At 43.9% G+C, this 110,355-nt stretch overlaps 1 protein-coding gene across 2 annotated transcripts; it reads right to left on the bottom strand.

Moving 5' to 3' along the window:
• Nucleotides 1-22,986: 22,986 nt before the first annotated feature.
• Nucleotides 22,987-87,581, bottom strand: MED8 (mediator subunit 8). 2 transcript variants are annotated; one of them, XM_087381486.1, is made up of 12 exons: nt 87,386-87,581; nt 78,358-78,482; nt 78,066-78,190; nt 74,991-75,174; nt 68,582-68,689; nt 68,348-68,415; nt 67,972-68,238; nt 54,435-54,482; nt 52,116-52,325; nt 51,930-51,989; nt 51,218-51,287; nt 22,987-23,500 (listed from the first exon to the last, which is right to left on the bottom strand). In XM_087381486.1, the coding sequence occupies exons 1-12, from the start codon at nt 87,556-87,558 to the stop codon at nt 23,349-23,351; spliced, it is 1,590 nt and encodes a 529-aa protein (XP_087237612.1). In that variant the 5' UTR covers nt 87,559-87,581; the 3' UTR covers nt 22,987-23,348. The 2 variants fall into 2 exon arrangements, with proteins under 2 accessions (XP_087237612.1, XP_087237614.1); XM_087381488.1 differs by lacking the exon at nt 51,218-51,287.
• Between the last annotated feature and the right edge of the window lie 22,774 nt (nt 87,582-110,355).

The raw sequence follows: 110,355 nt of genomic DNA, 5'->3' as shown, positions 1-110,355 counted from the left end.
TATATTCCATGCATTATATTCACTTATATACACTTAAATAATTATTTACATAGCTGTGTTCTTGCTACAAATGTTATAAAAAGTAATACAAGCATCTCCAAAAATTATTGCGATAAGAACCACAATTTGTATGAGCGACCATATTGCTCATAGAGAAACCTGCAAAGATACACCAAAGCCAAGAAAAGACATGCAAAGATACAACTATAATACTATTACATCTCTTAAAACTATCTAAATAGTGACTAGTCTATGCCTCCTGGAAAAAAAAGGGGAAAAAAGAAAGACCCTAACCTAACTTAATCCTAGTTAGGCTAACTAGGGTAGGTTTATGCTAGGTTAGGTTAGTCTAACTTACGCTAGGTTAGGTTAGTAGTTAGCCTAACTGGTCTTAGGTTTAATTAATTGTGGTTAGTTTCATTTAACTATAGTGAGATTAGGTTAATCATGATTAGGTTAGTTGAACTAGGTTAACTAACAGGTTAACTAACAAGTAGTTGGGTTAATTGGGTAATTAGGGAATTGAGTAAGTTAGATTAACCAATAGTTAGACAGATCAGTTAGGCTAACTAGACAAATAGGTTCATTAGGTTAACTGAGTAGTTGGTTGACTAACTAAGCTCCTTTAGCTACTTTAAGTTTAAGCACATTCGCACCATTCCTTAAACCCCAAAGACCCCCCAAAAAGACCATTTGTTACCCGTCCTTCAACCGACCGTAACTCGATCACTTGGATCCCAAATTGAACCCGCTTTGAACCCCAATTTCACACACAAAAACACCATGCTACAAGGTATTTTCCCAGGCCATCACACACCATTTTGACATTCAAATTAATCACTAAATTTGCACCCTTATGTGAGCTCAATTTCACATTGACTATCTGTGAAGAAGAAGATAAGGATATTTCAGTAAAGTTCAGTGCTAGGGATGACATCAAAAATGTAATTATCCCATTGGAACATAAAGCCTTTCGCCAATACCCTACAATATTGGACGACCAAGCTAATGTAAACATTTTAGTAAGAGATCTTTATGAAGAATGGGGCCTACCTCTCCAATGCAGAAGGATACATTCAACATCTGCCTAGCCCACCACACTAAAATGAAACCATTGGGTCATCGTTGATAATGTGCCACGAAAATTGTTGGAGTCAGGTTCACTCTCCAATTTACTATCTTGGATCTTCCCAAAGGGATCCACAACATACCAAATATTGTTGGGAAGACCATGGATTCGGGAAGCTTTGATACTTCATGATTGGGGCACTGATCAGATCACAATCCAAAACAGAGAAACTGTTGTCAAGATCAATTTGAGCACAGGGGAAAACCCACTATTCATAGAAACCATTATAGCAACCAGTCATGCATCCCCTTTACTTGCAAATGTATTGAAACCCATAGAATGTACACAAAGTGACATCAAGATTGGATACAGGTATTGGCCACAATAGATAACTATAAAATGACATATCTAATGTTACCAGATGTGGATGCACGAATGATCCAACTAGAAGCACCATGACGAATCAGAAGAGGTGGAAGTCCCATTCTTCATAGTAAGTATCAAGTGGGACAGTGATCCTGAAGAGGCCATAATTGAAGGTTATGGTGTAGGGGACCTAGAAACAGAAGCCGATAACACCACAATGGAAGGTCAAGTATTTGACAATGACTCATGGCTATAGAATACCCCAAGATAGAGCCTCCAGCAGTAGCCAATAGCAATTGGTCAAGGGAAAAGAAGGAGGGTGTGCAATTCCAAAAGGCAAGATAAAGCACTTTAATGAATTCAAAAGAATGCAAACCAGAGTGGTGGAATTGTATTTTACTAAGCCCACAAAAGCACCTGAGTCCCCAAATTTTGAACGGGACCCTAAAGGGCTTGAAGGTGCATGTATGACCAAAGAACCTCTCCTCAGGAGTGAGACTCCTATTGAAAATCCATCAGTAGTCTCACAAAGCAAAAAGCTTTGCAAGTTCAAATATCAAGCATACCGATTTGGGGTCACCAATTGTGATTGTTCCTAAGAAAAACAAGAAGCTTAGAATATGCGTGAATCTCAAAAATGTCAATGCGGTGGAGAGAGAGAGAGAGTCGTGTATTCCTAGACCATCACACACCATTTTGACATTTAAATTAATCGCTAAATTTAAACCCTTATGTGAGCTAAATTTCACATTGACTATCTGTTTGCACCAGCACATTCCCACACTCAAGAGGGACAATCCTAGGCATAGTTATGATCCTTAATACACCAACCCTTCTCTAACCCCTCTAACACACATACATCAACAACAACCGTGGACTTGAGGAGGACATCCTTGCAATTGATCCAATCCATTTGACTCCTCCAATTCACAACATGACAGATCAACATCACAATGATGGTGACCTTGACCTAGAGGTGAATGGGGACAATTTCTTTTTTCGACGTAGCAATTATGACCAACAAAATAACAATCAAGGCAGGAAACACCAGGGCAAAACCAAAACTTCCAAAATCTGATGGCCATGGAGATCCAACAAGATTCCTCTAGGATTTTGCTAGAGGGGATCAATCAAATGAAGCCAAGGTAGCATGGTTCCCCATGTCCTTAACAAACAAAGCCTCCGAATGGTACCTTGATCTCTTAGTGGAAGAACGAGCCACATGGGACCAACTCCAAATCAAATTCAAGAGATGGTTCCAAATGGAAAGACTTCAAGATGATCCCGCTCTCCATTTAAGCAAGCTCGAACAAGATCGCAAGGAAGATATTGTAACGTTCTTGGGCAAAATGAAGTGCAAAATTGCACAGTGTGACCCACGTCCTGATAATAAGTACATGATAGCGTGGTTCATTGCTAGGGACTAAGGAAGAAGATCTAGAAGGACATAAAAAAGATAAGCAACTATGAAACATTCATAAAAAATTGCTCTATAATGTGGAAGAGTTTCAAGGGGTTGATAGAATCTTCACAATACTTCCCCCCACCTGAAGAAGAAGATAAGGATATTTCAGTAAAGTTTAGTGCTAGGGATGACATCAAAAATGTAATTATCCCATTGGAACATAAAGCCTTTCGCCAATACCCTACAATATTGGACGACAGAGCTGATGTAAACATTTTAGTAAGAGATCTTTATGAAGAATGGGGCCTACCTCTCCAATGCAGAAGGATACATTCAACATCTGCCTAGCCCACCACACTAAAATGAAACCATTGGGTCATCGTTGATAATGTGCCACGAAAATTGTTGGAGTCAAGTTCACTCTCCAATTTACTATCTTGGATCTTCCCAAGGGACCCACAACATACCAAATATTGTTGGGAAGACCATGGATTCGGGAAGCTTTGATTGGGGCACTGATCAGATCACAATCCAAAACAGAGAAACTGTTGTCAAGATCAATTTGAGCACAGGGGAAAACCCACTATTCACAGAAACCATTATAGCAACCAGTCATGCATCCCCTTTACTTGCAAATGTATTGAAACCCATAGAATGTACACAAAGTGACATCAGGATTGGATACAGGTATTGGCCACAATAGATAACTATAAAATGACATATCTAATGTTACCAGATGTGGATGCATGAATGATCCAACTAGAAGCACCATGACGAATCAGAAGAGGTGGAAGTCCCATTCTTCATAGCAAGTATCAAGTGGGACAGTGATCGTGAAGAGGCCATAATTGAAGGTTCTCGTGCAGGGGACCTAGAAACAGAAGCCGATAACACCACGTTGGAAGGTAAAGTATTTGACAATGACTCATGGCTATAGAATACCCCAAGATAGAGCCTCCAGCAGTAGCCAATAGCAATTGGTCAAGGGAAAAGAAGGAGGGTGTGCAATTCCAAAAGGCAAGATAAAGCACTTTAATGAATTCAAAAGAATGCAAACCAGAGTGGTGGAATTGTATTTTACTAAGCCCACAAATGCACCTGAGTCCCCAAATTTTGAACGGGACCCTAAAGGGCTTGAAGGTGCATGTATGACCAAAGAACCTCTCCTCAGGAGTGAGACTCCTATTGAAAATCCATCACTAGTCTCACAAAGCAAAACGCTTTGCAAGTTCAAGCATCGAGCATACCAATTTGGGGTCACCAATTGTGATTGTTCCTAAGAAAAACAAGAAGCTTAGAATATGCTTGAATCTCAAAAATGTCAATGCGGTGGAGAGATAGAGAGAGTCGTGTTGCCACGGCAAGGAGTGATAACCTTTTTTTTTTGTGCCTCCGCCACGCTACCATGGCAGCATGACTCTCTCTCTCTCTCTCTCTCTCTCTCTCTCTCTCTCTCTCTCTCTCTCTCTCTCTCTCTCTCTCTCTCTCTCTATCTCTATCTCTATCTCTCTCTCTCCTTCCCTCGCTCTTCCCTTACTTACCTTCATTCCTTCCCCCTCTTCTTTCCTCTCTTTCCCTCTCCATTCTCTTCCCTTCCTCCTCGTCACCCACCTATCTAATTAAATTTATTTTTAAAAAATTATTACTCCCTCCTCTACTCTTCCCTTCCTCTCTCCCTCTCCCTTCCTCTCTCCCTCTTCCTTCTACTCTCGCTCCCATCGTGGTCCCCTCCCTCTCCCTCTCCCTTGCGTTACGCTCTGTTCCCCCTCTCCCTCTCCCTTCCCTTTCTTCTCCCTTCTCTCCCTCTCTCTTCCCATTATCCTCCCTTCTCTCTCTCTCTCTTCCCTTCTCCTCCTATCATCACACTATTATGAAACATAATTGGGCATACATAAGTGCACACATTGCCACCATTGTGAAATACATTTTCACATACAATCACTATTGTGAAACCCATTTGAATGCCCATAAGTGCATGTGTGTTGTACTTTCCATGAGTGTGAAACATATTTGTGTGAAAAACAAAGTCTATATGAATACAGATAAGTGCATGTGAATTTTTTTCCAATTGCAAATGTGCATGCATTTTTCTACCTATGATTATGGAATCTAGAATAAAGTCACTTACAATTGAGAAATATTTGAATTCACATAGATCCATGTTTAGAGCAAAATGCTTTCACTCTTGTGAAACATAGTTGGGTACATGTATGTTTAGAAAGAAAGTCACCTATTACTTTGAAGCATACATGAATTCACATAAGTGCATGTAAATAAGAAAGTGTAAGTGAATACAAGTATATGCATATGTGACTAAAATCTTTTATTTGGAAACTTAGAATTTGGACTCTCTCCATTAATGAAATCAGACATACGATTCAATGCAATATGCACATGCTTGCTTGTGTAATAGGGAGAGTTCCTATTGAATAATGGGAACCATTTTAAGCAGATGCAAAAAATGGCCCAGGTGGAGGATGTTGGACATCGATTTTATAGCATGACATCTGATGAATGAAAGTGGAGACATTTTTGTTAGGTCACAATGGTAATAATTATTTTCAAATTGTAAATAATATATTTCCCTACATAAGAATGCATAAATAAAAGTGGGAGCATCATATTGTCGTTTGTGAGAAGTTCATTATCATGAAACTTATTTAGCCCTTCTTGTTTTTAATATTCCATACATTATATTCACTTATATACACTTAAATAATTATTTACATAGCTGTGTTCTTGCTACAAATGTTATAAAAAGTAATACAAGCATCTCCAAAAATTATTGCGATAAGAACCACAATTTGTATGAGCGACCATATTGCTCATAGAGAAACCTGCAAAGATACACCAAAGCCAGGAAAAGACATGCAAAGATACAACTATAATACTATTACATCTCTTAAAACTATCTAAATAGTGACTAGTCTATGCCCCCTAGAAAAAAAAGGGGGAAAAAAGAAATACCCTAACCTAACTTAATCCTAGTTAGGCTAACTAGGGTAGGTTTATGCTAGGTTAGGTTAGTTTAACCTACGCTAGGTTAGGATAGTAGTTAGCCTAACTGGTCTTAGGTTTAATTAATTGTGGTTAGTTTCATTTAACTACAGTGAGATTAGGTTAATCATGATTAGGTTAGTTGAACTAGGTTAACTAACAAGTAGTTGGGTTAATTGGGTAATTAGGGAAATTGAGTTAGTTAGATTAACCAATAGTTAGACAGATCAGTTAGGCTAACTAGACAAATAGGTTCATTAGGTTAACTGAGTAGTTGGTTGACTAACTAAGCTCCTTTAGCTACTTTAAGTTTAAGCACATTCGCACCATTCCTTAAACCCCAAAGACCCCCCAAAAAGACCATTTGTTACCCGTCCTTCAACCGACCGTAACTCGATCACTTGGATCCCAAATTGAACCTGCTTTGAACCCCAATTTCACAAACAAAAACACCACGCTACAAGGTATTTTCCCAGGCCATCACACACCATTTTGACATTCAAATTAATCACTAAATTTGCACCCTTATGTGAGCTCAATTTCACATTGACTATCTGTTTGCACCAAGACATTCCCACACTCAAGAGGGACAATCCTAGGCATAGTTATGATCCTTAATACACCAACCCTTCTCTAACCCCTCTAACACACATACATCAGCAACAACCGTGGACTTGAGGAGGACATACCTAATCGACCTCTCGATAATTTTGCATGCAACTACACTTCGGCCAACGTCTTCGACCACCATTCGCCCTGAATTTCCCCCTTGCAATTGATCCAATCCATTTGACTCCTCCAATTCACAACATGACAGATCGACATCACAATGATGGTGACCTTGAGTTAGAGGTCAATGGGGACAATTTCTTTTTTCGTCGTAGCATCTATGACCAACAAAATAACAATCAAGGCAGGAAACACCAGGGCAAAACTAGAGCTTCCAAAATTGGGGCACTGATCAGATCACAATCCAAAACAGAGAAATTGTTGTCAAGATCAATTTGAGCACAGGGAAAAACCCACTATTCACAGAAACCATTATAGCAACCAGTCATGCATCCCCTTTACTTGCAAATGTATTGAAACCCATAGAATGTACACAAAGTGACATCAGGATTGGATACAGGTATTGGCCACAATAGATAACTATAAAATGACATATCTAATGTTACCAGATGTGGATGCATGAATGATCCAACTAGAAGTACCATGACGAATCAGAAGAGGTGGAAGTCCCATTCTTCATAGCAAGTATCAAGTGGGACAGTGATCCTGAAGAGGCCATAATTCAAGGTTATTGTGCAAGGGACCTAGAAACAGAAGCCGATAACACCACATTGGAAGGTCAAGTATTTGACAATGACTCATGGCTATAGAATACCCCAAGATAGAGCCTCCACAGCAGTAGCAAATAGCAATTGGTCAAGGGAAAAGAAGGAGGGTGTGCAATTCCAAAAGGCAAGATAAAGCACTTTAATGAATTCAAAAGAATGCAAACCAGAGTGGTGGAATTGTACTTTACTAAGCCCACAAATGCACCTGAGTCCCCAAATTTTGAACGGGACCCTAAAGGGCTTGAAGGTGCATGTATGACCAAAGACCCTCTCCTCAGGAGTGAGACTCCTATTGAAAATCCATCACTAGTCTCACAAAGCAAAACGCTTTGCAAGTTCAAACATCGAGCATACCAATTTGGGGTCACCAATTGTGATTGTTCCTAAGAAAAACAAGAAGCTTAGAATATGCATGAATCTCAAAAATGTCAATGCGGTGGAGAGATAGAGAGAGTTGTGTTGCCATGGCAAGGAGTGATAACCTTTTTTTTTTGTGCCTCCGCCACGCTACCATGGCAGCATGACTCTCTCTCTCTCTCTCTCTCTCTCTCTCTCTCTCTCTCTCTCTCTCTCTCTCTCTCTCTCTCTCTCTCTCTCTCTCTCTCTTTCTCTCTCTATCTCTATCTCTCTCTCTCTCTCTCCTTCCCTCGCTCTTCCCTTACTTACCTTCATTCCTTCCCCCTCTTCTTTCCTCTCTTTCCCTCTCCATTCTCTTCCCTTCCTCCTCGTCACCCACCTATCTAATTAAATTTATTTTTAAAAAATTATTACTCCCTCCTCTACTCTTCCCTTCCTCTCTCCCTCTCCCTTCCTCTCTCCCTCTTCCTTCTACTCTCGCTCCCATCGTGGTCCCCTCCCTCTCCCTCTCCCTTGCGTTATGCTCTGTTCCCCCTCTCCCTCTCCCTTCCCTTTCTTCTCCATTCTCTCCCTCTCTCTTCCCATTATCCTCCCTTCTCTCTCTCTCTCTTCCCTTGTCCTCCTATCACCACACTGGGCATACATAAGTGCACACATTGCCACCATTGTGAAATACATTTTCACATACAATAACTATTGTGAAACCCATTTGAATGCCCATAAGTGCATGTGTGTTGTACTTTCCATGAGTGTGAAACATATTTGTGTGAAAAACAAAGTCTGTATGAATACACATAAGTGCATGTGAATTTTTTTTCAATTGCAAATGTGCATGCATTTTTCTACCTATGATTATGGAATCTAGAATAAAGTCACTTACAATTGAGAAATATTTGAATTCACATAGATCCATGTTTAGAGCAAAATTCTTTCACTCTTTTGAAACATGGTTGGATACATGTATGTTTAGAAAGAAAGTCACCTATTACTTTGAAGCATACATGAATTCACATAAGTGCATGTAAATAAGAAAGTGTAAGTGAATACAAGTATATGCATATGTGACTAAAATCTTTTATTTGGAAACATATAATTTGAACTCTCTCCATTAAGGAAATCAGACACACGATTCAATGCAATATGCACATGCTTGCTTGTGTAACAGGGAGAGTTCCTATTGAATAATGGGAACCATTTTAAGCAGATGCAAAAAATGGCCCAGGTGGAGGATGTTGGACATCGATTTTATAGCATGACATCTGATGAATGAAAGTGGAGACATTTTTGTTAGGTCACAATGGTAATAATTATTTTCAAATTGTAAATAATATATTTCCCTACATAAGAATGCATAAATAAAAGTGGGAGCATCATATTGTCATTTGTGAGAAGTTCATTATCATGAAACTTATTTAGCCCTTCTTGTTTTTAATATTCCATGCATTATATTCACTTATATACACTTAAATAATTATTTACATAGCTATGTTCTTGCTACAAATGTTATAAAAAGTAATACAAGCATCTCCAAAAATTATTGCGCTAAGAACCACAATTTGTATGAGCGTCCATATTGCTCATAGAGAAACCTGCAAAGATACACCAAAGCCAGGAAAAGACATGCAAAGATACAACTATAATACTATTACATCTCTTAAAACTATCTAAATAGTGACTAGTCTATGCCCCCTGGAAAAAAAAAGGGGGAAAAAAGAAAGACCCTAACCTAACTTAATCCTAGTTAGGCTAACTAGGGTAGGTTTATGCTAGCTTAGGTTAGTCTAACCTACGCTAGGTTAGGATAGTAGTTAGCCTAACTGGTCTTAGGTTTAATTAATTGTGGTTAGTTTCATTTAACTACAGTGAGATTAGGTTAATCATGATTAGGTTAGTTGAACTAGGTTAACTAACAAGTAGTTGGGTTAATTGGGTAATTAGGGAAATTGAGTTAGTTAGATTAACCAATAGTTAGACAGATCAGTTAGGCTAACTAGACAGATAGGTTCATTAGGTTAACTGAGTAGTTGGTTGACTAACTAAGCTCCTTTAGCTACTTTAAGTTTAAGCACATTCGCACCATTCCTTAAACCCCAAAGACCCCCCAAAAAGACCATTTGTTACCCATCCTTCAACCAACCGTAACTCGATCACTTGGATCCCCAATTGAACCCGCTTTGAACCCAAATTTCACACACAGAAACACCACGCTACAAGGTATTTTCCCAGACCATCACACACCATTTTGACATTCAAATTAATCGCTAAATTTGCATGCACCCTTGTGTGAGCTAAATTTCACATTGACTATCTATTTGCACCTGCACATTGCCACACTCAAGAGGGACAATCCTAGGCATAGTTATGATCCTTAATACACCAACCCTTCTCTAACCCCTCTAACACACATACATCAGCAACAACCGTGGACTTGAGGAGGACATACCCAATCGACCTCTCGATAATTTTGCATGCAACTACACTTCGGCCAACGTCTTCGACCACCATTCGCCCTGAATTTTCCCCTTGCAATTGATCCAATCCATTTGACTCCTCCAATTCACAACATGACAGATCGACATCACAATGATGGTGACCTTGACCTAGAGGCGAATGGGGACAATTTCTTTTTTCGTCGTAGCAATTATGACCGACAAAATAACAATCAAGGTAGGAAACACCAGAGCAAAACTAGAACTTCCAAAATCTGATGGCCATGGAGATCCAACAAGATTCCTCTAGGATTTTGCTAGAGGGGATCAATCAAATGAAGCCAAGGTAGCATGGTTCCCCATGTCCTTAACAAACAAAGCCTCCGAATGGTACCTTGATCTCTTAGTGGAAGAACGAGCCACATGGGACCAACTCCAAATCAAATTCAAGAGATGGTTCCAAATGGAAAGACTTCAAGATGATCCCGCTCTCCATTTGAGCAAGCTCGAACAAGATCGCAAGGAAGATGTTGTAACGTTCTTGGGCAAAATGAAGTGCAAAATTGCACAGTGTGACCCACGTCCTGATAATAAGTACATGATAGCGTGGTTCATTGCCGGGGACTAAGGAAGAAGATCTAGAAGGACATGAAAAAGATAAGCAACTATGAAACATTCACAGAAAATTGCTCTATAATGTGGAAGAGTTTTAAGGGATGGATAGAATCTTCACAATACTTCCCCCCACCTGAAGAAGAAGATAAGGATATTTCAGTAAAGTTCAGTGCTAGGGATGACATCAAAAATGTAATTATCCCATTGGAACATAAAGCCTTTGGCCAATACCCTACAATATTGGATGACCAAGCTGATGTAAACATTTTAGTAAGAGATCTTTATGAAGAATGGGGCCTACCTCTCCAATGCAGAAGGATACATTCAACATCTGCCTAGCCCACCACACTAAAATGAAACCATTGGGTCATCGTTGATAATGTGCCACGAAAATTGTTGGAGTCAGGTTCACTCTCCAATTTACTATCTTGGATCTTCCCAAGGGATCCACAACATACCAAATATTGTTGGGAAGACCATGGATTCGGGAAGCTTTGATACTTCATGATTGGGGCACTAATCAGATCACAATCCAAAATAGAGAAGCTGTTGTCAAGATCAATTTGAGCACAGGGGAAAACCCACTATTCATAGAAACCATTATAGCAACCAGTCATGCATCCCCTTTACTTGCAAATGTATTGAAACCCATAGAATGTACACAAAGTGACATTACAGGTATTGGCCACAATAGATAACTATAAAATGACATATCTAATGTTACCAGATGTGGATGCACAAATGATCCAACTAGAAGCACCATGACGAATCAGAAGAGGTGGAAGTCCCATTCTTCATAGCAAGTATCAAGTGGGACAGTGATCGTGAAGAGGCCATAATTGAAGGTTCTCGTGCAGGGGACCTAGAAACAGAAGCCGATAACACCACGTTGGAAGGTAAAGTATTTGACAATGACTCATGGCTATAGAATACCCCAAGATAGAGCCTCCAGCAGTAGCCAATAGCAATTGGTCAAGGGAAAAGAAGGAGGGTGTGCAATTCCAAAAGGCAAGATAAAGCACTTTAATGAATTCAAAAGAATGCAAACCAAAGTGGTGGAATTGTATTTTACTAAGCCCACAAAAGCACCTGAGTCCCCAAATTTTGAACGGGACCCTAAAGGGCTTGAAGGTGCATGTATGACCAAAGAACCTCTCCTCAGGAGTGAGACTCCTATTGAAAATCCATCACTAGTCTCACAAAGCAAAAAGCTTTGCAAGTTCAAACATCGAGCATACCGATTTGGGGTCACCAATTGTGATTGTTCCTAAGAAAAACAAGAAGCTTAGAATATGCGTGAATCTCAAAAATGTCAATGCAACAACAATCAAAGATCACTACCCCCTACCATTGACTGAAACAGTTTTAGAAAGGGTAGCTGGGTCTTAAGTGTATAGCTTTGTGGATGGGTTCAATGGTACAACCAAGTCCAGATCGCTCTTGCAGATCAAGCAAAAATAGCATTTTCCACTAAATGGGGAATCTTTGCATACAGAGTCATGCCATTTGGATTATGCAATGCCCTAGCATGTTTTCGAAGGGTCATGTACACCACCTTCAAAGCATTCCTGAACAAATTCCTATAAGTCTTCCTCGATGACTTGTGCATACATTCAGGAAAGAAGGATCACTTGAAATGCCTTACAGAAGTACTAAAACAATGTAGGGAGTATGGAATCTCTTTGAATCCTCCTTGGTCATACATGGAGTAGTCTTGGCACAAATAGTCTCTCAATATGGGATTTCAAGTGACATGGACAATATTAAGATCATCATGAAACTTCTGCCCCCATTAAATACAAAGGGATTCCAAGTGTTCATGGGCCATGCCAGATACAATAGAAGGTTCATACTTAGGTATGCCATGCTTCCAAGACCCCTATTTAAGCTCCGTGTCAACTTCATCTAGACAGACGAATGTGAACAAGCATTTGAAACCCTCAAGTGGAGATTGATCACGGCCCCTTTCTTACAAGAATTCAATTTCAAAATCGTGGTAAGAAAAGGAGCTCAATATTTCATGGTGGCAGATCACATGTCACGCTTAAGGATAGGAGAAGAACCAAAAGGAATAGAAGACAACCTACCAAATGCCACATTACTTCAAATTGATGATGTGCATGACTGGTGTGTAGACATCATTGGGTACTTAATGGTACGAAGACCATCCCTTGAAATGAAAGTAGTGGATGCCAGAAAACTAATTCTAAAAGTTTTACCCTATCAACTCATTGCAGGACAACTATACAAGATGGGCAAGGACCAGGTTTTAAGGAGATGTGTAATGCCACATGAGATCATGCCAATCTTGAGTGAAGTCCATGAAGGCATTGCAAGAGGACACTTCCAAGGGGAGGCAACCGCAAGAAAAGTCCTCCTCGTAGTAGGCTACTGGTGGCCAACACTTTAGGTAGATGCCTATGAATATACCAAAAAGCTGTGATGTATGCCAATGAGCTACTAAACCACAACACAAGGACTTCAATCCCCTAACAATAGTTGTTGCACAAAAACCATTTAAACAATGGGGGATTGATTTTTTGGGTCCCATACATCCCGAAGAAAAGGGAACACAGGCATGCTACATAGTTGTGGCCACACTAATTACTTTACCAAATGGGTTGAAGCTAAAGCAATCAGAAAGGCAGATGCCAGAATTGCAGCAAACTTCTTGTACGAGAATGTGATCACCCGATTTGAAATACAAACCTTAAAGTCAAAGACATCAAGGAAGGTGACCTGGTCTTGCTTTACAATCCAAGATCCATAAGGGAAAGCTCAAATATCTAGGTCAAGGACCTTATAGAGTCAAGAAGATAAGTTCAATTGGAGTTATGTTGCTAGAAACTTTAGACGACGAAGTCCAATTTAATTCAACAATCAATGGGAGCTGATTAAGCATTACTACATCAACATGTGAGCCATCCCCAACAATAATGAGGATTTGGAAACCCCAAATCTCTCCTAGTTAGCACTAGATTGTATCACAAGCACCCACTAGCAAATGTACATTTTTGCACATATAGGTAGATTGAATCGATCTCAACCTAGGGCTCAAAAGTGATGCCTAAGTCCTAGCTATCCTAATGAAGCAAAGTATGTAGTATCCGACTATAAAGGAGAAGAAACTGTATAACCAAGGCTAAAAGCTCTCCGAGCAATTAAGATACTTTGTTCTTATCCATGCTTTCATCCATGATCAACACATATCTCCTAGAGTATAAAGAAAAGGTAGGAGACAATTATCTCATTCTCTTTTTCTTAAACACGTAGTTCCTGTGTGACAAATGCACCATATTCTTTGAGTTCTCCATAGGAAATTCACCATGTGATTCCTTCTCTTGCTTATCCATAGCCTGCTTATTCAAATACATGAAGGTGCATGGATAATGAGATGCTTTGAAGCAACACTACAAGTATATTAACTTGTCCAAAATGATCAATGGTGCTTATAGGGACAGCGGACTGCCATATTGCAGGCTAATACTCATGCTCCATAATAATAAAGCAACAAATTTGAATAACATAATTGAAACTCCTCTGGAACTTAAACAATATAACTTGAAACTAAAATACTTGGTCAATAATGACCACATGGAATCCTGCAATAAAGAATCACATACTTAATCATCTCATCCTCCATAAGAACATAACTAATTATCATGACTAGTTATCATAACTCAATTCCCTAAATGAAGATCATAAAATCAGGTGCATGACTATCAACAACTTGCCAACTTTGAACATACTACCCTCAAATGGGGTCTGATCTTGAATCTGTCATGGATCTAACTCTCACAAACAGGAGTGCCCCACCTTCTCGAGCAAGAATCAGGTCACAATTGCTTTGCCTTAGTCTCCAAGACTCAAACTGATACAAAAACAGGTGCGCCTCACCTTGATTCACAACTGCGTGCTAGCCGTTTCCACCAAGGAAAGTGGAAATCCTATGCTCTAATACCACTGAAACTAGACCAAAAACCCTAAAATAAATCGTATTCAGCTTTGAAACCCTAAAAATGAATCACTACTGGTAGAAACACAGCCCGAATCTTCGATTCACAACAGATAATCACCAAGATAGATTTTGAATTTCATAGATAACAGGAAAAACAACATCTAATAGCTTCATCTGACGAGGAGCAACAACGAATTTCTTTTGGGAATCAAAACAAACTGAGAGAGGGAGAGAAAGAACAAAGATTGCTACTTCCACGCAATATTTTTGCAATATTTCACCGGAACCTCGTAATAGAAACTGGAGAACACAAACTCAAATCTGAAAATTAGAGAGAAAGAACAAAGATTGCTACTTCCATGCAATATTTTTGCAATATTTCACAAGAACCTTGCAATAGAAAACTAGAGAACACAAACTCAAATTTGAATGCTCCAGTCAATCCAGCAATCGATAAGATTGCACACTTTGATGACTCGAGCCTCATCGATCTGGAGGCAATCCAACTAACACAGAAGGCAATTGAGGATGCCGCACCATAGTACGACATGTCCGATGAGCAGTTCATGAATTTGCAGAGGAAATTGTTCGGGGAGAGAGATGAAGAAGCTAGCACCTCAAGCCAATATGAAGTTCAAGACCAACCACAAAAGGGGGTCCAGTTGGACACTGTTAGCTGACGCACTCCGCGATGAGGCAGAAAAGGTATGTAGCTTTGCCAAGTTCATCATGTGATTCAAAATCATCAGTATAAGTCTAGGTTCCATTTTAGCAACAAAAATCATTGCTTTCTCTTCAACTAGTAGGGAATAAAAATTAGGGTTTAGGGTTTAGAGTACAAAACCCAGCCAAATTTTATGATTTTAAACCCACGACATCCTGCCACTGTCACTTACCCCTACCACTCCATTTTTGGAAACAATTAGGGTTATGGTTTTGTAATTTAGGAAAAAAATATTTTTTTAAAAAATTTGGGAGGCCCTGGTCTCTGGTCGCATGATGTTGGATTTAGGGTTTTCTGGGGGTGTTTTTGCTTGACCCACTTTTAATAGCTACTTTTTATAAAAATAAACTTTCTCCTTGAGGCCCTTCTTTTATAGACTTGGGCTAGCAAAAAACTTGACCCACTTTTAATAGCTACTTTTTATAAAAATAGACTTTCTTACTTTTTTGCCCACCTTGGGGCCACTTTTCAAGCCTTTTCCAGAACCTCGTGGGTCTTCTTAATGGTGCTTTTTGCCTTGTGGGACTTGCTTTTTGCCACTTGCTCCAACTTTTTGAGCCTTTTAGCACTCTTCCAAGTCCTACACAAACTTGAACACTTTAACCCTTTAAAGGTTAGCAAAATGCATGCATTCCTAGTTCTTGGACTAATCCTAGTCCCTTCTGGGCATCCCCACAGTTCTCTTTTACCAATGTAAAGCAAAAGTAAAAACAATAAAACTTATTCTAGTGAGTTTTCTTTGACCATAGTCAATCTGATAAAGACTCTTCTTTATTTCTTGGGAGAAATACCAATTGGTGACAGTCTCCATGTTTTGGAGGTCAAGCCCCTCATGCATGGTTTTTTAATACTTAAATTTTGTCATTAAATGTGGAAGATCGTAGGAGTCTAGGGGTAATTTAAAGGATATTGGATGGACATGCAATTTTGGAAGATGCTAGAGGGTGTGCCATGTTTGGATGGGCCAAGAATGGAGGAAGAAAAGCAAGATATGCACTCACAAACAAAGAAGTAATATGCAAGATTGAATCCATCTCCTAAGGTAAAAGGTGTTGGTGTTGGTGTTGGTGTTGGTTTTGGTCATGATGTGCTAGTCGCTCATGAGTTGTGTTCAAAAGAATGTGGTTGAGTATCTTGTTGAGACAAAAGTCCATGCTATTACAGAGGTCTATGATGCCATGTCTAAGAATGAGACAATAGAGAGTAGTGTTGTTAAGTCCTTGCTCAAATGTGTTGAGAAATGAAGTTTGGTGTCCATACTCAATATAAAGAGAAGAAGAAGACATGGATTCCCATACGTCATCAAGCATCATACTCTCTAATGCAATCCATGACATCTAACATAGCATCATTTAGAGAAGCAACATCACCAAGAGGCATGCCCAAGCTATACTTCTCATAGGCATCATGTCCTACATAAGCGTCCTACCCATACACACGTCTAGCACCATAAAGATAGGCATCATCTATACCATGTGCACAAGACTGGTCACCGTGATCATCTTTATGGAGGTAGATGAGGAAAGTTCTTGAAATAATCCAATGCAACAGGAGGATGGTTGCATGTCTTTACATGAGGTGCTTGGCAGTGCCTACTTTGATCAAGTTGAAAATGCATACAGTGATGTGCTTCACCAAGGCTATGAGAAGCTAAGCAAATAATGTAGAACAAGAGGGAACATGGCCATTGTCCCCATGGATTTGTCATCTGCTAAGGGTCTTATTGGAGCAAGCTACTTTGAGGATGCTGAGGATGAATGCCAATCTATGTGAGAAGAAGATGACAAAATGGAGTGTAGTGCTCTTGAGTCTTTGGCCTGATGTGTTGATCAACCTAAGAAAAATGCTTGTGGTGATATTTGTTATGATGCATGTATATACAAGGGTGCAGTTGGTGCCATGGGTGATAATGTATTTAAGGTAGTTGATGTGGATATTGACAATCATATGGATGAGTCCATCACAAATGTGGCCCCATTTGTTGTCTCCAAGCATGAGATTATAGGACTACTGTATGTAATGGTTATTCAAGCTACTTTCATATTAGTAAAGCTCCATAAGACCAACTATCATTCCAACTTGGGGATCTTTTTCTTACAGGGTCAATTTTGGCTTGACCAATGCTCCAACTACTTTCCAAAGATAGATTAACATTGTGTTTCATCCTCTCTTAGGTAAGAGGATCAATGTTTTTATTTTTACAATCAGGTCGCATGCCATCGGATTTGTGATTTTAAAGAAGATGTATGGGTTACATTTTTTATCAAGGAGGAAGCAATTGCCTTGTGATTGCATGTTTGGTAATGGGGGACAATTTATAGGTATGGTGACAAATTTTGTTGGACAGATGGAAGTGTTTTTGATAGCTCAGGAGGAACATATATGAGCATGCAAGTTCTACATACACCAAGTGAATAAATATATGGCATTTGTAGATGATGCATGAATGCATCATCTTAGTGGTGGGGAGGGCGGCGAAATACTATTATGTATGGTACCAAGATTATGTCATAGAATGTGGGAGATTCGGGGTAATTTGATAGATATAATAGGTGATCTTGAAAGGTGGGAGATACCATGTTTGGATGGACTAAGAACGGAGGAAGCAAAGAAGGATATGCACTCACCTCTATTCAATGCGTGGAGGTAGGAAAAAGCAGGCGAACACGGAGAAAAGTAAGTCGCCTAGGAGTTCCTATTTTATCATAACTTTTGATCCAAAACTCTGATTGAGGAGATTTTTGAAAGATGGAATTGCGATCTAAACTTTGTTGTAGATGTCAAGGTCTGAATCCATCATATGTTAGGTCAACAATCCAACATATTTAATTTGAATCTCCTCTACAAGGCAATAACCTCTCTTTTTTGCTGCCTAGGTTTTGGCCCCCTCTGCATTCATAAATTGAGCCCCAGGGCCTGCCCTTGGAGGGGTGGAGTTGCCTAGCCTCCCTAAGCATTGTATCACTCGCTTTGGGCACCGTTTGTTACTCCAACCTTCTATCTTCTTAATTCTACTCGTGATATCAATATTCTCCATTCACTTTTCTTCAATTCTCTTATAGTTTCCATACAAATCTCACCCTATTTCTCTAGGTGAGCTCCAAGAGAGTTGTGTTAGTGTTGCGCAATGTTTGGGAATCGATTGTGCACATGCTTTTCACAAGATTTAGTAGACACACATTCTCTTGTTATTTCAAAGAAAGCAATGGGTTGTTTTCTTTCAAAAGGGTAGGCTTCTGGTCATTTTGCATAAGAGTTCTCTTATTGTGTAAGGCATACATGTTTAGGAGGGTAGAAGGGGAGGCTCTACCTTCATGTGATTAATGTTGGTCAGTGTGTAGCGGGTGTTCCACGGCACTTGACATTGCTTTCCTTTTGCTAGCCCTTTTAGTGTGTATGTGTAGTGCGATTTTCACGGCACTTCACATTGCAGTACCTGCCAAAATGCCGGTGGCTACTCCTCTATGCGACGCCCAATCACCCACATAGAACCCATCCAACCTCTCTTGAACTCCGTAATGTCGTCATTACTAAAAGAAGAAGTAGAGGCTATAAAAAAGAACTGTGTGTCTTGCCAAGGATTCCTACCACAAATTGCAAAGATGAACGACTTTCATGTGCTCCTTTCGATCACAAGAATCTCCGAAAAAGAGCCTCTACCCTCCTTGTCTTCCTTAAATTCTTAGTTGTTGAAGTCACCTCCAACAATCCAAGAATCAACATCACGGAGGCACTCAATCAACCATCTCCAAAATGCAGGCACTGCTGTCTACAAGCAGAAGTGTACACATTCATGATGTGAATCATGGAGTCACCCACAAACCCCTCCACTAGTGCCTATTGCGGGGGACCACACCTTAGTGCCTCTCCCAAGGAGGTGATGGCACTTCTAAATCAAAAGATAAATCCACTGTCCATCCTACCACTGCCCTTTGTGACTCCTAGTAGCGAAGTATCAAATGTTGTGACTACTGCCACACACGATCATGAAGCCGTGCACGTTCCAAATCACTAAGGGTCAACTCATTGGGAGGAGGGAGTGGAAAATAAGGCTTTACTATGAGTGGGAGCTTGCACAACAATCTCAGAGTTATGTGACTTCGAGGGGGTTTGGAGGGAGAGATGGACAGCATCATGAAAGAGACCTCTACCCCAAGCCTGGTAGCGCATTGTTGAAGCGTCCAATACATAGCCTGCTTGAGCTTCTTCTCTGGTCCCAACAAAGCACGCCCATTGCAATGCCTATGCCCTGCCTATTCGGGCTGAAGCCGAGCTAAAAGGAAGCTGTGTCACCATAGGTGAACCCAAATCTCCCTCCCTTGAGAACCAAGCCATTCCTGGATCATGTGAAACAACTGTTGTCTCATCATAATGTCGAACAACGTGGGTGCCCACTACTACTCTCCTGTGGAGTAAGTGAAAGCCCAAAAATGGCGAGTGAGAGAACTAACGACTCCAATGGAACCCCCATTTCGGGGCTCCAAAATCAGCACTACAATATCTTAAGCGAGAGGATACTCAATCGGAATGTCCAGGTAGTTCCATGGTCCAAGCCTTTAGAACTCCCTCGGCAAAGGTTGCCCAAGGCAGGGCTTTGGACCTGAGCTGGGTGAACAAGCCACCTAACCCTGACTGCTCCAAGGAGACAGAACCTTGCACAGGAGAGGGGCTGGGCTACTGCTTAGAGGAGGAAGCTATATCTTTTGTTTTGGGGGGAGGGGGGGGGGCGCAGCCTCACCTTTCTTGGGGACGAGACTCAAGACAAGGCTAACGAGGGGCTAACGCTGCTGCAGTGGGATCAGGAGAGGAGGGGCATGGAGAGCTGGAGGGTGGGGGACGGATAGTGAGAGTGACTGTAGCCAAAAAAAAAAAGTGAAAGGGGGGAAGCAGAAGCAGGTGGGAGGAAGAGGGGGAAAGGAGATTGGGGGTGGGCTAAAGGGACTGCGGAAGCTGAAGGAGCAGGAACTTTGGTGTCCTGCTTCTCTACGGGAGCCTGGGTGCTCTGGACTCCTACTACCTGGGGGTCTACCAGAAGCTCGAAGGTCTCATCCTCCAGAGTTTTGGGCAGGTCTGCTAAGGCGCCATCTGACTGCTTCCCTTGGGAATGGAAAGCCACTCCAATGCTAAGCTTACCTCTAGCCAATCCCGTACCTGGCGCCTCGAAGGTGTGAGTCCAACAATCCTGCCCAACACGACTCTATCTTTAAGAGAATGAACTGCTAAACTCCACTTGTTTGTCCTGAGGAGTAAGAGGAGCTCTTATGGCACAAAAGTAAAACCTTGAGTCAAAGGTGCTGTCATAAGAGCCCCTGTTATTTTCTCTAGCAAGAGGGGCTCTTATGGCAGCACCTCTTAAAAGGGGGGCGAGGAACAGGATCCCCACTAGAAGCCAAGAGCTCAGGCAGAAGAAAGCTCTAAGCCTGAAAAGGCTGGCAGAAAACACCAAAAAAAGGCCAAAAAATCTGCAACAAGGCTGGCAATCCCTGCCAAACAGATGATCTTGGCTCAGCAAAGAGAACCAAAGCCCAAGGAGATCAAGGGCGCACCAAAAGCAGAAATACAGTTGCTCCAAGTATACCCAAATGCAAGAAACCACCTCATAAGTAGTCGCGAGCAGAACAGGACTCCAGGGAGCAGGCTGTCACGAGCATCCACACGCCCATGGCCATGCTAGCTAGTGCCAGCGCAGGCAGCCAAGTCAACAGCCACGTAGACATCCGTACAACCATTCAGGCAGCCCTGCGCAATCAGCAATCAGCACACAGTCAACAGGCAGTCAGCGCCACGTCATCGCAGGTCAAAAAACAGAGTTGACTTTTTGGTCAAAAATCAACGCGTTGACTTTTTATCAACGTTGACTTTTTACCCGACCTGGTCAACGGCCAGGTTGACCTATCAGCCTATAAAAGGGCAGCCTTTGGCCCTCATTCTTCATCCACTCCTCAGGCCTTCAAGCCTTCACAGCAACAGAGTCAGGCCTCCCCACAGCAAACCAGCAGGGTAGCCTCAGCCTCTTCAAGGATCTAGTGATAATTCACCTCCTCTAGGTAGTCTAGTCTTCTAGTTTTGCAGTGAGGGTTTCAGCCCCTCCATACAGTTGTATTCAGCCCTTTGGGCATTCATTATTCAGTTGTATCTATTTCCTCTTCAAAGGTCCACTACATTCTCTCCCTCTGATTCCCTCACTCACATCCACAGCTCACTTTGTGTATTGAGTGCATCATCTTGCAGTTGCAGTTAGTATTGGGCAGGAGAGAGAGTGAGGATAGTCTATGTCCCACTACACAGCCTGAGCCGCAATGTGGCACTTTGAGATTAGAAAACATCCTAAAAACCTATCCCAGGTGGCCCAGGACTAGCGCGAGCAGACCAAGAGATCCAAGGAACATCCACAGCTCACTTTGTGTATTGAGTGCATCATCTTGCAGTTGCAGTTAGTATTGGGCAGGAGAGAGAGTGAGGATAGTCTATGTCCCACTACACAGCCTGAGCCGCAATGCGGCACTTTGAGATTAGAAAACATCCTAAAAACCTATCCCAGGTGGCCCAGGACTAGCGCGAGCAGACCAAGAGATCCAAGGAGCAACCTGAGCTGCAGGGCGGCTTTTCTGAGCTGACTTGAGAGCAGAAGGAGCAAAGCAAGCTCACCCGGGACTAGCATGGCAGCCTGAAGGTCTTGCAAAAAAGGTGAACAGAGTCGAACTTGCTGCAGGGAAGCCCAGGAGAAGGGGCAACCAAGGGAAATCTGAAGGGCTGCTCTTGGGTGGGCACCGCACCACCAAACCTCCATACAGGTCCACATGGCTGGAGCGAGCTGTAGGCGAGGCTGAAGAGGCCAAATGAGACAGGAATGGGAAGGGAAAAACAGAAGAGAGGAGGGGGAAGAAGGGCCAGAAGGCAAGGAGGGTGAAAGAGAAGGGGGAAGAGATGGCAATGCACGGGGGAGCAGGGAACTAGCATCTATCACTGGTTCTTTCCTAGGGAGGCTCTTGAAGTTATTACAAAAGGACCAAAAATTCCTCTAAGAAAGTTCTTACACTAAGACCAACAAGTCCTATTTAGGTAACACCTCCTTCGATTTCAAAGGAACTTTGAAGTTTTAGCCACTCCAAACCACACATCATAGAGACCAAGATAGTCACAGCTCCATGTTTGTACATTGGAGATTCAAAATAATCACCTCATGATTGAGAGCATACTAGCCAAGCACAAGGTCCCCACAATTAAAAAATGCCCACATTACATGCATTCACTCAACTGAGAATAGACCCCATTGCATGGCAAGGAAAATTGTATTCAGTCTAAAGAATGGAAATATCCCTCCTGCACATTTACTTTTCTCTAAAATAAAGCCCATGGGCATAGAAGCAAGGCCTAACAATCTTAAAGGGCACTAACTAATGTATCAACCAATTCGCATATGGGATGACTTTTATCAAGAAGGAACCATACTTTTATCGGTTAAGGGACATGAGTATAGTTAAGGGACATGAGTATAGAAGCAATACCTCCTTTGGGCTCTTGAGAGACGCTAACCAACCTATCAACTATTCCCTATCTCATTTCACAACTTTTTGGGTGGGGGTTGGACTTATTAAGAATGAAACAAATATGATATTGAGCATTTGGCACATAATGCATTCCAAGCATGAAGGATAACCCATGGGCCATGACCACGGAGCCAAGCTCAAAAACATAAATAACCAATCTTTTGCTTTGAATACCTTGTTCCTCGGTTAAGGCCAACATCCTTAGACAGAGAAGTAAATTAAGGACGAAGGTCTTTTCAAAGTCAGCCTCTCTCTTGTAGTCCTTGCTTATTAATGAGTCAAAATTTCTGGCCCTTGATAGTCTTCAAAAGATGCACATACAGCCAGCGATTGCACACCAAACATACGAGCATATGGATTTAAACAATTAATATTTGTATTCTGCAACAACCATAAATAAAATCAATGCTATGGTTTCTCCTTCTTAAGAGCTTTTCAAGCTGACAAAGTTGCAACAACGTGCTCTTAAGTACATATTAGGCTATTCATCCTTTATTATTTAGCCATAGACAAACAATATCAATTAATGATACCAAGCTAATTATTGAGATGGTGGTTGCTGTCTCTGTTGCCCAAAATTCAAGTTTTGGTTTGAGTTAAGAATTGTATTGAAGTTTGGCTGACCAACCAATTGCTGTTGTAATGGCAAACCCAAATTGCTAGAATTCTGAGCACCTCCGAGTCCCATATACACTGCCAAACATCACACGATAATTGTGAGTTATAATCATCAACAAACAGCTATTGGAACATACAGACGTGTGCACACACACACACACACATAGTGAGGGGATTGAAAAGGCACAGCCTTCTTTTGGGTGGAGGGGGGGGAGGGTTTTGACATTTTGCGAGTAAATTTTTTTGCGAGTTTGCGAGGTTTTCAAGTATTTTTATGTGTTAATTTTATAGCTAGTGGCTAGCTATAATTCTTGCATATCACCATGCAAGTATAAATAATAATAAAGCCAGGCAATATATTTATATACCTAGATGAATCCAGGAACATTCCCAAACTCATCCTCTAAAAACTCATTCCCAGGCAATATATTTCATAAACATAAGAAACACTCAATGTAAACCATGGAGCTAGTTCTATTAGAGAACAAGATCTCATCATAAATACCTTGGATCAATAGATCATTGTTAAGCTATAAAGGCAAGCAAGCAGGAGCCAAGCATCATTACATCCATGGTTGAGCCAAGCATAAATAGCTTGAAACAATGGGTCGCTGGCGAGCTATAAAGACAGGGTGCCAAAAAAAATTTTCCCAGATGGCATTTTGGGGTTTCATCTAAAGGTACCCATGTTTGCAGTCGTTTTCAAGGTTTTGGGGTCTTCTGAGCTTATTTCTGGTGTCAAAGAGGTGTGCATTTATCAAAAGTCCCCCCCCCCCCCAAAAAGGAATTTATACCCCTCTGGCAACATAGTCCAAGTTTTGTTTTGTTCCAAGGAATTTGTACCAACAATGGAGCAGAGTACCAACGGTCACCCATAGGTCAAATATTCAAACATCTGTAATTTCTAGTTTTGTGGGAAATGTGTTTGTTTGTCTTGGGTCCTTTGCATGTAAGAATACAAGTTGTGCATATAACAGTATTTTAAATTTCTCCCAATTCTAAATGCATAGTTTTGCTTAAATTTTCCCTTTTAAAAAAATCATTATGGTTAAGTCAAATCAATCCTTGTAGCTAGATATCAAGGTGGTTGTAAGAGTTCTACACCATACGAGCTTTAATGGGCCATGAGCTATAGAAAAAATTCAATAAAAACTCGCAAAACTCGCAAAATGCCGAGCCCCGGGGGGGAGGGGGGGGGGGGAGAATTGATTAAAGTCTTTGAAAGGCTGAATGATCTATGAGATTGAAAAAACCCGATAATGAGATGAATAGGTGGAGCCTCTAAGCGGGCATCTACACCCAAGACGAGTACAACATAAACATAAAAAACTAATACAAAGTATCTGAGCCCATGGAGAGGATGGAAGCCATGCTATTGTTTCACTCTGCTGGTCCACTGTCTCCTGCCGACGGAGGAAGAGAGAGAGAGAGAGAGAGGTCCACAATAAACTGAGACATCCAAACCCTTGAATGCAAGCCTTGAGCAACTTGTTGCTATGAAAGAGAAAAAACATACTATGATGTCACCAACCAAAGAAGTCAATTCAAATAACCAAACTCTGAGTATTCTATATGGGCCACATCACAGAAACAGCATGCCAAAGAATTAGGCAGAAGCCTGGTCAGAGTAGCATATACTCAACAACAACAATTTTACATGTAAAGTATCACTGCCAAGCTCACGCCGGAACAATAAAAGAGGGTAAAATGTTGGTGAACAAAGGAAAATGGCAACATGGAAGTGGACAACACGGACATGAATAAGCTTGAGATGCTTGCTAGACGCAAATGCAACAGGGACCAAATATTTTGACCACCATAATCCGCATATGTATAACTATTAAGTGTGCACTCTAGCATTCGCCTTCATCTTTCGTAAATCATAAATCCACATTTGAAAATGATGATACTACAACACTATATAAAAAACACACAGTTTCCAACTACACTAGTAGTAAAGATTGGCAAAGTACCCAAGAGAGCAGAGGACTTGCACACTATGCCAGATGGAGGAGATCGAGACAGAGGAGCACTTTCTATGTGTTTGCCCAGTCTATTATGAGATCCGAGGACGATATCACTGCCTCTTTCAGGAGGAGCATGGCTTTGGTTCACTTACATAGCTGATCCATTTTCACGATCAGGTTTGTGTTGGGCTCTATCTGATTGAGATGCGACGACAGAGAGACACATTGATGCGACAGACCAGAGAGCAACAGGAACTCGTGCCATAGTTCACCGAGATCGACAGATCACACATATTTGTTACAAACTTCTATCCATTTGAGTCAACTGCCGGTGACGCTGAGGGAGAGGAACTTGATGAGATGAGAGCACCATGGATGGGAATGTCTACCATGATGCTGCCAGACGAGGGACACACTCTACGTGCGACACGCAGAGGGACCAGATCACGCACGATCGAGGTTCGATCTATCTCAGCCCTCCTCAGAGATGACCGCCAGAGACGAGGCATCACCCTTGACGTAGCCCACCGGATCTAGAGATCGAGAAGACCACGCCCTCCCCCACATCGACACACAGCCTGACAGACACATATACGAGAGCTCCTCACATCTCATCAAAGAGCCACTAGGTTACCTTGATATATGGAAATCGAGCATGAACTAGGAGTGCTAGCTCTGAACACCTGATACTTCTCTTTTATTTTGTTTTTGCTACTCTAGCATTTTGGCACTTGATTCACTAGTTTAGCACTTTTGCTTTCATAAAGGGTCTAAGTGAACCCTTTGCTTCAGCCCTCAGTCACTTGTATGAGTTAGTTTTTGGCTTGTACTTTGTCTCATAGGCCCACGAGGCCTCTTGCAGACATTAATACTTCTTTCTTTTTTTCTTTCTCTCTCTGCTTTAGCCCACAGTGGCTTGTATGAGTTGCTCTACGATTGTACTTTGTCTCATAGGCCCGCGTGGTCTCCCATAGATAGTAACACATCTCTCTCTCTCTCTCTCTCTCTCTCTCTCTCTCTCTCTCTCTCTCTCTCTCTCTCTCTCTCTGTGTGTTTGTGTAACATGCAACGGTAATCTAATCGTGTAATTCACAACAAGACCTTTAAACCTTTAGCGAGGAATTAGCGTAATCCACCATAGAGAAAGAAAGGAGATGAGGGTAGAGAAAGAGTAGAGTCGACGACCGATTGGGTCCATGTATGCACTGAGGGCCCCCTCCCCCAATCAGGGGAGAATTTGCTTTATACTTGGAGAACTGAGAAAATACAAAGAACGCTCTTCAAGAGAGCACGGGAATGCGCTTCTGAAGAGCTCACTGTGCACACGTATAGCAGACCCAAAGACTTGAGAGGCCACGTCGACCAATACCGAGACCTTGATGCTGTCCACACTGACGATGTAGGACGCTTCTGCAAGGCAAGGGAGAGGCTTGTGCAGGGTTACTTCGTGAGTGAGGTAGTGAAAGCTAGGAGTGATAGATCCTATAAGAGAGCTGAGAGATGACTGAAATAAAGAGCTGAGAATGAGCTGTGTAAAACTGTAAAAGATAACTGAAAGAGCTGCTGAAACAAACCCCAAACCTTACTCCATTCGCTGTCCTGATTCCCCGTCTAATGCGCTGCCTGAACACCTTCCCAGAGGGCTGAACTGATGCCAAAGGCTGAGGCTGGTCAAAGGGCCACTAGGGGTGAATGTCAGGCTGTTCAGAGGGGGCCGAGGAGGAGCTGTAGGAGGCTGAAGACCTGAGGGAACTGCATGAGAAATGGGGGCTTGGAGGCCCCTATTTATAGGCTGGAAGGGCTGAGACAACCAGCCCAAGATGGCCGACTTTTCAATCAGTTCTCCTGGCTGGTCCCTTAGCCCCGGGGATAAAAGGCAGCCCTAGGCCCCATAAATGGCAGCCAAAGCTTTGCATGTGACTTGAACTTTTTGTCTGCCTGTCTTTACCCCCTTGAGTAAATCTGTAAGAGGGGCTGCGTGTGTCGAGAAACCATCCATGTGCAAGCTGTATGCTTGACACAAACCTACAAAGGATCGGATCTCCTAAGCCGTCGTGGGAACAGCCCGACTTGTGATAGCTTGAATCTTCTCTGGGTCCAATCGAATCCCTCGAGCACTTATGATGTAGCCCACTTTTTTTGGATTGAGGTATAGCTGGTTATCCCGTAATAACTATAGGACACATCGCACATCCTTAATATGCTGCTAGGCTGTAGCGGAAAAGATAAGGATATCATCAACAAAGGTGAACATGCACTTCCCAATATACTCTACAAATACCCATGACATCATCTTGTTGAATGTTGGTGGTGCATTCTTTAGACCAAAGGGCATGACAACGAATTCGTAATAAGCTCGCTCTATTTGGAAAGCTATCTTTGAGATGTCATCTTCAAAAATCTGGACTTGATGGTAGCCACTCTTGAGGTCAATCTTTGAGAAAAAAATTGCACCATTGAGTCGTTCCAAGATGTACTCGATGCAGGGCATAGGAAACTTGTTGCTTACTGTAAGCTTGTTGAGTGCTTTGTGGTCGACACATAGTCGTGCGGACTTATCCTTCTTTGCCACAGATAGAATGGGTGCAACCAAAGGCGAAGAAGAAGGTCTACTAAACCCTACGCGCAGTAATTCAGACAACTGCTGCTCTAACTCCCCCTTCATAGACTTGGAAAGTTGATAACGGAACTTACTTGGAGGTGTCAAGTCCGGAAGTAGATCAATGCTGGAGTGGCAGATCATCCCGGATGATGTCTTGGAACTCTTGGAGTAGATCCACCATTGCTTGCCCCATCAGAGGAGCGGCTTGAACTGCAGTGATTTAGCAATGGATGTAGACAAGTACAAACATGGCACCCTTGTGGGCAGCTCGACTTGCTTGAATATGTGAGATTAACGAAATCCCTAGTATGCTTTGATCACCGCATATCACGGCGAGCTCGAGCAAACCTTCCACAATAGTAAAGGTGTCATGCCGCCAATCAGGCATCGGTACATGCTCACGGAACCACTAATCTCGAGGATCATGTCGTACCCCATCAAAAGAGTCAAAATAAAATCCCGCGTAAACATGGCCTTCTGAACTGAAAAAGTGAAATGGATGGCCTTATGCGTGATGTGTACGCAAGCCGCGCGTGAACCTGTCCACTGCAAGCTCGTAAGGCACCAAGGTACACCCCACTGTCTTGGCAAGCTGAGGGAAGATGGCATCTTCTGAACTCCCCATATCGAACAAGACAATGAATTGATGTCCGTTAGCTGTGCCATAGGCTCGAATAAGCGCTTTCTTTTTATCTGAGAAATCGTCCTCTTCCTTATCTTGAAAGACCACCGTGGGAGCAACGTTCAAAGCAGGGAAGACGACATTCGTAGCTGAGGGTGGAGGCGAGACTGAAAGAGCCAATATATTGGCGACGGACGAAGTAGGCGCTTTCGTAGCCTTCTCGGCAAGCCACTTCGAACAATCCTTCTTGCCATGCACAGCGATGTAGTGGCAATGAAAGCAGTGATGTTCCTGGTGGTAGCGCTTCAACTCATCGAGCTGTAGATAGCCTCCCATAATACCCACTTTAGCCTTCTCATCCGGAGTCATCTTGGGCTTGGACTCCTTCTTTTGACTAGAAGCTTGGTCGTCTTTCTTTTGGAACTGGTTGTCCGTCTTATGATCCTTATCCTCTGTGTTGGTTGACTACTGCGGGGCTTTGGAATCTTTTTGGACCTGCTTGGGCTTTCCCCCCCGTTCAACATCATCTCTTGATTTTGTGCGAGAGTCAGCGCTCGCAAGTAATCCAACGGGTCAAAGTTCCGAATGGTATAATGGATGTTGGTGTCCAATCCTCGAATGAATTGCTTCATCTTGGCACTCTCCGTCACGCTCAACTACTGCCCCAACGTGATGACCTTGTTACTGTATGTCAACACAAGCAAACCATTTTGGAAGAGACAAGAAAACTCATCCTCTAGGTTAAGCATATATTAGGGTGGGAGAAAACGGACTTTGAGGTCGGCCACAAACGTTGCCCAAACGAAATTTATCCTAAACGTTGTTGGGTCAGTATGCTTACTAGCCCAATGTTGCCACCAGGTCACCGCCTCACCCGTAAGATGAGGGGCTGCGAGGTGGACTTTGTCTTACTCATCTTGAATCCGCACTAACCGAAAATAAGCGACAAACTGATGAATAAATTGCAAAATCGCTGAATGGTCACACTTGCCATCATACTTAACAAAATTTGGAGTGTGTGAGTGGTGTTACCTTTGTCGATGATGAAGCTGTGGTGGTGACGACTGCTGCGCCTGCATAGCGGCTAACATCTGCTTGTGTTGGAGAAGCATCGCCTCTTGGTCTAGCTTTTGATGCCTCTATGCTTGGGCGAGCTCTACGCGTCGCAGTGCCTCCTCATTTTTGCGTTCCTCACGCATGAATAAAAGCACCAACGGCTTTTTTTATTGTTTTTCCTCCAGAAGTCGTTTTGTCTGGTCTAGCTGTCTTCTGCTTTCTTCTAGCTTAGATGAATGTTCTTCGAGTTGCTGTAGGTACTAGGAGGACCCGATTCTGCTCTAGAAGGTTCGCCATCAATTCTTGAGCATTTGGCGGAAGCGGATCTTGTTGGTAGTCTTTCTCCTCTTCAAAGTCTTCAAGGGTGAATCCTTTTCCTGACCCTTCCATGGCGCATGATTGTGTGTCCTTTCCGAATCTCAACACAACCATACACTCGTGGTACTCAAGCTGGATACAGACCGAAGCTCTAATACCAATGTAACATGCAACGGTAATTTGATCGTGTAATTCACAGCAACAAGACCTTCTTTAAACCTTTAGCAAGAAATTAGCGTAATCCACCATAGAGAGAGAAAAGAGATGAGGGTAGAGAGAGAGTAGAGTCGCCAACCGATTGAGTCCCTGTACCCGCTGAGGGTCCCCTCCCCCAATCAAGGGAGAATTTGCTTTATACTTGGAGAGCTGAGAAAATACAAAGAATGCTCTTCAAGAGAGCACAAGAACGCCCTTCTGAAGAGCTCACTATGCACATGTATAGCAGACCCAAAGACCTGAGAGGCAACGCCGACCAATACCGAGACCTTGATGCTATCCACACTGATGATGTAGGATGCTTCTGCAAGGCAAGGAAGAGTCTTGTGTTGTCCACCAGAATGCAGGGTTACTGCGTGAGCGAGAGAGTGAAAGCTAGGAGTGATAGATCCTATAAGAGATGACTGAAATAAAGAGCTGAGAATGAGCTGTGTAAAACTGTAAAAGATAACTGAAAGAGATGCTGAAACAGACCCCAAACCTTACTCCGTTCGCTGTCCCGACTCCCCGTTTGATGCGCTGCCTAAACACCTTCCCAGGGGGCTGAACTGATGCCAAAGGCTGAGGCTGGTCAGAGGGCCACTGGGGGTGAGTGTCAGGTTGTTCAGAGGGGGCTGAGGAGGAGCTGTAGGAGGCTGAAGACTTGAGGGAACTGGATGAGAAATGGGGGCCTAGAGGGCCCCTATTTATAGGGCTGGAAGGGCTGAGCCAACCAGCCCAAGAAGGTCGACTTTTCAGTCGGTTCTCCTGGCTGGTTGGCTGGTCCCTTGGCCCCATAAAAGGCATCCCTAGGCCCCATACATGGCAACCTAGGGAGGGGTGCAGGGTAGCCTATAAAGGCAGCCCTTTCCATGCCATTCCTTCACTTGTTCCAGCCCTAAGGGGGCCAAAAGGGCTCCTATTTTAGGCTGGACCTAAACCTAACTCTAAACCTAAGACGGAAACACTACCCTACTATTCTCCAGTGGGTACCAGTGAACAAGGACTGATCTGTCTAACCTGCCCCTAAGGCTGAGAGACTGACTTATGTAGTGACACGTCCCAGCACTCCTGAAACCCCTGATCTGCAAAATAACCACACACAACATCAGGCTGCTCACCACCCAACCATGACATCTACGGGATGTGATCCCGAATCAGAAGATGTCCCCTCCGAGCCACGAGCTGAGCTACTGGCACGAACTCCCAATCAGATCCTAACCAGCCTGGTGTCCCATACCACCAGGTGGCGCTGTGAAGCCCTGGATCTGCCACTGGGCCTTGGGCTACGCTAAGATGCAGGCGCGCGCGTCCGCGACACAATCCAGGATCAGACCTAGCACCTGGGAACGAGACTTGCTCCCAACTGCACACTGAGAACTGAACCCCCTGGGCCTCTTTTATAGACTCGGGCCCCGGCGCCAAAAATAGCGAAGACCTATAAATAGTTCATACCCTTGCCACTCAACCCGAGAATCAAGCCTGCCTAGCTCTAAGCCTCCCCAGGCTAACCTGAGCTAGTTCTGTGTACCTAGTACACGTCAGATACCAATCCGTGCACATGACATACTCCCCCTCCTCTAAGAACTCACTCTTGAGTTCGCTAAGAAATCGGGAAATGTTCTTTGGAGGTTTTGTAATGTCTCCCATGTTGCATCCTCCTCAACACAATCCTTCCACTTAATCTTGTATTCCGTGATAGTACGATTTCGAATCTGTCTTTCACGAAATTCAAGAATTGATTCAGGTTCGTGAGGAATAAAAGTCAAATCTGTAACTTCTATAATCTCATGAGGAGAAACAAGTTGATCGTCTGCACCCAACACTTCTTTCAGTCTACTGACATGAAAGACTGGATGTACTTTAACATCAGGAGGCAATTCTAGTCGATATGCAACTGGTCCAATTCTTTTAATGACCTTGAATGGGCCACAGTATCTGGGGGATAATTTCGGAACCAAACCAGTACTTAGGCTCTTGGATTCCTTAGGAATTCTCAAATATACCATCGTTCCTTCAGAGAACTCTCTAGGTGAACGATGTCTATTAGCATAAAATCTGTCCCGATCTTGGGCACTTCTAATAGACTCCTTGGCAAACTGCAACATTTCCTGCATGTCTTGCAAGAAGTTCTTAGCAGCATCATTTTGAATCCCTTTTAATCCTACCATAACTGGTGACTTAGGTTGAAACGCGTACATAAGCATAAAAGGACTATAACCTGTACTAGAATGCTTTGCACTGTTGTAAGCAAATTCAATCATGGGTAGATAATCTTCCCATGAAGACTGTCTCTTAGATACATATGCCCGAAGCATGTCTTCAACCAACTGGTTGACCTTCTCTGTACTGCCATCGGATTGTGCATGATCCGAGGAACTCATACTTAGAGTAGTTTCTAACTTCTCAAATACAAGTGTCCAAAAGTTACTTGTAAACTTTGAGTCCCTGTCACTGACTATGTCAGATGGCAAACCATACAGCTTGGACAAGTGGTCCACAAACTCGTGAGCCAACTGAACAGCTGAAATAGTTGTTCTTGTAGGTAAGAATCTAGCCATTTTTATCAAACGGTCGACTATGACCCAAATAGAGTCATGACCCTTGCGCGTTCGAGGCAAACCAGTAATAAAATCCATGGAAATACTTTCCCATTTATTACCTGGAATCTGTAATGGCTGTAATAAGCCCGCGCTTCTAAGGCGTTCAGCCTTAGTAACCTGACAAACTCGGCAACCTACCACATAGTTCTCTATAAATGTACGCATCTTAGGCCAATAAAAGGTATGCTTCACAAGAGACAGAGTCCTATGTATACCTGGATGTCCCGCACTAGGAGCATCATGACACTCCCAGAGAATCTTGGATTTAAGGTCCAGAACATCAGGCACACAAATCTTTTCATTCCGGAACAGCAAGCCGTTCCTAATCATCCACTGACCTCCCGCCGCCTGTATCCTAGGTGGCACAATCCCTGAGTCCTGGTCAACCATGGAGCTCCCATCCTGGACTCTCTGCCAATAAGAACTGAAATGACTATCAGTTGCGTATAGCCCTCTCAAGGATTGAAATAGGTCTGAGGATATTTCCGTAAATGACAAAGCATTTACAAACTTAACTCGACTTAAGGCATCCGCCACACTATTCAACGAACCCTTACGATAACGTATTTCGAAATCAAAATCCTGCATTAACTCTGCCCATCTAGCTTTCCTTCCTCTCAATTCTAATCCATCACACACATACTTAATTGACTGGTGATCAGTCAATACAAGGAACTTTGAACCATACAAGTAGTGTCTCCAAACCTTGAGAGCATACACTACTGCATAAAGTTCCTTCTCAAGTGTGGGCCAACGATACTGAGTGTCGTCTAGCTTCTTACTCTCAAAAGCTACAGGTCTGCCTTCTTGGAATAGAGCTGCCCCAATCACATAATCACTCGCATCGGCCTCTAAAACATAAGGCCGGGTAGGATCGGGTAATGCAAGAACGGGTGCTTCCTTGATAGATAACTTCAAGATTTCAAAAGCCTTGTTCATTGCATCATTCCAAGGGATCGGTTGAGTAGACCTGCGTCCACGACCTTTCAATATGTTGGTCAAGGGTACCGTGATATAATCACGCACTGACTTCCGAAGAAATACCGTAAATCCTAGGAAAGAACGAAGTTGCTTCACAATCTGAGGGATAGGCCATTCTAAAACCTTCTGGATACGATCCAGATCAATGCTAATACCTTCAGAAGAAATCTTGTGTCCTAAGTAAATGATCTCCTTCATAAAGAAGTCACATTTACTCATCTTGGCATAAAGCTTATGCTGTCTTAGAACAAGTAAGACAACCCGAAGGTGTCCTATATGATCCTCAAGCGTTTTACTATATACCAAAATGTCATCTAAGAACACTACAACAAATTTGCCCAGATAATCTCTGAACAAATCGTTCATCATCTGCTGAAAAGTAGCAGGAGCATTGGTCAAACCAAAAGGTAATACGAGGAACTCGTAATGACCATACCTAGTCCGGAATGCGGTCCTATCTATGTGTTTAGCATAGATACGGATTTGGTGATAACCCGTACGCAAATCAATCTTAGTGAAATACTTCGCTCCGGCCAAACGGTCTATCAAATCATCAGAACGAGGTAAAGGATAGCGATTCTTAATTGTAACTTTATTTAGTCGTTTATAATCTATACACATTCTCCAAGAAGAATCCTTCTTCTTTCTTAAGAGGACAGGTGCACCCCAAGGTGATTTACTTGGGCGGATATAGCCCATATTCAGGTAATCCTGAAGCTGGATGGCTAACTCATCCTCCTCTACCTGGCTCATCCTATAAGGTGGTACACTGATAGGTTGAGCCCCTGGGACTAAGTCTATGCGATGATCTACTGCCCTTTCTGGAGGTAAACCTTCCGGCAGTTGAGCTGGGAATACGTCCTTAAAATTATCTAACAACATTCTCAATTCCCGGTGTTCAAACACACTTAATTCATTCTTGTTAATTACCGAAACAACAAATGAAGAAAGTGGAATCAAAACACACTGATAGACATCATAATGAGAAGTGTTTAATATATTCCGAAGCTGCATCGCAGATACAATAGGCCCCTGAGAAGGAGGAATCTTATCACACTGAATACAAAATTGGGTGTCCTTGTCTACAAAAGAAAGCGTATGCTCCGTCCATCCGATCTGAATATTGTGGGTTTTAAACCACTCTATCCCGATCAACAAGTCTACATGCTCTAAATGCATAACATAACATGTGAGAGCTCCCGTTGTAGGCTTGAATCCGGATGGGAAGCGCTTCAACCTTGTGATCCCAAAACTGCTTCCCAGCTGGAAGCTGCACCTCGTAGGTGTGGTCGCTAGGTACTGTGGACAGTCCCATCTTCTGCACAAATTTGTAATTAACAAAATTGTGAGAGCTGCCCTGATCAAAAAGAATGTGAACCTGTTGGTCCCTAACTTCTCCATAAACTCGGAAAAGATCATGGGAACCAAACAACGAAGTATTAAAGGTACAATTACAAGAAAGGGGGCAGGTAATGACATTTACTGAAATACCTGTCATCGTAACCTGGTTGGCTCCCTTGGCTGCGGTACGTGGACCTGCCTGGAGCTTCGGTCCTAGCACCAATTTTTGGTTCTTCCGCTTAGGACACTCATTCTTTGTGTGGCCCCGCTCCTCGCAATAAAAACACCGGCCCTCTTTCTTGAGCCTGAGAGTGCGAAGGAAACGGGCCTTACCATTCTTCGCAGGAGTTAAGCTTTTCCTGGAGGCGTTGTCCGTAGACTTCGTCTCCCCAATACCAGTTGCATGCTGAAAGAACTTGCGTTTGTTCTTTCCGCTGGTCTCGGTAACTGTGGTTGCCTTGGTACCGGCCATGGTATCATCATATATGCGCGCATATGTCATGGCCTCTTGCAATGTTGTGCACTTGTTATTCTTAATCTGTAACTTATAGGAGTCTGGCAAACCATCCACGAAAAAACCTAACAAGGTTACAGGATCCATTTTTGTGGCCCCAGGGTTTGCAGATCCCTAAATCTTTGAAGATAAACTTCAAAAGTTAAATTCAATTTTGACATATCGAGGGCCTTGAGCTTGCCGACGATATCGTAGTCATCTTCCTTCTTCAGGAACTCCTTCCTGAAGATACCCTCAAATTCTGTCCAAGTATCAGGCTTAGGCTGGAGTTCTTTCCACCAAAGCAAGGCTTTACCTGACATAAACCCTGCTGCAAGCTGAATCTTTTTCTCGTCTGGATAGGGATGAAATTGGAAGTGTACTTGCCACTTGTGCAACCAAGTGTCAACTACCTCCTTTGTTCTTGATTTTTGGTCACCTGGAAAGGGATCCGGAGTGATATTCGGGCCTAGCACGGAAGCCATGGCATCCACATGCGTGAGTGCCTGAACCGTGCTAGCCAGAAGAGTCAAAGTTGCTTGTATCCCTTGGAGTTGCTGTGTCAACCCTGATTGATTAGCATTAACCTGCTCAAATTTACCATCAAGAGCAGTCGTAAACTCACTGAAGGCTTTCTTAGTTATCAGGTCGTCGTAGAGACCCTGATCATCCTCTCCCACTGGAGTGTAATCTAAATCCTGCTCTCCCATAGTGAACTCGGGATTTGGAGCATCAGACATGGCTGAAATCTGATTTGATTACAAACGGAGAGAAATAACTGACTGAAACGAAGCACGGAGGGAGATGGAGCAGAAGAAAACCGTCCCAGATGAAGCTGACAGAAGGAGATGCTGAAATCTGACAATTCGGAAGACCACGAGTCCTGGTGCCTCCCCGATCCTGCTAACCGGATGCGCAGGCTGCAATAGAAGCTGTGCGGACTGCTGACGTAGCCTGTACGGCTGCTGACGCAGGCCGTACGGTAGCTGCAGATGCTGGCGCAGCTGCTGTTCGGTACAGCAGCAGGTACAGAAGCAGGCAGAACAGTCCGTACAGGCTGTACGACTGTCGCTGGAGCTGTACGGGCTGGTACGGAAACTGTGCAGGGCTGACGCAGGCAAGGGCAGATGCAGGGGAGCTGATCGAACAGGGCGCAGGCTGAAGGGCGAGGCTGGCTGGCACGAAACTCGAGATAACTTCTCGAATCTTGGGGCTGCTTGTGGGTAGCCTAGCACCCAGCCCCCACCTATATAGGGTGCAGGGCTGCCTGATTTGGAAGCTAGGCTTCCAAAAAAGGCTAAGCCCCTCCAGCTTTGGAGGGGTGCTTTTTCGAAAAAAGCACCTGAGCCCCTCCAACTTTGGAGGGGTGCTTTTTTTCGAAAAAAGCACCCTGTTTCAGCGCAGGCTGCATGCAGCCCTAGGCGCAGGCTGTTCGCAGCCTGTTGCGCAGGCTGTGGACAGCCTACTGCGCTGGCTGTGGACAGCCTATTACACAGGCTGTCCCGCCACTACAGCCTCATCTACTGCGCCCCCTCCTAGGCTTCGCATCCCCTCCTCCCTTGCTGTCTAATTCCTGCACTTCTCTCCTTCTTTTCTGCTCTCCTTCTCCTCCCTCTAAACTTCTCTCCATAGCCTTCAGAAATTTCGATTCTATTTCACTCCTCTTCTTCTTCCTTTTCCAGATATTTCTTCACCCCTTCTACCCCAGGTAGACAGCAAAAAACGCAGCAGGAAATCTCGAATTTTAGGGCATACCTGGAAGAAAAATCCGTCAAATTTCTCGCATCAGAAGTTCCTACCTCAGGAGTTGGCTCTGATACCAACTGACACATCCCAGCACTCCTAAAACCCCTGATCTGCAAAATAACCACACACAACATCAGAACTGAGCAAGCTGCTCACCACCCAACCATGACATCTACGGGATGTGATCCCGAATCAGAAGATGTCCCCTCCGAGCCACGAGCTGAGCTACTGGCACGAACTCCCAATCAGATCCTAACCAGCCTGGTGTCCCATACCACCAGGTGGCGCTGTGAAGCCCTGGATCTGCCACTGGGCCTTGGGCTACGCTAAGATGCAGGCGCGCGTCCGCGACACAATCCAGGATCAGACCTAGCACCTGGGAACGAGACTTGCTCCCAACTGCACACTGAGAACTGAACCCCCTGGGCCTCTTTTATAGACTCGGGCCCCGGCGCCAAAAATAGCGAAGACCTATAAATAGTTCATACCCTTGCCACTCAACCCGAGAATCAAGCCTGCCTAGCTCTAAGCCTCCCCAGGCTAACCTGAGCTAGTTCTGTGTACCTAGTACACGTCAGATACCAATCCGTGCACATGACATGTAGCTTGTGCTTGACTGTCCCTGGTTAAGGGCTCACAAAGGGGTCACGGCATACAACAAAATCTCCTATCATGGAACTATAATGCACTTGTCGATGTAGCCAGTGTGTCACTTTGCACCCAAGTGCAAGGGTGCATGTGACTCTCTCTCTCTCTCTCTCTCTCTCTCTCGCTCTCTCTCTCTCTCTCTCTCTCTCCTTCATGCCCACATTACAAAGACTATTCCTTTGCACCAAGGGGACAATGTACTCAGCCTTACCTCTTGAAGCCTATTCCAAGATTTGAAATGCATGCTGTTGCTTCCAAACGGACAGCCTCACATCATTTACAATGTGAACAGGCGAAAGGCCTCACCCCACTCCTCATTCGGAGAGGTTATGCACACTATGACATTAGGGCACAATAGGGTCTGAGCAACACTCCTTTTTAGAATGTGATGCCTGCTTGAGCATCAGAGAGAGTTTCAAGGCTATCATCTCAAAGCATTTGAGCATTGCTACTTCCTTTCCCAACATAGCCATACCTTAGCTATGGGAGCATACATCACCAAGGTTATGGAGACAAGACATCATTTGTTGGATCACAGACATGCAACGTGTTTTCCACCATATGTGATTGGTCATATGACCTACTATAGATGTATTCGCTTTTGTTATGTCCCATAGGTCGTATTCGACCTCATGGACGTTAAAACAATCATCATCATCATCTCTCTCTCTCTCTCTCTCTCTCTCTCTCTCTCTCTCATGCACCCATGCATGCAGATGGGTCCCCATGTCTTCCTTTGCATCATGTGTGTGTGTGTGTGTGTGTGTGTTGGTTCGAGATGGCGCAAGAAGTCTCTATGCCATCGTTTCCTGTTTCACCCTCGTCCCCTGCGTGTTTTGCTTGTCCGCCTGCAGCCCCGTTATCACATTCGTTTCCCCAGTCAGTTGCCACCTCGTTCCCTAATTCAATCTCTCGCTCGGTTGTTCTGTCTGCTGCAGCATCTATTGATACGTCTATTGTTCCGCCTGATATCGCTCCTTTTACCTTTGAGTCTTCCACTGCTCTTCTCTCAACCTCTACAAGGAAAAAACTTACTGTTCTGTTTGATGTTCCGTCTGTTGGCGCTCCTTTTACCTTTAAGTCCACCGCTGCCCTTCTCTCAATCTCTACAAGGAAAAAACGGGCCCTTAATCTCTTCAATTCATCCTCAGCCTGACAAAACGCTTAAATCTGACCTCTCTGTATCCTTCGTCGTCGCTGCAAAGGGATTTTCTAAGCCGTTTATGTGAGGATTCTCTCTTGGAGGCTCAAGATTCGCTTTCGAGACTATGTAGGGCTCTCCCTCTGGACTCTTTTCTTGACAGTATATGTCACGCACAACAACTCGGAGTTTGTCTCTATTTACAACATGACACACAGTTGGATCTCTCTCCTTCCGATATAGTTGGTAATGATACAGTGGAAAAGCCGGTGGATTTGAGAGTGCAAGATACTCACGATGCTTCTCCTCTCCCTAAAAGTACTTTTACAATTGAGGATATGCATCCTATGTTGCAACAGGTTTTTGACCCAGTGATTCAACGGTTCCGTCTTCCTGCTTATGTCAAAAAGAATCACAAAGGTCAAAAAAAATTGCATTTTATTGATGGCACTACTACTTTACTCAATGCTTTTTTGGTACAATGGGGAATCACTTTGGAGGATATTGTCTTTATGACACCACCTAGAGGCGAGTAATTTCATATTTTCCTCCTTTGGTTTTTGGGGAGTTTCTTCGCAAATTCCCTAGTGACCTTGTTCTCACTTAACCTCCTCGCTTTTCCCAAGGGCCTTCTTGTAATCTTTTAAATTTTGTACTTCATGGTGGATTTTCACCTTTTCTGAGGTTTCCCACAGAGAAATATAAGATTTTACTAAAAAAAGTGAGCTTGTGTGTGTGCGTGCTGTGTGTGTGTGTGTGTGTGTGTGTGTGTGTTGTTCATTTATTGCCCTTCTTCTCAACAGTTTTTGGATTCCCGACTCTTCTCTTTGGGAAATTTTTCTAGCTCTTTGGTTTTCATCCACAACGACCAGAGTTTCATCTTTTCTTTGTTTGGGCTCGCTATTAGGCACTTTGGACTTTATGGACAGACCGCAATTATAAAGTCTTTAGTGATCCCAATTTTTCTTTGTTTGCTTTCTTTAAGCGTTCTCTGTAGCAATCTTTCTTTGATTGCTTGCAGACTCGCCAGATAGATCAGGATGTATATTTGGCATATACTAAGATCTTCAGTTGATGTATTTTCTAGCGCCTCTTTTCTGAGGTGACTATTCTTGTAATATAATCAATCAAAGCTTTCACTAAAAAAAAAAGTGTGTGTGTGTGTGTGTTTTTCATCTTTTCTTTGTTTGGACTCGCTATTGGGCACTTTGGACTTTATGGACATACCGCAATTGTAAAGTCTTTAGTGATCCCAACTTTTCTTTGTTTGCTTTCTTTAAGCATTCTCTGCAGCAATCTTTCTTTGATTGCTCGCAGACTCGCCAAATAGATTAGGATGTATATTTGGCTTATACTGAGATCTTTAGTTGATGTATTTTCTAACGCCTCTTTTTTTAGGTGACTATTCGTGTGATATAATCAATCAAAGCTTTCACTTTAAAAAGTGTGTGTGTGTGTGTGTGTGTGTGTGAGAGAGAGATTGCCTTGCCGAAGGCTTTTGCCGATTCATACTAGTTATCTAGAGCATGCTGACTTTAAAGCCTTGGTCTGTGATGCTATTCAGCCTCTCTCTCGTCAGATACACATTGGTTTGGATTATGCCTAGCAGGCTTTTGTTGCTCGGATGCAAGCAGTTATTCGAGATTATGGCAAATCCTATATGCAAGCCACAAGGGAGACTGTAGCACAGGCCAAATTTACTTGTCAGAGTTTGACTGAGCTTGCTCCTCTTCACCCTTTGTCTTCAGAGGAAAGCATGCTCTTATGTCAAGCTCAATTCTCTCTTCAATCCAATGATCACAGAAAGCTTGCTAAATGGGAAACTCGATCCAGACAACGGGCATTTTTAGATAAAGGCTGCTCTTCCAAGTAATTTTTTAAGAGTTTACACTGCAAAAGACAAGCTGCCAATATCTGTTGGATCCGAATGCCTGATAGCTCTTGGTCAACACCTCATTCAGAGCTTGCTGATTTATGTGTGCAGCACTCTCCACTCATTTTGGGCATGTGGATACTTTTTCTCCTCGGGTCGTGTCTGCACGTCAGCTTCTTTTGCAGCATATTCATCCAATTCTATCTGATGCTCAGGCTTTCGAACTTGAACATCCCTTCACTGAAAGGGAATTGTCTGATGCACTGAGATCCTGTGGCAGATGGAAATCTCCACAATGGGATGGTCTCATTGTTGAATTTTTTCTTGCATTCTAGGATCTTCTTAAATTGTTGCAAATGGTAAATACAACATGGCAAAATCAGCAAATGCCTGTGTCATGGAAAAAGGGTCTTCTCAAGCTGATTCCAAAAAAACAGCTATGTGATTCACTTGGTGATTGGAGGCCAATCACGCTCATGCCAGTCGTTTACAAGATCATTTCCAAAATGGTGGTTGATCGGATTAAAGGTTATTTGCATGATAGGTTGCATCCCTCCCAATATGGCTTTGTTCCATGTCGCCATATCACCGATAACATTACTAATGCTTATATTGGGATTGAATATGCCAAATACACGCAGCAAGATGTTCTACTCTTGCAGGTAAATATTACAAAAGCCTTTGACACAGTTCAATGGGATTTTATCTCGCAAACTATGCGAGCTTTGGGAATTGGACCAAAAATGCAGCAGGTTATTTACTGGCTTTACAGAGATAGCAATGCGGCTTACATTCTTTCTGGGGATATCTATGATGAGTGGACTCTTCGTTGTTCGGTCCGCCAGGGATGCCCTCTCAGTGCTTTACTGTATGCCATTGCTACTCATCCTATGCTGCAATATATTGATCATCTTGTGGCTATAGGATCACTTCATGGCTTGGAATTGGATGCTAATCGCAACATGGTTGCTCAAGCATATGCTGATGATTCTTTCTTTACCCCGAAGAATATGCCCCATGATCTTGGTGCCTTGATGCAGGCCCTCTCTGTTTATGATTTGGCAGCTGGTCTTCATGTTAATTTTCAGAAGTCTAAGCTGCTCCCTTTGCATTCCAAAGACTAGCATAGTCTATTATGGCCCGGGGATATCATTCCACCCACTCAGTTTGTTTGTCATCAGCAAGGCTTCCGGCCTAGAGGTTTTCGTGTGCTCCTGTGAGCTTCCCCTCCCTACCGCCGCTCGCTCTACCTCCCCTTAGCTCCTCCCCCCGCCGCGACCACCTCCGCTCCCTTCCCTCCCCCTCCGCCCTCGCCCCCCGCCCCCCCTCCCCCTCACCCGCCGGCCACCTCGCTGCGCCCCTCCCCTCGCCTCGCCTCGCTCTCGCCCCCCCCCCTCGCTGTTCTCTCTCGCCCGCCGCTCCGCTCCAACCCGCCCCCCTCACTGTTCTCCCGCCCCGCCCCGCCGCGCCGCTCCATCTCCCCTCACCCCCGCCGCCCCCTCCCTTCGCCTCTACTCCCCCCTTCTCCCCCGCTCCTTCTCACCTCACCCTCGCCGCCCCCTCCTTACGCCTCCACCCCCCCCCTTCCCCTCGTCTCAGCCGCCCTCTCACCCCCCCTCCGCTCTCATCCACTCCGCCCCCCTCCGCCCCACCTCGCTTCACCCCTCCCCCCCCCTCGCTTCGCCTCACCCCCTCCCTCCCCCGCTCTGCCTCACCCGCCGTCCCCTCTCACCTCACCCGCCCCCCCGCCTCCATTCCGCTCTCCCCGCCCCCCGCTTTACCTCTCCGCCCCCGCCACCCCCCCCGCCCTCCCGCGCCCCCCCGTTTTTCCCCGCACCCCGATCCCTTCACCCCGCCCTCCGCTCCAACCCCCCCCGCCCCCTCACCCCGCCTCGCCCGCCTCACCCCCAGGCTCCACCTCCCGCTTTGTCCCCCCTTTTTGGGGTGGCAGCCTGTTCATACTCCCCATCGGAAGCTTGCAGTTAGTCTTGGCGGTATGGCGGCCCCCTGCCCGGATCCGGAGGCCCAGTCGGACCCTCCCTCTCCAGATGCCTACCGCGTTATCCTGACAGAGCGACAGTCATCTCGTGTTCAGAAGGTTGCCATTGACTTTGCGCGTACCTCTATTTACGGTAGAGTCATTGGTCACCCCCCCTCCAGGTTAGCCATCAGGGACTGGCTCCAGTCCACTCTCCTGCTAGAGGATGGCCATATTGAGGAGGTGGCCCTTATGGGAAGGGGCATCTTCTGGCTCAAACTCTCCACTGAGAAAGCTGCGAGCAACCTGATTGCCAGTTCCCCCACCTCGGTGGATGGGAAGATTATCATGATAGTCCCGTGGTACCGTGGATTCAGCGCAGCGGAGTTCGATGCTCGGTTCCGCATACCTCGACACCCAGTGACACTTGTTTTTCCAGGGCTTGCTGCAGAGTTGCGCCCGATTGTCAGGGACTTGGGCTCCCATTTTGGCTGGGTTATGCACGACACCTTTGCCGACGCGGTGACCACGGCAGGAGCCCCCCGAGTCCGAGTGGCGGTGGCGGATCCTGCGACTCTCCCTGCTGTGATCGAGATTGTGACAGGTGCCGGCAGTATCACCCAGAGCATGATAGTCACCGGACAGCCAGGTCAGTGCCTGCGGTGCCACGGCTTTGGGCACTTGGCGGCTGCTTGTCCACGTTTCGCCAGCTCGTCTCGACCTCCCCCGCCCCCGACCCCTCCGCCCCCACCCCCACCCCCTGGACAGCCACGTCAGGAGGAGCCGAGACAGCAGGAGTCGGGTCCAGAGGTAGTGGGCGGTTGGACCGAGGTTAAAAGGAAAAGGGGAAAGAACAAGAAGACTTCGGATAAAGGCAAGGAGGCAGAGGTTACCCTTCCTGCAGCAGCACCCCAGAGACCTGAGAGGCAGCCGCCCCAGGGGTCTGGGAGAGCTTCTTCTTCGACGGCAGCCCGCCCTCCACAGCCTCAGTTCCCCCTCTCTCCCGTTCCCCCGCCCCTTTCCTCCCCGCCCCAGCCCCCTCCCCAGTCTCTCCCCCCCCCCGGTCGCCCGACCCGCAGTTTCAGCCCCCGCCTCCTCTTCCTCAGTCTTCTCTTCCTCCCTCTCAGCCCCAGCTCCAGCTGCACCCCCATCCCCCCCCCCCCTGGTCCCCCTCGCCTCTCCCTCAGAGTTAGCTGCACCACCGGCTTCCCAGCCGTGTGCAGCCCCCGCTCCACCTCCTCCACCTCCTCCGCCAGTCGCCTCCGTGGAGTCAGAGCTGCCTATCCCTCAGCCTCCTCCCCCTCCCCCCTCGCTGGCAGGACACCCGGAGTCTACACCACCAGTGGAGCAGGCTTCCCTTCCCGCTAGCCCCTCAGTGGTAGACTCAGTTGGGTCTCAGCTCCATGAGAGAGAGCTTCCGCGAGACTTCTACAGATCTGGCCCCTGGGACTACCTGGATGTGGCCGACCTTGGGACCTTCCCGGCTTGTCTCGACATCAGTATTTTCCTGCTCCGCAAAGGGGCGGATGGGAGGATTGGTGCCTTGGCTCCCAGGGATGGCCCTAGCTTCGCTTTCACGTTCCTCAGTGATGGCACCGAGACCTGGACAGACGACTCGGTTTGGGAGGCTCTCAGAGAGCAGACGCACGCCCAGGTGTGTTCCTGGATAGGCCCGTCCGGTGGGCAGCTCCTCGAGACTCAGTGGTCCGAGGGCGACGTGCGCTTGCGGTGGCGTTGCGCCGCCAAACGCTTCCGACTGATAGTGATCCTCCGACCTCCCCTGTCATGGCCTCTCCCCCAGGATGTCAGAGCTTGGTCCCAGCAGAAACTCCGAACCTTCTACGGGATGACCTCTTCAGAGATCTCGAGCTGGCTCGAGAAAGCATGCTCATGGCACCAAAGGCCTCTCGCCTTTGCTGAAGGTGTTGAAGAACGGGCAGGACGACCCCGTCTCCCCCTCCAAACCTTCTCATAAGCGGCAGCGCCTCCATTCCGATACGTCTGGTTCTTCTTCGACTTCGACCGCGAGCAGACAGTTGTTCGCAGCCCCCCTTCCCTCTCCATGAGCTTACACCTCATATCCTGGAATGTGAACGGGTTTCACTCCTCTGGCACCCGTGGTCCCAAGAAGCTCATTTTGCGGCAGGAACTTCAGCCTGCAATGATTGGTCGTTTGGATGTACTTCTGCTCCAGGAGCACAAGCTTTCTGTGGCTCATTCCCGTAGCTGCGGGAAGATTCTCCCTGGACGGTCCTACACTTATTGGGAGCCCTCGATCGGCGCTCAGGGGAGGAGTGGGGGTGTCTGTACTTCCGTGTGCGAGCAGTTAGCCCAGGGAGTTTTTGGTCACGGCACGTTGATTCCTGGCCGAGCCCTTTGGGTAGGCCTGGACTTGGAGGGATCCAAAATAGGCATCCTCAACATTTATGCCCCCACAGACCTCCGTTGCAGAGCCACCTTCTGGAGGACACTTACAGGGATTCTTCCAGACATGGATTCCTGGATTGTTGGAGGAGACTTCAACAACCTGGAGACCCTGGAGGACCAGCAGGGCAGAGGCCCGGAGTTCACAGGTATGGCCCAGGCAGAGCAGTCAGCTTGGGACTCTTTCATCTTCGAGACGGGAGGGAGGGACAGTTGGAGAGACCCGTCCTTCCGGCGTTGGCACGGGAGCCTGGACTTCTCTTGGGGCTTCCGCAGGGAAGGAGGCAGACTCCTGGAGAGGCTTGATAGATTTTATGTCAGTGACTGGGCCATCAGCAGAGGCGGCCAGGCGGGTATAGTTCCAGGGACGACACTCTCCGATCATGCGCCTGTGCTCCTTTCCTTAGATTCGGCAGCCCAGACCCTCCCCTCCCGATCATGCAGGATTCCCGACTCCATCTTCTCGAGGGTGGACGTGCGCAGCAGCATATGCAGTCTTTGGGACAGAGATTGGGGGGAGGGCGTGGATCTGGTAGACTCAGTCGCACAGGCTCTGCAGGAGTCTAGCCAGATCTGCCAGCTCGCAGCTTTACAGGTTCGACAGGATTGGTGGGGCAGAGAGAGAGCTCTTCGGAGGGACCTCGCCTCCATTCAGCGACTCCAGCAGGCTTCCCCGGGTTCGGAGGAGCTGCGGATCCAGGCCCTTCGAGCCAGAGCCCTCCTGGAGGAAACATTCCAGCGTCGTTCCGAGTTTTCCTTTCACGCCTCTCGCTCCTTTTGGGCCCGAAAGGGTGACCGGATGTGCAGGGAGTTCTTTAGGACGCATGGCCAGAGAGCTGCAGGTGATCAGCTTCGGAGTCTCAGGACAGCGGAGGGTCACATCGTTACGGATCCAGGGGAGGTCCTGGGGTTGGCCACGGACTTTTACAAGACCCTCTTCCAGCAGGAGCCGCTTGCCCCTCGTGCCAGTCGTGCCCGTGAGGAGGTGTGGAGGCACATTCCATCCCTGGTCCAGCCTAGCATGCAGGCGACGTTGTTGGCGCCTTTCACCTCGGATGAGATGTTGGAGGCCTTGATGGCTATTGATGGTCAGAAGTGCCCAGGTGAGGATGGGCTATCCCGAGCTTTCTTCACCTCCTTCTGGGACCAGATCCATCAGCCCCTCCTTGCAGCTCTGCAGGGGATTTTCAGCAGCGGTCGGATGCCAGAGAGCCTCTCCTCGGGACTGATTTGCCTCATCCCGAAGGGAGGAGATAGACAGGAGATTCGCCAGTGGCGTCCGATCACTCTCCTTACCTCTGCCTACAAAATCCTCGCCAAGATGATCAGTGCCAGAGTTCGGCCTCTACTTTCAGACCTCGTCCATGACACTCAGACAGGCTTTGTCCAGGATCGCAGTATCCTGGATAACGTCTTCACCTTTTCAGAGGCGGCGGAGTGGGCTCAGCACAGCGGATCACACCTTGCCATTCTACTTCTCGATTTCGAGAAGGCCTACGATCGCGTGGATTGGTCCTTTTTGGAGGGGACTCTGAAGCGGCTAGGTTTCCCGGCAGGTTGGATTCAGGGTATCTCAGCTTTGTACAGGACAGCGTCTAGCAGAGTCATCATTGGAGGCAGGTTGGGCGAGCGCTTTAGCTTGGAGAGATCAGTACGTCAGGGCTGCCCCCTGGCTCCTTACTTGTTTCTCTTCTTCGCCGAGGCCATGACTTACTACCTTCGGGCGAGGTCCACAGGGCTCAGGGGTATTCGCCTTCCACTCCGGGAGGACACGGAGCTCTTGGACTCGGAGTACGCAGATGATACAGCCCTTTATGTCCAGGACGACGAGCGGATGCTAGAGAGGGTGCGGATGGCCCTGGAGGTTTTCTGCTCGGCCGCTGGGGCGAAAATCAATTGGAACAAATCCGTTGGTTTTCTCACAGACCCTGGGGCGTGTTCTCAGTGGGCGATTTTTGGGCTTCAGATGGATTCCACGTGGACAGACAGCTAGATACCTTGGCTTCCAGGTTGGCCTAGACATCACACCAGCTCAGCAGTTTCTCCCGGTGCTAGATTCCATCCGACGGAAGCTGGCTTTCTGGAGCACTGCTAAGCTCTCTCTTGCAGGTCGTGCCTTGGTAGTCAACCAGGTCCTCCTAGCCACGGCTTGGTATGTGGCTTCCTGCTGGTGCTTCTCGAGATCCAGCGTGGCACAGCTCAGGAGGTTGGTTCGGAACTTCCTTTGGTCTGGGGAGGATGGTCATAGAGATATCAGAGCCAGGGTTGCGTGGCAGACAGTCATTCTTCCGCAGGCTGAGGGTGGCCTGGGGGTCATTGATCCAGAGCTTCAGAGTCAGGCCTTGTTAGGCAAGCTTGTCATTCGCGGTTTGACCCCAGGGGGGCAGACGTGGAAGATGCTACTTCAGCAGGGAGTCGGCTCTTGTGTCCCGCGCCGAGGTGGAGATTGGCTACCGTCCTTCAGGTGGATCTTCACCTCCGCCCCGCTCACTCAGCCCCGTTCCCCTCTAGTTCGTAGCCTCCTCATGGTCTGGAGGCGGCTCCGTCTCAGTCTCATTCAGTCCCCTCCCAGCTGTCAGGAGGAGATCGATCGCCAGCCGCTTATCTGGAACAGTCAGGTCAGAGATGCCGAGGGCCTTCAGTTGGGGGAGAGATCACATATCAGGTGGGACGGTTGGATGAGGGGCCCAGCCCGATCCCTGCGTGTTTGGAGGGATACGTACAGACATCTAGAGATGACAGATCTTGCAGACGCAGCTGGAGGTGCACGTGGAGCCCAGGCGAGACGCATGGAGATCGACGGAGCGATCCCAGCGGCTTGGTTGGCCCCACCTGAGCCCCAGATCATCATGCCTGGTGACACCCGATGGCTGGGACAGTTCACCCCCCGTGGCATTCCACTGGTGGTCGCAGGACGTTTGGATGACTCTTCTATTTCCTTCTTCGCGGTTTCTGGGGAGGGACGTCTCAGGACAGAGGGTGCGCTCATCGACCCCCTACTCCCGTGGCAGAGGGTTCGGGTCGTAGGCCTCTTGGGGAAGGTCTGGCATACCGACCCTAGCATCGAGCAGGACCAGGTGCAGCTCTGGCGTCTTTGGCTTTGGGAGGGGCGGGCCTTGGCAGAGCTTGATTGGGATCCAGGAGAGTGGTGGTGGCCAGAGATTGTGACAGGTCAGGGGCCGACCTCTTTCTTCGCCTACAGTACGACTTTGGGCAGGCGAGTTCTCGGGAGGATGCAGAGCCGCCCCCCCACCCAGCGACCCAGCTGGTACGCACAGGGTCTTTCCAGGTTCTTTTTACAGGCATTCTGGAAGGCCTTGTGGGAGAGTTGGCGGCCACGGAAGATCTCATATTTCCTGTGGCTTCTTGCCCACAAAGGTCTTCCAGTGGGGAGCTGGCTGAGGCAGATAGGCCAGGACGGATGTTGCCAGATTTGCCATGCGGATGAGGAGACACCAAAGCACTGCCTGTGGAGCTGCACTCGCGCCCAGGAAGTGTGGAGGTGGACTTTTGGGATTCTTACTCGCGCAGCACCAGAGCTAGGATTGATCACTTGGGGCGCGTTCTGTTGGTGCAGCACCGCACCTGGTCTTCATCACTTTTTTGAGGCATGTCAGCAGGACCCCACTTTCCTTGTCACACAGGGCACGTGGGGACCGCTCGAGGGTATCCCACAGCACCTAGCAGAGGCTGACACAGGAGTCCGGGAGAGGCAGCCAGTATGGGAGATTATTAGCAGCATTACAGGATGGCACATCTGGACCTCGCGCTGCGCGCAGATCCTCGGTGGCACCTCCTTATCGACTGCCCAGATCATGGCGGAGATTTGGAGTGAGATTATCCATACCCTCAGAGGCCAGTGGGACCAGATTCAGGGAGACTCCCGGGCCGGTCAGGAGAAGCGGAGACGCTTCCTCCGGACTTGGGACACACAGGGCCTCTTCTTCGAGCAGACTACGCAGGGCCTTCGGTGGCACTACTCACCACCCCGATGGCTGTTCGTTCATACTCGTTTTCTCCCTCCGTGAGAGGATGGTTTTCTATTTTGCTACCTTTTAGGGCTGTGTCCGATTTGTGACCGCAGCCGTCAGCTATAAGCTGACCCCTTGTATCTTGTTCTCAAAGTAATATAATTAGCACTGTTTTTTCGGGAAAAAAAAAAAGTTTGTTTGTCATCTTGGTTACCCTTTGGGGTGGGAACTCACTCGCCGACAACAATTTTAGCTAAGCTTCGGAAAAAGCTTAAGTATTGAAAACTGGCAACCTGGCCTTTGCACGTTCGTCTTCGAATAGTGCAGTCCATCCTTGTGGCATATATTCAATTTTACTTGCCATTGATCATGTTCACTAAGGCAGATCTTACATCTTTCATGTCTGTCTTTATGAAAATCTTCTGGCAATCCAAACATGGCAGAAAAAGTCTCAGGCTGCTTTCGATGCATCACATTTGTTCTCCCAAGATGCATGATGGATTGACCATCACGGATATTCATGTGCATATTCTTGCCCACAGAGGAAAAATGTTGCTGCAATTTCTACAAGGTGATTAACCTTGGGCTCTTATGATTAGGACTCTGGTCACTCATATCAGTATTTCTGCGTTTGGTCATTGGCAACTTGATCACTGGGATTTATTTTTTGGCTGCACTGATGGCACTTTGCCTGGCTGCCCTTTTGTCTCCCGCTTGCTTCTTGACTAGAAGCATGTTCTTTCTCATCTGGAATGGAATGAACGGCAATCTTTGCTTGGGAATTCTTTGAGAGCTGAAAGCATTCACTGGTCGAAAGTCTTTCAGCCTCCCTTGGCTTTACAGAAACCTCGACGTTCCTACTTTGTCTCGTTTTAAGGCATCACCTCAGTTGCTGATGTTATAGATGATGCTGGTACTGTGCTCCCCTTTTCTCTAGCAGCCACTACATATGGATTGGGCTCTCATTATCGTCCTTTGTGGCGACAAATTACTTCTATGCTTTCGCCTTTTGTTCCAATTCCTCCTCTGGAATTTCAAGACCGGCTAGAAGATTGGACTTTGACTTCTTCAAGGTCCTCTTCTCGTCGTTTGAGGCTATCTCAGATTACTGTACCTGCATTGTATAAAATCCTTTTGCCTCAATCTTGGGTTTCAAAGAGAGGTGATTCTGTTTGGCAAATGCATCACCCACCCAAGTGGTGGAGGAAAAGATTACAGCAACTTTGGGCCTATAAAGTACCGCTTCGACAACAGGTTTTCTTTTGGCGAGTTCTTTTAGGAGTGTTTCCATCCGGACGGCTATTAGCTCATCGACACATTGCTCCTGCACTTTGCCACAGATGTTCTGCTTCTTCGGAGACTGCGCCTCACTTGTTTTGGCATTGTTTGTGCTCTCGTGAGTTTTTTGATCTGCTTCGATAGCGCCTACGAGCGAGATTCCCATCTGTTCCGTTTAGGAAGTTCTTTTGGCTATTTGGGTTTCATCCATCCAGACCGGAGTTTCATCTTTTCTTCGTTTGGGTTCGCTACTGGGCAATATGGACTTTATGGACATATAGGAATTGTAAAGTCTTTGGTGATCCTACTTTCACGCTGTTTGGCTTTGTTAGGCGTTCTCTGCAGCAATCTTTCTTTGATTGCTTGCAGACCCGCTGCATAGATCATGAGGTCTTTTTGGCATATACTGAAATTTTCAGTTGATGTTGCTACTCATATAATATAATCAATCAAACATTTCACCCCAAAAAAAGTGTGTGTGAGAGAGAGAGGGGGGGCTCTCTGTGTGTTTAGAGGTTTGGATGCAGTATCAACTGGAATTTCAGCAAATCTTACTTGGATCCGCCAACATTTGAGAAGGCAAACTCCGTTGTGGTTGTCCAGCGGCTCCCATTCCGACTCCCAACTTCCAGCAAAGCCACAGATGAGAAAAAATGAGCATTTATCTACCTGACCATCTTCCAAATGTACAAATCCACACATGTATCAAGTGCATCCTTTGGAGTAAGCAAACTTATAATAATAGTAAAAGGAAAAGCGAGAAACAGTTAAAGCAAAACAGAACACACAAGTCTATGCCAAACAATAGACAAATACACAATAGGAATATTATGGTGAAAGTTGTTATGGAGTGGACCCCTCAATCAAGACTAAGTAGCTAAGTCTCAACTAAAATTACCAAACACTCGGTCTTCAGTATATGAAAATACTCAGAAAGCTGCAAAACAGAGCTTTCGCCAGCCAAAGCATAGAATAGATGCTATAAGATCCCAACTTACATCAAAGTGCTTAAAAGTAGGTACGACAACATGCATTGAGGTATGTGCTTATAAAAATTCAGAGACTAACACGATATACTGACTATCAACATGTGCATGCAAGCATCACCCAATTCACCCTGCTCTTCGCACGCTTCCCATACACAAACTCAATTTTGTACTGACATATTCTCACTTAAACTTATGCCTTCAACCTTTTATTTACTATAAAAGCCTGAAACACAGCATTCATTTCTTGCAATGAAGAACATGACCTTGAAGAGACATACATGTAATCTTTGTTGTAACATTGATGATGGATTTTGAATACTTTGACCAAGATTTGCCATCTGCAAGAAAGAAGTCATGAAATTGCCATAAATTTTAATTTTGACACCCTTCGAATAAAAACAAGATATCATTATTTGCTTATTGCAGGTAAGAAAAGGATGTAGATCATAGGACTGAAAGCTTACCATGTTAGAAGACAGTTGTGTGTTTCCAAACAGTGAATTCGTAGGATTGGAAGCCATCTGCCCTAGGTGTGGCTTCATTTGACCTGGTTGGGCCAACTGATTCTGCCCTATGCTCTGTTGTAACTGTTGCCCTGGCTGCATGGAATTGCTTTGAAGTTGCTGATGTAAGGCTTGTTGCTGTTGCAATTGCATTTGTAGATGATGTCTATCCTGCCAAATGCAATAGATTTCAAACCAAAATGAAACAGGATGTAACTGCTTATGGCATGCCATTCCAATTACTGGAACTTTAGCTGACTAACGGTTTCTTTATGAGCCAGCTTTAAATGTTCAGATTCTTTCATGTCCCATCGAAACATAGGAAACTTTTTACATAATAGTTTCAGTTACTACACTTTGACACATTCAAGGACTCACGAGCAGAATACCTATAAAAATGTAATAACATGATTTATGGTTTGAAACACAAAGTTATGCACCTCTATGGCTTAAATAAGGTACTTACAGCACCAAGGATGACAATTCTGTGCACATCAAAATCTACGAACTACAGAAATGACTGCATAATCAAGCTTCAGGCTGTGAACTGAATTTGGATGTGCATGCTAACTTACTAGCTCATTTGCTAATCTAAGTCCAAACTCTGAACTCTCAAACTGTGGATACAAGTTTTTCAAAATTATTGGTCACTAATAATACATTCTGTGTTGCTAGCTCACTTTGCTAATCTAAAGCCCGAACTATCCAATAAGATCATCTATATATTTTTTGGTGCAAATCTAATTAAGGGCTCTATAATGAATATGTAGGCAACCCATACCATCTTCCTGCTGCACAATATCGCTGGGGCAGAAAATGTGAATGACTAGGCGAAATCACCCCAACTTGATGTAATCTCCACTTGTCTAGATGCTCAACTCCCTCCACAAAATTTGATCAATATGGTGGCATGTTTATGGGTGCTTACTATTTATCTGAATCTCTCCCAGTCTGCTTGGTTGAGACGATCCTTTTTTTCCCAGAGAAAAGAACTCTCTCTTAATGCTTGAAAAACCAACCATACAAAGTTTCTTTGTTGAGTTCTTGTTTCATGACTTAGCCATCTCCAATATGACCTTGTCACCTTCAGTGTAACCATACCAGCCTCAGTGTGATTATCATCTTTAGTATGACTTTACCATCTTCGATATGGTCTTTTCTTAAAATCTCTGGTCCAGTCTTATCTGTGCCATCTTCAGCATGGTTACACCATCTACAATATGGTGATGAATCTTCGATATCATCCAATGGCACGATGTTGGAAGCTAGTGCAAGAGATGGGGGCTTCAGTGAGCTAACGAGTTGAGTTACTATTCCTTATCAAATCACCCCCCACCCGATCAATTCAAATGCATCCAGAACTGTTCAATATTTGAGGATGCTTCCAATTTCGACTGCTTTGGAGTGGATGCCAATTAATTTTGCTCCCAAATTACCATAAACTGCCCGAAGTGTTGACCTCTTTACAAGCTTTGCTTGGATATTTGCTTGCATCAGTCTCATCCGCCTGTCACGCATCTGCGTCAGTTCGTCAATCAGCGTCAGGGTCCATTTGCAAGTCTACCACCGCCACATGGACACTCGACACGTGTATTTTATCATCACTGCCACCACACAGAGAGACGTGACTGATCTCTCAATCTCTACCCTGCTGCCACGTGGCGCTTGCACCAATGCTCATGGACAGTCAGAGCCACCAGCTCTGACATCATGTTGAAACAACTCAACATGTCGCATTAACTGGTCGAGCCGTGTACTAGCCAATCCAAGAGACCTCATCCCCTTAAAAGGATCCGGACTCCTATCCTCAAGGCATTATATGCCTTCACCATTATGCCCCCACTTTGAATGTGAGATTAAGCCATCGGACCATTTGCCACATGTCATTGACAAGTGAGGTTCCATTTAGCCCTCTCCCCTATTAACACTTGCACCATCCACGCACTCATGATTGCACACATCCTAACAATTCCCAACAGACTTGGGCCATTAGATAGATTTTGTTTGCAAGTCCAACAAGGCCCTCTGCTCTATTTGTTGAAAATAGTCACATCTAAGGGCCCTTACTTCACAAATTAGAAGAATGACCTTTATAAGGGGAAATTATTGTTGACAACATATTATGAACAAACAAATAAAACACAAGGAGTATATATTTAAGTGCAACAAAAATTAGGGAGATACAAAGATATGTAAAGAGAAAAAGTTGACAACAATGCATAAACATATGCAAAGAGCACTTGTAAGATACTGCCACCATCGGAGAGCGTGTTGTCCTACCTGAATATGCTGCTGAATTTGAGCCTGCTGTAGCTGTTGAAAGTGACTCTGTGAGTGCAAACAAGGCACAAATAAGCTTTCGACCTCAACCAATGTGAAGCAAACAAAAGATCCAAGCATACCAATTAAAATATACTCAAGGGCCTCAATAGAGAAAGAGTCAAAAATATAAGATAAACTCCAAAATATGCAACAGGACTGCTCCTAACTGATAGTAAACACACCCAAATTTGGTAGAATATGCACTACCTTATATTTTAGGAAAAAGGTAGGGGTAGAAGGTCATGGGCTGGACCTGCAACAGAGACTTGTGAGGGGCTGCACAAGGACAGGAGGAAGTCAATCCTTTTTAGAATTCAGCTGAGTGTTGGAACTCTTGCTGTGTATTCTATTTCAGTAATGAAGTACAAGTCATGAATTGCCTTGCCAAGTACAACTAGAGCCTTTATATAGGTATGGCCCAAGGCAGCACAAAGCAGTATTGCTTATGGGATTACCTCCTAGGATGCCACGTGGCAACTTATGGTATCCCCTAAAAAAAGAAAAGAACACTTACAAGCCAATAAAGGCCTTTCTACTAACTTTTAGCCTAAGTAAAAAGTAACCATCTGTTACAATCCTCCCTCCTCAAATGGAAATTTGTCCTCAAATTTGAAAAGGAGGTAACCTGGACATACGATGCTCCTTGTAAACCTGAACAGCTCAATTCTGGTCATATCAGCTAAACAATGAAGTTTCTTAGTCAAATACCTCCCTGTAGGCATGCTGATCTGTAAATGGATCATATAATATTCCCAAGAAATCAAGCAATCGGGCGGAAGATTTATGCTGTTCAACATAACAGATCTGATCATATGATCCAGTGAGAGACATGCTGATCTGAGAAAGGATAGTGAATGCTGGCTGCCGCATGTCCATATACGCCATATAGCAAGAGAAAATCAAATCTGCTCATAAAGACTCAATTTTGGCCATAGAATTCAGCTAAGCAATTGAGGGTACTGCTCCACAATTGTAGATGGCTGCCAAGAAGACTCCTCATCAAGTAGACCTCTCCATTTGATAAGATATTCCATGTAGGACTTGTCCCTCAGCACATGATCTCTAAATCCAAGGATCTTTTCAGGAATATACTCAATTTGGCCCTCTTCATCCATAGGAGGTAGCTCTTCCATAACTTGCTCCTTGGGTCCCAAATACTTCTTGAGCAGTGATACATAGAATACTTTGGGTATTCTAGAGGATAGTGGAAGCTCCAACTCATAAGCCACTTCCCCAACTTTCCTCAAAACCTTGTAAGGTCCATAATACCTATGAGCAAGTTTAACATTGGTATTACCTTTCAAGGAAGCATGCCTAGACTTATGTAATCTGAGAAATACATAATCCCCTTCTTCAAAATGAAGCTCTCTCCTATGCTCATCAGCATAATCCTTCATCCTTGCTTGGGCCCTTACCATATTATCTTTACATTGCTGTAATAGAGCAGTCATGTGAGCCAAATCACCCTTGGCTTGCTGGCTTGTCAATGCTTGATCAATAATGGTTGATGGGACATGAGCTTTACAGCCAAACATGGCTTCAAAAAGGGCTCATACCAATTGAAGTATGCTTGGTGGTATTATAACAAAATTCAGCTAGATGCAACCATTGATCCCACGATGCTTGGGTATCAAAGCAAAAATGCCTTAGATACTCTTCCAACCAGCGGTTAACCCTCTCTGTTTGCCCATCAGAGGGTGATCTACTGTACTTGGGGTAAGAAGTGTTCCCATAGAACTGAAAAGCTCTTGCCAAAAATGCCCCATGAACTTAGCATCACGATCACTCACAATATCCTGAGGGAGTCCAAGTAATTTAAACACATTCTCCATGAATTGCTTAGCCACCTTGGAAGCTGTAAATTGAGTCTTAGTAGGAATGAAGTGGGCAGCTTTGGCAAGTCTATCAACGACCACAAAGATACTGTTCCAACCCTTAGAGGTCACTGGTAGACCTGTAATAAAGTCCATGCTGATATGTGTCCATTTACCTTGAGATATAGGTAGAGGTTGTAGTAGACCAGCTGGTCTCAAATTCAACTCCCTGTTTTGTTGACAAGGCTTACAGCTTTGAACATAAGCAAGAAAATCCTTCCAAAGTCCCTTCCAGTAAAAACTCTGTTTTACCTTATCATACGTCTTGTTGAGGCCTATATGCCCAGCCATAGGAGATGAGTGAAATTCCTGTAAGATTAGCAGCTTATAGGAGGAATTTTCAGTAAGAAATATTCTATCATTATACCACAAGAGCCCATTGTGCAACTTGAAATTGGGATATTACTGATAGTCAGGATCTTGCAAGTCTTGGAACATAGCAGCTGCTTGAGGATCATTGAGATACTCTTCTTGAATGCCATGGATCCAATCTTTATAAACCTCAGTAATAGATGATAAAGTACAAGCCCATATCCTGGAAAGAGAATCTGCCACAATATTTTCTTTGCCCATCTTGTAATCTATGTCAAAGTCATAGTTTTGCACAATGGATAGCCATCTCCTTTGCTTGGGTGATAGAGAAGACTGAGACAGAAAATATTTGAGAGTCTTATGATCAGTCTTGACCTTGAAATGGCTGCCATAAATGTAGTGGTGCCACTTTTTGATTGCATGAAGTATTGCCAACATCTCTTGGTCATAAATGTGGAAACTTGACTCCTTGTCATCCAATTTCCGACTTTCGAAGGCAATAACTCCATGACTCTGCTTTAGGACAGCTCCAATGCCCCTTCCACTAGCATCAACCTCAATTATAAAAGATTGAGAGAAATTAGGACATACCAAGATAGGCGCTGAAGTTAATGCCTCCTTTAATGCTTCAAAGCTCTTATTGGCACTCTCAGACCATTGGAAAGCATGCTTTTTTAGGAGATCAGTGAGAGGAGCTGCCACTTTGGCAAAATGCCTTATAAACCTTCTATAAAATGATGCTAGACCAAGGAACCCTCTGCACGTCATGAAGGTTAGGTTGGCCTTCCAAAGAGTCAATGATGCGAATGGCAGTCTCAACCCGGAGAAATGCACCATTAGAGCCACTCAAGGGAGCTTACTGGGACATACTGTCTCATCCGAGGATGCATCCGAGGATGTCAAGCCTGACCCCGAGAAGGTAGAAGCCATCCTCAAGTTCTCCCTGCTAACAACCAAACGTCAGGTATGCTCATTTGTCAATCTAGCAGGATACTATCGCCGCTTCATTGATCAATATGCTGCTTTGACACGACCCATGACTATGCTATTAAAAGATGGGGTTGATTTCTCTTGGGATGAGGATTGTGATCATGGGTTTGCACAAATCAAGAATGCTCTGGCTTCAGAACCCATTCTACGCAATCCAGATTGATCAAAGACTTTCTATATCAATCCTGGGTTTGGTGAGCACACTCTGGCAGGTATTCTTCTCCAACAAGGGCAGGATCGGTTCATGTATCCCGTTCGATTTGCTTCTCGACAATTGCTAGACACCGAACGACGCTACTCAGCGGCTGACAAGCATGCCTTGTCTTTGGTTTTCTGGATTGAGAAATTTAAGCATTATGTGGCTGGAAAGTCCTTCATTATAATCTCTAGCAATGGTCTTGCAAAGCAGGTTCTTCAATCACCAAATCCCATGGGCCGGTTGACCAAATGGTTGGCAGTTCTACAAGAATATGATTTTTCTTTCAAAATTGTAAAAGGAGATTGTTTCAACTTGAAGAATGCTTTGATTGATTTAAAGGAGTGCCTCGATGTAACCCTTGTAGCAGCCATAGAAGTTGGGGATCCATGGTATGGCGGTATCTCCAGATTTCTGACTGCTTTCTCCTTTCCTCCAGAAAGTACTAGCTATGAGAGAAAGAAGATCCGCAGAGATAGTAGGTGATACACCCTCTTTGATGGGGTGTTGTACCGTCAAGACATGGATGGGATACTAAGACAGGCCATTGATGCAGATGAAGTACCTAAGGTATTAAAGCATTATCATGATGGATTTTGTGGAGGCCACTACGCCAGTGACTATACAGCTAAGAAGATTTTACATGCTGGATACTATTGGCCGACCTTGTTCAAGGATGTCACTTTGTATTGCAAAACCTGTGAACCATGCCAATTCTTTGGTAGGAAGGATTTGCGTCCTGGGCAACATCACCCAATGATGTCCATCCATCCGTTTCAGAAGTGGGAAATAGATTTTGTCGGGCCCTTGCCCATGACTGCCCGCAAAAAGAAGTATCTTTTGGTAGCCACTCAATATGTCACTAAGTGGGCTGAAGCTATCGCCCTCCCCGCTGCAAATGGTAAGGCAGTTCCAAATTTCATATTTGAATGTATCTGCACAAGGTTTGGAATACCCATAGAAATAGTCTCCGACCATGGGAGTCCATTCTTAAATGAAGCAGTGGAGTTACTCATGGATCGCATGGGTATTGATCATCGCACTTCTAGCATCTATTATCCAATATCCATGGGTCAAACGGAGCGGACCAATGGCCTCCTTTGTAAAACCATGGGAAAAATGGCCACAGGGAACAAGAGCCAGTGGGATCAGAAGGTCACAGAAGCTGTGTGGGCTTACAACATCACTCATAAAATGTCTACAGGTCACACTCCTTTTGAGTTGGTGTATGGAACTGAGGCAGTTTTACCACTAGAGATAGAGATTCCGGCCTTGAGATTGGCACAAGAACAGAGGATGACAGAAGATGAACATCTAGAGGCCAAATTGGTGCAACTTGAGAAGCTACATGAAACCTGACGCCTTGCACTACACCAAACAGAGATCCAAAAGAAACGACAAAAGGCCCACTTGGATGCTAAGATTCACAAGGGATGGGAAAGACGCTTTGCTGAGGGGGATGTTGTGCTATGCTTTGATAACAGATTGGGCCACCAAATGGATAAGAAGTTTCTGCCACTGTGGACCGGTCCATACAAAGTCATCAAGGAACGTAGCAATGGGTCTGTACAAGTTCAAGAGCTGCATCAGCCATATGGCAGGAAGGTGATCAACAAGCGTTATCTCAAGCCCTTCTTTGTGCGTGATGGACCCAGGCATGGAAATGCTGTGCATTCCCTGCCTGGGGAGGAGAACTGTTATGGATAAATTTGTCTATGGAAAAAGGCATTAATATGTTTGTGTGTTTGTATCAGGGCATGACCATGTGCCACCCTTCCACGTAAGAGAATTTATAAGGTGTGATGTACATAATCCATGGTAGTAATATTATAAAATGTAAGGTGGCATGGCTCCTCCATGTGCCACCCCTCCACCTAGGCTGCATTTAGTGAGATATGACTCAAAGTCCATGGGAGAAATAATATAAAATAAATGGAGATGGATATTATATTGGGTTATTCCCTCCATATAGGATAGACTCATGTGGGGAGATATAGAAGATCCAAGAGAGCAAGTTAAATAATAGGAAAAGTAGGATGAGGTGGCAAGATTCCTTGTGCCAACCCTCTACTTGTCCTCCTAGAGGTTTGAACATATTATAAAATTGGGGAGAGACCAAGGGAGTATCATAGACTTGAGATATGGGGCTTGATTTATGTGGAAAAATGAGGCAAAGGGTTGTTGCACACAATTGAGAGTGCGTAACCGCCTAGCCCACATGGGAGACTTTTCCACACACACCATACATGTGGGAGGATGCATTTATTGGGAGAGAGCCCCTCTCTTGGCTATAAAAGGAGGGAGCTATTCCTTGATGAGACACACTCATTCTTGTAAAGCCACCTAGCTAGTACTTTGATTTCTCCCTTCCCTTCCTTTCAAAATAAAGCATGGTCCTCTTCCCTTGATGTCTCCATCTTTACATTCCTCCTCCCATCATGTACACGCTTCTCTTCCCCCTCTCTCTTTCCCCTTGTGTCATAGTCTCCCTCTTCATTCCCTCCCCTTCTAAATCCTTTTCCCCTCCCATGATAACGTTTCGCCCTCATCTTCTCCTTTCCTCTATGCCCCTTGAGCGTCGCCATGCTTAGCCTGTAGCCTCTGGTCCTGATTTCTTTTCCGGCTAATAGTATTAGGAGATAAATCCTCATCAAGCTCAACTTTGCTCCTGTTTTTGCTTTGCACACATTCCTATGTTCAGGGGTCCACTTCTCACCACAAAGGTAGCACAAATTTTTCTTCTTCCTGTCATCAACAATTGCTTGAGATAACTGCTTAACCAACTTGTTTCTTTTATCACTCAGATCATCCTTTGGAGTGGGTTTAAAGAATGATTTTACATCAGTAGCCTTGTAAGCCTTAGGTTGTCCCATGCCACTGCCATACACTGTGGGGAACCTAGAAATTGAGGAAGTTATAGCAAGTGCAGGAAGTTTGCTTTCATCATTGAAAACCCCTTTGACCATAGCCTTAGTTCCAAAGTGACCAATACCCAAAGTCTTCTCCTTCCCATTGTATTTGGGTTCATAAAGCTCTGCCAACTGCATGGCCTCTTTAAGAGAATTGGGCTTTTGAGCTGCAATATCTGAAGCAATACTAGGGTGCAGACCATAAATGAACTTGAGCATTCTAACTCTTTCATCAATACCATGAACAAACAGAGCTAATTTCCAAAACTTTTTGATATAATTTTTCACTGATCCTTGCTGAGTAAGATCATACCACTTATAAATATATTGATCCCTACTAAAAGGAGATATAAAAGTTTTAAGCATTTCAGCCTTGAATTCATCCCAAGCATTAAAAGTTAACCCTTCTTGCTGTAGATGCCTCCACCAAGAGTGGGCATAATCTTCCAGATGAAGAACAGCAAATATGATTTTACATTGATGACCCTTTGGATATAGAAGGAAGTAGTCATCCATCTTGCTGAGCCATTTCTCCAATTCCTCAGGATAGGTAGAATCACCTTTGAACTTTAAACAGGTCCTTTTGGTTCAATAGATTTAACTGTTTGTATATATTGCTGGAATGTCATTGCTGCCCTAAGGTCTGCTGGTAGCAACTTATATTCATGGAATTTTTGACACAACTCTTCAGCTGCTGAACTGTTATTATTAGGAGTCTTACCATGTGCTGAATCCTTATCCATATGAGCTGTAACTCCACTAGAGTGATAGGTCCTTCGGGAAGAAGCCATAAAACCAACCGGTTCAGTTACATGTATAGGATGATCATCATCATCATCATCATCTGAACCTGAGTCTCCATCAATTTGGGGATCCACAGGTCTCTTCCCATCATAAATTTGGCTTCTCTTGAACTGGTCCAACCTTTTATTAAAAGTGGCAGACATGTTCTGCATCCTTTGGTCAATCCTCTAATTATTGGTCTTAATCTCATTAGTTAGCTCCTTGAATATCTATAGCATTGGGTCCATACAATTCTTTATGATCTGCTCTTGGTTAAGGGATGTTTGTACTTGAGGAATTGCTACCAAATCCCCTTGAACATTGCCAACATGAGGATCATTGGGTTCAGAAACTACAGTCTGATCATCAATTGCTTCCTTCTCTGAGATGGAATCAAGGATACCCATTGTTTGCTTACTAGCTTGACCTGTAGACCTCTTTACAGGCATCTTTAATGACTCGAATCAAGAGTAAATGCACTGTCTTAAGCCCTGATAAAAAACCAGTACCAAAAGCCCCAAATGCTAGTTTTGCCCTAATTTGGCAGGTCAAATTTTTGAGAAAAAACTTGAAATTTCCCACTTGATGAGGCGATCCTTATGCTAAGAATGAACCATAGAGCCAATCAGAAGTAGAAAATCGTAACATTGCACCTGGATTGCAAGAAATTGCTAGAACATTTGGCGAATAACTGTCCTGCGCTAGCTGTTGCAACTGAATTTCGAGTTTCTCAGTAACAAAAAATCATATCACTATCAAACTTTATCAGCTGCATCCATGGAGCTGGGCGACCATATGCACTAAGGCTGACCCAAAATGGAGTTATAAATCTGAATTTTCGCAGCATTCCTTCTGTTCCAGCCAGTGGAATTTGCTCATAGCTCCTCCAAATAGTCTCAGATCACCACCAGACTTAGGGAGCAGCCTTATGAGGTTAGGGCGAACAGAACAAGCCAAGAATGTCCTAATTTGGTGCAGGAAAACAGCAGATCGTCGCTTTCTTCACTTTCTTGCGCCAAAGAGAAAAAAAACGTCAATGTTGACTCAATCCTCCTTCCTTTTAGGAATCTCACGCATAGAAATGATCAAGGAAGCAAGGGCTTTCCACTGATGTAAGAAGCCCCAAATTCTGAGCATTTCGAAAATCAGGGTTTCTCAGAGCCTGCCATGTGGCAGCTCACAACAGAGAGCACTTCTGGCGCTGAATTTTTGCAAAGAGGTAGGCTCTAGGCTCAAGATTAGATGCTCCAAATTTCAAAGTGATTGAACAAAGAATTTCCCACCAATTCCCACGAAAAGTGCTCTGATACCAATGCAACAGGACTGCTCCTAACTGATAGTAAACACACCCAAATTTGGTAGAATATGCAGGAAGGTTCGAATAGATTAGTACCTTATATTTTAGGAAAAAGGTAGGGGTAGAAGGTCATGGGCTGGACCTGCAACAGAGACTTGTGAGGGGCTACACAAGGACAGGAGGAAGTCAATCCTTTTTAGAATTCAGCTGAGTGTTGGAACTCTTGCTGTGTATTCTATTTCAGTAATGAAGTACAAGTCATGAATTGCCTTGCCAAGTACAACTAGAGCCTTTATATAGGTCTGGCCCAGGGCAGCACAAAGCAGTATTGCTTATGGGATTACCTCCTAGGATGCCACGTGGCAACTTATGGTATCCCCTAAAAAAAGAAAAGAACACTTACAAGCCAATAAAGGCCTTTCTACTAACTTTTAGCCTAAGTTTAGCCTAAGTAAAAAGTAACCATCTGTTACAAAATATCTTAGCACTTGTTCAATAAATGGCTACAATGCTTCAAACGCAGCAGCCCAAAATGTTGCTATAAAAACGATGTTACAGATTAGTGACTAGTTGTTGAATGCTAGGCCAAGCCCAAACCATTACACGCAGAGGAAAATAACAGATAACTAGTCTACGAGATCACTTACTGATATGTGTATGTGCACAAGCATGAAATATAAATCAGTAATCAGATCTAAAGAAAGACAGACAATAGCAAGCAAAACTTTATAGATATGTCCAAGGACAGGATCAAAGATGAATACAAAAATTGACAACCCACACCAAGTGGACAGCTGGATGCTGCAGATATAAGGCCACAAGTGTTGCCCAATACTCGTGTGCTCTTTGCCTCCGACTCAGGCCTTCAGTGGCTAATGAGCTAATGGAGGAGCCCCAAAACCACCTTTTCAGCTACCCTTCCGCTATAGATGTTATGCTCCAACGTTTGAGCTACCTGGGTAGCTAGGGCCTGCTGTAAACTCTGACTGCTAGTGCCTTTGCTGCACCCTGCTGCTTCCAATCTCCACCTTTGCTAGTGATAAGAGTGCACCCTGCAATGACTGGAATAATATGCTGAACTGTAGCACTTGTGGTCCTCTATCAGACAATGATGTGGCAATCAACATGGCAACTAACACAGTCTGCTGATATGACAAAGTTGTAACATGGCTTGTCGGCCGACGATGTGGTAGTCGATTGCCACATCGCAATCGACTTCTAGTCAGCTAGAATTCAGATTGGTTGACCCGGTCGGCTAATAGGTGAAGTCACATCCTTCCCTACTCACTTGCTAAGCTATAAAAGTGGGTGTTCCACTCCCACTCTCAATCACATCCTTTGTCTCTTCAAAGAGTGTCACCTTGACAGACTTAACTACCCCGTATGGAAGATAAAGGTTGGCAAAGAAAGAAAGAAAAAAAGTTTATTAAAGTTTTCGAAAGACCGATGGGTGTGTAAGACTATGAAAATCCTGGTACAAACAAGCTGTGAGGGTGGAGCTACTAAACAAGCATCCACACCAATGCAGAATGCAAAAAATGCAGTACAAAATCTTAGCTAAGATCTACAATTCGAGGTTGCGTCCCCATCTCGCACTGCCATTATCTAGGACACAAAAACAAGTTTTCTCTAGGAATGCAACAACTTAAACAATATCTTCACCTTTTGGGAGGTAGTGGATTGGGCCTAACGAGTCTTAGCCTATCACAAATCTTCTCATGGATTTCAAGGCGGCTTACGATAGGGTGGATTGGCCTTTCTTGGAGGTCACCATGAGGATGGGCTTCTCAAGTCCGTGGATTCAGGGAGTCTCTGCCTTGTATTTCGGGAGTGCCAACTAGATGCTTATTGAGGGCCGTATAGGGGACGCTGTGTCTTTCCCGCTCAATGTGCCAAGGCTTCCCCCTTGCTTCTTTTCTTTTCCTCTTCGTGGCAGAGGCTCTTGGCTATTTTCCACTCTCTCATGCAGCTAGCCTCACTTGGATGCAACTTCCGATTCGTCAAGAGGAGGAGTACTAGACTTCCATAGATGACATTGCTCCTTTTGTGGAGGGCACAGCAGAGAATCTAGAGGAGTTCCAAGATGCCCTAGAGGTGTATTGTCAGGCATTTAGGGCCAAGATCAACTGGACCAAATTAGGCGGCTTCCTCATGAACTAAGGAGATTTAGAAGATCTTGCATTGGGAGGTCTTTCTTGGCTTCCGATGGATCCCACCCAAGGGGCCAGGCAGCGAGGTACTAAGGATGTCTTTGATACTTCAGCAAAGTAGTAGATAGTCCCGTTGGAATAGTGTAGGTGGCACAAGCTACTGCACTAAGCTCGATCAAACGCTCTTTAGCAAGACAAGCATTAGTGGCCAACCCAGTCCTCCTAACCACGGTGCACTTCTTCTTGTGGGCAATCAGATGGTATTAGGAACACTAGAGCCAGGGCTGCTTGGCAAACGGTGATCTTGTCCTAGGCAAAGGGAGGACTCGGCATCATTGATCAAGAGATGCAATGCAAAGGGTCTTTTTGATTGAGATACACAACATGACTCCCCTTCCCACCAGCAGCCCGCATCCTCACCAGAAGACAATAGAAGAGAGAAAAGGCACAAGAGAACTGCAAGTGATCTCTAGAGAAAACCCCGCTACAATTGGGGAACCACGGAAACAACAGACTGCTCGAGAGCTCGGAACACACAACTCAACAGCCAGGTGAACGAGGGGAGTGGAAGGACTGCTCCACTACCCTGCTCCTCAGGTGATGCTGTGGGCTGGCTCTGCACCTCTGCCAGGCTCCACAAGATGCACTGCTGGAACGACTAGTCAGCTCTAGAAGATGTGAAATGAGGGGAGAGGGGAGGCACATATATAGCCCAGCCCCTCCCCTAGTTGGCCAGCATAGAGGGCACCGACCAGCCAGCTCATGAGCGCCAATCCTCAGCCCTAGGGGCCAACCCCTATACAGCCCTCTATATGAGGCTGCACAAGGCCCCAAAGCAAGGGCCTGGCAACCAACAGCCAGGGCTTTAGGGCCAACTGCCCCTAGCCCTCCACAAGGTGGTGTGTCAGCCTCTAAGAAGGGCTGTACCCTCTTCCCTCCAGCCGACCTGCACAAGAGGAAGGGCCGACCCAACTCTGCCCTCCATAAGGGCTGAACTACTGCCCATCAAGGGCCAACTGACATGCCCCTCCAGCCTCTAGGCCTCCCCAATGTGCAGCAAGATATGCCTACACAAGGGCAGCCATGGAAGGGCATGTGAACCAGCATGGGGCCCAGGAGGACCACGCAGTACCTACCCTAGTCTATCCTCACGGGGGCACAGCCACAACAGAGGCCCTCACTCTCTACGGTAACATCAGGAGATGACCTCTATAGCACTTTCCCCAACAGCCACCCTTGTTGCCATCTAGCAAGACATCATCTTCCACAATCAGCATCACACAAATAGCTGATTTGTATGGTGGTTTTTGCAAGCATTAAAGTTCTTTTCTCGGGGGGCGCAGGGGGGCAGGGGGGCAGGGTTAGCAGAGGGAAGGGAAATGGTTTTGGGTCTATGTTCAAAGTCACCCCAAAGGTGGCTAGCATCCTAAGTATTCCATGGCCTTCCAGATTTTGCCTCCATTTGAAAAGGGGAAAAGTGCCTATTGGCACTATGCACTGATCATGCTCCTTTGCACTACCAAAAGATCTCATTTGATGCTCTCATACCAACTCTATTCAAGAAAAACATTTTTTTAACTTTCTCGGAGGCAGCTCATTTGTCACCTCTCGTGGGGTTGGGGGACATGGTTTCGGGTCAAATGTTCATTGTCGCCCCAAAGGTGGCTAGTGTCCTAAGTATTCCAAGGCCTTCTGGCTTTTGCCTCCATTTGAAGAGGGGAGCACTGTTTATTGGTCACTATGAACTGATCATGCTCCTTTACACTACCAGAAGATCTTGTTACAATCCCTAGCTCTTCCTCTCAAGCCTTTCACAAATCATTTGATGGTCTCATACCAACTCTATTCAAGACAAGCATATTTTAGCTTTCTCGAGGGCAGATCATTTGTCACCTCTCAGAACAAAACAAACGAGCACTGTTTATTGGTAACTATGCACCGATCATGCTCCTTTGCCATGCTTGTTAGAATCTCTAGCTTATTCTCTTAAGCCTTTCACACATAGTTTGATGGTGTCATACTAACTCTAAAGACAAGCATATTTTAGCTTTCTCAGAGGCAATTCATTTGTCACCTCTCAGAACAAAACAAATTTTGTTGTGATTTCATAAAAATAAAATTTAGAAATCCAAGCGCCTACTATTCAGGTCAGCTTCTTCAACCACTCACGATTTATATTGTCTAGAGTGTTTCCAACCCTTAAATTATGTGTCCACGGGATTCAGTTCGCGCTTATTTTACTCAACCTTTGGTGTGACTTTGAATCTTTACCAAAATGCACTTAGTAGCAGTCTCACCTTTACAGTGTCTGAAACCAAAATAGATCTACCATACTAGAAACTAAGAAGAATACCAGAAAAATCCTCTATGATCCATGGACATAAAGACATCCACAAAACTGTTTAATGTCCCTATTTCTGTGCTCAATGATGTCAACTAGAAAATAGCAATTTACACTCAACCAGGACCTAATTGACCAATGAGCTCAACTAAGATCTAATAGACCATAAACTGACCTTTAATCGATACTTAGACGAATAGAACCAAACCCAGACAGTAGGTGACAAAATGACAGAGGCCAAGATATGATTAAGGTTGTCCAAATATGAATACACCAGTATTCGTGTGAATTGCATACAAAACATAAAATTTAGAAATAATACAAAGCGATAGATTGGTGCTGATACATAACAAGATTACTCTGTGCAAATATGCTATGCATTTGATATTTTTCCCAGCATCAAATGTGCTGATTAGAAGCTTTATCAGTACATACTGGCCAAAGCAAACTAAAAGGAAAGAAAGTATTCACATACCAAAAACATGCTAACAAGAACATTTCAGTCAAGACTTTGACCTTACATATATACACAACCATACAAGACAAAACAAACACAAGTCAATGCTATGTATATAATCCCACAAAATTGCATATATCATATAACATAACAGGATGCTTGATGCAAATGTCTGAGACCTGCCACCTGCGCAATTGGAGGTGTTGCAGGCTGTCTAAGCTGTTGCTGTTGTTGCTGCAACTGTTGTTGCTTCTGTATTTGCTGTACTTTTTGCCTTTGAAGGAGCGATTGTTGCTGCTGCTGCTGTGGTGAAGCCTCATTCAACACAGTGTTGCCTGATCTAGGAGAGTTTGCATATTGCATGGGGGATGCAGATGCACCATCGAGTGTGTTGCCACTTAGAATAGGCATAGGTGAGGCTGCGGAACGGTTCAAAATCTGAGCAGCAGCAACCTGCAGGAAACAATACACCCAAAACGAAAATTTGTGAAGTGCATATCGTTATAAAAAAGGTGATCAACAGAAACATCATCACAACTTCCATCCATGGTGCATAACAAACCTGTTGCGGAGTCCCAGCTAGCGTCCCCATTGTCAAGGATTGTGATAAGGGAACACCCTTTGAAATTCCTTTAAAATGAACAGGCAATTGAGCTGTTATTATAGTGCAGGATTCCAATAGGCTTGTCAACGTAAAATTGTAAACATTAAGAAGACATTCATACAATCGTTCCTCCTTCCACATTAGTTTGTTCCACACTCATTACAAAGAGACTCAACACAGAAGAGTCACAACCTGTACCCGGGTATGTTGCAGCTCCTCCATCACCCGAGGGAAGGGCGGTGACCAAGTGCGGAGGAAGAGAAATGGGATGCTGACGCTCACTTGGGAGCAGGTGTAGCCCTACATACCAAGGACACTGTGGTAAGACTGAAAGCTATTCTTTAGGACACTGGTTAAGTAATACAAACTGATTCTGCATAATCCATAGCCACTGATTAGTCCAAACAGTAGAGAATCTACACTGGTTCTTTCATCAACTTCCAATGCCTGCGGAATTCACCATCAAAGACAAGTTTTGAATACAAACAAACCTGGTTGAAGCAACCCAATCATTCAGGTAACCAATGGGTCTTATCCAGGAAATTCTATTAGGCCGACGACCTTCGACATCCAGGTGGAAAGCAAAGAGTACTTGCCAAAGACTCTGAAACTATAAGTGGTTCCCTCCTTTCCCATTTAATGATATGCACAGACATTTTTTAGCATTAATCCTTACATAACATCTACTTCTTTAGGATCCAGCACAATATAATTCTAAACTACAGAATTCCACAAACAATCAAGCCAGAATCAGTTAAGAAACTAGAGTGTTTTTCATTCTGATCTAGACTTTTCAGGGTACTCTAGCCAGGATGTAGAGCATCCCTTGATCTATCAAAGGCAAACTGGTCCAAAGTGGAGAGAATACAGGTTTTACTTCTTGAACGGATGATCCACAGCAGGTCATCGGTCCCAAACCATATCTTGCTAGCAAAGCTTGGAGCAATTCCCTTACAAATTGATGCATCTTTCAGATGGTCATGTGCCTCCATCGAGTTAGGGACTTTGGCACCATGACATCAGGTCCAAGCAGGCTGCTTGCTGTCCATGGCACTAGCTGCAGAGAGGAATTGGTACGCTCGGACATGTAAATGGTTCACAGGCCTAGAACTCCATATAGACAGATTGCCATCATTTCAGTATAGACTTGAGGCCCTGTCCATCCCGCGCAACCTTCATCAGGGTGAACCAAATCGTTAGAGAGGATCTCCTACAGCTCCACATGCAAGGCCTAGCCAGAGCTTTCAATAAAACTCAGCTTCTACACCAATGATAGCCTGCAAATCTTGGGGGAGGGATTTATCAATCCCCCAGCTATAATCGCATGTGTCTCCCACCTACCTTGAGGATCTTGCTTCGTCAGTTCCGAGTGTCCTCTCACCAACTACACGCGTGCGTGTGCGTGTGCGTGTGCACGTTGAGAAAAGACGACCAGACGGCATCCCACATGAGGGACAATCTGCACCTTACGTGACATGTAGGAGGTTGAGTCAGAGGAGCATTTTGCATTCAAATGCCCCATGTACTATGAGATACGACTGCTTAGTGGATTTTCAACCACTCTGAATTTTCTTGACCCATCTTGATCAGTGAAAGTGGCAACCTGGCATAGCAACTTAGAGATTAACTTCTTCGAGCTCAAAAGGCAAGATCAAGAGGGCCTGTTGAAACCTAGTTAGTGGATGATCACAGAATTCTTCCACTTGAGAGACCATGACTAGAGGCTGCCAAGGACACGACACAGTCACGCAGTCACGATCCACAGAGCACGACATGACAACCTTGGGGAGCCAGACGACAAGAGTGACAGTGGTGCTTGCGAGACAGCGAGCTACCTCTCGAAGACCACATCGAAGAGAGGGTCCCAAATTAAGCATCAGCAATGTCCCGCATTGAGATCGACAGTATCCGATCACTGACTTCTCTCTCGATGACAACGCTCCCGCAAAGGCGTCACGGTGTACTTTCTCTACCTGTTCTTCTCGCCTCAAACATCAGCCTTGGGAGTGGATGCTTGCTTTAGTGACTCCATCATCTAGCTTTTATTGTATTTGGTATTCTTTAGCCTCATACGCCCTTCAGCCTTTCGAAGACTTTGGTAACCTTTCTTTCTTTCTTTCTTTCTTTCTCTCGTGTGGACATGAGCAAGGCACACAGGCTGAACAGCAACTTCACAAGCGGTGAAGGTGCTGCTGAAGAGGAAGGTTACTGACGGGAGGCGCACATCGCAGCTACGTACGTCAATGGATACACATGGATGCAGCATACCGAGATAGTCGGGAGGTAGGTGGGGTTTGAGGATCAAGAGGAGTGGCAGTAATGTATCGATCATCCCTTATCGGGATGATCTCCACCAAGAGGCGAGACACACATGCCAGGTTCTTAAGGGTTCAGATCCAACAGCCCCCACAAGAAGACATCTTCATCGCAATTTGCTATTTCCCTCCCGAGACTTCACATTTTGCCAGGGGCCTACGCAAGGAGGCTGAGACCTTACCATACACAGCCCTATACCTAGACATCATGGACTTCTAGAGCCACACGGAAGTGCTCCTTGTTGGGGACCTCAACGCAAGGACAGGTACACACCAAGTATCAATTCTGGACTTCCGTGATGACTCTATCTTACTACCACAGCTGGATATAGAGAAGGATGGGATGTCTCGAGTCTCTGCAAACAAAAGGGCCCCAGTCACATCCTATGGACATGCACTACTAGACATGGGCAGGATACATGATCTTATCATCTATAATGGTCTGGATCACTAACCGTCCTCAGGCAAGTTCACATGCTTCCCACATGGGGCCTAGTTGACTACCTCAGGGGTCTCTTGCCTTTACTTCACATATTACTGACTTGTCCGTCTCACCACCATCCCCAAAGGCAGACCATACCAATCTATTTTTTATCCATACCACTGTCTATGTCACACACTACGATACCACCCACATACACTATTTACCATGGCATACACTTCGAGCACAAATTAAAACCCAACTACTATGCACATCTCTCTGATTTACTAAGAGACATTTACCGCATACCGCTCTTAGAGAATTGAGCCACCCTGATCACACATTCCCTCCATGAGGCCACCCTACACACTTTCTCACACACCACTCTATCTACACGCCCCCCGCTGCTTGGCTCAGTACCTTGCAATAGCTGGTATGATGACAAGTGTAAGGCTTTGCGCTGACAACTCCACCTCGAAACTAAGCATTGCAGGATCCTTGCTCAAGATTCTCCTGTAAACAGATGACATCTTACTCTCTTCTGTAGCAGAGGGTCTCCAGCAACACTTAGATGGACTTCATGCTTTCTGTGAGACACATGATCTGAAGGTCAACCTTGGTTAAACCAAGGTCATGATCTTCAACACCTCTTGGGCAGCCATGCAATAAAAAGCACTTCACCCTAGGAGGTTGTCAGTGGAGGTGGTTGCATCCTACACATACTTGGGGTCCTTCTCTGTGGCCTGATCTTCAAGATACGACCAGCACCACATGCCCGATTGAGCAGGGGGTACGCCGCATTGGCCAAACTCGAGCAATAGTGCTTCCATTCTTACTTCCAAGAACCCCAAACCAAAACCCTCCTCTTTGACTCTTTCAAGTTCCTTTCACGAATGATTCGTAGTAAGGCCTCAATTCCACATCAGATAGTCCTAGCTAAGTTCGGAGCATCCCCACTACAGCTCGATGTGGCGTTTCAAGTTATCGTGTATCTGTACCACATTAGACAGTATGGCTTTGCACCACAACACAACTTAGGCTTCCTTGGTTGTCCTCATCCATGGCACTAGTATAGATCAAGGCTCCCACCATCCCGCTTACATATCACAAGGTGAAGCAGGTCATCCAAGAGGATCTCTTATAGTTACACACATTTAAGACCTGGTTGTCACCTCGTGAGCTCCCAATGAAGCTCAACTTCAATAGAGACCACTGCCTATGGATTTCAGCAGAGTGCTTCATCGATCCGCCTAGATATACACGGATCCACTCCCCCACTCCTTAAATATATCGATCAGATAGTTCCACGTTTCATCACACCACCTCCATATTGAGAGTGGTTGAGCAGAGGGAATACCTAGAGAGGGTTGCATCTGCACTATATTTGATCACCAAGAGATCAAGTCAGAGCAATTCTTTTTCAAATGCCCCGTATACTACGAGATCAAAGGTCGTTATCACTGTCTCTTCAGGGATAAACTCCTATCCAATACTGAAAGCAAGATTATTTATAAATGTTGTGTGTGCTTCATGCTCAGGATGCAAGCAAGGGTGAAGGAGCGAGAAAGAAAGAAAAAAGTCTATTAATGTCCACGGGAGACCAACAGGTCTATGGGACAATACATAACCAACTAATCCATCACCTTTAGGGAGGGCACATGGCAGCTCCCATAGAGTGCAAAAAAGCAACTTGAAGGGTCGTGATGTACAGTTCTGGAGGATGTACAGTTTGTTGTGTTAATGAAAGTACAGTTTTGTGGAGATGTCTCTTTCTTTTTTCAAGAAAATTGCTTCATTAAGTATGAATGAAAACCGCGAGAGCAAGCTCAAATGCGGGAGTACATCATGCAATGCATGAGGAAAAAAGCAACTCAAAAGGAGCTAATAAAAAACCAAGGTGGAGGCTGAAAATGCCACCTCAACTCTAAGGGAAACTCAAAGAAGAAAGGAGATCCTCTCCAAACTCTGAAGAAAGTAACTCTCCTGGCAGTGGCTGCTCTAGAGGATCCCTACACGCTCGCCCATTGGCCATCAGAGTGTGTACTGTGTCAATCCAAATGTTGGCCATAGCCTGGGAAGGGTGAACCTAAATACCCTCCATCGCCGCTGTACACCTGGCTCTCTAAATATGGCAAGCTGCAATGCTAGCCAGAATCTCCCAAGACGTGTCTACTGAGGCATGAGCAGCTCTAAAAGGAGTGAAATGAACATCCTGGAGGGAACAAGACTCCACTGAGTGTCGCCGTACAATGAGAGCTAGATCTGGATCCTGTCCCTCGAAAAACACCTGTGGGCCAATAAGAGATAACCAAGCTACTGAACCCCAAGTCATATAGAAAGGTGCTGTGCGAAAGATACTAAAAGTCCTAGCAACACCTTTCCAGATCGTCCTAGCCTGTCTGCACTCCTAAAGGCAATGTTGTACTGATTCAACTGCAATGTGGCAACAAGGACAAGTAGGGTCAGCTAGATCTCCACAAGTTCACTGCAATCCCTCCATAAATAGAAAGCCAAAAGCAAAGAGCAATCTTTCTATTCCTGAGGGATTTCTAGAGCCTATGCTAAAAGTTTCTCGCACAATTGCAAAAATTTAAAAACTATCCCAATCAGGGGTTCTGGAGGGCTTCCAACCTCTACTGCTGAGCTGAAATCTCCGGGCATTTCTGACTATATAGCGAAAGAAGGGGAAGCTCTTCTCTCAGTGCCCCTCATCAATCCATTCCCACTCCCCTAGGTCCCACTGCAAGAACCTAATAGGAGAACCACCATATAACCAGAGTCTCCAAGACCCCAGCGCAAGGAGAAGAGGATCGGGGTCAAGATACCACTCTGAGTCCTTGCCCCACTCCATGAAACCTGCAATCCTAATAGGCTGAAAGGCAACCTCCAAAAGAATATCATCAAAAGATCTGGTTAAGTCTGCCTCCCGACTGAACATCAAAGACTAGGGTATCCTCATGTGCATCCAGCAAGGCAATAATCTATAACGGAATGCCCGTCCCTAAGAACGCTCCCCATCAAGTGGACTCTGTGATCAGCATGTCATCTGTGTCAATCCACTCTGGCGGAATGGCTACCTCTATCTGTTGTATCCTGACTCTACTCCCTCTGAGGTGGCCAACTGCTAGAAGTCTCTCATCCTCTGGAAATCTCCTAAAGGCCTGTCAGGCACCTACTGTAGAAGCAGGTCCCCTCTCCTAGACCACTGTATATAATTTGACACTCCAAGTGAACTGCCATGGTCATCCAAAAATCACGTCATTCCACATGATTGGCTGCCTGTGAATTTCTTCACGAGAGGAAGCAGCCCCAGCTTTCAGAATAGCAGCCATGAGAGGGGAAGAGGGAGATTTGAGATGGCTGAAGTAAAATTCCATCCAATGCTGTCCATCTAATCTCCCCCATGAGATGGAGTACAAGAATGAATTCTGCGTGAGAAAAAATCTTTCCAAGGCTTCTATCCAGGCATCAATCCAGGTACTACGAACTTGCAGAGCAAGGCCATACAATGCAAGTTCGGGTCAATAATATTGAGACCTCCTTCTCCTATGGGGAGAATGAGGGTCTCCCAAGACACCCTGGCTACAACATTTGAGGTGCCATCTAAACCGCTCCACTGATAGGTCTCATGAGCTGAGAGGAGATGTCTCTCTCTCTCTCCATACATAGAAACTTCCTACGCCAACTCATTTAATTACATATCTCGAACCCCAGTGACCCGATCGACAAGAAATAGGTCCCATCTGAAAGCTCACTCAATTTCTCTCTCTTAAAGAAACAAGAAAACCATTTAATACATCTTCAATAAGGCAATGGCATACAACAATTTCATGCATGAGTCCGTCTAGGTACTGCATTCACATACCTTCACCCACATTAACAGCTGCACGAAGAAGCTTCTCTTGCTCAGCAATCTTAGCTGCCTGAGCTTTGTCGAGAGGAGGAATGATTGCTGGAACTTGGCGAGACCCCAAACCATAAATCTTCCGATTTTCAGCAAGCTGTTTTTCTGCAACCTCACAAGCATTCCTTACTGCTTCGATTTGCCTCTACATAAACCATCAGAGCAAATTTGCATTGGTATTTGTATCATATGTTCTTCTAGTTATAATCATAAATTTATTTCTGATTATATTTATCTTTGTATATTTATATTTGATTATTTTGTTTGTTTGTCTATGTTTAAATGCATCACCATAACAGAGCACACAGTGCATGAAAGAGAACAAAACTATTCACTATAAGTGAAACGAGAAGCACAGTGCTGAATGGTATTGATATGCAGCTGTTGCATTGTTCAACAATATCCATAAAGTTTTCAAAGCAGAATCTCACATTTTGTAGTCTAAGGGAAAAAGACAAATTTCCCAACATGTCAGCCCTATGCAATGGGTTAAGTTTGTCATGCAGGAACAGGTATGGAGCTTTCCAGTACCGCATAAAGCAAAACTTGAGCTCTTACTAAGTCTTGGGAAAGAAATACATGTTGCTTTATCCTGTAGTAAATTAATTACAGAAGTAACAAAGCATGTGAAATCCCTTCGTCTTTAACTTTCTCCATACCAAACATGTCTTTAACTTTCTCCATACCAAACATGAAATATATTAAGGGAAGAACATCTTGCAATCATCTGTCTCAATAAGGATACAAAAACGCAATCAGAGTTCAACAATTTTGAGAATAAACTGTATCGCGTCAAAACTGCAAATACAACAATCCCATCATAATGGCAACACATACAACCAACAATGTCATGTCCACAAAACAAAAAAAGGAGGTACATTTTAGAATGAGAATGTGTGTTGCTAGTTTGAATTGTTTATTCCAATATTTTGAAGGATGGAGATTTCACTCACTCATCATACATAGAACTTATTCATACTATGCATATTCCATAAAATAGAATGCTGCCTTATAGTCTTAAAACTACATAGATTAACATGGGATAACCTTACCCCAAATTTTAAAACTACATAGATTAACATGGGATAACCTTACCCCAAATTTCTTTATCAGTATTTGCCATCTTTGTCCACCTATACAAGAATAGTCAAGTCTATCCCAAGATTAGATTTAGTTGGCTAAACCTTGAGCAATAGAGTGTCTTCAACTCATACACAACTCTTCAATGTTCACTAGAGTACTAATTTAATGAATCCTATAAGATTCTTGTTTGGACCTCACCACAAATTCATTTCATCACTCTTACAGATAAGAATCAAAGTAGATAGCCATAGCAGGCAGGCACATTTGATCTTTTATCCATTGGCCAATGGCATTCTCTACATAGCGACCTTGCATGCACAAACAATACAAAGCATAGGCCCTTTTCTGATGAAAATACAGACGTTTTTACACTCTTTTTTTTTGGATGAGTGCAAAGGTCGTTATTTACGTTGGTATAAGCGTCGAAAAAGAACGATCGCTATATAAGCGTCGCGATATAGCGACGCTAATAAACGTCACTATATAGAGACATTGGTAAACGTCGCTATATAGCGACACTGGTAAACGTCGCTATATAGTGACGATTAACAGAACTTTAAAAAAACATTAGTGGGGCTAAACAGGGCCACAGCAAGCCCTGTTTTGCCCCACTAATGTTTTTTTTTTAGTAATTCTCATGTGGCCACCATCAAACAATTCCTTTTAATCGAGACTGTCTATATGTTATAACATGCCATATCATGGGAAATCCCAAATTTTATCTAAATCTGGAAGACTTCTCACAATTGTGTAGGACGATAAGTTTGCCTCATACTTGCAACTGTTCTGATTATGTAACATAGATCCACCACATCCTGCGACCTACCACCTACCCCCAGGCAAGATCTTCCGTGCCCTATCATCTTTGTCACAAATTTATTCATGACAAGTCACTCTATTATAAAACTATCAATATGCAAGGCTTTATAAAAGCCAGGCCTTCCATTTCCAAATGATGTACTGTGTTGTCTATGCCAATATTGATGCCACACAAAGTCAATATTTACTTCGCCATGCACGCTATTCAGAAAATCAAATTACAATATGAAAACAATGCCGCTTGAGCACTATAAAAAAACCATTGATACTACTGTTTGAGTGCTTAACTCTTAACTTTGTGCATTTGTTCTTCGTTTAATCACCTCTCGCCATAGACTATGCATGGCAAGGTTTCTAAACACTTGTCCCAAAGCCTGGTTGCTCTACACACTCACCCACATACATACGCGGCTACCTCATTGCCAATTGTGATTTACGACTATGTTCTGAAACGTCACTTGAAAGTTAGCTATCAACTGCAACAATGCTTGTTGCTTTAGTTCTCAAACAGATTATTCAAGCCTTGTATTCCTCATAAAATTCTAGCTATGCAACCAGATTATTCAAGCCTTATATACCTCAAAAAATTCTAGTAGCTATGCAACTATCAAGTCAGTTGGATGATTAACTAGATGATTTCTTAGAAGCTCGACAACAACAATACCTAGGTCACAACAAGTGCTTGCTTGACTTTGCATCTTATGTCTAATAAGGATACTTTCTTATAATGTGTGATAAGGTGTGTATGTAAAACTATTGCGTGTATACACATATAACGATATGACGTACTTCCACATGATAATGTATGCAAATTACATTTATTTGAATATATAAATGTTAAACCTATATAGAAAATCTATGCAGAGCAAAGTAGACATTTTTAAGACACATTTTGCTCCAGGGGCAAAACGTTTCAGAGATGAGACATTGAAACGCAAAACTTTTCAAAGTCATACTATTCAGAAAGGGATACAACGAATGTTTGAGCACACCAAGATGTCTTGTCTTGAACTTAATGGCATTACTGTTTTATTATACAATTGTAAGACAATGAATTGTACAACACATTTCAGCATCCTTGTTTCCATCTGGTTGTGATTGACTTTCCTACAAAACATAAGAATCTTTGTTTACCTGAAGCTTCTCTGTCTGTGACTGTAATGGAAGATTAGAAACTCCTGCTAAAATTTGTTCCCTCAAAGACGCCTCCTCCGATTCCATTTCCGGCAATAGTTTGGAGGACAGCATGATAGGTAAGTCTGCATTCCCAGATGAAATAGAAGTCTGAAAAAAATAGAACCACAATATTTGCACCCAACTAAAAATATTGAATTACATGATATCTTCAGTCAATTAATTTCTAGGACCCTTGCAGGATCAACCATGGCTTCAGATTGAAAAGATAAATTTAAGAAAAGACACTTACTTGAAGCATTGTCTGCATTCACATTCTTGGGATGAACAACAAACATCTTCAGGATTGGTTTGATATCTTCAACTAGATTCAGCAATTCAACATTTACCATAGAGAATTGGCCAAGCACTTCAGACCTGATGATGAAAAACACAGCATCACTTTCAGCTACAACAATATAGGAATGAAATCGTCCACAACCGTACTCTGAAACCATTTTGAAAAGCCGGGTCAGCATCACACTTACAGTCTGGTAATCTAGATGAATACATTCTTAGCATTCTCCAACTTTACTTTGGAAAACCAATCCCTAGGTAAGTGACCATGAGTTTGGAAAACCAATCCCTATGTAAGTGACCATGAGCACAAAGAAGCTTCTCTGTGTGTGTGTGTGTGTGTGTGTGTGTGTGTGTGTGTGTGTGGAAGAGGAGGTTCGAGATGGCGCAAGGCTCTGCGTCTTCTTTTCCATTTCTGTCTGTTCCTTCGTCTCATGAGTCTCCAGCCGAGTTTGTGTCTTCTTTTCCTTCATCTCCCAAGCCTGTCGTTTCTTCGTTTTTCCAGTTTGGACTTTCATCGCATGCTCCTTCATCTTCAACGTACCCTGTCGTCATGCATACTACCACTGTCGCTTCTTCTGAATTTTCGTTTCCAGCCTCCAACCTTCTACCAGCTGTTTGCTCCGCTCCTGCTTCAGAGGCCCCGTTCATTTTCCAGTCTCCTACTACAGCACGAACTCTGAAGCGGCCTGCTAACTTTTGTACTTCTCAGCAGCATGAGAAGACCCAGTGTTTTGCATCTGGCAGTTTTCCTTCTACGTCCACAAATTTGGATCTCCTCCGTTCTATATGCAAGGAGTCCTTTGTTCACAATCAGGTCTCGGGTTCTTCTATGCGCCGGGTTCTTTCCTCTGAATCCTTGCTGCATAGTCTTTCTGAGGGACAACAACTCGGTATTTGTCTTTACTTTATGGGACGAGTTATGACAGCACCTATGCTACGTGCATGGTCGACAGCAGCCGTTGGAGCAAATAAATTCAACTCCTTTGTTTTTCTAGGTAGGGGCTTTTATTATGCTGATTGTGTTGATGTGGAGACAATTTATCAGCTAGTTACTATGGCAGGTGTCCACGGAGGTGGGTATTTTGCTCATGTCATGCCTTAGGACCCACTTTTCGACCCGGCTCAAAATCTCATTCATTATTGCCCTATATGGGTCACCTTAAAAGCCTTGCCAGTACCTCTCTTCCCGCATATATCCTCTATTGCAGCTCTTTTGGGGAGAGTATTGCATCTTCCGAAGCGGGATTTTTTGGTCTTCAGCAGAGATATCCGAATTTGTATTTTGTGGGATATGGAGCAACCTGTACCTTCATGTTTGGATATTGATTATGGTTTGGAGGATCCTCTTCGCATTTTCTTATACGTATGTATATCTCTCTCTCTCTCTCTCTCTCTCTCTCTCTCTCTCTCTCTCTATATATATATATATATATATATATATATATACGTATATAATTGCATAAATATAAAAATGTGTGCACGTGCATGTGTGTGTGTGTAGAAAGAAAGAAAGAAAGAAACTTTATTAAAGTCTTCGGAAGACCGATGGGTCTATGAGACTGTGAAAATCCTCACACAAGCAAGCTGTGAGGGTGGAGCTACTAAACGAGCATCCACAGATAAAGCGCAATCACAGAGTAACTCATACAAGTCACTGTGGGCTGAAGCAGAGAGCTCGCTAAGGCCCTTTGCTGAGTATTATACTAAACCAAACTCAGTACTCTAAAACTAGACTCAATTTCAAAGTCAAAACACATAACCAAATGCCATGGAGGCTCTCCTATGAGCTGCAAAAATATCTCATATCGGTTACCGGGTCGTCTCTCGCTGAGGCGGAAGGTGCGGCCTTCGTGCTCTGTATCCAATGAGCCATATCGAGAGTGATGCCTCGACTGAAGCAATCCCCTTCTGTGATGGAATGAACCTCCATCATGCGTGCCTTGATCCGTCTCTGCATCCTGTGTGGCCCCTATGTCTCAACTTGTCACCTGGCTTCACACCGTATCCACTTACTGTTGGGGTTACGGGCATTAGTGTCCCACCAAGTTATGACCTCCTTTAGGAGGGACATTGGAAATCACACTCCACTTGAGTACCCGATTTATGGGACCAATCAAATGCACAGATTGTATACCGACCTAGCAACCATTTAGGACAACCATTTAGGAGAATGTCTCCAGGCTTTGGGTGTGAGCCTGAAAGCATGCCAAAGAGACATGGAGATACAAGATAAGATGACAAACTAATGAGCTCAGTTATGGCTCAATTGTGACCCTAGAGTATGCCAATGAATAGGGCTATCTGCTAGGAACCCGTCAGTGAAATCAAAATTGAATTCTGACCACTTTCTATTTTTTTAGGGTTTTTGGGAGTGACACTATCCTTGGCTGAGGGGGGGGCTCAGCCTACAAAAGAAGGCCTTCCCCCTCCCATTCTTGGATAGAAAAACTCGTTTTTAGCCTCTCTCCCTCTCTCCCTTGATGCAGCAGCCCCTCCTCCACCCTTTGGGACCAGCCAAATCCTCTCCAAGCCCTTCTCTCTCTTGCTGCAGGCTTTCTCTCTCCTCTGCCAGTCTTTCTCTCTGTACTGTGCAGAAATTCTCTCTCTACAGTTTAGGCTCCTTCCCTCTGCAAAAATGAGCCCTCTTCTCTCCTCCAGAGCAGCAGCAGTACGTCTCCTCCTTCCCCTGCCTGGAAGCAGCCATAACACACTCTCTCTCTAAAGCATTACTCCCTAGCAAGCTTTCTCTCTCTACTATTCCAGCCCTTCCCATGCAGAAATCAGCCTCTTCTCTGCACTTTTTGGACAGCAGCATCATCTCTTTCCCATCTGCTAGCCTGGGAGCATCCATGACACTCTCTTTCTAAAAGCATCTACCAACTTGACACCGTCAGGTGCTGTCTGCATCCTCTCCTCTCTCTTCCCTTCTACCCTCTCTCGTATAATTACTTTGCCATTCCTGTATGCAGCCCATTTCCCTTCCTGCCTTGCTGTCGTAACGCGAACCATCCCCTCTATACAATGTTCTTGCTGCAAAAGCATGTGAATTCAGATATGTCCTTGTCCCGTTCAAGGCTACACTCATGCTCATGAAGGTGGACCTATCTGTTGTTGTCTGGCCTCACAACCATAGGTCTCATCGGCGCGTCAGCCTTGCCTACTCTACAAGCCCCTTCAAAGGTGAGGTTGACACCCATCTTGGTGATCAATGCCTTGGCATTTGCCATCGGGGTGTTGCCCACTATTAGGTCTCTGACAAGGACATTCAATGCTTTATGATTTCTTATTTTCTCCTCCTTCAAGGCATCATGAGTAATTCCTTTTTGCAGGCTAACGTGCCCTTCTTGACCACTTCTGTTCACTCCTTCATTTTTGCTTTCCTCTCAATTATTTGCTGAAAAAATTCCTCATGTTTCCCTTGCATGGTGGCATGTAGGGCTGCTATGTCCCTTTTTGAGTTTTGCATTCTCTGTTTTGAATTCCTCTAGTGCTTTGCATGCATTTGTCCCCTTAACCTCTTGTGCTTAGAGGGTTTTCATTTGTTCCTTTAAGTACTTAGTTCTCATTCAAAAGTGGCTGGATATCACCCTCTTCCATTTGGGTACATGTATCTCATTTTCTGCTTGCAAGTTGATCCCTTTATCATTAAGGCATGTTGGCTAATCTTGGCATCCAATATCTGGGTCATCTCTTCCTATATTTTTCCTAACTGAATTCCCAATTTGTATTTGCATTTTCCTCCTCCATGGAGACATGCAATCTATGCACAGTTTCCTCAATGTTTTCCCCTATCTTTTTTTGCAAATTCTCAATGTCTACATCCTGGATTTTAGAGACCTCTTTCATTGTGGCAAGGCATGCTTTGGTGTGTTGGTCATTGATCTTCTGAGTGCTCATCCATATAGAGCTGTATTTTCTATCCCTCGCCACTCTGGCTTTTGTTCACGTGAACTGTCCATTTCACTGCGCGCGCACACATGCACACACACACACACATAGAGAGAGAGGGGGGGGGCGGGGGGAGATAGACGGAGACAAAGAGAGCTTATTAAAGGTCTTCGAAAGACCAAAGGGTCTATGAGACTAACTTAACTTGATACTATGAGCTAAAAGGGTTAAGCGGGCATCAACACCGAAGACGAATACAACAGAACCATAATCACAGAAACACCAGTACATAAAAATATTTGACCCAAATGGAGAGGATGGAAGTTGTGGTGTGGGATCACTATGATGCTCCTCTGAAAGCTAATGGAGGGCCCAGGCCCAGCCTAAGAGGTTGCCCGGTGATGGTGATAGAGTGCTGCTCTCTCTCTCTCTCTCTCTCTCTCTCTCTCTCTCTCTCTCTCTCTCTCATGACAAGCAGGCAATAATTGATGAGGCTGTAAAATCTTACAAGGCTTCCCCCCCTTCCTCTCTCTCTCTCTCTCTCTCTCTCTCTCTCTCTCTCTCTCTGGCAAGCAGACAGTAATTGATGAGGCTGTAAAATCTTACAACGCTTCCCCCCAGCTAGTCTCTACGGTCAAAGATCTACTTCACACTGAAGTACAGACCACTAAGAAGGAATTGATTGTGGAAGTGGACACCAAAGCAAGAAAAGCTGATATTCAAGCAGAGATTAAAGAACATGAAGCTAGACGTAATAACACGCTGAAGATCATAATAGGGGGACTCCCAGAAGATTGGCTCAAAGAGGAGGACACAGTGTGAAATATTGACAAGGATCAAAGCAGCCTTGCCCAACATTGAATGGATGGATTGTGATGAGGAGAATGATGGTGATTCAAGGCCAGCTTCTATTGAACATTCTAAAAGTCATGCCATCCTTACATTGATAGGCGGATCAAGCTCCTCTGACAAACTTACAAGCTGAAGGGTACCAAAGTATGGATAGCTGAGGAGCTTACACAAGCTCAACTCAAGAATAAGGCAACTGAATTGGCTAAAGTCAGGGCTGCCAGAAAGAATGGGAAATGGACAGTTTACCGTGAAAGCGTAGCAATAATCAAAGAGTTTAAATCCAAGCCAAAAGACTCTCAGTCTTAAACTGCTGTATGGTTGATTACTCTTTCAGACTATTATGTAGATACTCTAAATAAATTGGGGTTGCTTTCGCGCTCCCTGGGAGCTGCCATGTGCCCTCCCTAAAGCAGATGTACTACATGGTTTCTTGCTGTCCCGTGGACCTGTTGGTCTCCCGTGGACATTAATAGACTCTGTGTGTGTGTGTGTGTGTGTGTGTGTGTGTGTGTGTGTGTGTGTGTGTGTGTTTTTCCCTAACTCTCCTTTTGGGAAACATTTTTGGCTTTTTGGCAGACTTCCTACAACCTTGGTCCATTACTCTTTATTTTTGTACTGGGTCAGATATTGGGCTTTTTGGACCATATGGCAGGATCACAACATGAGATGGGAATCCGTTCTTGCAATCTTATGAATATTTCAGACTCTCCCTACGGCAATCTATCTATGATGCTTGCCATCAAGGAGATCTTCCTCAGTCATGCCTGGAAATAGTTTCCCTTTGCTTTTGATTTCCTGTTGAGGCTCTCTGTTTTTTGAGACCCTCATGTAAATCTTGCTGATAATATACCTCTCGTGGGTTTACCAAAAAAAAAAAAAAAGTGTGTGTGTGTGTGTGTGCAAGGGCCTTAGCGAGCCCTTGCTCAGCCCACAGTGGCTTGTATGAGTTACTTTCTAGATTGTAGATTGTCTCATAGGCCTGTGAGGCTGCCCTCCGATCGTTACCCTAGCCGCCAACGCCATCAACCCTAGCCTCCACCCCTAGCGTTACTGGCCCCCAGCCAGCCAGTCTTCGTCAGCCCGTCGTCTCCACGTCACCCCAGGCTGGGCTGAACCCCAGGCCCAGTCTAGGGGTTAGCTTCAGCTTTGGGGGTACTCAGATATGGCCAGCATGGAATGGCCAACTCTTTCCTCGAAATTCCCCCTCAACCCCGGCAACCTCAACCAAGGCACAATATGCGACAGTGACAGCCATTAACGCCCTCTCCGTTTGCACGCAACTACCAACAAGCAAGTTCAAAGCTACCCATCATTGGGCAACATGAACAGATTTGTCCTTTGCAGCAAACAGTCAGAGAGTTAAGGTTGGAGCTAAAAGGCTCGACTTCAGGTTCTAGAAGGGCCTGGCAAACAGGCAGTGATTGATGAGGTTGTGAAGTCTTGTAAGGCTCCCCCCCCTACCCCCTAGTTAGTCTCCATAGTCAAGGATTTAGTTCGTAATGAAATATGGACGGCCAAACAGAAGGTCATTGTGCAGTTTGAAGCAAAAGTCACAAAGTTGATATTCAGCAGGAGATCAAGGAACATGAAGCCAGACGGGATGATGCACTTAGAATCAGAATTGGGGGACTCCCAGAAGGATGGTACAAAGAGGACTCATTCAGTGATACCCTAGCAAATATCAAAGCAGCCATGCCCGACAACATTGATTGGATACCTGACAAGGATGACAAGCCTGATACTTCTAGTGATGGTGAATCTAGAACAGTCTTTATCGACCATAGGAAAGGTCATGCTATCCTTAAGTTTAATTCACAAGATTTACGTCTCAAGATTTTATGACAATCCTATAAGCTGAAAGGTACTAAGCTATGGATATCTGCGGAACTCACAAAGGCTCAACTGAAAGATAAAGCAACGAAATTAGCCAAAGTTAGGGCTTCCAGGAAGGATGGTTGATGGGTAGTGTATCGTGGAGGAATAGCAATCATTAAGAAGTTTAAATCAAAACCAAAGACTCTCAGTCTTAAAATGATGTAAGGCCGACTATATGTTTTTTTCCAGGACATAATCTAGGTACTCTAGATAAGTGGAGTTGCTTTATGCACTCTTAGGGAGCTGCCATGTGCCCTCCCTAACTGATGTATTAGATGGCTTTTCTATTGTCCCATAGATCTTTGGTCTCCCATGGACGTTAATAGACTTTCTTTCTTTCCAACTCCTCCTGAGCATGTTGGTTAAGGAAAGGCTGATCTTTCAGTGTAGAAGGTAGCTTGATCTGGCATCCATTTAAAGCTTCCAATGGGGACACCCAATGGAAGTGTGCCTTGTAGAATAATGACAGAATTCTGCCAAACATAACCACTTATCCCACGACTTTTGTGTGTCAAAACAGAAATGCCTCAAATATTCTTGCAGCCACTTATTAACCCTCAGATTGGGGATGGAAAGCTGTACTTGGGATCAACTTGGCACCCATGTGAGAAGACAACTCTTTCCAAAACCCACTCATGAATTTAGCATCTGTCACAAACTCTCTCTTGAGGGAGGCCATGCAACCTAAATATATGTTCTATGAACCGCAAAGCCATGTATCAAAAGTTTCATGCAGCAAACATGTTTCTCCTGTTGAGATGAAAAATACAGATTTGATCGTGGATCAACTCACAACTTCACTAATTCTCATTTGATGGAAAAACTTTGAACTTCAAAAACAGCGAGTTTCACTACTCTTGCAACACCCTTCATATCCTCTAATTTGTCTTAAACAACATATTCATCACCATCAAACTCAAGCTTCATTTGCTTTACTAGCAAATTCGTAGATAGGCCGGGCAAGCAATACATTGTATCTAGGTACACCATTAACTAAATTGATAGAAATGTCACTGATCCCTTTAATTTCGAGCTTCTAAGCATTTCCATACATCACTGTGGGATCTTAGGACCGCCGGCGCCTTCCTACCAAGCCCGGCCATAGGCATCGTTCCCCTAAAAGACTTTACCTTAAAGTCAAGCCTGATGCATTCCTCATTTGAGGGCTGACAGGTAGTTGACGCTTATATTCTGACCACGGCATATGCATTATATAGAAGCATCAGTGACATGAAACCTTTTTAATACAGTACCACTCAGCAGCATGACCGTTGATTCATAATAAGTTATAAATGGAGCAGAGATCATATCACAAGGGAACATATGCGAGTCTAAAGTTGTTCAAAAACTACCCTAGCCTTTTCCAGGCCAATTTGCAGCTTTTCAGTTGAGGCCAGCTGTTTTCAAGAGGAAGGGACCAGTGACCGTCATAACATTTAGTAAGATAGACCCCTTTTGAACACGAATCGTATTATAAGTCAACCCTTTGGAGTTGAGAATCGTAACACCCCCTGCCTGCTGGTTGCTGTCTGTATACTGTACATTGCAGCATTCATTAATAAGCTCTTGCTGCAGCTGCAAGCTGCCCCAATATTGCAGCAGACCTCCTCTACCAGGCTGCTACACTGCATGCTGCCGTAACCTTCCTCTCTAGCCGCTTCAGCTGACTCCTGTCACCCTAGACCTCCAGTAGTGCTGCCATAAGCAGAAGCTCATAAGCAGCGTTGCTGCTAACCTTGGCCTGTGAGAGAACGACTCACACAACTACTGCCCAAAATTTGGGCTCCCTCGACTCCCAGGATCAACAAGCTCTCCATCAGCAAAGTTTATGAACCCTGGTGGCCCGAGCCGCTTTGCAGTTCCTCTGTGTGCTAGGACTATGGGTGGCCAAGTTGGGCACAAAGCGTGCGACTCACACAACTACTGCCCAAAATTTGGGCTCCCTCGACTCCCAGGATCAACAAGCTCTCCATCCGCAAAGTTTATGAACCCTGGTGGCCCGAGCCGCTTTGCAGTTCCTCTGTGTGCTAGGACTATGGGTGGCCAAGTTGGGCACAAAGTGTGCAAAGAAAAGCAAAGGTGTGCATTGCATCACAAATTCATATGTCCTCAAGCATTCTCAAGTTATATGAATCCGCTTTAAGTTTGAGTTCAATGTAATCGTCTAGATCCAAAACGAACATAATCGAAAAGTCTTCGGTCACAACGATGGACAGCGGGTCGCAGAGCAAACGATAAACTCGCATCCGCGCTTCTTCAATTCAATTATTAAAATGATGCGTCTTTTTAACGTCGCCGTGATGTATGGTATCCAAATCTAGGCAGCTTCAGAAAATCAATCATAACCCCAAGCAAAGATTGCGCACCATCTATGCTGTGGGATTGTATTAAACGACTGAATGATAGAAGTGATGGCCTTAAACAGGTCCCAGGTGCGAGTGCGGATAGACTCCAAGTTGAGCTGCTGCAAAACTGGAGACATTTCATTTTTGGAAGGTGCTACAGGTTGAGTAACCTGGCTTGCTGGTGCTGCAGCCATCGCCAGCTCTCTCTCTCTCTCTCTCTCTCTCTCGGAACAAAGATTTTGCAAGTTATGTGACCAAGAACAAGTAGAGACAGAGGCACATGTCCTCCTTACATGCCCACGATATGCATGCATAAGGAGGGACTTTAACAACATTACAAAGGAACACGACACCCTCGCAAGCTTGCTTTCACATACCCATATAGCCACTCTGGGCAATTTTATTGCCAAGATTCTTCAATATCGGGAATGTTGTATTACTCAATGTATTTCAGAATAGTTGTTTTCCTACCCCTTCCATAAAAGAAGGGAGACACTTGTATTGTGATTTTCATGGGTCCCATGGGTCGGTTTCTCGGCCCCCAGAGGACGGTAATACATTCTTCTTCTTCTTCTTCTCTCTCTCTCTCTCTCTCTCTCTGTCTCACACACACACACACAATGACCAACGTAACTTGTGCGCTTTGGGGGGAAAAGAGGGTTTATGTAATGGGGAATGATCGGGGGGAGGGCATTCCGGACCAGAAAGCCGGCTTCCCGGGGCAGTTTCCTGCCCGAAATGCCCGGGCGACCCCGGATTATTCCCCAGCTTAGAGGATTGACGGGAGGGGCTCCTCCTTTCTACACGCGTCGGGCGGTTTGTGGGTTTTGATTGGTACACGTGTCGTTGCACGTTGCGTGTTTGTGATTGGTTACGGTGTGGAGTGTTTATGGGGTGTAGTGGCTCATTTCATTGCATGCTTAGTCTCGCTTTGATTGTTTTCTCCGCTGCGTCATCTAGCTGTGGTTCTACGCTTTGCTTTTAATGCTAGCGGGATTCATCTTTCCTGTTGATGATTTAGAATGGATATCTCTTGTAGTTGTCATACCAAAGAAAGGAAATAAGTGGCGGGTTTGTGTGGCCTTTCGTCCTTTGAATGCATGCACTAAGAGGGATAATTTTCCTTTGCCATTCCAAGATGAAATACTAGACCAAGTAGCACGGCATGAGATGTATTTTGTATGTGATGGGTATTCTGGGTACTTTCAAATTCGTATTCAGGAGGAAAATCAAAAGAAAACATCATTTGTCACACCTTGGGGAGTTTTTGCTTACAGAGTGATGCCTTTTGGGTTGACCAATGCACCAGCTACATTTCAAAGGTTCATGAGTCAAGTGCTTAAGCCTTACTTGGGAAACTTCATAACGGTGTTTTTGGATGATTTTTGCATTTATTCTCGGCACATAGATCACATGGAGAAGTTAAAGATGGCCTTAGCTAGGATTGATGAAGCAAAAGGGTGTCTAAACCCTAGCAAGTGTCATTTGGCTCAAAAAAAAGTAGTCTTGTTGGGGCATATTGTGTCTGAAGAAGGCCTGCAAATGGATCCTAACAAGGTTCAAGCAATCATGGCATTGCCACAAGTCCTAAGAGTGTCACTGGTGTTCGTAGAATTCTAGAAAAAAGCAAGTATTATCAACGCTTTTGTGATGATTTCACATAGATAGTGCATCCCATGAACTTTTTGAAAAGAAAAGGAGTTTCTTTCCAATGGGGTGTGGAGCAACAAGAGTCTTTTCAAGCAACTTAAGCAGGCCATGAGTAAGGGCCCAATATTGAAGCCCCCTGATTGTTCTCAAGACTTTTATGTAAATCCAAGTGTATCTTTGCATTCAGTTGGTGCTATATTGCTACAAAAAGGAGAGGCAGGTAGAATGCAACCCATCTATTATGCCAGCCGACAGCTTACAGAGGTGGAAACAAGGTATAAAGAAATGGAGCAGCAAGCCCTCTCTTTGGTATTTTCGATCAGAAAGTTTTGCTCCTATTTATTACCTCGGCCATTTTTCTTCCTTACCTCTCAGTCTATATTAGCATATCTAGTTCGCAAGCCTAATCCTGGGGGGAGATTTGCAAAATGGTTATCAGAGCGTCAAGAGTTCTCTTTCTCTTTTGTCCACTGAAAATACCACTAGGTCCACTATGGCAGATTTGCTCATAGGACAACAGGATCTAAGAGAAGAAAAGAAATATAAGGAGGACATTAATGATGAAAGGGAGACACCACCAACAACTTTTGTCTTGTATTTTGATGGGGCTTTTAGTCCATGCCAACAAGGAGCCGGGGGGATAGTCTTGATGAATTTTGAAGGTCAAGAGATGTGGGCAAGAGGACAAGAGCTTCCAGGTATCAGAACTAACAATGCAGCTGAGTATAATGCTTTGATTCTTGGTTTGGAGGGTTGTCTTCAAAATCAAGTTAAAGAATTGGAAGTAAGAGGAGATTCTCAGCTTATTATATAAAGCAAATGCAAGGGCATTACAAGACAAGAAGTCCTCATTTGAAGGAGCTGTAGTCATTTTGATTTTTGCAAGTTTGTTCATATAAATAGAAAAGAAAATCAAAGGGCAAATGAGTTGGCTACTCAAGCCATTATAGTACAAGACCGGGGGGTGGTTTCTTTGGTAGAAACTGGATGGCTAGGGCTGCAAGATGTTCGACAATATGTGAAAGAAGGCATGTTTCCTCGAGGGTTAACTCCACAACAGAAGCAGGGATTGGTTACTTCTGGCCATGCCTCCATAAAGATGTATATGAATGTCACCAATGGAACCTATCAGCTTGAGGATGTTGATGGCATGGTGATACCCAAACGCACCAATGAATTTCGCCTTAAATTCTTCTATGCTTGACCACCTTGAGGGCCAGCAAACCCTCTTTGTCACTAGAGAGGATCTGCTCGGGGGGGAAAGATGTGACACTAAAAATTGATATTTTTATTTGGCATTGGTATTGTTTTCTTCTATGTTTGATAAGAGTTTGAGTATCAAGTGATAGCCTAGCGGCTCTCACTTATTTCTATTTTCTAAGATATTGTATGGGATTGAGAGGATGAGTGGAATGGATCATTGTAAATACCATAGGTATGAATTACAAATACCTTGGTATGGGGTGAGAGTTATTTGTGTATGGGATATTATGGGGTTTTTAGAAAATAGGAAGAGTGAGTCATATAAAGAGGTGGGCTCATGTCCATGTGTTCCAATAATATAAGAGAGGCCACATGCCAAGCATATGGAAGGCATGTGGAGAAGTGTGGAGTCAAGAGGAATACTTCTAGAATTCCCATGTGGAATAAGGAGGATGTGGACATATGGAAAAGAGAGGGTCCCTATGGGCTCCATGTGGGAAGACTCTTGACTTTCTCAATATTTTAAGACTCTTGAGCATCTTTTGATGGGACACATGGCAAGAGTAGCCAAAAAGAACATGGATGGTGACATACGGGCTTATGTGATTGATGGGGAAAAGAATCTACAGGCAGCAATTGTAAATGGGTGAAGGAGGGTGACAAAATCTCAATAAAAGGAGCCCTCCTCTCCTTGTTCATCATCTCTTCCACCATTAGGCCTCATGTTATTGTAGCCCTAGTCTCCTCAATCCTCTTCCATGAGCCTCTTCTCCCTCTTGTAGATATTCTCTTATGTAGACTCTTGAGTCCATCTGTCTTTAGTTCATTCTCTCTCTATGAGTAGTCTTGGAGCTTCCGCTTCCTCTTGTATGTATGAAACCTCTTCTTCTCCCTTGTGTTTGTAGTATTTTGAGCTGCATTGGAGTGGAGTCTCACTCTATTGGTAATGAAGGTCTAATGATAGTTTGCTAAGTGTTTTGAGCTAATTGTAAAGGTATCTATGAAGGAGGTGCAATGTTTCCCCGAAACCTACCCATCCAACCCAATCAACTCCTTCAAACTCCTCGATATATATCAGTTCATGTCATGTTGAGCTGCAAGATCTTCTTTCAATAATGTATTGCTCTTTTCTTTGGCACAGACTAGCTTGTTGAGATTATGGCCTTCGTTGATCCTTTCCTTCTTCCTATGCTTGAGTATAACATCACTTGGGATGTTACCATATTCATTCTCATATAAGGGAGGATAGTATGGTGTGGTCTCTTGGTATAAAAGTTTCTTTTAATGTCCCTTTCCTAGTGATGAATATCTCTATCACTCAGCTCAAAAGCAATAGGAAGTGAAGAGGTGTGTGAAGTTTATTACCCCCAACTTCATGTCACAATACTTAGGTGCAGTAGCCAACGATTTTGGTCTTTGCATTGAGCAATCCTTATAGAGGTGGTCAACTCTACACCCTGTGCACAATGTTGCTTCCCAATGACTAGGTAGTTCCTCCACCAATACTTGATTCATGGGAGTGATTTGTGGTGGTGCCGGTTGAGGTCCCAGTATGGATGGGAGTAATGGGGGATTTTGAGCCCCAAATTGCCCTTGCATGGCTAGAGTGGCTCCTTGTATTGGTAATCATCCCTAGTTGGATGGATTGGGTAGTGCTGGGTAAAGTAAGAGGTGGTCATTGCTAGTACATTGGCTGAGGAATGACCTTGGAATAACGACATTGTGATGCCTCATGATTCCCCCATTGTGCACAATGGGCATAATAGAGTGCTGGCCTTGCCCAAAGGTAAGGGCACTCGTTCATGGAATTGTTCACGGTACAGATCCCACACCACACATTATCATGACTTGGGAATAGGTGGGGATTACTAGGGGCTTCCTTGGCCATCCCTCCTTCCAATCGCTGGCTTAATTGATTTAATAAATTAGTAGCTAGTTACTCCATATTCACACCCTTGGTGGGAGGGGTTGTCTCCTTGACTTCACTTGAACTAGTGGGCTTCAAGGTCTAGGATACCTCTAGGGAGGCGGATGTGGTCTTCCCTCCTTGGGCCTTTTCTTTAATGTTGTCATCTAAGTGCACAACAGCTTTGTTGCACAACTCAAACAACGTGGGATTCATGGTAAAAATATGGTCATGAAGCTTACAACCCCATAAACCTATGAGGCAGCATGGCAATAGTTCTGTCTCATTCATTCTCTTATGAGGGTCACAATGGGAGTTCAAGTAGTTGATTCTAGTGATATAATTCCAAAGAGACTCCATGTCTTTTTGCTCGACCTCATAGAGCTGGTTGAGTGGACTTCACTGGGAGAAAACTCCACTCTGAGAAGGACTTTTGCAATGTGTCCAATTAATTTTCTCCTCCGGACTCAGTGCTCTAAACCATTGTCCAGCTTTGCCATCAGGGATTAAGCCAAAAGCATTGACCTTGTCTAAATCCCCAATATTACCAAACATCTAGCGTAGAGCTATTCAAGATGCTCAATGTGGTAGACTGGGTCTCCCCTAAGAACTTGGTGATTAACTTAGAGATCACAACGGGTTTACTTCTAAAAGGATTTTGGTCTCTACCCATGATTGTTAGAGGTATGGCCCCCCTTCCTAGTGCTTGTACTATGATCCTCATTGCCTCATCAGTAAAGTACCATTTACAGAGTAGGCAAAGCATGAGAATATCGTGACCCTGCTTTGTATATTGGCAATCCTGATGGAGGGTTCCCTGTATTTGGTTGTTGTACAAACGTATGAACTGAGGATCCTGACCCACTGGGCATTTGCATTGTAACTTAGGATTGGTTGGGTCTATCAAGTTGAGCTAGAGGCCTTCTGCAGAGTGGCATGTTCACCCTAGGCATAGGCATATAAGGGCGGATTGTTGGGTCTGGCATACCTTGTATGTTACACAAATTGATTACAGCTTTACAACAAGAACTCAGGGACATTAGAGATTGAACCTCTCACACAAAAATAACCATATCTCTCTCCCCATACCTAGAAATGATGAGCCAGAGAGGGGAATGAACTCTACAAGATGAGGTAATGAAGCTAGCTCATAGAGAGGGATTTTGCCTTGATGGAAGCAAGGGATTAATGGCTTGATGAAGCAAGGGCTTTCACTCTCACTAATAGAAATCTCTCTCAATGGAAGATGCCTCATGGAAGGAGGGCTTGACACTCATGAAGGGAGTGAGAGCACCATCAACTCTGATACCATGATAGCGGAAGTGAGAGAGGGATAGAGAGAGAGAGAGAGGAGTGTACACGATATAGCTACATGTACACTAAGTTGTATTCAACATGAATATGAAGATATACATGTCTGAACCCCTTAAGGTTAGGGTTTGCCCGTATGCCCCAGAGGTATGGTGCAATTTACACCATCCTCAACAATAGCACAGAGAGACACTATTGAGATAGATAAGATAGCAGTAGGAGGTGATTGCGCCACATGAGGCTGAGGTAGACCAAGCAAAGTGACATAAAGAATTTCTATGTATTTGAGTTAGAGCTCTAGGACATAGTGAGATGGAGGAGGAGGAGCTAGCTAACATGAGGGTAGTGTGGATCAATAGGTGATATGACATGACGCTATCGAGCAAGAAATGTAGATACCAAAAATGCCACCGAGAGTGACGAGCCTGCATGATCAAGGTTTAGCCGATCTTAGCTCTCCTTAGAGGAGACCGCTAGCATCACTCTTGACATAAACCATTAGAGACAAAGATTGAGGAGACCACGTCCTCCACCACAACGAGAGGCAGCTCCATAGATGCAAATCTTGGACATCTTTACAACTCACTGGAGAGCCACCATGGCACCGAGATTCAGATTTTGAGACTCAATCTTTATTTTTTGAGTTTTGAGATTTGATTTTGAGCTCGAGTGCTTTAGCTAAGCATATCACTCAGTAAGGGCCCTAGCATGCCTTTGCTTCAGTCTATAAAGGCTTGTATGAGCTTCTTATCTTGATGTAATGTAGAGAGAGAGAGAGAGAAAGAGACGGTGGGGGGGGCAAGGAAGGGAGGTAGCGAGAGAGGGAGGGAGAGAGGAACTGAGAGAGGCAGTGAGGGAGGGAGAGGGAGAGGGAGAGGGAGAGAGGGACGGAGAGAAGCAATGAGGGAGGGAGAGGGAGAGGGAGGGGGAGGGAGAGAGGGACAGAGAGAAGCAATGAGGGAGAGAGAGGGAGAGGGAGAGGGAGAGGGAGAGGGAGGGGGAGAGGGAGAGTGAGGGTGAGGGAGAGGGAGAGGGAGAGGGAGAGGGAGAGGAAGAGGGAGAGGGAGAGGGAGAGTGAGGGTGAGGGAGAGGGAGAGGGAGAGGGAGAGAGGGAGAGAGAGAGGGGGGGGGGGGATGAGTTGATAGGGAAAGTTGAGAAGAAGAGAGAGTACATGTGCATTAGAGAGAGGAAAGCATGCATTCAAAGAGAGAGAGAGAGAGTACGCTTGCCATTTTTGGGCAAGCTCGCCAAAAAGCATCCCCATAATGGAGGTCTCCCATGTTTTTCATGTAAGTTTCCAATATGAGATGATTTTTTACTTCTACTTGCACATTTGTTAGACCACCAAGATCCTAATGAGCTGATTTCTTTGTAATGGCATACTAAGATATAAAACTTTGTGTTGGAAGTTTTTACCGAGGAAACATGATTTATATATTATATCATATCCCCAAATTAAAGTATAAAATTGAAGCCAAAACATAGAAACCTAACCAAAAGAATCTGAGAACATAGAACCCAATCAACAAACTTGGAACAAGTAAACTAAGAACCATGAACCATGAACCATGAACTCAAAACAACTAAACCTAAAACCTAGAACTCGAAACTATCAAACCCAACCATGAACCTGAAACCCAAAATCTGGAACCCAGAACAACTAGAACCATTATTGAAGAGCAAGCGAACCTAGAACCGGAAACTTAAAACTCAAAACCACTAAAACCTAAAACCCAAATGAAACTTGAAACCCAAACCTCAAAACCAATGAACTTGAAACAATGGAAACCCACAAAAAATAAACAAGTGAACCTAAATCTTGAAACAAGAAAAACCCAAAATTGAAACAACTGAACCTTAAACTCAAAACCTTGAATAAGTCAACTTGAAACTTGGAGCAAGTGAATCTAAAATCTAAAAAGAGTGAGGTTTGGAACTTCGTGATCTATTCAACTTGAGAAGTGCCCTAAAATTATGTAGAGATGGGAGTCCACTTTTTATCAAAGCCTATAGATAGGCATGGAGAGATACCATCTCTTTTTCATCTCCTCTCATAGCCTATTAATCTAATCATAAATTTCATAGTATGGATCAACAAAAATTTGACTAAAAGCACCTCTTGGTATAACTAGGGCTTAGGTGTAATTCAGTCTTGCAAAATGGTTGGTGCTAATGTATAATGGGGAGAAAGACATGGGAAGCTTGTTTGAGTTTGGAGTTTTTGTATTGGCCACAAAATAGGAAGATATAGTTGCCTCCCATGATCAAGATTTTATAATAATCTATTCAGTAATTTTTTATGAGACCTTGCATAATCATCTCATGAAAAACAATTTATAATCAAAAGAACAATTGTAGGTTGGAATATATGAGCTTGATTTTATATTATATCCCTTGTGATTGTTGAAAAGATTGATCTTTTTTTGCAACCTTTGTATGTGACTTTTATAATAGTTAGCAAAACTCTTTCACGTTTGTCAATGACACTGTATTCAATGTGCTTGTTGTGATAAAATTGAGTTTTCTGTTGGGGTAAAGGCCAATGGCCCAGTCTATACCCCTTTGTACCATACATACATAATAAGAGCTTACCTTGATCTGGGTGAGTTAGCACCCACAATTTCGATGTTCTCCCTTTCTTTGTTACTCTCCGATAAGACCCCCTCTCCATCAACTGGTATCAGAGCTTGGTTGAGCGAAGCCAATAAGGAGACTGTAGCATTGCGGTGTTGTTGTGCCAAGAGCCCGAACTTGTTGCGTGGAGTCTCCTACTACCCATGGGCTGCCCCTGGGTGCTGTATTTTGATATATACTAGCTCGTTTTTATTGTTTCAGCCTTATATATCTAGTTGCCTCGACTGTTCCAGCATCTATTGCCTTGTTTGAGCGGGGGAGAAGGAATATTATCCATCTACAGTAAAAAACGACCTGTTGCTCTACAATTCCAGCCACTGGAAGTTGCTCTTTTGGGGCTCGAAAGCAAAAATGTCTTTTGCTTGTGGCGGACTTCAATTGATCAAAGGTGGCTGGTACATTCAGATTTCAGTTGGGTTTATGCCTTCAAGTTGATGCATATCAAGCCAAAGGTTGGTTGAAAGTGATCGCTTACAATTGATGCATTTTGAGCCTTTGTTTAGTTGAGAAAGTGAGCATAAGTGAGCAGTGTTTTTTCTGAAGCTGTCTTGTATCCCAGGAAGGGATTATTTTTTGTGAGTGCAACTCTTCCCACTAAGGGAATTTTTCAGACAACAATTTTCAGAATCATTGGGCTATTTCATTGGAGTTTATGCCTCAAATGCTTCAGGAAAAGTTGGTGATTGGTAGTTTGCAGTCGTGATAGCAGTCAAAAGTGAGTAGGTGGCTGTTTTCAGAAGTGAATATCGGAGAATCCATGAGGAATTGTCTTCTGAGTTAAACTAAGAAGTTTTAGTTTTTTGGACAATCTACAATCTTGTTTTTGAAAGCGTTTCAATTCGAGATCTAGAGAAAAATTTATGATGCCTGGTATGCCCATGATTTACAATTTTGACAGTTTATGACAGCAGCTAGAAAAAGTGAGCAGGGGGCTGCATTCAGCAATGAATATCAAAAAATCCATAATGAATTTGGACTTGCAGTAAACTAGAAGTTTGTAGATCTATTGGCTGTCTACAACTTTGGTGTTTACAGCAAAGGCAACCAAGTTACGGTTGGGAAGAGATTGACAGTTCAAAACAGGCCAAAAGTGTTGCAGACTGTTATTACAGTAGTAAAAGTTTGTAGGTGGTGGTTTCCAACAGCAAGTATAAGGAAATCTGTAAGGATTTTGGACTTGCTATAAACTGAGAAGTTGTAGAGTTTTCTACAAGCTACATTTCTTTTGTTTACACTTTTTGCATCGAAGCTACCGTGCAAAAGCTATTGGCTAGTTTTGGGATGCCCTGAGGTCACTTACAACAGAACATGTATTTGTGACAGTGAGTGTTGTCATTGTAGTTTATATTTTTTGGGCTTGAGTTTGGTACATTGGTGCAATGTATCCTGGTTGTTCTATCATCCATTGTGATGGCTTCGGCATCAGAGGATGCATTGTTTAACATTGAGAAGTTGGATGGCACAAACTTCTCCTATTGGAAGGAGCAAATCTACAATGCTCTGGTGCAGAAGAAGCAAGTAAAGCCTTTAAAATGCAAAGGCATAAAGCCAAATGATTGGGAAGATGATGAAGAGTGGAAGGAATTGGATGAGCTTGCACGCTCCATGATCATGCTTACACTTTCAAAATTGGTGTATTTTAATGTGAAACATACTGCAGGTGGTGCCTATGGTGTGTGGACAAAGTTGCATGATCTTTATGAGAAGCAGAGTGCCACTTATCAAGTATATTGACTGAAGAAACTCATAGATGTTCGCATGGAAGAAGGGACTTCAATGTCTAGCCATTTAAATGAGTTTAACACAATTTTCAGTCAACTTTCAGCTTAGAAAATTGCCTTTGATGACTCAGGTAAGGCAATGTTCTTATTGGTCACCCTTCCTGAAAGTTGGGACACTTTTAGGACTGCTATAAGCAATTCAGCCCGTGCAGGAGGCCTAACAAGCAGTGATGTTGAGAGTAGCCTTCTCACTGAGAAGGTAAATAGAAAGAACAATGCTAGAACTAAAAGTTCAAGTGCTCTCAATGTGAGAGGGAGGTCATATTCCAAGGGGAAATACCACAATAGAAATACAAGCAAGTCTAGAAGCAAATCTAGAGGAAAATCCCATGCCAAAAAAGATTTGGAATGCTTCTATTGTGGGAAGAAAGGCCATTTCAAAAAGGATTGCTATAAATGGAAGAAGAATAAAGGCAAAGGCAAAGCTAATGTGCAGTCCAAGAAGGAAGAGAAATCCACAGTCAATATAGAGGAAGTAAATGCCATAAGTAACAATAGTGATAAGGGTGACATTCTTTATGCCTCTATGTTTGAGCATGCTTTTCTTGTGACTAGTGATGATGCATTATCATAGAATTGGATACTAGACTTAGGAGCATCTTTCCATGTTACTCCACATAGGGAGTGGTTTACCATTTATGATGCAGGAAGGAAAGGAACCGTGAGACTTGGAAATGATTATCCATGTGACATTGTTGGAGTGGGAGATATCCACTTGTCTCTTCCTAATGGTTCTACATTTGTACTCAAGAATGTTAGGCATGTTCCAAATCAGAAAAGCACTTGATAAGTACGGGACAGCTTGATAATGATGGCTATCATGTGTTTTTTGGCAACAATACATGGAAAATTAGCAAAGGGTCACTTGTGATTGCTAGAGGTTCCAAGCATGGAACGTTGTACTCAATGCATGTGTCAGGCATAAGAGATAATGTAATCAATGTGACCGAGCAGCCATCCGTCTCTTTGTGGCATCGTCGGTCGAGACACATGAGCATGATAGGAATGAAGATACTTTCCGGTTTGCAGTATGTTCTCGTGTTTAATTTTTTAGATTTTAGCATGTGTGAGCATTGCATGTATGGGAAGCAAACATGGTCTTCACATAAAAAATCTTTGGGCAAGAAGAGGCTTGAACCATCTACTGTCTCATTGGGTGGTGCTTCTTACTTTGCTACTTTCATTGATGATGCTACACGGAATGTGTGGGTCTATCCTCTTTGGAAGAAGAGTGATGTCTTTGATGCATTTCAAAAGTTCTTAGCATTTGCTAAAAATCAATCAGGCAAGAAGCTCAAATGCTTGTGCACTGATAATGGAGGAGAGTATACCTCTCATGCATTTAAGAATTTTTGTGAGCTACATGGCATCATTGACTACTCCCGAGAATCCTTCTCAAAATGGGGTTATTGAGAAGATGAATAGAACTATTCAAGAAAGGAATATAAGCATGCTTTCTAATGCCGGTCTACCTCATGGATTTTGGGCTGAGTCTATCAAGACAGTAGTACATCTTATCAATAGATCGCCTAGCAACGCACTAGATGGGAAAGTGCCAGAAGAGGTTTGGTCAGGCAAGCCACCATCTTATGGGCATCTTCATGTACTTGGCTGTGAAGCTTATGTTCTTATCCCTAAGGAAAAACACAGCAAGCTTGATCCAAAGTCAAAGAAGTGCATTTTTCTTGGATATGGTGATTCAGGCGAGATGGGATACCGATTGTGGGATCCAGAGGCAAGGAAGATCGTACGCAGCCATGATATTATCTTTAATGAGGACAAGATGCACAAGAAGCCAGAAAAGACTGTTGAGATACGCAGAATGGTGTTTCAAGAGGATGGACAACCACCATATGAGAGGCATGCACAACCTGTTCCACATGATGCACGGCATGGACAGCCCATAGATCGTGAGGTGGGAGAGCCACATCTAGGTGGAGAACCTCAGGTTATGCAAGAAAATCAGTTGGGATAGCAAGATGCTCATGGTGAGCAAGTGTTGAGACATTCCACTAGAGTCTCACAACCTCCACAGAGATATGCTCCATCTCTAGATCATGTCATGTTCATAGATTGTGGTGAGCCTTCATGCTTTGAGGATGCTATGTCTAGGAATGACAAGCAGAAGTGGGAGAAGGCTATGCAGTCAGAGATGGATTCTTTGATGAAGAATGCTACTTGGGATTTGGTTTAATTGCCCAAAGGAAAGCATGCATTGCCATGCAAATGGGTTTACAAGCTGAAGATTTCTCCAGCAGATGCATTGCCTAAGTATAAGGCAAGGTTAGTAGCAACGGGTTTTAAGCAAGAGAAGGGTATTGACTTTGATGAGATCTTTTCCCCAGTGGTGAAGATGACTATCCTTCATATAGTGCTTGCATTGGTTGCCAGAGAGGACATGGAGCTTGTCCAAATGGATGTAAGAACAGCTTTTCTACATGGAGATATTCATGAGAACATCTATATGCAGTAGCCAGAGGGGTTTGTTGTACAGGGCAAAGAACGGATGGTATGCAAGCTTCAGAAAAGTCTTTATGGGCTGAAGTAGGCTCCTAGGGAGTGGTACCACAAGTTTGATGCATTTATGCGATCCCAAGGGTACACATGGAGTGAGACAAATCATTGCCTCTACACAAAGAAGGCATCAGATGGTAGCCTTCTTATTTTGATTTTATATGTTGATGACATGCTTATCGCTGGGAAATTTACTTTGGATGTGGATGCCTTGAAGGAAAGGTTGCATGAGACCTTTGACATGAAGGATTTGGGTGATGCTAGTCACATACTTGGCATGAGGGTTGTTCAGGATAGGAACAAGAAACTCCTTCATTTGTCATAGAAAGAGTACATTAGCAAGGTACTTGAGCGTTTCAATATGGAGAGGGGGAAGTCTATAAGTACTCCGTTGCGTCCATATATGAAACTCAACCAAGCAGACAGCCCTAAGCCAGATGAGTTGTAGGCTGAAATGGCAAAGATACCTTATGCATCCGCAATAGGAAGCTTGATGTATGCCATGGTTGCTACACATCCAGATATTGCTTTTGCAGTGGGAGCTATTAGCAAGTATATGGCAAATCCTGGCAAGAAGCATTGGGAGGCAGTGAAAGGTATCATGAGATACTTGAATGGTACAAAGAACATGTGCATTTTCTTTGGGAGGAAGGACACATCTGTTGTTGGATACGCAGATGCTGATTTTGCAAGGAATGTAGACACCAGGAGGTCTACTATAGGATATGTTTTCTCATTCACTGGAGGTGCAGTTTCATGGGTCTCTCATTTGCAGCCATGTACGGCTTTGTCTACCACTTAGGCAAAGTATGTTGCAGCCACTGAGGCATGTAAGGAAGCTAAATGGCTTACTCCTCTAGTGGGAGACTTGAGCATTGTAGGAGAGGTTCTAGTTTTGCACTGTGATAGTCAGAGTGCCATTCAGTTGGCACGGAATCCTATCTTCCATGTGAAGACAAAGCATATTGATGTGAAGTATCACTTCATCAGAGAGGTGATTGAGGACAAGCGCATCCAGCTTGTCAAGGTTCACACAGATGAGAACCCTGCAGATCTTCTTACAAAGAGTCTTTCCTCAGAGCGGTTTGCACATTGCAGAGTATTGATGGGTGTCGGATGACATTAGGATGCCCATCTTCTCCCTTAAAGGCGCATTGGCCTTTAAGTGGGAGGTTGTTGGGGTAAAGGCCATTGGCCCAGTCTATAGCCCTTTGTACCATACATACATAATAAGAGCTTACCTTGATGTGGATGAGTTAGCACCCACAATTTCGGTGTTCTCCCTTTCTTTGTTACTCTCCGATAAGACCTCCTCTCCATCATTTTCGTTTGTAACCTTTGTACGTGACTTTCATATTAGTTAGCATATCTCTTTCACACTTTCCAATGACATTTTTGTCATTTATTATATTAGTCTTCCACCAAGAATTTCTTCCAAAACTTGTATCTTATGTACTTGCTTTGTCAAAATCTAACTACTCAATGAATTCAAGCAAAATATTATCTAATGCAAGATTGAATTTTCCAATAACCCTAACAAGAACATTTCATTTACCATTAGGTCACTCTTGTCTTTGTTGGAGCATAGAAGTAAGGATATAGAGAGTTGTGAAGAAGATAAGAAGTAGATTTGATAGGATAGAGTGAAGTGACAACTATTCACATCAAAATATACACAAGTACCCTTAGCACACCCATGATCACATGGGGAGTGCTTACTAAGCACCCTTGTTGGAGTGTGGAAGCAACAACAGAGTTGTGAAGTAGGATATAAAGTAGATTAGATAGGAAGGAGGTGAGTGACAACTAGTCACATCAAAAGATACACAAGTACCCCTTAGCACACCCATGATCACATGGGCAATGCTTACTAAGCACAAACTAGGCTGGGTCAAAAAAACCTCCACTAATTAGGGTAAAACATACCTTGGCTCTACTCCTATGCAATCCCCTAATACTCTTGAAACATACATACTTACAAAACCCTCAGTTGTGATGTGGTAATCAAGTATAAAAGCTAAGAGCATTACATCAATCACCAAAAGGATGTAAGTTTCAAAGCTTGCAAAATCCTTCAAGCTTTTCATGAGGCAACGTAGGCAAATAGATTATGCTTATCTCTCTTGTAAACAATCTCTCCATGGCATAATGACATTGTACCTCAATGTGGTTTATGCCAGCATGAAAGACAGGATTCTTGGCAACTACCAAATATGCAAATCAACATATAACCATCTAAGCCATACACACTCAACTGTAGTTTTGAATGATGCCCTATTTAGCCCCACAACTAAAAGCAAACATTGAAGGTTTCTTCTTACTCAACCAATAAATGCTTCAACTACCCAAGAAGAAGCATATAGCAAACCAAAGTGTTAAGTAGCATGAACTTCATAGGATGCCAATGCTTACTTCTTAGGCTGCTCATAAATTTTTTCAATTGTGTTACCCCATATTGAATATCCAACCTCATGTTGCATAAAGAATCAAACATTCCATAGCCTATTGGTATGGGATCAATTCCAATGGGTCTCCTGAGTCCTCAACAATATAAACCTCATACTTATCTCTAGAGGTGTGGCAAATAGCATTCAGTCCTTAAAAAAACACCTCCATGTAGCAGCTTATATATGTACTTAGTCTCTGCATCATGACAATACCATATGCTAATTGTGAACACTACATCCCCAGATAAAAATGCAATGGACCCAAACACTCAACTCAAATCAAGAATGTAACTTAGTCTCTTAAAGGCTCCAATGTCCCACTCATGGGGTCTTATGAGTGAGTAGCATGTCATCAAAGTATATCATAATGACCAAGAATTTATATCGTCTTTATGACATGGAGGGTACTTATCATCCCACACTCTAGATGTCTGCTTTAGTCCATACAAAGCTTTATTTAGCTAACACACCTTATGTTCTTGCCCCTTCTGCACAGAAGCATGAGGCTGAGATATGTATACCTCGTCATGTAAATCTTTGCACAAGAAAGTAGTCTTTATGTCCAATTGATGTACATTCAATATTTATGTCCAATCGATGTACCCTTTAGCCATGATGAGTTGCCATAGAAATCATGCATGTCATAGTAGTCATCCCAAAACAGAGAAGGATGCCCTCCTCGAAGTCAACATGATTCTATTGTTCACAACCCTTTGCCCACAAGACTTTCCTTGAAATGAGCCATCAGCTCACTTAGTACCAATGGTTTCTTGTTGAAAATCAAATCACTCAGGTACCATGTATCATTGGGGATGATGGAACCATGTTCACTTTACATAATATATCCAATTCTTATCCTCCTTTACATTTTCAAAGGAGAGTCGCCTAATCCAAAAACAATAGGAGCAAACGCCCTAAATTTTAGAAGGCTAAATGCACCAAAATGGGGAAGAAAGAGTTTTAAACTCTTACTGGGTATATCCCCATAAGTCATGACCGAAATTTCCACTCAAGAAAATTCCCAAAAGGTTGACCAATGTAGCATACAACAACTCAAAATGGTTGTGCAATTGACCTTTGATTGTTGTAGGTTGGTATTCCACACATGAAGCCACGAGTCTGCCAAAAAATTCCAAGAAATCTCTTTTTAAAAAAGGCTCTGAGTCAACTTGTATAAGTAGCAATTATCTATGATTAAATTTGATTGAATTTTGCCAAATAATTGGCGACAATGCTCCTAACATTATAGTCACTAGTTGGCTAAATTTCCCCAAATAATTGCTGGTCAAATGGCTTAGGTTGCAGTCAATTGAGAGGGAAGCTCCCTTTGAGAATTGCAACTAAATGTAGCAACCAATGTGGCAGCCGAGATTTGCTGAATAAAACAACCAAAATTTGTAGCAAGAGATCTCCTAACGACATGTCAAATGCAAGATGGGCAGGTATGAATCGATGAGCACTAAAATTTTGGCACAATCCTGAATTGGAATGGTGAATGGCTCCAATGTTCTAGCTCAAAGCAAATCTTGCAAATTCATGGCAATTGCCTAAATCTGGAAGTCAACTGGAAAAAAAAAAGTGATGAAGCCTTCCAACCAATGTCAATTTCCCTGAACAAATGGTGACTTCAGCAATCACATGACAAGTGGTCAACCGGTGACTACCAACAACAAGGCTCCAACAAGAATGGATTTGACCAACAAAGTACAACACTGATTGAGCAAAAATATGACAATGGTTTTCATATGGTTTCAACCAAGAATGAGTGGACATCCACCAAATAAAGAAGCACAAACTAAGCATGTTGATCGAACTGTGAAGCTCCTTCTATGTGAGAATCTCAAGGGTAGGGAAAGAGTCAAATCTTGTATTGTACTTTGAGGGAGCAAAATCAAAAGCAAGTTGTTGGTACCACTTGTTGGAGTGTGGAAGTGAGGACATAGAGAGTCGTGAAGCAAGAGATTGGATAGGAAAGAGTGAAGTGACAACTAGTCACATCAAAAGATACACAAATGCCCCTTAGAACACCCATAATCACATGGGGAGCACTTACCAAACACACAGTAACCTAGAGGAGAAAACCTCTGCTAATTAGAGTAAAAGGTACCTTGGCTCTACACGTATTGTCATTAAATAAACGCTTATAGTCATAAGCATCAAGAAAACACTAGTCAAATTTCATGAATGAATTTCAAGACAATGTCAATTTGTTTTCCACTACTATTGTCAACTCTTGCTTTTACATTTGTTGTGCATACACATTTGGTCTCAATCTTGCATTTGACCTTTGAGATTTTGGTTTTTGGAGCTCCCCAAAATGCAAAATCATTTCTAGGGTAGAATGCCATATAGAATGCAATATGGGGTGGTGGAGCACTCCTAGGCCAAAAATTACATTCTAGTGCATTATGAAGTGCAAAAAAGGTGGAAGAAGGAAGACTAAATATCTTGGAGAGGGATGTTGAGGAAAGTGTGCAATAGAAAGTGATATTGAAGGTTGGAAGATTCCCAAGAGGCCAAATTGCATTCCAATGCACAATTGTAAATGGCACATGAAAGAGAGAGGGCGGAACCTAGGATGAGAGAGAAGGTAGTGGACCTTAGGGTGCCCTAAGTTTTAGAGCTAAAGTCCGATTTTGAAAAACATTAGTTGTGTCCACATATTCATCTCCCTCGCAACCATCTTCTTTCCTTGCTTTGAGCTACAAGTGACTTGCCTTATCTTGCTCTTCTTAGACTCCTCTTGTTTGAGTCACCTTTATGCTACACTCTCAAAGCCAAATCCTTCCTATGCACCTCCTGTGGCTGCTAGCCTAAGCTCCCTTTGTGAATGGTCAACCGTTTTGCTTCCTAGCAGCCAGCTATTGTCTGGTAGTTGCACAATTTGCAACCTTCTATAGCTCCATTGGGGCGTTCGGGTTCATAGCAAAACTGTTAACTGGTAGTTGGGCAATTTGTAATCATTTGTTACTCCATTGGGGCTATTCGGGTTCATTGCACCACCTCTATATTGTTTTCTTCAAGTTTCATAGTAGTTTGATTGTTTCTCCACCAAAAGCTCTCTTTGATCTATAGTTGTGGCTCTCGACAAGTTTTTCTTCTGAAATTTTCTTGTAGAGTTTGCTATGGGCTTTTAGGTCATGGGTGGTGCTGCCTAACTAGGTTGGCTGCTCACACAACCCTCTTCTTTGTTTCCTATGAGTGTTTGTGGGTGCCTTTTTCTCACTTAGCTCCATGAGTTACACTTGAGCAAGTGCTTCTTGCTTGGCTGCCCCTCGGTCGCTGCTATCTGAGGCATCTTCTATGAAGCTCTCAAGCTCTTCTTGAGCTTTATAATTTGTAGGTCTCTTATTGCTTTGGCCAGCAAGAGTTTGTGGCTTTACTTCTTGTTCATGCATTCAAAATTCTTTGGTGAGCCCTTCAAGGTTTTTATGGTTGTTTGCTTCACTATACGCTCTCAAACTATTCAAGTAGCATTCTTTGCTTTAACTTTTGAAACTTAAGATGAGTAGAGGGACACACCTACTCCTGGTCTGCAACTCAAGCTACTATGTAGTTTCCTTCAAGCACCTTGAAACTCAAAATGAAGGAACCTAGGGACACACCCTTAGGAGTAGTAGCAACTTAGCAACCTTGTTGCACACACCATCAGAAAACACAAAATTCATAGAGAAACCAAGACTCTTAGAAAACTCTACAAACACACTCAACAAGCATTGCATAATAGCTTTGGTGGAATCTTCTCACATATTTCAAAAAATGAGGCTATTGCCTCTCTCAAATCCAAGTTTTGAGGGTGTTGGTCATCCACAGTTGTGTCTTGCTCATTGTAGCATAGGTATTCACAAGTGTAGCATAGGTCCACAGGTCATATTTATGTGAGAGGTGTAGGCTAGAGCATGGAAAGCAACTCTCGCGGGCACTTAGGTGAGAAAGAGGGCTTGATCACAACAATGGATGGAGGCTCTTGCCTCCACGGGAGTTCAAGGGTCGTAGGATTCAGATGAGGGAAAAGGTTGACAGAGCTAACTAGGAGTCCCAGGTTCTTGAGGGGGTTGAAGGTTTTAGAAGGAGTTCAAGGTTGAGGAGTGGAGAGCTAGTCTCCTTCACAACTTCACAGCGTAAAAGGTTGAGGAGGGGTGAACAAGGGTGAGGAGGAGGAGGAGGGGGAGGAGGAGGAGAAGGGGGGAGGGGGAGGAGAAGGGAGGAAAGGGGAGGAGGGATGAGGAGGAAGAGGAAAGAGGAGAAGGTAGGAGGAGGAGAAGGGGGGAGGATAGCAGATTGCAAGGTTAGAGCATTGTTATCACACGATAGTGTTGAGGGAGCATGGGCACAAGGAGACCAAGCACCTATACACCAAAGTGAAAGCTTTCCATTGAGAGAGATTTATACATCTTGGTCTCTACAAAATTCGTATGGGACTTCTCGGTGGGCCCTCTTTTGTAGATGACCTCTTGGGTAGGAGTCTACACTTTTTGTAGGAACCTCAAGAGTTGTAGGAGACCTCAATGGTAGGAGTCTCCACCTCATGGGGAGTGCTTACTAAGTCCTTGTTGGAGTGTGAAAGCAACAACACAAAGAGTTGTGAAGTAGGATATGAAGTAGATTGGATAGGATGGAGTTGAGTGACAACTAGCCACATCAAAAGATACACATGTGCCCCTTAGCACACCCATGATCACATGGGCAATGCTTACTAAGCACAAACTAGCCTGGGTCAAAAAAGCTCCACTAACTAGGGTAAAAAGTGCCTCGACTCTACTCCTATGCAATCCCCTGATACTCTTGAAACATATATACTTACAAAACCCTTAGTATAGTGATGTGATAATCAAGTATAAAAGCTAAGAACATGACATCAATCACCAAAAGGATGTAAGTTTCAAAGCTTGCAAAATCCTTCAAGATTTTCATGAGGCAAAGCCTTGGTGAAAGCATCATTATAATGTGTAGGCACATAGATTATGCTTATCTCTCTTGCAAACAATATCTCCATGGCATAATGATATTGTACCTCAATGTGGTTTGTGCTAGCATGAAAGATATGATTCTTAGCAACTACCCAATATGCAAATCGATGATAACCATCTAAGCCATACACACTCCATTGTAGTTTTGAATGATGCCCTATTTAGCCCCATAACTAGAAGCAAAAACTAGAGGTTTCTTATTATTCAAGTGATAAATGCATCAACTACCCAAGAAGAAGCACAGAACAAACCAAGGTGCAAAGTAGCACCACCTTCATAGCATGCCAATGCTTACTTCTTAGGTTGTTCATAAATTTTCTGAAATGTGTTACCCCATATTGAATGTCCAACCTCTTATTGCATAAAGAAATCAAACAACCCATAGCCCACTTGTATGGTTTCAATTCAAATGGGTCTCTTGAGTCCTCAACAATATAAATCGCATACTTGTCTCTAGAGGTGTGGCAAATAGCATTCAGTCCTTGAAAAAACACCTCCATGTAGCAGTTTATATATATACTTAGTCTCTGCATCATGACAATACCATATGCTGATTGTGAACACTATATCCCCAAATAAAAATGCAATGGACCCAAACACTCAACTCAAATCAAGAATGTAACTCAATCTTTTAAAGGCTCTAATTTCCTACTCATGGGGTCTTATGAGTAGCATGTCATCAATGTATAACATGATGATCAATATTTCATCTCTAATCTTTATGACATAGAGGGTACTTTTATTATCCATCCTCTAGATGCCTGCTTTAGTCCATACAAAGCTTTATTTAACTAACACACCTTATGTTCGTGCCGCTTCTACACAGAAGCACAAGGTATACCTCGTCATGTAAATCTTTGCACAAGAAAGTAGTCTTTATGTCCAATTGATGTACATTCAATATTTATGTCCAATTGATGGACCCTTCAGCCATGATGAGTTGCCATAGAAATCATGCATGTGATAGGAGAGTCATCCCAAAAGTGGGAGCAAAGCACTCCTCAAAGTCAATACCATTCAATTGTGCACAAACCTTTGCTCACAAGACTATCATTGAAATGCTCTATAGAGCCATCAACTTACTGTTTTAGCTTGTCCATCCACTTAGTATCAATGGTTTCTTGTTGAAAAGCAAATCACTCAAGTACCATGTATCATTGGGGATGATGGAAAACCATGTTCACTTTATATAGTAGCCATCCAATTCTTGTCCTCCTTTACATTTTCAAAGGAGAGTCACCTAATCCAAAAACAATAGGAGCAAAAGCCCTAAATTTTAGAAGGCTGAACGCACCAAAATGGGGAAGAAAGAGTTTCAAACTCTTATTGGGTATATGCCCATAGGTCGTGAGCAAAATTTACACTCAAGAAATTTCCCAAAAGTTGACCAATGTGGCATACAACAACTCAAAATGGTTGTGCAGTCGACCTTTGATTGTTGTAGGTTGGTATTCCAAAAATGAAGCCACAAGTCTACCATAAAAAACCAGAAAATCTATTTAAAAAAAAGGCTCTAGAAAGTTTGGTATTCCAGAAAGGTTAACTTGTAAAGCAACGATTGCCTTTTTTTTCAAGAAAATTACTTCATTAAGTATGAATGAAAACCATGAGAGCAAAGCTCAAGTGCGGGAGTACATCATGCAATGCATGAGGATAAAAAATAGCTCAAAATGAGCTAATAAAAAACCAAGGCGGCGGTTGAAAATGCCACCTCAACCCTGAGGGAAACTTAGAGGAGAAAGGAGATCCTCTCCAAACTCTGAAAAAAAGTCTCTCTCCTGGCAGTAGCTACTATGGAGGGCTCTGGAGGATCCCTGCATGCTTGCCCATACGGTGATCAGAGTATGTACTGTGTCAATCCAAATACTGGCCATAACCTGGGAAGGGTGAACCTGAATACCCTCCATCGCCTCTGTACACCTGGCTCTCCAAATATGCCAAGTTGCAATATTTGGTGACAATGCTCCTGACATTACAGTCAACTAGCTATTTCCCCAAAGAATTGGTGGCCAAATGGCTTAGGTACAGTCGATCAAGAGGGAAAGCTCCCTTTGAGAATTGCAACTGCAATGTAGCGACCAACGTGCCCAGATCTACTGAATAAAAGCAACCAAATAGCACTAACCTAGAGGAGAAAACCTCTGCTAACTAGAATAAAAGGTACCTTGGCTCTACACATACTATCATAACATAAATGCTTATAGTCATAAGCATCAAGAAAATACTAGTCAAAGTTCATGAATGAATTTAAAGACAATATCAATTTGTTTTCCACTACTATTGTCAACTCTTGCTTTTATATTCCGTGTCCATACACATTTGGTGTCAATCTTGCATCTTTCTATTTGACCTTTGAGATTGGGTAATAGAATGCATTATGGGGTGGTGGATCAGTCCTAAAGGGCAAAATTGAAATTTAATGCACTATGAAATGTGAAAAAGAAAGTGGAAGAAGGAAGACTAAATACCTTGGAGACAGATGCTAAGAACTTCTATAACTTCATTAGGGCTATTTGGATTCATATCAACTATTATCTGGTAGTTGGGCAATTTGCAACCTTTTGTAACTCCATT

The sequence above is a fragment of the Dipteris shenzhenensis genome, chromosome 11 (assembly GCF_047967505.1).
Source record: "Dipteris shenzhenensis isolate YYH24624 ecotype China chromosome 11, Dip_SZ_1.0, whole genome shotgun sequence".
NCBI classification, from domain to species: Eukaryota; Viridiplantae; Streptophyta; class Polypodiopsida; order Gleicheniales; family Dipteridaceae; genus Dipteris; species Dipteris shenzhenensis.
Note: the sequence above shows the minus strand (reverse complement) of the source record. Positions and strands in the feature narration are given on the sequence as shown.

What these genes read in the sequence shown, in the direction of transcription:
- MED8 (XM_087381486.1), bottom strand. Translation starts at nt 87,558, where the DNA reads ATGGCTGCAGCACCAGCAAGCCAGGTTACTCAACCTGTAGCACCTTCC. An exon ending in TAGCTGGGACTCCGCAACAG is followed by an intron (nt 68,239 to 68,347) that starts GTTTGTTATGCA and finishes TGTTTCCTGCAG; the next exon opens with GTTGCTGCTGCTCAGATTTT. An exon ending in AAATTCAGCAGCATATTCAG is followed by an intron (nt 52,326 to 54,434) that starts GTAGGACAACAC and finishes TGCATTTGGCAG; the next exon opens with GATAGACATCATCTACAAAT.